General features: G+C 44.8%; 1 protein-coding gene across 2 annotated transcripts; it reads left to right on the top strand.

The window, feature by feature from the left end:
- Window positions 1-18,877: 18,877 nt before the first annotated feature.
- On the top strand, window positions 18,878-99,356 carry TRPV1 (transient receptor potential cation channel subfamily V member 1). Of its 2 annotated transcripts, none has more exons than XM_075335181.1 (16): window positions 18,878-19,252; window positions 25,072-25,398; window positions 35,874-36,043; window positions 37,063-37,215; window positions 40,681-40,821; window positions 42,033-42,331; window positions 44,170-44,346; window positions 45,214-45,372; window positions 45,813-45,896; window positions 61,182-61,252; window positions 64,987-65,152; window positions 72,239-72,305; window positions 77,025-77,335; window positions 79,580-79,707; window positions 96,498-96,616; window positions 98,966-99,356. In XM_075335181.1, the coding sequence occupies exons 2-16, from the start codon at window positions 25,076-25,078 to the stop codon at window positions 99,121-99,123; spliced, it is 2,526 nt and encodes an 841-aa protein (XP_075191296.1). In that variant the 5' UTR covers window positions 18,878-19,252; window positions 25,072-25,075; the 3' UTR covers window positions 99,124-99,356. The 2 variants fall into 2 exon arrangements, with proteins under 2 accessions (XP_075191296.1, XP_075191297.1); XM_075335182.1 differs by lacking the exon at window positions 18,878-19,252 and adding an exon at window positions 20,661-20,879.
- Window positions 99,357-121,896: the final 22,540 nt, after the last annotated feature.

The raw sequence follows: 121,896 nt of genomic DNA, 5'->3' as shown, positions 1-121,896 counted from the left end.
CCCTTTAAATTTTTCACTCTTTGTTTCATTGGAGCCATTTGGTAAATTCAAAAAAATGTCATATTTTATCTCATTAATGTACACTCTGCACCCCATCTTGACAGAAAAAAAACAAATGTAGAAATTTTTGAAAATTAATTAAACAAGAAAAACTGAAATCTCATATGGTCATAAGTATTCAGACGCTTTGTTTAGACCCTCATATTTAAGTCACATGCTGTCCATTTCCTTGTGATCCTCCTTGAGATGCTTTTGCTCCTTCATTGGAGTTTAGCTGTGTTTTAATTAAACTCATAGGTATTGATTTGGAAAGGCACACACCTGTCTATATAAGACCTCACAGCTCACAGTGCATGTGAGACCATATGAGCATCATGAGGTCAAAGGAACTGCCCAATGAGCTCAGAGACAAAATTGTGGCAAGGCACAGATTTGGCCAAGGTTACAAATGAATTTCTGCAGTACTCAAGGTTCCTAAGAGTACAGTGGCCTCCGTAATCCTTAAATGGCAAACGTTTGGGATCTCCAAAACTCTTCCTAGACCTGGCTGTCCAGCCGAACTGAGCAATCGTGGGAGAAGAGCCTTGGTGAGAGAGGTAAAGAAATACCCCAAGATCACTGTGTCTAAGCTCCAGAGATGCAGTAGGGAGATGGGAGAAAGTTCCACAAAGTCAACCATCACTGCAGCCCTCCACCAGTTGGGCTTTTATGGCAGAGTGGCCCAACGGAAGCTTCTCTTCAGTGCAAGCCTGCATAGAGTTTGCAAATAACACATGAAGGACTCCCAGACTATGAGAAATAAGATTCTCTGGTCTGATGAAATGAAGATAGAACTTTTTGGTGATAATTGTAAGCGGTATGTGTGGAGAAAACCAGGCACTGCTCATCACCTGCCCAATACAATCCAAACAGTGAAACATGATGGTGGTGGCAGCATTCTATGGGGGTGTTTCTCAGCTGCAGGGACAGGATGACTGGTTGCAAGTGAAGGAAAGATGAATGTGGCCAAGGGCAGAGGTGTCCTGGAAGAAATCCTCTTCCAGAGTGCTCTGGACCTCAAACTTGGCCGAAGGTTCACCTTCCAACAAGACAATGACCCTAAGTACACAGCTAAAATAACAAAGGAGTGGTTTCAGAACAACTCTGTTACCATTCGTGACTGGCCCAGCCAGAGCCCTGACCTAAACCCAATTGAGCATCTCTGGAGAGACCTGAAAATGGCTGTCCACTAACGTTCACCAGCACATCTGACGGAACTGGAGAGGATCTGCAAGGAAGAATGGCAGAGAATCCCCAAATCCAGAGGTGAAAAACTTGTTGCATCATTCCCAAGAAAACTCATGGCTGTACTAGCTCAAAAGGTGCTTCTACTTAATACTGAGCAAACGGTCTGAATACTTATGACCATGTGATATTTCAGTTTTTCTTATTTAATAAATTTACAAACATTTCTAAATTTCTGGGGGTTTTTCTGTCAAGATGGGGTGCAGAGTGTACATTAATGAGTAAAAAAATGAACTTTTTTGAATTTACCAAATTCAAAACAAAGAAACAAAGAGTGAAAAATTTAAAGGGCTCTGAATACTTTCCGTACCCAGTGTATATAGGTCAAATGTTGTGTCACTACCTTTGATGTGGGCTCGTACACTAAGCCTGCATCATTTTCTGCACACGACGGCTGATTTTAATCAACCATCATGTGCCTCCAATAACTGTGGGTGGATCGGAGATCTGCTTGTGGCTATTAGGCTATGTGCGCACTAGAAACTGACTTTTTCTTAAGGAAAAACCGAACCCTCTGAAACAATCCCGCACCTGCGGTAAAAAACGCAACAAAATCCGCCTGCAGTTTTGGTGCGGAATTTCTGCGTTTTTTTCCGCAGATTGGTTCCTGCGGGTTTTTACCAATAATTAATTGCAAAACCACAGGGACCTGCAGACAAGAAGTGACATGCACATTAATTCCGCAGCGGAAATTCCATGGGTAAATCCGCAGGTATAAAAAAACGCAGCATTTTTTTTTATACCCATAGGTTTTTCTGGGGAATGACTGCAGAAATGTTAGACACATTTTCTGCGGCAAATCCGCGGTAAAATCCGCATCGTGCACACATGGCCTTAACCAGTTAAATCCTGCTGTTAATTTCTGACAGCAGGATTTAAAGGGAACCTATCACCTGCAGATATTGGCTTTATTATGGTTGTATAGCAACTCACAAGGGATATAGGTAATGCAATAAAAACTGCAGCTGACCCTGCTAGTTCCTGTACAGACTAGAGATTCCAATCCTGTAGTCGCTAGTGGTTCTTGTGGGAGTAAGGGGTACTTTGCACGTTGCAACATCGCTACTGTGATCTCGTCTGGGTCAAATCGAAAGTGACGCACATCCGGCGCCGGTAACGACGTCGCAATGTGTAAAGCCTAGTAGCGCCGATAAATGATCGCAAAAGCGTTGAAAATCGGTGATCTGTTTAGTGTCGGTCATTGTTCCTCGTTCCTGCGGCAGCACACATCGCTGTGTATGAAGCCGCAGGAGCGAGGAACATCTCCTTACCTGCGTCCCGCCTGCAATGTGGAAAGAAGGAGATGGGCGGGATATTTACGTCCCACTCATCTCCGCCCCTCCGCTTCTATTGGACGCCTGCCGTGTGACGTCGCTGTGACGCCGCACGACCCGCCCCCTTAGGAAGGAGGTGGGTCACCAGCCAGAGCGACGTCGCAGGGCAGGTAAGTGTGTGTGAAGCTGCCGTAGCAAAAATGTTCGTTACGGCAGCTATCACAAGATATCGCATCTGCGACGGGGGCGGGGACTATCGCGCTCGGCATTGCTACAATCGGCTAGCGATGTCGCAGCGTGCAAAGTACCCCTTAGAATAGCCCTAATCACAGACTTAACAATGGCAACTTGGACCTATTCTGCCTGATCGGTCGTCCAGTGCTTCACATTCCTCCTAAAAAAACGGAGGGCAGAGCAGAGTGTAGATTACCTACAGAAGGGAAGGTGTGCTGAAGTAGAAAGTGACCCTAGAGTAAGACAAACAACAACATAAAAAATACAAGAAAGAGTTTACATTGCTAAAGAATAAGCTGCCTACTGACTAAGAACAAACAGAAAACAAGTGCAGAGTAAAGAACATAAACCGCAGAGAGGTATCATAGCTGGTTTTACACTGATTGGCAGAAACAAACATAATGGACAAACAATATGGCTGGACATCAAAATGACAATTTCACCAGCAAAAAATCCCAGTAGGGGAAAGTATTTAAAGTAACACCTGAAAGGTGATTGGATAGACAAACTAGTAAATGAGTACATCTCTTAACCTAATATAATTAAAGCAAGGATAACAGACACTAAACATCGGACAGAGAAGCCGACCACAGAACACAGACTCAAGAGTTCGTATCCAGACGTATGACAGACTTAATCTAGAGGTTAGGCCTAAGCCACACGGCATGAATATTGGAGCGAGTGGAATGCGATGTTTTATCGCATTCCACTCGGACCAATATTAGCCTATGTCCCAGCACCCATGAGCAATTATTTCCTCAGACCTAATTGGACCAAGAAAACAATCGCAGCATGCTGCGATTGTAATGATAGTCTTGTGTCTCTCGCACCCATTCAAGTCTATGGGGCGAGAGAAAAATCACACTGCACTCGCATTACAGCGGTGTTCCGCAAGTGCAGAGCGAGAATGGCAATAGCCAGCAACAGAGGAGAGAGGGAGATAAATCCCTCCCTCCCCTCCTCAGTGCCGGCCCGCCCCTCCTCAGCACTGGCCCGCCCCTCCTCAGTGCCGGCCCGCCCTCCGCAGCTGAGGTTGCATGATTGTGTGACGCCCTGGCCGGGCCAGGTAGTCACAGATAGGCCCTTGCACTACACCTTTCCCTCACAGGTGACATCAGCCAACCTTAAAACCCTAGTCACCCCCCTCAGGGCTAGATGTTCACACCAGGGGGCGGAACCAGGAGGTTGGAAGACGCCCACCGAGGAGTCTAGAAAACAGTGAGTCTACAGACAGTTCAGTTTTAGAGTTCAAGGAGAGTGGAGGTCAGGCCTGTGTGTCAGGCCTGAAGTAAACTGACAGGGCAGGAGCCCTGGTGCCTTTGGCTAGGAGGCAGACAGCGGTCTCCGTCTGCAGGAGCCGGGAAGACGGCTCGGTGGAACTGAGGTGGACCGGGACAGGGTAGTGGCCCGCTGGTACCGACCCGGGGAACCGACTCAGAAACCGGAGCACACAGGGGGGTACTCGGACTCTGAAGCCGGGACCAGAAGTGACTGGAACCAGCTAATTAACCGATTGAGGCCAGGACTAGAGGTCCTGACCCACCCAAAGTCCCGATTGAAGGCAACATCCCACTGAGGGGGATAAAAGGCCACCGCCAGGGCTCAGAGATCCCACGGGCCATCGTCTGCGGGCAAGGGCTCCTTAGGCCACATCCAGCAGGGAGCGGACTCCTGAAGTTGCAAGCACAGGCAGTCCACCATTACACAAAAGTGCAGTAGAAAGACAGAGACCACCAGCCAGGTGGCGGACCAGAACGCAGCCGGCTGCGGGCACCGACCACCATCACCTTGGTTTACCAGAGACTCGTGTGTTTCCTTCACTAGTGAGTACACCAGCACCCTGCGGTCGCCCATCTCCCTGCACCAACAAATCCCAACAAGTCCCGGGGCCACCATCCCTGCCCACGGAGGTGTTAACAGCTTGCTGCACAACATCTCCTACCGGGTGCCCCATAACTGCAGCGGTGGTGTCCAGATTCACCACATACCATGGGTGGCGTCACGAACATAGTACGGCGCAGCCTGTACATATACGTCCTACATCCACAAGCCCCCAACCCTATTCATTCGGAGTGTCCACGGGATCCCCCGGGTCCGGAGACCCTCGAGCCACCCACCGGAAGGCCCGGACCCGAGCAGCGGCAGGCTGCCGGCACGGGGGCACCCCAATTGGACCTTAGTCGCAGTGACACTCGCATGACACTCGGCTCCCGCTGTGCGGCCAGAGGGAGCCGAGTGTCGTGCGAGGATCGCAGTAGATCCCCGTGTGGACCCGGCCTTAATAGCATTTGAATCTTGCCCGACACCTGCACAATGATCACCCCTGCTGGGTGGAAATTTTCTTTAATCCTCTCTGCAGCATTACACTTTCAGTCACGGGTTTGGCAATGGTGCTGGTTCAGTCACCACTCTGTGTATAGAAAGCTCCGTACTGACAGCTGTTTCTAATACTGAGCAGTTGTCGGGGAGTGCGGGGGTACGATTACAGCTGCTTCTCTCATATACAGAGCGGTGACTGAACTAGTGCCGGTGCCACCCCAGTGACTGAACTCTGAAGGCTGCCAGGAGGATTAACAATAATTTCTTCCCAGCAGGGAAGATCAATGAGCAGGAGGCAGGCAGGATTCAAATGCTATTAACCTGCAGATTAACCCCATATCTGCAGGTTAGTAGCGTTTTTACAGGTGACAGGATCCATTTAATACGAGTCGGCAGGGGGGGTCACGTCATTCCCCGTGTCAGTGAGGTGATCACAGGGGCCAAACATTATCTGAAAGGGGGCAATCCCTTTAAGGTTAAAATCGTCTCCATCACTAAGTAGTTAAAGTCTCCCCCTTTTTTGTGATCACACATCTGCTGATTCCTACATCTTTAGCCATCATCCAGCGTTTTCCTCTTTGCTTCCGTCACATGCTTCATCTACTAATATGATTGTGATTTAACAGAAGCAAAAAAACATTTCCACATCATCTTCCCTGGATTGATTGCAAGACCTTAAAAGCCACTTAGCATAACCACAATTACTGTTGGCGGTCACATGATTTGGTAGTAAATATTAGATCTATTTTCCCTTGTCTATGTGGTCAGCTCCTTTGTAACGTTCTCAGACATTATCTGTGTTTTGCCCAAGGCACAATTTGCTGTTATCTGTGGTAACTGGATGTAAATTAATACTATTTTACTTTAAATTGAGGTCAGAAGTTCTTTATCTCCAGAACTACAGCAATAAACAACACAAATAATTTATATTATTATACCACATTCCTTGGTTGTTGTTTTGAGCACCTTGCTGGCATAATGCGTTACATGTAGTGATGGGCAGACCCAGACTGTAAAAGTCCAGATCCGCGCGGTTACAAAGTTGCCCGGGTGCCGAGCCCTGGCCCGGGATTCCGGCTGTTTGATCCGGATCTGGCACTCGAAAATTAAAAAAAAAAAAAATAAATAAAGAAGATAAGAATGAAGCGAGCGCTTCATACTTACCAAGGCTCCGTTGCAGCTGTAAACTGCTTCCGCTCAGCTGTACACTGTTCCTGCGGTCTCCCTTGGTCGCTCATCATTGCTCATACATATGCACTGCTTTCCCTACTTTCCCTGCCCACCAGCCAGCCTGGCGTCTGTGATTGGTTGCAATCAGAGGGGCCACCAACCTGTGTGTCAGCGTTTGCCTGCAACAAGTCATCGCTCATCACGCCTCATTCATTCTCTCCGTGGAGCTCACAATGGGCAATCATTCTCTATGGCCGCTCGCTGTGACTAAGATGTAGCAGAGCTTCAATCGCTGTGAGACCTTGTGTGTATTACATCGGACCTGCAGGGGTGTTTAGGGGGTTATTAAAGTGGTGAAAAAGGGTGTTTTTTGTATTTTATTCCAATGAAAGGATTTTTCAGTGTCTCTGTTTATTTATTTACTTTCACTTACAGATTAGTGATGGGGGGTGTCTCATAGACGCCTGTGCCATCACTAATCTAGAGCTTAGTAGCAGCTTTGGGCTGTTATTAACCCCTTATTACCCCGATTGCCATCGCACAAGGGCAACGGGAAGAGCTGGGTAAAGTGCCAGGCTTGTCACATCTAATGGATGCGACAATCCTGGCAGCCGCAGGTTGCTATATTTAGGCAGGGGGGGGCGGCGGCCAATAACCATGGCCCTACTCAGTCTGAGAATACCAGCCCCAGCTTTTTTGGGCTTGATCTTGGCTGGGTATCAAAATTGGCAATGGACCGCACACGATTTTTTTAATAATTTTTTTAAATAATTAATTAAAAAAACAAACCTGCATGTGGTTCCTCATATTTTGATACACAGCCAAGATAAGGGCTGGGGCTGCAGCCTGTAGCCGTATGCTTTATTTGTGCTGGTATCATAATATAGGGGGACCCTATGCAATTTTTCTATTTATTTATTTTTACTGTATGGGTAGAGTAACACTGACATATGACTTCACGAGTCCAGTGAAGAAATCTCACATTGCACTCAGCCCATGTAAGTCAATGTTGCAGCTCACACCTGCGAGATTTTTCTCAGCCCTAATCAGGCTAAAGAAAAAATCGCAGCATGCTGTGATTGTCTACGAGTCTCCTATCACTCTCACCCATATTAGTCTATGGGTGCGAGAGAAACATCGGACTGTGCTTGGATGTTATCCAAGTGCAGAGTGATACAGTTAGGTCCAGAAATATTTGGACAGTGACACAAGTTTTGTTATTTTAGCTGTTTACAAAAACATGTTCAGAAATACAATTATATATATAATATGGGCTGAAAGTGCACACTCCCAGCTGCAATATGAGAGTTTTCACATCCAAATCGGAAAAAGGGTTTAGGAATCATAGCTCTGTAATGCATAGCCTCCTCTTTTTCAAGGGACCAAAAGTAATTGGACAAGGGACTCTAAGGGCTGCAATTAACTCTGAAGGCGTCTCCCTCGTTAACCTGTAATCAATGAAGTAGTTAAAAGGTCTGGGGTTGATTACAGGTGTGTGGTTTTGCATTTGGAAGCTGTTGCTGTGACCAGACAACATGCGGTCTAAGGAACTCTCAATTGAGGTGAAGCAGAACATCCTGAGGCTGAAAAAAAAGAAAAAATCCATCAGAGAGATAGCAGACATGCTTGGAGTAGCAAAATCAACAGTCGGGTACATTCTGAGAAAAAAGGAATTTACTGGTGAGCTTGGGAACTCAAAAAGGCCTGGGCGTCCACAGATGACAACAGTGGTGGATGATCGCCGCATACTTTCTTTGGTGAAGAAGAACCCGTTCACAACATCAACTGAAGTCCAGAACACTCTCAGTGAAGTAGGTGTATCTGTCTCTAAGTCAACAGTAAAGAGAAGATTCCATGAAAATAAATACAAAGGGTTCACATCTAGATGCAAACCATTCATCAATTCCAAAAATAGACAGGCCAGAGTTAAATTTGCTGAAAAACACCTCATGAAGCCAGCTCAGTTCTGGAAAAGTATTCTATGGATAGATGAGACCAAGATCAACCTGTACCAGAATGATGGGAAGAAAAAAGTTTGGAGAAGAAAGGGAACGGCACATGATCCAAGGCACACCACATCCTCTGTAAAACATGGTGGAGGCAACGTGATGGCATGGGCATGCATGGCTTTCAATGGCACTGGGTCACTGTGTTTATTGATGACATAGCAGACAAGAGTAGCCGGATGAATTCTGAAGTGTACCGGGATATACTTTCAGCCCAGATTCAGCCAAATGCCGCAAAGTTGATCGGACGGCGCTTCATAGTATAGATGGACAATGACCCCAAGCATACAGCCAAAGCTACCCAGGAGTTCATGAGTGCAAAAAAGTGGAACATTCTGCAATGGCCAAGTCAATCACCAGATCTTAACCCAATTGAGCATGCATTTCACTTGCTCAAATCCAGACTTAAGACGGAAAGACCCACAAACAAGCAAGACCTGAAGGCTGCGGCTGTAAAGGCCTGGCAAAGAATTAAGAAGGAGGAAACCCAGCGTTTGGTGATGTCCATGGGTTCCAGACTTAAGGCAGTGATTGCCTCCAAAGGATTCGCAACAAAATATTGAAAATAAATTTTTTTTTTTTGTGTTTGGTTTATTTGTCCAATTACTTTTGACCTCCTAAAATGTGGAGTGTTTGTAAAGAAATGTGTACAATTCCTACAATTTCTATCAGATATTTTTATTCAAACCTTCAAATTAAACGTTACAATCTGCACTTGAATTCTGTTGTAGAGGTTTCATTTCAAATCCAATGTGGTGGCATGCAGAGCCCAACTCGCGAAAATTGTGTCACTGTCCAAATATTTCTGGACCTAACTGTATATGAACAGGCTGACAATGGAGGAGATAGGGGAGATTAATCCCTCTCTCTCCTCCGCAGCTGTCATCCAATCGCAGGATCAGGTCACAGTTGCATGACACTCGGACCACACTCGCAGCAGAGCCTGGGCCGAGGGTCATTAACATAACACATCCAAAGTTCTCGCATCGGATGCCATACACCAGTGTGACTCCGGCCCACGATGTAGACGCGCATAGTGCCTGTGAATGGAAGCTCAGCTGACATGCTGACACTCAATGCGGGGGCGAGGCTGACTACCACCAATCACAGGCACCGGTGGACGAGGAAAGCAGTACATATTCAATGAAAGTTAATTAGCTGCTCCGGAAGTGAATGCGTGACTTGGAAGGAGTGTGCCACCATTACAGAGCTTCTGTAAGTACACCGTGCCTGCTCCTATCCTCCCAACCCTTCTACCAACATTTTTAATCTCCGATTTCTGATCCCCATAGACATATACAGGGACCGGATTCCGGACCGGAACCAGATTTAAAAAAAAAAAAAAGATAGCAGGGACCCTCCGGTCCCGGTTTTCTGAGACTCCACTCATCTCTACTTACATGATATTGTACCATGCCTATGTTTTTTGTGGTGTTTAAGGTGGCTTTTCTTTCATCCAATTATTGGTTACTATCGCATTTAATTCCATAATTGTAGGCTAGCTTCAGTATATTGAGCGCAGACTGAAGGAAACTACACACTATGGGAGTTGAGGGTCTTTTATTTACTGGCATTTATGTCATATTCAGAATATCCAGGGTCTTGGCAGTTCAGGCCAAATTACATGGGGTCATGTAACAGTAATATGCACCTTTGGGAGATAATAAAAGGGAAGTGACATTCTGCTCCCACTCCCTCAAAGTAGCTTCAAGCAACCTCCAACTACTGTCAGTATTATACTATCTGCAGATTACTATACTTATTCTATTTCCAAACCTGCAAAGCAAGTATATGCTCTTCTGTGTGGGGCTAGTCCTAAAAATCTCCATCTGGAGACTTGTTCTTCATAGCTGTTTGCTAGAACTGGTGCTAATGCAGACAGCTGCAAGCCAATATCCCATATGTAGCTCCCAAGTCATAGGTTGGGGACCCCTGCTGCCCTAGACCAATACAAACTACATAAAGTAGCATTAGTCACTATATATAATAAGAGAGGACACTGTTTAATAAAGGACAACACTATACATAAACCAGTAGGACAGTGTATGATAAGGATTAGCTCTATAAATAATGGAGAACAGAGTTATAGGGAACACATTATGTAATAAGGTACAGATCTATTCGTAAGGAAGGACACTATATAATAAGTGATGGTGCTATACATAAGTAAGGACACTCATATGAGATGGCATTGTATATCATACGGGAGGACACTGTAAGTTGTAAGAGATAAGCGGGCTTTACACGCTGCGACATCGCTAGCTGCTAGCGATGCCGAGCGCGATAGTACCCGTCCCCGTCGTACGGCCGATATGTGGTGATCGCTGCCGTAGCGAACATTATCGCTACGGCAGCGTCACACGCACTTACCTGCCCTGCGACGTCCCTTTCTAAGGGGGCGGTTCGTTCAGCGTCACAGCGACGTCACTGAACCGCCACCCAATAGAAAAGGAGGGGCGGAGATGAGCGACCGGAACATGCCGCCCACCTCCTTCCTTCCTCCTTTTCCGGTGGAGGCAGGTAAGGAGATGTTTGTTGCTCCTGCGGTGTCACACACAGTGATGTGTGCTGCCGCAGGAACGACAAACAACATCGTACCTGTCGCTGCAGCGATATTATGGAAATGAGCGACGTGACAACGAGCAACGATTTTTGACGTTTTTGTGCTCGTTGATCATGCCTCATTTGCGTTACACGCTGCGATGTCGGTAACGGCGCCGGATGTGCGTCACTAACGACGTGACCCCGACGATATCTCGTTGCTGATGTTGCAACGTGTAAAGCCCGCTTTACATAAATAATTTTACTTACAGGACAGTTACTACCATATTTCCCTGAAAATAAGACACTGTCTTATATTATTTTTTGTCCCCAAAAAAGTGCTAGGGTTTATTTTCGGGATAGGGCTTATTTCCGGGGAAACACAGGTTGGGGTAAGTTTGCCCCTGAAAAAAAAGCAGATTACCCCCAGGACAATCATACTTAAAAGACCCTGGACGTCTGCGCCGCTCCCAAGTCCTAATGCAATCCTCGGTGGGAGCTTCCAGCAGGTATGCTCCACAACGGTCTTCTTCTGCTTCCAGTCGGCACTCACACACACATCAGATCGCAGACACACGTGTGTGTGCATGTGCGCATGTTCCACTGCAGGTCCTTAATGCGTTCACCGCAGGTCCTCCCATTTGGCATCTGTCGAGTATGATTGTGGGGTCTTCTGTCTTCTTTCATCTCTCTTTTGGGAGTGTCTGCTTTTGATAATGAAGTCTTCTGCACTATTCTTTAATTTTTTTAGCTGCATAGACACTTCATTATTGAACCGCAACTAGGGTAACTAGGGCTTATTTTCTGGCAGGGCATATATTTAAGCTTTACTCCGAAAAGGCCGAAAATTCCTCCTAAGGCTTATTGTTGGGTAGGGCTTATTTTCAGGGAGACACGGTAGTACTACCCCAAGAGCCTTTGACCTCAAGCAGTTGTGAAGATTGCTTTCATCATAATCCACCATTGATTCAAGAGTCTTGTTAAAGATTTGAATTTCTTTTTGGATTTCAGGCGGTTGCCTCTTCCTTTCTGTTGATTAGTCCTGCATCTGAAGGCGCGGTGAGAGAAGCCGATGGTGATTTGGAGTGGAGCTCGATTGACGTCATAACCTCATGCAAGACCCGACACTGCTGAAACGGCACAGGCATGGAAGGTGGGTATAAGCTTTTTTAGTTTATTTGGGTGAAACATGGAATGAGGAGGTGTTTTAGTAGTGGACAACCCCTTTAATGCCTGCTTTACACGAGTCAATCTATCGTGCGATAGCACGAGCGATCGTACCCGCCCCCGTCGTTTTTGCGTCATGGGCAAATCACTGCCCGTGGCGCACAAACTCGTTTAACCCCCGTCACACGCACTGACCTTCCGGACGACCTCGCTGTGGGCGACGAACGTCCACTTCCTGAAGTGGGAGGGACATTCGGCGTCACAGCGACGTCACACGGCAGCTGGCCAATAGAAGGGGAGGGGCGGAGATGAGCGGGATGTAAACATCCCGCCCACCTCCTTCCTTCCACATAGCCGGCGGGTGCCGCGGGACGCAGGTAAGCTGGGTTCATCGTTCCCGTGGTGTCACACGGAGCAACGTGTGCTGCCACGGAAACGATGAACAACCGGCGCCATTAAAAATAAACGATATTTTGAAAGTAAACGACGAGTACACGACTCACGATTTGTGAGCGATATTTCGTCGCTCGGAGGTTTCACACGAGATGACGTCTTGAACGATGCCGGATGTGCGTCACGAAAACCTTGACCCCGACGATGCATCGCACGATAGCTCGTCTCGTGTAAAGCACCCTTTAGACTGACATACAAGACACCAGTCTCAATTAATCATGACCGCTATGTTGCTCTCAGAAGTCAAAATCAGACATAGAATGTAAATGTATTACTCTGGCTTGTCCTATAACTGTTCCTCTTCCATGCAGGGCTAGACAAGCCATCGGGAAAATCTGGCAAATGCCAGATGGGCTGGTCTTGCTGTATGACGCTTTGATGGGACTGTTAACAGTATGCTTAATGAACATCAAATCTTATATAGTGGTATTATTGGAAATAATGGTCTTGTAGTAAACCTTGATTTCCTCCAGGCAGGATAATATTAGTAATAGAAACCCCAATCTGGGGTAGGGGTAGGGGCAGGGCAGCAGGGGCTTGTGTGCTTTAAAATATCAGGTGTCACAATTTACCTTTGGCTCTGCTCCTTGCAAATCCATTGGGTTTTTGTCTATTGCTCAGTTCTTTGTATTCCCCGGGTCCTTGTTTGGTGCATTGTTCCGACAATTGCTTTGCTTTACCTGTGGGCTATTTCCACTGGAACTTCGCCAATGATAGTTCACGCTCTGCAGTGTGCACTTCTGGTTCCCGTGAATTCGTTCTGATCCTAGTCCCGCTACCACGACTCCTCTCCCTGTCCTCTGCTCCGTCCGTCTTGTCTGTGCTCCCTTACTTCTTGACCCTCCGTTTGTCTGGTTCTCTCAGTCCCGCTTCCCCCCCTTTTGTACTTACGTTCCTCTTCGGCTTCTGACCTCGGCTTCTTCTCTGACTACGGTTCTGCTCCCCATCTGTACCTGACGCTACCTCCTGGATACCGACCATAGGCTTCCACGTGATTCGGCTAATATTCCTCTTTTGCACTGACGTGACCTCCCATGTCTAACTCTTGGCTTCTACGATCATTCTGCTACCTCCCCGTTTAGATACTGGTGACATCTAGTGGGCAGGTGCCACATTACACCTAGGAGCTCTACATCTCTCCTGTGTACCTGCGCACCCTTGGTGGTAGCATTACACCAGGGCTGAATATAAGAGGTACTTTGCACACTGCGACATCGCTAGCCGATTGTAGCGATGCCGAGCGTGATAGTCCCTGCCCCCGTTGCAGATGCGATCTCTTGTGATCGATGCCGTAGCAAACATTATCGCAACGGCAGCTTCACAAGCACTTACCTGCCCTGCGACGTCGCTCTGGCCGGCGACCTGCCTCCTTTGTAAGGGGGCGGGTCGTGCGACGTCACTCGGCAGGCGGCCAACAGAAGCGCAGGGGCGGAGATGAGCGGGACGTAAACATCCCACCCACCTCCTTCCTTCCGCATAGCTGCTGGAGGCAGGTAAGGAGATGTTCCTCGCTCCTGCGGCTTCATACACAGCGATGTGTGCTGCCGCAGGAACGAGGAACAACATCGTACCTGTCACTGCAGCGAAATTATGGAAATGACTGACACTACACAGATCACCGATTTACGACGCTTTTGCGATCGTTTATCGGTGCATCTAGGCTTTACACGTTGCAACATCGTTACTGGCGCCGGATGTGCGTCACTTTCGATTTGACCCCGACGATATCGCAGTAGCGATGTCGCAACGTGCAAAGCCCCCCAAGTCCCAGTACTTCTGCACTTCCATGATATTGACGTACCCCACAAATACCCTACTGGCTTGCCATATCTGCAGCACTATTTTATGGAGGGGAACTAATTTTTAGGTAGGTCTAAAACATGGTCCAAAAATTAGTTTAGGAGTTTTTTTTGTTCAAAAAAATATGTACACTATGGTCAATCCTACATTTTTAGAAATATATTTTCTAAGTGAAGAGTCACCGCGAGAATTTTAGCCTGTCTTCTTCATTGTGAGCGTGAGTGAGCAAAGTGTGAGCAAAAGTAAGTGTGAGTAGAATTGTTTGTATTTAGTTGTTTAATTACTTAACATTTGTTTAGTGCTATCCCCATTAGAAAATGTGCTCCACTATTGCTAATGCGATCCAGTGTACATCTTGTCTCATGTATGCAGTCCTTGAAAAGCCGTTCGAGGGTGCATACTGTTGTTCGAGATGTGCGCAAGTTGCACGTTTGGAAGCCCAAATACTGGATCTAAATGAGCAGCTGGCAACTCTGAGATGCATTAGCAATATGGAAAGGAGTGTGCTGCTCACTGAGCAGCAGCTTGCTGGGTCAGATGTGGGGGAGGATCGTAGTAGGGAGCGGCAGGACGGTGAGGTAGGTAGCTGGGTGACAGTTAGAAAGGGGGGTAAAGGGAAAAGTGCTAGGAAGGCTAGTCCTGAACTGACACACCCCAATAGGTTTGCAAACTTGGCAGATGAGGGGGATGTCATTACAGGGGTAGCATTGCTGCAGCAAGGCATGACCTCTGAACGCCAGAGGAGTGTCTGCTCCAGTAAGGGGGGGAATAGGAGTGCAGGGCAGGCAAGACAGGTACTGGTAGTGGGGGACTCAATTATTAGGGGGACAGATAGGGCAATCTGTCACAAAGACAGGGATCGCCGAACAGTGTGTTGTCTTCCTGGCATTCGAGTTCGGCACATCGCTGATCGGGTTGACAGATTACTGGGAGGGGCTGGGGAGGACCCAGCGGTCATTGTACACATTGGCACAAATGACAAAGTTAGAGGTAGGTGGAAGGTCCTTAAAGATGATTTCAGGGAATTAGGTTGTAAGCTTAAAGCATGGACCTCAAAGGTGGTATTTTCGGAAATACTACCTGTGCCACGAGCCACACCAGAGAGGCAAAGAGAGATCAGGGAGGTTAACAGGTGGCTCAGGAATTGGTGTAGGAAAGAGGGTTTTGGGTTCCTGGAGAATTGGGCCGACTTTTCAGTTGGCTACAGATTCTATGCTAGGGATGGGCTGCATCTTAATGGGGAAGGTGCAGCTCTGCTGGGGCAGAAAATGGCTAGAAGGTTGGAGGAGTGTTTAAACTAGGAATGGGGGGCGAGGGTATTCACTTTATAGAAGGGGAATGTAGTGTAGATAGTGACCAGGGCACAAGTAATGAAATTGGGGGTGGTACGGGGGGAAGGGTTAGGACAGTTAATACAGTAAGCAGGAATACAGGTACAGAGTCATACGTAACGTGCATGTACACTAATGCCCGAAGCCTCACAAATCAGGTGGAGGAATTAGAATTAATATTGTTGGAAGAAAATTATGATATAGTGGGGATATCAGAGACATGGCTGGATGAGAGCTATGACTGGGCTGTTAATTTACAGGGTTATAGCCTATTCAGGAATGACCGTACAAATAAGCGAGGGGGAGGTGTGTGTCTATATGTAAAATCATCCTTAAAACCCATCCTACGTGACAACATATGTGAGGGTACTGAGAATGTAGAGTCCCTATGGGTGGAGATAAGGGGAGGGAGAATGAATAATAAAATACTGATAGGGGTGTGTTATAAGACGCCGAATATTATGGAAGAGGTAGAGAATCTCCTCATAAAGCAAATTGATAAAGCAACGAGTCTCGGAGAGGTAATTATTATGGGGGACTTTAACTATCCTGATATAAATTGGGGAACAGAAACTTGCAGTTCCAGCAAAGGAAATAGATTTTTGATAACAATGAAAGATAATTACCTTTCACAAATGGTACAGGACTCCACAAGAGGGGGAGCACTACTAGACCTTGTACTAACCAATAGGCCAGACCGCATATCAAATATACAAGTTGGGGGTTACTTGGGGAATAGTGATCACAAAATAATAAGTTTTCATGTATTCTTTAGTAATATGTCTAGTAGAGGGGCTACAAGGACACTAAACTTCAGGAAAGCAAATTTTAAACGGTTGAGAGATGATCTTAGTGCAATAAACTGGGATGATGTACTAAGTAATAAAAGTACACAAAGCAAATGGGAGACTTTTATGAGCATCCTGAATAGGGCTTGTGCAGAAAATATACCCTATGGGAACAAACATGCTAGAAATAGGAGGAAACCCCTATGGCTAAATAGAGCTGTAAGGGAAGCAATAAAAGAAAAACAGAAAGCCTTAAAAGAATTAAAGAGGGTAGGTAGTGATGAGGCATTATATAATTATAGAAAATTAAATAAAATATGTAAAAAGCAAATTAAGTTAGCTAAGTTTGAGACAGAGAGACTCATTGCGAGAGAAAGTAAAAATAATCCTAAAATATTCTTTAACTACATAAACAGTAAAAAACTGAAAAGCGATAGTGTTGGCCCCCTTAAAAATAGTCTTGGTGAAATGGTGGAAGGGGATGAGGGTAAAGCCAACCTGCTGAATGACTTTTTTTCTACGGTTTTTATACAAGAAAATGCCATGGCAGATGACATGACCAGTGATACCATAAATTCACCCTTGAATATTACCTGCTTAACCCAGCAGGAAGTACGCCGCCGCCTCGAAATCACTAAGGTTGACAAATCTCCGGGCCCGGATGGCATACACCCCAGAGTACTACAGGAATTGAGTTCTGTGATAGATAGACCATTATTTTTAATCTTCTCAGATTCCTTAATAACAGGGTCGGTACCGCAGGACTGGCGCATAGCAAATGTGGTGCCAATATTCAAAAAGGGGACAAAAACTGAGCCGGGAAATTATAGGCCGGTAAGTTTAACCTCTACGGTTGGTAAAATCCTTGAGGGTTTCTTGAGAGATGCTATACTGGAGTATCTCAAGAAAAATAACTTTATGACAGAGTATCAACATGGGTTTATGAGGGATCGATCCTGTCAAACTAATTTGATCAGCTTCTATGAAGAGGTAAGTTCAAGTCTGGACCAGGGAAATGCAGTGGATGTTGTGTATATGGACTTTTCAAAAGCTTTTGATACGGTGCCACACAAAAGGTTGGTACATAAAATGAGAATAATGGGGATAGGGGAAAATATGTGTAACTGGGTTAAAAACTGGCTCAGTGATAGGAAAGAAAGGGTGGTTATTAATGGTACGTACTCGGACTGGGTCTCAGTTCATAGTGGGGTACCACAGGGGTCAGTATTGGGCCCGCTTCTTTTCAACATATTTATAAATGACCTTGTTGGGGGCATGCGGAGCAGAATTTCAATATTTGCAGATGATACTAAACTCTGCAGGGTAATCAATACAGAGGAGGATAATTTTATATTACAGGGAGATTTATGTAAATTGGAGGATTGGGCTGAGAAGTGGCAATTGAAGTTTAATGTAGATAAATGTAAGGTCATGCACTTGGGTAGAGGAAATAACATTTATGATTATGTACTTAATTGTAGAACACTGGGTAAAACAGACACAGAAAAAGACTTGGGTGTATGGGTGGATGGTAAACTTCACTTTAGTGGACAGTGTCAGGCAGCTGCTGCCAGGGCTAATAAAATAATGGGATGTATTAAAAGAGGTATAAGTGTTCATGAAAAAAATATAGTTCTACCTCTGTACAAGTCACTAGTGCGACCGCACTTAGAATACTGTGTACAATTCTGGTCACCGATATATAAGAAGGACATAGCTGAACTGGAGAGGGTGCAGAGAAGAGCCACCAAGATTATTAGAGGAATGGGTGGGCTGCAATACCAAGATAGGTTATTAAACTTGGGGTTATTTAGTCTGGAAAAACGAAGGCTTAGGGGGGATCTAATCACAATGTATAAATATATGAGGAGACAGTACAGAGACCTTTCCAAAGATCTTTTTACACCTAGGCCTGCGACTGGAACACGGGGGCATCCGCTACGTCTTGAGGAAAGAAGGTTTAATCATAACCACAGACGAGGATTCTTTACTGTACGAGCAGTGAGACTATGGAACTCTCTGCCGCATGATGTTGTAATGAGTGATTCACTACTAACATTTAAGCAGAGCCTGGACGCCTTTCTTGAAAAATTTAATATTACCAGTTATGTATATTAGATTTTATGACAGGGTATTGATCCAGGGAACTAGTCTGATTGCCGGATGTGGAGTCAGGAAGGACATTTTTTCCCCATTGGAACTTGTTTGCCACATTGGGGTTTTTTTTTGCCTTCCTCTGGATCAACATGTTAGGCTACGGGTTGAACTAGATGGACTTAGAGTCTCCCTTCAACCTTAAAAACTATGATACTATGATACTATGATATTTACTAGCACTTCATACAACATCATTCTATACATCGATGGGAAACGCTGAATTCCAGTATTCGCTGCTCTTTTATGCGGTTGTGAACATGGATTGAGATCATATCTCTATAACATGCGTGAAATCGGTGTAACTGGGAAAAAGGCGTTGCCCAGTCATCCCTCCCCAGTATGTATCATCCTCACGAATGCTGGAAGTATGGTAACAGTCTGGACTGGGACATTTGCTGCTAAATGTAGAATCCACATTTGCGGAGCTCCCAGTAAAAGCCTGGATGACTCTTGGGAATAGCAATACTGTACAGGCTCTTCCTCACTCATCACATTATTACTTTGCTAAAGTGTTGTGTGCTGTGAAATATCAGAACTCTGGAAGAAGAGAAGAGCCACAGCTCAGCCCCATCTATCACCTGACAGCAGCCTGAGACAGTATTGGGAATAGGGCTTCGGTCCTGATGGAGACTTGGCACTGACTGCACAGACAGAAATAAACCCTATGTAGATCCAGCAGAGCACTGGGGAGGTGAAGAAGCTTAAATAGTAGAAAGTAACTCCACAAGGTAACACTTTTATTGTCTCTTTCTATATTGTATCTGATTTATAATGGTACAATAGTTTGGTAAAAACTCTAAAGCCTCCAATATTGCATCTTACATGTGTACCTATGGCTATGTAGAGATGCAGCAGAGCTGTGTTTGTTATTATAACAAGTCTGTATAGTGTAACAAGGGCAGAAGAATAGCCGAGTTAGTATCATATGTGATAAATAATCATAGCAACATATATGATAAATATGTATTCGCTGGAAAAAAAAAAGATGCAGGTGCACGATGCTGTAACTGCATGCAATAGCACACACACATACATGCACATACAAACACATACATACATAGACACATGCACGCACACATGCACGCACACACATACAAATATCATACACACATGCACACATACATACATATACAAACACGTACATACACACACACATATGTGCACACATATACACACATACATAGACACATACATACATGCACACATACATACACACATTTAGAAACATGTACACATACAAACATGTACATACACACATACATGCATACACACATACAAATACATACATAGACACATACACACATACATAAAAAAATACATACACACATGCATACATAGACATACATGCATAAATACATAAATACATACATAGACACATATATACCGGTACATATATAGACACATACCTAAATACATATATACACAGACACATAGGCACATAGATACATACATACACATACATTCATAAACACATACATACATATACCCACATACAACCATAGGCACATACCTACACACATACATAGATACATGCATACATAGGCACATATATACACATATATGCATATACATATATGTGTGTGTGTATATATATATATATATATATATATATATATATACAGTACAGACCAAAAGTTTGGACACACCTTCTCCTCTCTAGAACAACTGTTAAGAGAGACTTTGTGCAGCAGGCCTTCATGGTAAAATAGCTGCTAGGAAACCACTGCTAAGGACAGGCAACAAGCAGAAGAGACTTGTTTGGGCTAATGAACTCAAGGAATGGACATTAGACCAGTGCAAATCTGTGCTTTGGTCTGATGAGTCCAAATATGAGATCTTTGGATCCAACCACCGTGTCTTTGTAGAAAAGGTGAACGGATGGACTCTACATGGCTGGTTCCCACTGCAAAGCATGGAGGAGGAGGTGTGGGGGTGCTTTGCTGGTGACACTGTTGGGGATTTATTCAAAACTGAAGGCATACAGAACCAGCATGCCTACCACAGCATCTTGCAGCGGCATGCTATTCCATCCGGTTTGAGTTTAGTTGGACCATCATTTATTTTTCAACAGGACAATGACCCCAAACACACCTCCAGGCTGTGTAAGGGCTATTTGACTAAGAAAGAGAGTGATGGGATGCTACGCCAGATGACCTGGCCTCCACAGTCACCAGACCTGAACCCAATCGAGATGGTTTGGAGTGAGCTGGACCGCAGTGAAGGCAAAAGGGCCAACAAGTGCTAAGCATCTCTGGGAACTCCTTCAAGACTGTTGGAAAACCATTTCTGGTGACTACCTCTTGAAGCTCATCAAGAGAATGCCAAGAGTGTGCAAAGCAGTAATCAAAGCAAAAGGTGGCTACTTTTAAGAACCTAGAATATAAGACATATTTTCAGGTGTTCCACACTTTTTTAAGTATTTCATTCCACGTGTTTTAATTCATAGTTTTGATGCCTTCAATGTGAATCTACAATTTTCAGAGTCCTGAAAATAAAGAAAACTCTTTGAATGAGAAGGTGTGTCCAAACTTTTGGTCTGTACTGTGTATGTATATATATATATATATAATATATATATATATATATATATATATATATATATATATATATATATATACATTCATGGGTACATACAAAGAGTATATACAGACAAGCGAATACAACTGCACTATGAGTGCACTAGGGGGTGTGTGTCCATTGAATACATGTTAAAATTGTAGTCTATATAGCAGTAATGCAGTTCAATATTCATGTAATTAATGGTCACATACACCTTAGTGCACTCATAGTGCAGTTGTATTTGCTTTTATATAATAACTATATATCATATATAAATTATCCAGGAAGTGTATAATACTTATATCATACTTGTCATCTAATTAATGCTATTTTTTATTTATTAGTTTCGAGCCTGTGGATTTGTCTGGATCTAATTTTGTACATTGATTGGTATTTGTTCCATAGACTACCGTACATCCTGTTTGGAATTATGGCTCTAAACTATTGGATGGTATTTGTAGCCTGGACCATGCCTATATTTTGTCTAAAACCATTTTTTAATTATGTATATCATTTTAATGGAGTATATTGTCTTTATTACTATGCAGTGAATAATTAATAACAAGGTCATCAGCAGCATATAGATAAAGCTCAGAAGAACTCTTCCCATGGTCTTATGTAACGTTCGCCTGATATATATAGACAGGATTTCTTGGTTGATGTGTATTATTATAATTATTATTTTCCTTATGTAAGTGTTACAGCCGATGTTCCAGGAACCCGGTAATGGACCCAGAGTGCTTCATGTCAGAATGCATTAACTTACCTGGAGGCCAACAAAATCTATAGGTTTGCTATCCATTGATATGGGTGTAGGGAAAAAAAATATTAACTCTTTAAGGATGCAGCTGATATTGGTCTTTAGTTTTTTTCCATTTTTGCAATTTTTTTTTTTTATTTCATTTTAATAAAAACTTACTGATATGTCATTAGAGCTTTTTTTAGTTTCCAAATGTGAAGTTTTACTCAGTGTTTTTGATGCAGTTTTTCTTTTTAGCCAAAGTCAGAAGTGAATCCAGCAGGGAGAAGTTGTCTTTCTTGTTATATTTTTTATTCTTTTTAAATCCACGTCTAGTATTGGCTCAAAAAAATTGCATGAAAAACTGCAGCACACTTTTGGAGGAAAGAAAAACATTTTTTGTACCAGTTGGAAGGAATGGGAAATACAAGGGAATGACTTATACTTCTTCTTGCTGAATCCACATCTAGGTATGGTTCAAAAGCTGCATCAAAAGTTGTGATGAAGTATTTTTTTTCCAAACAATGTTTTACTGTTAAACCATAATTTATGGGTCTAAAGGCCGCTTTACACGCTGCAATATCATGACCGATATCGCTAGCGTGCGTACCCGCCTCCATCGGTTGTGCTACACGGGCAAATCGCTGCCCGTGGCGCACAACTTCGCGCTGACCCGTCACACTACTTACCTGCCTAGCGACGTCGCTGTGACCGGCGAACCGCCTCCTTTCCAAGGGTGCGGTTCGTTCAGCGTCACAGCGACGCCACAGCAGCGTCACCGAACTGCCGCCCAATAGAAGCGGAAATGAGCGGGACGTAACATCCCGCCCACCTCCTTCCTTCCTCATTGCGGCCGGCCGCAGGTAAGGTGAGGTTCCTCGTTCCTGCGGTGTCACACATAGCGATGTGTGCTGCCGCAGGAGCGACAAACTACTTCATACACCGAGCAGCAGCGATATTTGAGAATGGGGGGGTATATCACCGATGAGCGATTTTGACCGTGTTTGCGACGATTCAAATCGCTCATAGGTGTCACATGCAAAGACATCGCTAAAGCGACCGGATGTGCGTCACAAATTCCGTGACCCCCAACGAGATCGCTTGAACGATGTCGCAGCGTGTAAAGCGGCCTTTAGTCTATATGTCAATGCTTAAGGCTCTATTTATTAAGGAATTACATATGATCGCAGGACAGCTATTGAATCTTTTAAAAGTACCGGACTGCCTCTATAAAGACATGAACCCTCATAATCACGATGCCAGGGCTTCCTTTGTCAACACTGTAATCAATACTAGATGCCAGAAATTTGAGGTATTCTGGTGAATATTGCCACTCTTTACTACCCTCCTATGGTTGAGTCACCAGTGCAGTTCCTCCACATGACCAACCCTGGATATGGGGCTTATGCTAGTAAAGCCAACTATTCATACCCCCATATTTTTAAATCTTGAATCTGATTTGGTAGGTTTTATTTACAAAAATATACAGCTTATTATTTTGAGAATCAAAGCCAGACATGTCACATGAAGCAAGGATCACCAAGCTAGGACTTGTCTACTTTGGACATATCATACGAAGAGAGCATTTTTTTTTAGAGAAGGACATTGTAACGCTAGCCAGTCTTGGGGCGAGCAGTAGTAGGAATGGATCCACTGGACCAAAGGGAGGATCCAGGCTTTCCCTGATGTGGAAGGGGCTTAAGTAAGCAACGACCATGGTAGATACCAGTTGCCACTCCCAGGGCAGTGTCCGGGACTGTAGCAGCTGACCTGTACAGTCATTGGTGCAGAAGGGTGCAGCTGGGACGGCTGGGGCAGTCAGTACAGTTGGAGGAGACAGGTATATTGGGCACGACAGGGACAGACCGGTATGGGAAGGTGGACACATGTATAGGTAATAGGACAGAAGTGCAGGACCTGACAACTAGTTAGCAGATGGGTAAACTCACTAACTAAAGGTGTTGCGCAGGCTCCTCCCCTAGTGGAAGGATGCTTTAAGTACCTAGTGCCTCTCAGCCATAGGTTGACAGGCACTTCCAGGAAATGGCACACCTGCCCTTTAAGAGCAGGGCAAGCGTGCAACCTAAGTGAATTCCCTGGGGACCTGTGTGACATGCCCAGGTCCCGGGAGGAGGCAGCAGTATGGCTGTGGGAGTACAGGGGACACAGCCCAGTGGCTTGATACTATTAAGTAAACAGCAGAGAAGACCATGGCAGATAGGCACCAATAGTGATGATTCGGCTTCCTCACGGTGTCTAACATGGCACACACTGGGCCCAGTTTTTTTCTGTCTTATAGTGGCATTCCTGGTGGCAATTTTCTCCTGTCTTCCACAGATCTGGTCACGGACATGATCAGCTCCATTCAGCTGCAGTTCTGGTCCCGAAGGGATACTTCTCCATGCGCACGACAATGGTTCGCTGCCTTGCACGCCCTGCCTCTTACCTAGATAACTCCAGATTGCTCCTTAAAATGGCTGCACTTCCCCTTCCTGTGATTAACCATCATCTGTAGGCAGTCTTTCAGTTATGCTTATAAGACAGCAACCACTGTTGGCCGAATAGTGACATTACTGCTGGCAATAAAACTGATATATTACAAATAGTGTTACTTTTATATAGACACAGACAAGCATATCTGAATCATGCTGGTGAGCCAGTATATATTAGCCACAAAAGATGAGGTTTGCTTCTTGACCTCACACCTATGTAGTTCCAGCGAAGAGAAATCTTGATGCTTCGGCAAATCAAGTTATTTTGGACAGCTATAGCTTCCAATTTTGTGGGAACAGTTTGAGAAAGGAGATTTTCAGTTCCCCATGAATCTGCCACAGGTCCATAAAGACATGCTTGGGTAAGTTTGGTGTGGAAGACCTTGACTGGCCGCACAGAACTCTGACCTCAACCCCATCCAACTTCTTTTATGATGAACTAGAACAGAGATTGTGAGGCAGGTCATCTCCTCCAACATCAGTGTCTGACCTCAATTCTGAATGAGACACACACACACACACACACACACACACACACACCAAAATCCTGAGTGGGAGGTATTATTGTTGCAAGGAGCAAGGTAGCAACCAACGTTGTATTCATGGATATGGATTTAGGATGGGATGATCCTATTGCTTTTGTACATATAGTGTTTATAGGAGAAATAAAAATGGGTCTATCAAAGGCAAGTTATTATATAATTAGCTGTATAGTTTTGTTGTTCTGTACAATACATAATGGGACTTTATTTTTCAGTTGAATGAAAATGAAAAAAATGGGAAGTTCATCTGATTTGGAAGAAACAGACCACACCGAGGACACAAATGCTTCTGCAGATGAGTCTCACAGTGACGACAACAACTTACACGTTCACGAAACGCACCCACACTTCAAATTAAAACACAACAAGTACGCAATCTTCAGTTCACCAAAAAATAAAGGACGACGTTTTGGCAAAGCAGACACCGAGAGGGAAATGGCTCCTATGGACTCAGTGTATCAGGTAGAAAGCAAGGCTTTGTCTCCAACTGCGAAATTTCATGTCCAATTCGAAAAAGGAAAACCGTGTAACCAGCTAACCAGGTGTGTACCGTATATTATATATATATTTTTTTGTTGCTTATACTGCACCATCATTTTCTGCACAGCTGTACAGGGATTGTCATAACCCACATCAGATGCTGTCCTTAAAGGGGTCTGTAATCGAATTTTAAAGATAACTTGTAATCAGGATTCACTTGTATAATGTTTTAGGAGCACTATATAAGCCTCGTAATAATGTTCCTTATCACACCTTTATTATAGATAGGTATTGCAGCAGGTATGGTCTCCATGAAAAGTAGACTAAAATTGGCCTAAACTGATAATACTGGTTGATAGTCCTATGTGTATGGAGGTCTCCTGCCTGTTCCCCAACAGATGATTTTGGGGAAAAGAAGGATCAATCGTGTTGGATTTACAATAGCCAATCTTTTGTTTACCAGCAGAAAAGACACTGCCAGAGGAATCTGGCAAGCGCTGTCTCCTAGAGAACACAGGTGCTCTAGGCCAAGCGTTTATGTATATAGGGAACATTGGGGAGAGGGTTATAATACAAATGAAAATTTGACCACCAATGTGTAGAGGGGTTTAAGTGTAATAACATAGTTTAATCCCAGGATGCGCCATATTTTAATTACCGAGACCAGGTGCTGATACTCATCTATCAATAGTCTCGCCCAGTGCGCTGTTATCATACTCACATACTGTAGGCATGACTGAAATTGGAGTGTGTACAAGAAGGTGGTGAGGAGGACCTTCTGCTCCACCCTTGCTCTTTTTCAACCTTTGGCTTTAGTGTGGTTTTTAAACTTCTGTACCTACCAAAGCGAAATTCGGGTGTACGACAGTCACAAAAGCCTTGCAAGTAAAAACCATTTCTGTATTTTTGGTTCCTAGCTACATAATGCTTACTTAGTGCTGTGTATGCAACTGATGTGCCTCTATCAGTCTGGGTAGTCACAGAGTCGTTATATGACCTAGGATACTAATAGAAGGAGGCTGCTGCAGGGATAAGGCTATTTTCACATATGCCCAACATTTATAGTCCAGTGCAGACCATGATGTCCACACCAGACACAGATCTACTGATCCAATGTCAGCAGCTGCATATATGCCTATGAGCATGCTGAGTTGAATCAGGGGACCCATAACCTGTCCGGACATTACAATCCGATCTTAGACTATGAGTATCAGACATGTGAGACCAACCTTCCTCGATTAGAAGTTACTGTAACATGGACCTTTGAGAGACAAATCCTTGATCCTGGAATTGTAGATTCCGGAATTCCCCTGGAGACATCCCACCCCAAGCATCCCTCCTTATCTAAACAATAACGACTGTGGCACCATCCTTTGGATAATTTTGGGTCATAGCAGCCATTTTTATTAACAAATACATAACAGAAGAATACACCAAAAACTAGGTAAAGTCCTTGAAGCTACAAAAACCTGTTGATTAACATAACCAAACCGTAAACCAACTTGCTCCCAGCCATTACCTACACAGGCTTGGGAGCACCAAAACACAAAGTTTTATTTTTTCACCATTAACCAACACACACATGGGCCTAACAATCTCCGCCAGAATCCCCCCAAAAATCACCAGGTAGCCAACCATTCCTTGCCAATTAGGGGATCCATACACAGTTGGACTCCACCCCCACCTCGTCTTTTAAAATGTTGTAAGGGGTCTACATCTCCCCCCCCACACACACAAGAATTCCTGTCCTCCCCTCCAATCCTGGTCATGCTGGCCTCCGCCCATGGCCGAAGGGGTAGTGCTACGGCCTGTCTTTCTCAACAATGACTGTTGTAATGCCCGTTCTGAGCCACATAGATATGGAATTTATCAATAGTGACTTATAATATAGAACACAAAAAGTCTAAGAACAGGGTAACACAACATTGTTAATAGAAAAATTATTTGAAACCAAAACAAGTAAGGGACTAGGAGTATTAGTGCAAAAACCGAAAAAACAAAACTCCTAAAAACAATATTTATTAGTATATAGTATTAAAATACTCTTAAAGCCAGAGCGTGATAACTCTTAAATTGCCAAGTAGTAAACTAAGCTGGTGTCACACATAACGACGACGACAACGACGTCGCTGCTACGTCACCATTTTCTGTGACGTTGCAGCGACGTCCCGTCGCTGTCGCTGTGTGTGACATCCAGCAACGACCTGGCCCCTGCTGTGAGGTCGCCGGTCGTTGCTGAATGTCCAGCTTCATTTTTTGGTCGTCACTCTCCTGCTGTGACACACACATCGCTGTGTGTGACAGCGAGAGAGCGACGAAATGAAGCGATCAGGAGCCGGCACTGGCAGCTGCGGTAAGCTGTAACCAGCGTAAACATCGGGTAACCAAGAGAAGACCTTTCCCTGGTTACCCGATGTTTACGCTGGTTACCAGCCTCCGCTCTTGCTGCCAGTGCCGGCTCCTGCACTGTGACATGTGGCTGCAGTACGCATCGGGTAATTAACCCGATGTATACTGTAGCAAGGAGAGCAAGGAGCCAGCGCTAAGCAGTGCGCGCGGCTCCTTGCTCTCTGCACTGTGACATGTAGCTGCAGCACACATCGGGTTAATTAACCCGATGTGTACTGTACCTAGGAGAGCAAGGAGCCAGCGCTAAGCGCGGCTCCCTGCTCTCTGCACATGTAGCGACGTTATGATCGCTGCTTCTGCTGCGTCTGACAGCTAAGCAGCGATCATAACAGCGACTTACAAGGTCGCTGTTACGTCACCGAAAATGGTGACGTAACAGCGACGTCGTTGTCGCTGTCGCTTAGTGTGACACCAGCTCTAGTCACGTGAAGTGAGTGGGAGGACAAAAGAAGGTAGAGCCAACTAGTGAAAAGAGGAGCGCTGATTATCTCAACACTCTAGATAGAACTCTAGGTAAAATAACTCTAGTCATTGTCATTTTCACCAGGTAATTAACCTATTGTTATAGGGAATTAGGGAAGAAGATAGTCTATCCCTCCCTTTTACCTACCTACCAGCGGAGGTGCACCATAAAGTATTGGGTACCCCCCGCTCCTTGTCGGCTCTCCCTATTCTGTCCCTTCGACCCGCAAGTCGCAAGAAAACCCACCACCAAGAATGGAAAGTGCAAAATAGTCAACAGGTCATTACCATGATCTGGTTACCAAATATTTTGGCACCCCAGATACAGCTTTTTCCTGCACAGTAAAAAAGAGGAAAAAGATGATGCTTGTTAATGTTTTTTGCATCAAATCTAGAAATCCATAGAAGATGAATTAAATCTTTACTAAAATCTGGTCGTCATAAATATGATAGCCAGAATATACTGTGTATATATATATATATATATATATATATTCTTATACAGTCATCCAGGTGATAATTGGTAGTAATAATAAATAATCCCAGCAGGGAAACTTATCTGCTGGGATCACTGATAGCAAATCCCAACCCCGACGCGTTTCCCCCCCTATATTTATCTTAGGGGTTCATCAGGGGAAGAATTAAGGATTTCATATCCGATTCATCAGTTTCATCATTTTTCTTTCTTAGTTAGTTTGGCTTTCCTAGTGGTATCAGACCGACATCAGTAGCCTTTGGTAGAGGGCAGGTCGTCTGACATGCGTTACCTGCTGGTGCTACGGGTGCAATGACCCCAAGGCACCAGGCGAAAAAGCTAACTAAGAAAGAAAAATGATGAACCTGATGAATCGGATATGAAATCCTTAGTTCTTCCCCTGATGAACCCCTAAGATAAATATAGGGGGGAAATGCGTCGGGGTTGGGATTTGCTATCAGTGATCCTAGCAGATAAGTTTCCCTGCTGGGATTATTTATTATTACTACCAATTATCACCTGGATGACTGTATAAGAATATATATATATATATATATACAGTTGTATTCTGGCTATCATATTTATGACGACCAGATTTTAGTAAAGATTTAATTCATCTTCTATGGATTTCTAGATTTGTTGCAAAAAACATTAACAAGCATCATCTTTTTCCTCTTTTTTACTGTGCAGGAAAAAGCTGTATCTGGGGTGCCAAAATATTTGGTAACCAGATCATGGTAATGACCTGTTGACTATTTTGCACTTTCCATTCTTGGTGGTGGGTTTTCTTGCGACTTGCGGGTCGAAGGGACAGAATAGGGAGAGCCGACGAGGAGCGGGGGGTACCCAATACTTTATGGTGCACCTCTGCTGGTAGGTAGGTAAAAGGGAGGGATAGACTATCTTCTTCCCTAATTCCCTATAACAATAGGTTAATTACCTGGTGAAAATGACAACGACTAGAGTTATTTTACCTAGAGTTCTATCTAGAGTGTTGAGATAATCAGCGCTCCTCTTTTCACTAGTTGGCTCTACCTTCTTTTGTCCTCCCACTCACTTCACGTGACTAGTTTACTACTTGGCAATTTAAGAGTTATCACGCTCTGGTTTTAAGAGTATTTTAATACTATATACTAATAAATATTGTTTTTAGGAGTTTTATTTTTTCGGTTAATAGAAAAATTAACCTGAATGTAAAAAAAAACATTTTTAATTCTTTATTTTCAAACTATAAACCTATCAATTCCAAAAACTATATGTGTATAAAAGTGATTAAAAAAAATCTTTAATTTGTAATAAAAAAAATGCTACATAAATCACTTCTCTAGTCCAACAAAAAAGTTCAACTAATCCACAGTAAAAAGGGACAGATGTTCCTCGCACCATTGATGTAGCTGAAAAATTCCATGATCCTCCCAAGCTTTTTATTTTTTTCTCTACTTGATTTGTTGTTTCTCTGACGCCTCATTGGGGGACACAGGACCATGGACCATGGGTGTTATGCTGCTTATCCATAGGAGGACACTAAGTAGATGCAAAGATGTTAGCTCCTCCCCTGCAGTATACTCCCCCTGGCTTAGCCAGGCTACTTCAGTTTTAGCTTAGTGTCTGTAGGAGGCACATCTCTGCAGACTACTGCAGCAAGAATTTTTTTGTTTTTAGAGGGCGACGGTTTCCTTTGGGGACCGATTTCCCAAAACCATCAACAGGCGGGAACGCAGAGTGTTGCCTCCCCGTACCCCCTCCTGTGACGCTGGATTCTGGGCTGTTACTCACTGGACGATGGGTCTGAATCCTCCCTGACAGGAATTTTATCGGAGGAATCCTCCCTGACAGGAATTTTACCTGAGGAATCCTCCCTGACAGGAATTTTACCTGGGGAATCCTCCCTGACATGAATTTTACCTGAGAAATCCTCCCTGACAGGAATTTTACCTGGGGAATCCTCCCTGACATGAATTTTACCTGAGAAATCCTTCCTGACAGGAATTTTACCTGAGGACTCCTCCCTGACATGAATTGGAGCAAAGGTCACTGTCTGGATTCACATGGGCTGTTTGCAGATTCCTGCATAGCATTCCACCTGTGGCGGGGAGAGGGGGAGAGATCCCAGGACTCAGTGCACCCGCAGCTGCGGTACACTTATGGAGTTTTTTTTTTCTGTCCACCGTTGTTGTGCAGGGCTGGAGGGGGGAAGGGGAGTCCCTTCCCACCATTTTATTATATTTCCTCATGTCGACGTTCTTGTCGGAGCTAAGCCCCCTCCGACATGCGATAAGCTACGGCTGCAGTCACATGTTTTTATGCCCTGCACAACTACAGTAACAGCTATAAGACTTCTAATGTTTAGCCTGCACTACCTGCCACACTGAACTGCTAGGGTTTGATAGCACCTCTTCCTTCCGTGAATCCAGTGCCACTGTAGCTCCCAACCCCCCCCCCCGCCACCACTGCAGCAACCACTGCCAGCCCAGAGCCTATGGCTCCTAGTCCCCCGGAATGGGCACAGTTCCAAGAACCCGGTGCTGGCTATGCAACATCGTCCTCACACCCCTCGGGGCCCTGGACAGAACGCAGCCTGATGACACCTCTATAGAGGGTCCTTCTGATAAGAATCAGCCTTCTGCTTCACCGGTTGCAGATCAGAAAAAGGGCATGACCCCCAGGGTTCTTCCTTGGGGGTACACAGATGGGGTTCTCCCATATATTCCGCGGTCTCTGAGGAGCCGGAGGAAGGGGAATGATGTTTGTACCAGGATGATTCCTTGGTTTCAACCTCCCCGAGCGATCAAGCTGCGATGGACTCCCTTATTGCAGCAATCAACCAAACACTGCATGTGGAAGATCTCCCATCCACTACTACTGACCCTGCGGTCTCCTTTAAAAGGGTGAAGAAACCTCAAAAAAAAAAAATTTGACGCCGCTTCAGTATCCGTAAACTCATGGAGTCCCGGTACCCCTTTGGCTTAGCTGTCTCTAAGGGCTGGGCCGATCCGGCCTCGGTGGACCCTCACCCGGCTTCCCACCTGCCTGAAGGTCCCTCCTGTCTTTTACTTGATGGATCCTCCTTCAAGGACCCGACAGACAGACAAGTGGAGCAGCTCGATCGCTCCGCCTTGAGGCCGCGGGTCCCTCTCTCCTTCCGTGTGGGTCGCACAGGCACCAGGAATACCAGTTTTCCTCAGACCCTCACAGATGTAACAGTTCACATTGCTGCGGCGGCAGAGTACCTCATGCAGGCCTCCCTCGACGCTGCTACCTGCGCAGTTTTTACCGCCTCAAATACCATAGCCATCCGTAAGGCCCTCTGGTTCCAATAATGGAGAGTGGACTCGGTCCATAACAAGCCTCTCACAGTACTCCTTTCCAGACCAATGGTTTGGCGATCGTCTGGACAGGCTCTTTTTCCTGACGCCACGGGAGGAAAAGAGTACCTCCCTCCCTCAGCCCAGGACGTTTTTTACTAGACACGTAGGGCCCAACCTTCTCAGCCCTTCCCGAGTCCACCTCGTCCTGGCAGTCGAGACAAAGACCGAGGAGTCTCATCCTCCTCCATCTGGGCTGCCGCCTCAGACCACAAATGGGTGCGACACCCTGTGTTTTCCGGTTACCACATTGAATTCCGGACCCAATTCCCGGGTCGGTCTTTTCTCTCAAACCCCCCCCCAAAAGGCTCCAAAACACCGCAAGGCCTTCTCCTCAGCAATCCACTCCCTCCAAACGGTGGGGGTGATGGTACCTGTTCCAGATGGTGAGAGGTTCAAGGCCTTCTATTCCAACCTCTTATGGTCCCCAAAAAAGGACGAGTTAGTTCGACCCATCCTGGACCTCTAACACCTGAGCAAACATGTGCACGTAAGGAGATTCAGAATGGAGTTCCTATGGTCCATTATTAACTTTATGGTAGAAGGAGAATTCCTTGCCTCCATAGCTATCAGGGACGCGTACCTGCACATACCCATCACCCCAGCTCACCAAAAGTTCCTCCGCTTTGCGGTTCAGGACTTCTTTTTTCATTTGTAGCCCTACCCTCTGCCCTGCCACAGCACCAAGGGTCTTCACCAAGGTCATGGCGGCCGCCATGAGTGCCCTTCACGCCAGGAGAGTGGCTGTTCTGCCTTGCTTGGTTGACCTCCTCATCAAGGGCTCATCCAGCGTGCAGATCTCTGTTGGCACCCTATCCCGCTTAGGGTGGCTTCTGACTCCAGTCAAATCATCCCCGGTCCCGTCAAAATCCGTCACCTCCCTGGTCATGTTCCTGGACACCCTTCGGGGCTTGATATTTCGCCCTCAACACAAGGCGACCGGTCTACAACAGGCGGTACACTGCCTTCTACGTACTCCTCTCGCTCCATACGATTCAGTGTGAGAGTGCTATGTACTATAGCGGCGGCTATAGAGGCAGTGCCGCTAGCTTAGCCACACCACTGCCCACTGCAGCTGGCACTTCTAACTGCCCTGCAACAAGAGCCCCTTTTTTCCATGGACGAACTTTTCACCTGACACCTTCAGTGAGGTATGCGCTTTTCTGGTGGCTTCAGCCCTCTTCCATATCGAGAGGGAGATTTTCTCTCCCAAGTGGACTGACTACTCCTGACCAGGGACACCAGCCTCTTAGGCTGGGGAGCAGCGTACTGGCTCCACACTGCTTTGGGATGTTGGACGCCCCAGGAGTCTTCCCTTCCCAGAAATCATCCTGAAAATCAGCGCGACCTTTCTCGCGCTCAGGTCATTCCCCCCCCATCTGCTAGCAGGTCGTTTGATTATTGTCCAATTGGACAATGCAACAGCTGTGGCCTTTGTCAATCGGCAGGGAGGTACCAGCAGCAAGACAACTTATCTCGAGCTCCCCAGGATTCTCACCTGGGACGAATCGACGGGGTCTGTGATTTCAGCGGTACACATACCGGGAGTAGAGAACTGGGCGGCGGACCTTCTACGTCGCCAAGGCCTGGCCGCCGGAGAGTGATTTCTCCACCCAGAAATGTTCCCACACATCTGCACTCGCTCGGGCACACCAGACGTGGATCTAATGGCCTCAAGGTTTAACGCAAAGGTACCCGCGTTCTTAGCCAGGTCACGTGATCCACAGTCCATTGGCGCGGATGCTCTAGTCTCCTGAAGTCGCTTTCGTCTACTTTACATATTTCCAGCTCTGTCCCTGCTGCCGCGAGTAATCAGGAAGATCAAGGCAGAAGAAGTTCCGGTGATACTAATAGCACTGGACTGGCCCAGGCGCGCCTGGGATGTCGAATTAGTACAATTGCTCATGGCGCCTCTTAAGCATCCCAGACATGGTGACCCAAGAGCCCATTTCCCATTAGAACTTCAGAGCCCTGAAGCTGACGGCCTGGCCATTGAGACCTAGACTTTAACAAGAGCGAGATTCTCTCCCGAGGTCATCTCCACCATGATCAGTGCCCGAAAGCTGGCCTTCATCCTGTATTTACCACTGTACATGGAAAACTTTACCTTTTTTTGATTTTTTTTTTTTTTGCAGTCAGGTTGCAAAAGGGGTTGGCCCTCAGCTCCCTTAAGGGGCAGGTTTAATCTCTCTCAATATTCTATCAATGCCGTCTAGCTTGCAATCCGCCAGTCAAGACCTTCCTCCAGTGAGTTTCCCATCTAGTTCCCCCGTACAAATGGCCGCTGGATCCATGGGACCTCAATCTCATTCTGTACGGTCTCCAGAGGTCTCCCTTTGAACCTCTCAAGGAATCCTCCCTTGCTCTTCTGTCCTGGAAGGTAACATTCCTGGTGGCAATTACGTCCATCAGACGGGTTTCGGAGCTGGCAGCACTCTCTTGCCCCAAGCCTTTTCTGATCTTTCACCAGGACAAGGTGGTTCTGCGCCCCCTTCCGGATTTTCTTCCAAAGGTTCCTACCCAGTTTCATTTGAACGAGGACATTGTTCTGCCTTCCTTTTGTCCACACACAGTTCATAGGGTGGAAAGGTCTCTGCATTCGTTAGACCTCATCAGAGCTCTCAGATATTACATATCCAGGACAGCCCCCTTTAGGAAAACGGACTCTTTGTTCGTCATTCCTGAGGGGCCTAAGAAGGGACAGGCAGCTTCAAAGGCAATTCTGGCTCGCTGGATTCGCTCTGCGATCCAGGAAGTCTACCGCTTGCAACTCAAGCCCATTCCTAGCGGGCTGCGGGCTCATTCCACGCGAGCAGTTGGCGCTTCGTGGGCCATTCGGCATCAGGCTTCAGTGGAACAGGTGTGTAAGGCTGCGACCTGGTCTAGCCTACATAATTTTTGAAAGCATTACAGAGTCCATACCCAGGTTTCAGCTGAGGCAAATCTGCATAGGAAAATTCTGCAAACGGCAGTAGAGCACCTCTCTCAGTAGGCGCTCCAGGCTGTCTGGGACTGGTTCCTAGTCCTTGGGTTGTGTTGTCTTTTTTTATTTTTCCCACCCATGAACTGCTTTAGGACGTCCCATGGTCCTGTGTCCCCCAATGAGGCGTCAGAGAAAAACGGATTTTTGTGTACTCACCGTAAAATTGTTTTCTCTTAGTCATCATTGGGGGACACAGCACCCTCCCTGTTGCCCTGTTGGGCCTTAGCTTTTTTCTCTCTGAGTACTTTTTTGTTATGAGTATTCACTCACATTTTTTTCGTTACTTGTTCTCATACTGCTTGTGTACTAAAACTGAAGTAGCCTGGCTAAGCCAGGGGGTGTATACTGCAGGGGAGGAGCTAATATCTTTGCATCTACTTAGTGTCCTCCTATGGATAAGCAGCATAACACCCATGGTCCATGGTCCTGTGTCTCCCAATGATGGCTAAGAGAAAACGATTTTACGGTGAGTACACAAAAATCCATTTTTTCCATCTTGATTGACAGATCTGACTTTCCAGGAGCCAGAGGAGGGCAGAGATAGAAGGAAAACTAATAAATGGGAACCTGCACTGATTTTTTTGGCCACACCAAGGGTAGACCAGGCACCAATACTTTTAGTTTGGACAGTCCTTGTCTGCTGATGAACAGATATTTAGCGCACTGTCTTTGTGATAATGGAGACATATATTTGCTTCAAGAGCATGTGATTGTGATAAGGACTGTCTATCATTTTTTTTATAACATAATGGATATGATGAGCAGATAGGTAAATAGTTCACAAATAGGACACGAAAAAGCAATGTTGGTGTATTTAATAGTTCACTGACGTCTATATCGCAGACAGAGCTCATCTGTAGAGTCTACAACCAGCTGTCGGGACAGAACATTTAAACTGTATGACCGGACTCGAATCTTTGATGCTGCCGCGTATGGAGACTGTGAAGAGCTGGATGATCTGCTGGTTTATTTGCTGCGGACTCAGAAACGCCTTACTAACAAAGAGTTTAAAGGTAAATACCTGAGAGTCTTCATACTTAGCATTGGAATCAAATTTAGAATTTCTAGGTTGCATAAAAAAGACGTTTTTGTTATATTGTTGTATTCAATTTTTAGGGAAAATGCTAACAATAGAATGACCATAAAGCCTGACAAACTCTTAGCTGAAGGCGACCAAATCAAGAACATTCAGTCATGTCTGTATGGGATCATGTTGGGCAGCAGAGTGATGTGAAGCTTCTGGCCTCAATGCGAATTCTTCATCATAGAATGGTAGAGTTGGAAGGGACCTCAAGGGCCATCGGGTCCAACCCCCTGCGGGTGTAGGTTTTACTAAATCATCCCATCTATTTTTTATCCAGTTTCCGCTTGAAGATTTCCATTGATGGAGAGCTCACCACCTCCTGTGGTCACCTGTTCCACACTTTGCCCTCACTGTCAGAACGTTTTTCCTAATGTCTAATCTGAATCTCCTCCCTTTTAGTTTCATCCCATTGCTTCTTGTACATCTTGGGACCTCTTTAGTATTGGTCATCTCATATGGGCCAAAGCGACCTTTTGCGCGCTCCCTAAACTCATTGCCCAATTATGACTTCAACCACTATAGTTATGCCCCCATTTTGGATTTCTTAATTTGGGCCACAAAAGTTCTCCCCCACTTTGTATCCAACCTTTGATTATTGAATGTAAATATATATAGGATGCATTTAGTTTCTTGAATGGGATAAAGCTGCAATACTCAGTATGTCTGTCACTGTGCATATGGCAAGCTCGTCATACAGACCACTGTAGACAATGAAAGGGCTGCGATTCTCTCAAGATTGGGACTTTGGGCGCCGGTACCCAGCACTCCCATTTTATGTTTTGAGGTCTGCTTCACACGACAATTTCATGAAACAAGGGATGACTGGGAGGTAGAATTACTGTTATTTGTGAAAGGGTTTTGTTTGTTTTATAAAAAATCAAACTCAATTCATATGAAAAAAAATAATCAAATAATCAAAATGCCCATTTTGTTTTCTTTATTTCACAGAACCTGAAACTGGGAAGACCTGCTTATTAAAGGCAATGTTGAATTTAAGTTATGGCAAAAATAACACCATCTCTTTATTGCTGGACATTGCCGCAAAGACAGACAATCTGAAAGAATTTATTAACTCTGCATATACAGACACGTATTACAGAGGTATGCTCTACTTTAAAGGCAGTGACTTTAGAAACAGCTTATTAAGGAGCTGCTATTTATTGGGATTGTCTTGTTGGGAAAACACATTACCAAGACGTTGACTTAATATAGGAGGCTGCCTCATTGGGACTTCTATTATTTAGGCAAGACAAAATGTATTTATAAGATGTCTCTTGCACTGGAGAACCTGGCATGTTCCAAGTATTGCAATAATGGCCCATTGATTTTAATGCATCTTTTCTTTTGGGTGGTTCTGTAGATAAAGGGAGCAATTTCTGTTCTCACAGATAACAATGGAAGTCCCATCAGCAACATACAATAGTATAAATTTCATTTTGGGGCCTTCCCTAACTTGGAATTGGCTTTAAGAAAGTTAAATGTTTTGCAATCTTACCGTTTTCCATTAGGAAAATGAGTCAAATAGACAATAAATTATGTAAATTAGGAGTAGCATGTGTCATCATATCCATGATATCTCTATGCCATCACTGGCCAATGGGTAAGGGAAATCTTCATTGGGAAACCCTTCTAAACTTAAAGGGGTGTTCCTTTGAAAAGATATTAATGAACTATCTTTACTTTGGGTCATCAGTATCAGATTGGTGAAGGTCCAACATCTGGTACCCCCACCGATCAGATGATATTAGCTCAAGACACTGAGCTTTTCTGTAGTGCCCAATAGTGGCTGCCACCCATTGAATGCATATACAGCTCCTATCAATAATTACATCCTCAAAAGCTAATAGCAGATGATGCTTGGAGGAACCCAATGTCGAGCCTAATGCCGGCGTCACATGGTACGATCTATCGTGCGATCACACGAGCGATCATACCCGCCCTTGTTGTTTGTGCGTCACGGGCAATTAGTTGCCCGTGGCGCACAAAGTCGTTAAACCACTGTCACACGTACTTACCTCCCTGACGACCTCACTGTGGGCGGCAAACATCCTCTTCCTGAAGGGGGAGGGACGTTCGGCGTCACAGCGACGTCACACAGCGGCCGGCCAATAGAAGCGGAGTGGCGGAGATGAGCAGGACGTAACATCCCGCCCACCTCCTTCCTTCCGCAGGTAAGCTGTGTTTGTCGTTCCTGGTGTGTTACACAGAGCGATGTGTGCTGCCACGGGAACGACGAACAACCGGCGCGCAGAAGGAGGAACGACATTTTGAAAATGAGCGACGTGTCAACGAGCAACGATAAGGTGAGTATTTTTGCTCGTTCACAGTCGTTCGGAGGTGTCACACGGTATGATATCTCTGACGATGCCGGATGTGCGTCACTAACGACGTGACCCCGACGACATATCGCCCGATATATCGTACCGTGTGATGCCGGCATTAGGATTGGCCATCAATATAATTTGTCTGGAGAACTAGTTCAACTTTTATTACTTATTTTGAAAAGTTCACACATATTTGGTGTTCACATATTAGTCAACTTATGTCAACATGCGATGGCCAAGGGTGGACCTACCTTTATGTGACAGTCGAATAGGTATGAAGGCCTCCCGATAAAAAAAAAAAAATAATGGGGCCAGAGTCAATGGATCTTAGTGCTAAATCTGTTACAGGGCTCCTTAACTGACCTGTGATATGCTATTTATATTACTGGTGTCTCTTTATGTGACAGAGAGAGACCTCTGCGCTCCCGCAGGTACGAAGACTTAGGTGTGCCTGTTATCTCAGTCCTTTCCTCAAATATAGGAATACACATACACTACATTTTTGAAAAGTTTGGGGTCACCCAGAAAATTTTGTCTTTTCCAGGAAAAATCATACTTTTATTTATCAAATGAGTTGCATAATGAATAGAAAATATAGTCTAGACATTGATGAAGTTAGAAATAATGATTTTTTTACTTTAATAATTTTCTCCTTCAAACTTTGCTTTCGGCACAGAATGCTCCTTTGCAGCAATTCCAACTTTGCAGACCTTTGGCATTCTAGCTGTTAATTTGCAGAAGTAATCTGGAGATATTTCCCCCCATGCTTCCCCCCTCCCACAAGTTGGATTGGCTTGATGGGCACTTTTTGCACCATACGGTCAAAGTGCTCCCACAACAGCTCAATAGGGTTGAGATCTGGTGACTGGGCTGGCCACTCCATTACAGATAGAATACCAGCTGCCTGCTTCTTCCCTAAATAGTTCATGCATAATTTGGAGGTGTGCTTTGGGTCATTGAGCTGTTGTAGGATGAAATTGGCTCCAATCAAGTACTGTCCACAGGGTATGGCATGGCGTTGCAAAATTTAATTTATTCAAAATCCCTTTTACCTTGTACAAATCTCCCACTTTACCAGCACCAAAGCAACCCCAGACCATCACATTACCTCCACCATGCTTGACAGATGGCGTCAGGCACTCTTCCAGCATCTTTTCAGTTATTCTGCGTCTCACAAATGTTCTTCTGTGTGATCCAAACACCTCAAACTTTGATTCATCTGTCCATAACACTTTTTTCCAATCTTCCTCTGTGCAATGTCTGTGTTCTTTGCCCATATTAATCTTTTCCTTTTATTAGCCAGTCTCAGATATGGCTGTTTCTTTGCCACTCTGCCCTGAAGGCCAGCATCCCAGAGTCACCTCTTCACTGTAGATGTTGACACTGGTATTTGTGAGTACTATTTAATGAAGCTGGCAGTTGAGGACCTGTGAGGCGTTGATTTCTTGAACTGGAGACTGTAATGTACTTGTCTTGTTGCTCAGTTGTGCAGCGGGGCCTCCCACTTCTCTTTCTACTCTGGTTAGAGCCTGGTTATGCTCTCCTCTGAAGGGAGTAGTACACACCGTTGTAGGAAATCTTCAGTTTCTTGGCAATTTTTCACATGAAATATCCTTCATTTCTAAGAACAAGAATAGACTGTCGAGATTCACATGAAAGTTCTCTTTTTCTTGCCAGTTTGAGAGTTTAATGAAACCAACAAACGTAATGCTCCAGATTCTCAACTAGCTCAAAGGAAGGTCAGTTTTATAACTTCTTTAATCAGCAAAACTGTTTTCAGCTGTGCTAACATACTTGCACAAGGGTTTTCAAGGGATTTCTAAACCTCCATTAACCTTCTAACACAGCAAACACAATGGACCAATAGAACACTGGAGTGGTGGTTGTTGAAAATGGGCCTCTATACACCTATGTAGATATTGCATTAAAAAACAGACTTTTGCGGCTAGAATAGTCATTTACCACATTAACAATGTATAGAGTGTGTTTATGTTTAATTTAATGTTAGTTTAATTGAAAAAAATGTGCTTTTCTTTAAAAAATAAGGAAATATTTAAGTGACCCTAAACTTTTGAACTGTATTGTACATATACATGTTTATGAAGACATTGGCAGAAATAGGAGAGGGCTCAGCCCTTCCGTGTCTGGGCAGTTTAACACTTTCATTATAGGATTCAGAGGCTTTGTGTTTCTCACTTGTTTATATTGCTGTGAACTTACTTTTCTCATATGGTTCCACCAGGTCAGACAGCTCTGCATATCGCTATTGAAAGAAGAAACATGAATTTGGTGGAGCTTTTAGTTCAGTATGGAGCAGACGTCCACTCTAGAGCAGATGGGGAATTCTTCAGGAAGGCCAAAGGAAGAGCCGGCTTCTACTTTGGTAAGAAGCTTTAGATGGCAATAACAATTCATCCCTTAGAACAGGGATGTCAAATTCAACTACACAGGGGGCCAAAGTTAAAAATTTGGAGAAACTCATGGGCCACCTATTAGCGGGCCCCATATAGTCCTCCATACAAAATACTGGGCCTGTATAGTCCTCCATACAGAATGATGGGCCCCACATAGTCCTCCATTCAGAATAATGAGCCCCACATAGTCCTCCACACAGAATAATTTGCCCCACCTAGTCCTCCATACAGAATATTGGACCCCACATAGCCCTCCATATAGAATGGGCCCCACATAGTCCTCCATACAGAATAATGGGCCCGACATAGTCCTCCATACAGAATAATGGGCCCCACATAGTCCTCCATACAGACACTGTGATGTGTGATAGATAGTAGTGTGATGTGTGATGGTCACCAGTGTGATGTGTGATGGTCACCAGTGTGATGTGTGATGGTCACCAGTGTGATGTGTGATGGTCACCAGTGTGATGTGTGATGGTCCCCAATGTGATGTGTGATTGTTACCAGTGTGATATGTGATGATCTCCAGTATGATGATCTCCAGTGTGATGTGTGATGGTCCCAAGTGTGATGTGTGATGGTCACCACTGTGATGGTTACCACTGTGATGTGTGATAGTTACTAGTGTGATGTGTGATGGTCACCAGTGTGATGTGTGATGGTTTCTAGTGTGATGGTCCCCAATGGGATGTGTCCTTTTCAAAAAATCGTTGATTGTTGAGGTCGCAGGTTGTTCATCGTTCCAGAGGCAGCACACAACGCTCTGTGTGACACCTTGGGAACGACAAACAACAGCTTACCTGCGGCCACCAGGAATGCGGAAGGAAGGAGGTGGGCGTAATGTTACGGCCGCTCATCTCCGCCCCTCCGCTTCTATTGGACGGCCGCTTAATGACGCCGCTGTGACGCCGCACGAGCCGTCCCCTTAGAAAGGTAGTGGTTTGCCGGCCACAGCGACGTCGCTAGGCAGGTAAGTCCGTGTGACGGGTCCTAACGATGTTGTGCGACACGGGCCGTGACGCACAACCGACGGGGGCGGGTACGCTTGCTAGTGATATCGCTGCGTGTAACGGGGCCTTTAGTGTATTAAAAGACATATTATTTTGAAAATAGATTTCAGTTTCTATGTATGGTGTCCGCTAACTATTTTTGCTATTCCTCTTCTTTTTATTATCAGGAGAACTGCCTTTATCGTTGGCAGCCTGCACCAATCAAATAGAAATTGTCCAATATCTCCTACAGAACCAGTACTCTCCAGCCAATATTGCTGCCAGGGACTCTTTTGGAAACACAGTGCTTCATGCCTTGGTTGACATTGCAGATAATACAGCAGAAAATACAAAGTTCGTAACCAAAATGTATGGAGAGATTTTGGTTTTGGGAGCACAAATTAAACCATCATTGAGACTAGAAGATATGACGAATAAGAAAGGTTTGACTCCTCTAACTTTAGCTGCCAAAACGGGGAAAATTGGGGTAAGTAACAAAAAAATACTAAAGACTGAATTGCCATATCCAGTTTTCAATGTGGGTTTTCCTGCCATAATTTGCTTGTACATAGCCTTGTAATGCGCACATAAGGCCATGGTAGAGAGAGATATAGCAGATGAAATAAGTATTAAAAGCGTCACCAATTTTCTAAGTAAATATATTTCTAAAGGTGCTATTGACATGAATTTCTCACCAGATGTCAGTAACAAACAATCCACACAGGCAAAGAAATCAAACCTTAGATGTTCATAAAATTAAGTGATGTGTAACTATGAGAAATGATACAGGGAAAACGTATTGAACACGCTTACTGAAATTTATTTAATACTTCACAAAAAAAGCCTTTGTTGGTAACAACAGCTTGAAAACACCTCCTGTACAGAGCAACTAATCACATGCATTGCTCAGATATGATTTTTGCCCATTGTTACAATCAAACACTCTTCAAAAGAAATCAAACCATAGATTTTCATTACTTTAATGATGTTTAATAATAAGAAATGACACAGGAAAAAAGTATTCAATACACTTACTGACATTTATTTAAAACTTCGTACAAAAGCCTTTGTTGGTTATTACAGCTTCAAGACGCCTTCTGTATGGAGAAACTAATCACATGCATTTTCTCAAGTGTGTTTTCGCCCAAAATTCTTGAGATAGCTCACTGGTTGTACCCATCATGAGATGTTTCTTGTGTGGCAGCATAGTCATAAGACAGCTTTTTATAGACAATCAGTTGAACCAGCTGATATTATTTTTCACTAAGTGGTAGGACTGCATTCTAATTACTGATACATTTCAGCTAGCGCAATAACTTTCTATGGAGTTTTGCACCTCTCTTTCTTCATGTGTTCAATACTTTTTCCTGTGTCATTTGTCATTATTACACATCACTAAATTTATGGTGGATTGGATGGATTATTACCGACATATAGTGAGAAATTCATGTCAATAGCATCTTTAGAAATATATTTACTTAGAAAGTTGTTGATATGTTAAATACTTATTTCCCCCTAGATAGAGATCTATAGGACTCTCATAAAAACAGAATGAAAAAAAAAATGATACCTTTGAGATGTGGTGCTGATGAAGCCCTCTATGAATCCCACAGACAGCTGAGATCAACCAACAAAGATGCTCTTGATCATAGAATCCCAGAGTTGTTCCTGGAAGTCAAGGTCATCAGACAAAACTGGCCAATTTTGGATATGTGATGAGGACAAATTCCCTAGAAAGGGTGATGCTACTTGCAATAGTCAGCGGTAAAATGAAACAGAGGAGACCGAAAGCTCATTAGATGGAGTGAATGGCCATCAAGAATGACATGGGAATGAACATCAAGCACTTGAAAGAAGCTGTGGAAAATAGGGAAGCATGGCGAGAACTACAGAGTATCCAAGGGTCAGACACAAATGAATAACTACTATCAGAGATATGTTACTACATAGAAAACAGAGAATCATACTATATACAAATATACTTGCTATATACATACACGTATAAACTACAGTGGCAATAGTACTGTGCCCATAACAAGCCAGATGGTATCCACAGTGCCCAGGGACTCACACTGCAACAAACAGTGCCCGTATTGTACCAAACAGTGCCTATAGAGTATCATATGTGGCCAAAATAGCCTCACAGTTCCTACAGAACAGGCCATGAAGCCACAGAATATCCCTGAGTTGTACTCAAAGATACTGGCATTTTTAAATGATTGGCACATTGTATTTTCTTCCTATATATCAGAAATTTAGGAGGACATATCCGCTATGACACAATATCTTTGGGCTGTTTAGTAACAACTATTTTTATGCTTTCAGGTTTTTGCCTATATTCTCAGGCGAGAAATAAAGAACCCAGAGTGTCGGCATCTCTCTAGAAAGTTCACTGAATGGGCATATGGGCCGGTCCATTCTTCCCTGTATGATCTTTCCGGTGTAGATACAACAGAAAATAACTCAGTCCTTGAGATCATCGCCTACAGCAGTGAAACACCGGTGAGGTCAATGTAAGAGGGTCATTTGTTTTGGGTTTGACAAATGAACCAATGCTCCACTCAATGGTGGCATAGTGATCATGCAGAGTCAGCTAGTTATAAGTGGAACAAATTTTACTTAAAGGGAATCTGTCAGTAGGTTTTTGCTATCTCATCTGGAGCAACATGATATAGGCAAAGAGATTCTGAATCCAACAATGTATCACGTAGACTACTGGGTGCAGACGTTCTGACACAATCTCAATTTTTAGGTTTAGTCATGTAGCAGAATCCAGAGGGCTGGCCACACCAGGTTCTCTATAGAGATTGTAGATTGACAGTGAGGTGTCAATCAGAGGAGAAGGTGTGCTGGACTGCCATGTATGTGAGTTTCAAGTTCTGTAATGATAATTGCCTTGCTGCTTAAACAAACATAGCAAATAAACAAAAAACTGGACTGTGACAAAACAGGCATCCATGAACTGTCTGTGTTAACACTTGTAGCATGCTGGCTTCAGGTTACATAGCAAAAATCTGCCAACAGATAATCGTTAAAGAGGACCTGTCACCGGGTCAACAGTGTCCAATTTTTGCTCTTATTTTATTCCCGCAACTATCCTAAAATATTCAGTTTTTTTGTTTTTCTTATATCAAACAAATGGTTCCATAGATATGGGCTTTTTATTCCATGGTGATTTTTATTATGTTTACAAGAGGGCGTGGCTCATAGAATAATTATTCAGAGCTGCCTAAAGACACGCCCCCAAAGAACCTTGTGAGCCACGCCCCCTTTGTGGTGGTTCGGATCTAGACACTGAACGTAGGGGGGCAAGTCAATGAGAACAAAGCCTTCCAGTAATGATGTGAATTTTACATCCATATTCTACAGAACCGCCATGACATGTTGCTGGTGGAGCCGCTCAACAGGTTATTACAAGACAAGTGGGATCGTTTTGTCAAAAGTATCTTCTACTTGAACTTCCTGACATATGTGATATATATCACCATCTTTACCATTGCTGCCTACTACAGACCAGTCGTGGGCAATGTAAGCTCTTTTAATTTATTAGATTGAGAAGTTAGAATGAAAATTGTATAGAATTGACGTAGAACAAAGCGTCATCAGAAAATCAACTAGTGTTTTTATAAAGTTTTTATGTTGAATATATTTCTAAAAATGTTTTATAATTAATTTTATTTTCCATATCATATCAATATTAAAAATTATGTTGAAGTCTGATAATTTTTACACTTGCCAATAAAGGCCCCCATACACATCATATAAAAGTCACCAGAACAACTACAGCCATCTGTGTATATGGGGCCTCCCAACTGTCCACCAAATATGATGGAAGTATCTGCAGGTTTAAATTTTGGGGGATTTGATGCTCTGTGTTAAAAAAATAAACAAAAAAAAAACCCCCCTGAGCTCTGGTCCATTTTACAACATGATTAGGTGTAAACTAACATTTGTGTTGTATTTGTCAGCCCCCGTTCCCTGTAGATAGTAAACTTCGTGCCACCGGGGAGGTGATGACTGTGATCGGTGGAATCTATTTCTTTTTTAGAGGGGTAAGTTAATGCTGTGAATACAGCTGTATCAGAAATCTGTGAATATGCTTTATAAATATAGGAAGAAAACATAAAATGTTTCTAACATTTATCTAGAACAGGGGTGAACAATTAATTTTCCCGAGCACCACATGACAGACCGCGACTGGTGTGAGGCTGAACCAATAGGCTGAAATTAATTCTGCTCAATACTAATATTAACATATTCATTATAATAATATTAATTGTATCAAATAATATTGAGCAGAATTAAGTATGCTGACATCCCCCTATATATACCCTATGTGCCCACAAACAATCCTCAATATACAGCATGAGCACCCAACACAGCCCCCTACATGCAGAAATAGCACATAACTCCCTATATACAGTATGAGCCCCATACATAGCCGCTCTATATACAGCATTATTCCTCACATAGCCTCATATATACAGTGTGAGCCCCCACACAGCCTCTCTATATACAGTATAAGCTCCCACAATCTTTTAAATATGGCATGAGGACCCACATAGCCTCCTATATACAGTATGAACCCCAAACATAGCCTCCTATATACATTATGATCCACACATAGCCTAATAAATACATTATAAACCCCACATACCCTTGAATATAGAGTATAAACTTCCACATAGCCCCTGTATACAGTAGCCCCTATAGACAGTATGAGCCCTCACATAGCCTCCTAAATACAGTACAACCTCCCAAATAGCCTCCTAAATACATTATGAGCACCAGAAAACCACATAGCCCCAATATAGACATTTTGAGCCACCACAAAGCCTCCTGTATACAGTATGAGCCCAACATATACCGCTACAGTGCTGGCCAAAAGTATTGGCACCCCTGCAATTCTGTCAGATAATATTCAGTCTCTTCTTGAAAATGATTGCAATCACAAATTCTTTGGTATTATTATATTCATTTAATTTGTCTTCATTGAAAAAAAATTAAAAAAAATTGTCATAAAGCCAAATTGAATATAATTCCACACCAAAAAAAAAGGGGGTGGACAAAAGTATTGGCACTGTTTGAAAAATCATGTGATGCTTCTCTAATTTGTGTAACTATCAGCACCTGTAACTTACCTGTGGCACCTAACAGGTGTTGGCAATAACTAAATCACACTTGCAGCCAAGTGATATGGATTAACCCCTTCACGACCACGGGCCGTAAAATTACGTCCCTGCGGTCATAACGTTACTGCCCGCGGTCTGCAAGTCACGTGACTCCCGATAGTTGTCATGGTAGCACAGGGTCATGTGATGACTCCTGTACTACACCTGACTTGCTTTCACTTTCGCTGTGCCAGCGGCACAGCCAAAGAGAAAGAGAGCGTATCTGCTGTTTACAGCCTTGTAGCTGTGATCATCAGATACTGCAGAGCGATCGGAATGCTGATCGCAATAGCCCCCTAGGGGGACTATTAAAATAAAAAAAAAAAAGTTAAAAAAAAAGTTTTAAAAAATAAAAAAACCCCTAAAAGTTCAAATCACCCCCCATTCGCCCCATTGAAAATTAAAGGGTTAAAAAAAAAATATATATACACACATTTGGTATCGCCGCGTTCAGAAACGCCCGATCTATCAAAATATAAAATCAATTAATCTGATCAGTATACGGCGTAGCGGCAAAAAAATTCCAAACGCCAAAATGACGTTTTTTTTGTCGCCACAACGTTTGTGCAAAATGCAATAAGAGGCGATCAAAACGTAGCATCTGCGCAAAAATGGTACCGTTAAAAACGTCAGCTCGAGACGCAAAAAATAAGCCGTCACTGAGCCATAGATCCCAAAAAATGAGAACGCTACGGGTCACGGAATATGGCGTAAAACGTGCGACAAACCGATTTTTTTTAACCCCTTATATAAAAGTAATCCTATACATGTTTGGTGTCTACGAACTCGCACTGACCTGAGGCATCACACCCACACATCAGTTTTACCATATAGTGAACACAGTGAATAAAATATCTCAAAAACCATAGTGCTGTTGCACTTTTTTTTGCAATTTTTCTGCATTTGGAATTTTTTTGCCGTTTTCCAGTACACTGTATGGTAAAACTGAGGGTTTCATTGAAAAGTACAGCTCGTTCCGCAAAAAATGAGCCCTCACATGACCATATTGACTGAAAAATAAAAAAGTTACGTCTCTCAGAAAAAGAATGGCGGAAAAAAAATGGAAAGCGAAAAATCGGCCAGTCGTGAAGGGGTTAAAGTTGACTCAACCTCTGTCCTGTGTCCTTGTGTGTACCACATTGAGCATGGAGAAACGAAAGAAGACCAAAGAACTGTCTGAGGACTTGAGAATCCATATTGTGAGGAAGCATGAGCAATCTCAAGGCTACAAGTCCATCTCCAAAGACCTGAAAGTTCCTGTGTCTACGGTGCGCAGTGTCATCAAGAAGTTTAAAGCCCATGGCACTGTGGCTAACCTCCCTAGATGTGGAAGGAAAAGAAAAATTGATGAGAGATTTCAACGCAAGATTGTGCGGATGGTGGATAAAGAACCTCGACTAACATCCAAACAAGTTCAAGCTGCCCTGCAGTCCGAGGGTACAACAGCGTCAACCCGTACTATCCGTCGGCGTCTGAATGAAAAGGGACTGTATGGTAGGATACCCAGGAAGACCCCACTTCTTACCCCGAGACATAAAAAAGCCAGGCTGGAGTTTGCCAAAACTTACCTGAGAGAGCCTAAAACGTTTTGGAAAAATGTTCTCTGGTCAGATGAGACAAAAGTTGAGCTTTTTGGGAAAAGCCATCAATATAGAGTTTAGAGGAAAAAAAAAAGAGGCATTCAAAGAAAGGAACACGGTCCCTACAGTCAAACATGGCGGAGGTTCCCTGATGTCTTGGGGTTGCTTTGCTGCCTCTGGCACTGGACTGCTTGACCGTGTGCATGGCATTATGAAGTCTGAAGACTACCAACAAATTTTGCAGCATAATGTAGGGCCTAGTGTGAGAAAGCTGGGTCTCCCTCAGAGGTCATGGGTCTTCCAGCAGGACAATGACCTAAAACACACTTCAAAAAGCACTAGAAAATGGTTTGAGAGAAAGCACTGGAGACTACTAAAGTGGCCAGCAATGAGTCCAGACCTGAATCCCATAGAACACCTGTGGAGAGATCTCAAAATGGCTGTTTGGAGAAGGCACCCTTCAAATCTCAGGGACCTGGAGCAGTTTGCCAAAGAAGAATGGTCTAAAATTCCAGGAGAGCGTTGTAAGAAACTCATTGATGGTTACCAGAAGCGGTTGTTCGCAGTTATTTTGGCTAACGGTTGTGCAACCAAGTATTAGGCTAAGGGTGCCAATGCTTTTGTCTGGCCCATTTTTGAAGTTTTGTGTGAAATGATCAATGATTTGATTTTTGTTTCATTCTCTTTTGTGTTTTTTCATTGCAAGCAAAATAAATGAAGTTAATAATACCAAAGAATTTGTGATTGCAATCATTTTCAAGAAGAAACTGAGTATTATCTGACAGAATTGCAGGGGTGCCAATACTTTTGGCCAGCACTGCACATATAGTATGTGCCACACATAACCTCCTAAATAGAGTTGAAACCAGAAGTTTACATACACTATCTAAAAAGACACATATGCATGTTTTTTCTCACTCTCTGGCACAAAATCAGAATAAACCTTTCCCATTTTTGGTCAGTTAGGATTACCAGAATTATTTATTTTTGCTAAATGCCAGAATAATGAAAGAGGGAATGTTTTAAGGCCTTTTTATTACTTTCTGCAAAGTCAAAAGTTTACATGCACTAAAGGCTGCTTTACACGCTGCGATCTCATTAGCGAGATCGCTAGCGTGCGTACCCACCCCCATCATTTGTGCATCACGGGCAAATTGCTGCCTATGGCAGACAAAATCGCGCGGACCCTCACACATACTTACCTGCCTAGTAACGTCGCTGTGACCGGCGAACCGCCTCCTTTCTAAGGGGGCGGTTTGTTCGGCGTCACAGCGACGTCACTAAGCGGCCGCCCAATAGAAGCGGAGGGGCGGAGCTCAGCGGGACGAACATCCTGCCCACCTCCTTCCTTCCTCATTGCCAGCGGCCGCAGGTAAGGTGAGGTTCCTGACGAACAACATCGTACCTGCAGCAGCAACGATAATTGGGAATTGGGGGACATGTCACCGATTAGCAATTTTAAACGTTTTTGCGCCGATTCAAAATCGCTCATAGGTGTCACATGCAATGACATCGCTAACGCGGCCGGATGTGCGTCACAAATTCTGTGACCCCAACGACATCGCTTTAGCGATGTCGAAGCGTGTAAAGCGGCCTTTAGAGTACTATGCCTTTAAACAATATGGGACAGCCCATATGATAATGTCATGACATTGAAAGCTTCTGATAGGTTTATTGGCAACATCTGAGTTAATTAGAGATACACCTGTGGATGTATTTTAATGCACACCTGAAACCCACTGCTTCTTTGTGTAGCTTCATGTTAAAGTCAAAGGAAAGCAGCCAAGATCTGAAGAAGAGAATTGTGGACTTGCACAAGTCTGGTTCATCCTTAGGTGCAATTTCCAAATACCTGAAGGTGCCTCGTTTATCTATACAAACAATTATATGCAAGTACAAACAAGATAGGAATTTCCAGCCATCATACTGCTCAGGAACAAGACTGGTTCGGTGTTCCAGAGATGAATGTGCTTTGGGTCAGACATGTGCATTTCAACCCAAGAACAAAAGCAGAAGACCTTGTGAAGATGCTGGTGCAAGCTGGTAAGATTGTGTCATTATCCATAGTAAATCAAGTACTGTAAAGGCCACTCTGCCAGGAAGAAGCCATTAATAAAAAAAACCCCAAAACATAAAAAGCCAGATAAATGTTTTCAAATGCACACAGGAACAAAGACCTTAATTTTTAGAGACGTGCTGTGGTCTGACAAAACTAAAATTGAACAGTTTGACCATAATGACCATCTTTATGTTTAAAGGAAAAAGGGAGAGGCTTTAAAGCTTAAGAACACCTTCCCAACTGTGAAACATGGTGGTGGCAGTATCATGTTGTGGGGTTATTTTGCTGCAGGAGGGACTGGTGCATTATGAGTAAAGAAGATTATGATTACAGATTACTGAAGCAACATCTCAAGACATCAGCCAGAGACTTAGGGTATGTGCACACGTTGCTTTTTTTTCCGCGCGGAAAAAAACGCACCCTCTGGCAGAGGGGAGAATTGTAAACAATGCTTTTTGAGAAACAACGCATCGAAAACGCATGCGTTTTTCATGCGTTTTTCATGCGTTTTTCATGCGTTTTTTTAGGTGCGTTTTTTAAGACTTGTCAGTGATAATAAAGTTGGTTGAACACAGACCTTTGGAAAAAAAAACCTGTGATGTCATTTCCTTCTCCACATTCTGTTTGGATAAATGGGAGGGCTTGGAATGGAAGGAGCACCATTTGAATTTTGGAAAAGTTGAAATAAACTTCGCGCACCAAGCCCCTTAGGTACCTATACGTCAGAAAACCCCCACAAGTGACCCCATTTTGGAATCTGCACCCCTCAAGGATTTTATTCAGGAGTATATTAAGCATTTTGAATCCACAGCTACTTCACCCAAAATGTTGCTGTAGCAACAATATTCTCACTTTTAGGCCCGCTTCACATGTCAGTGAAAAACATTGACGTTTTTCACTGGCGTGTAAAACACGCACATGTCCCTCCGTGTGCCGTGAATCACGGCACACGTGGGTTGTCTAAGTGCAATCCGGGCTCCGTTCTCCGTGGCCCGTGATTGCACTTAGAGATTAACTCACCTGCACCCGCTCCCGCTCTCCATGGTGCTGATCGCTCCCGCGGTGCAGCATCCGGCCGGCGCTGACCCCCGCAGCAGCTGCTTCCGGGTTGGCTGTGTCGTGCATCATGAATATGCGCGACAATAATGAGCCGGCACAGAAGGAACAGGGAGGACGGGCTGCAGAGGACATCGCTGGACGCCGGGTGAGTTAAAATGTTTTTTATTTTAAAAGTACGTTTTTTTCTGGCACGTGTTTCACGGATCACACCACTGCGTGGTCCGTGGGACATCAGTGATGCCAGAAAAAAATGGACATGTCTCCGTGCGGCAATCACGCACACGCGGGTACGCCGCATGGAGACACGTGCAGTGAAAAATCACTGACGTGTGAGCAGACCCATTCATTATAATGGGTCTGCGTATGTCAGTGATCCTGGTACGTTTAAAAAAAAGCACAAACGTCCCAGAATCACTGACGGGTGAAAGAGGCCTAAGGCTATGTGGCCATGATCCAGCGACACGGCGTCTAGTACACAGTGCCAGCCTTCCTGCAGCTGCCCATGCCCACGATTTGGGTTCAGGCTGCTGTGGAGCTCTATACTACCTGCAGAGAACACTCGTCTCCGCAGCATAAATTGACATGCTGAGGCTCGGGAAGCCACGCTACCGGTCAGTTTATGCTGCGGAGAAAAGAAGCACAGTGGGCATGGGATCTCCAAAAATCCTTCCACTGTGCTTCTACTGCACAACGCAGCGTTATGGACGCAGGGAAAACACTCAGCGCCCATAACGCTGCAAACCCTGATTGTGGACACACAGCCTAAAAAGCGTCAATGGATGAAGGGATGTCAAATATATAGAACGTCCTACCCCCGCCTGCATATTCTAAGCTGGCACCTTTAGTACCTTTCATGTGGCACTAAAGGGTGCCTAGCTTAGTATTTATCCAATAAAAAAAAAAAAAAAAAAAAAAATGAAAAAAATGGCGTGGGGTCCCCCCTATTTTTGATAGCCAGTCAGGGTAAAGCAGACAGCTGTAGCCTGCAAACCACAGCTGACAGCTTCATCTTGGCTGGTGATCAATTTGGAGGGCTCCCCATGTTTTTTTTTTTATTTATAAATAAAGAATAAAAAAAAAAATAACGTGGGGTCCCCCCAAATTAGATCACCAGCCAAGGTGAAGCTGACAGCTGGGGTCTGGTATTCTCAGGGTGGGAAGAGCCATGGTTATTGGACTCTTCCCAGCCTAAAAATAGCAGGCCGCAGCCGCCCCAGAAGTGGCGCATCCATTAGATGCGCCAATCCTGGCGCTTCGCCCCAACTCATCCCGCGCCCTGGTGCGTTGGCTAACGGGGTAATAAATGGGGTTGATACCAGATGTGTAATGTCACCTGGCATCAAGCCCAGCAATTAGTGATGTCACGGCGTCTATCAGACACCCGACATAACTAATTGACAGTAAACAAAAGCAAAAAAAGACAACAAAAAATGTTTTATTAGAAAAAACACTCCCCAAATCATTCCCTTGTTCTCCAATTTAATAAAAAAAAATGGGTCCGCAGAAATCCATATGGATGTCCCACGTCGCCTCTGGACCTTCTAGAATATGGGGGCACGTTCAGGAAACGTATCCCCCATTTTCTAGGAGGGCAGACCCTCCATTTGAGGAGAGTGGGTGCAAAAATCTGCACCCACTCTCCCCGGGTCACAGCTGCAGAGTGCGAGCAGCCAGCACAGCTCTCTGAACACAGTGCTGGCTGTCAGCTGCTCTGCTCATGTGACCGGCCGGCGTCTGCTGTGAAGGAGGAGGGAGCCGCGGGGGATCAGCGCTGCGACCGGACAGGTATGTATGACACCGGGGGGGGAATTGGGGTGAACGGGCAGGGCCTGGGGAACAGTTTTCTGTCGCATGTGTTATTGCACATGCGACAGAAATCATAGGAGCAGGGCGGCCGGTGCGCTACTGTGCGCGCGGCCATGTTGGATTTTTGGGAGGGGGGTCGGGGGTCGGGGCGGGCACTTTGGCGACACCGGGGGCTTTGCCAGGAAGTGAGGTCAACAGGAAGCCTCTTGACCTCACTTCCAGGTAGATGCCTGCGTTCTGGCGTGCCGACAAAGGCCGCGGACCGCAACAAAAAAGCAGGTCCATGCGTTGTGGCTGCGTTCTGACCCCACATCATTGATTTCAATGGGGGAGAGAACGCAGCCACAACGCACAAAAGAAGTGACATGCTGCTTTTCTTTCCGCACCGATTTTTGGCATCCAAAACGCTGCGGAAAGAAACGCAGCATGTGCACTGATTTTTCAGCTTTCCCATACACTTTGCTGGGAAAGCTGAACGCATGCAATTTGCCACTGAAACGCTGCGGTTCAAAACGCAGCGTTTCCGCGGTAAAAAACGCATCGTGTGCACACAGCCTTAAAGCTTGGAAGGAAATGGGTCTTCCAAATAGAAAATGACCAGAAGCATGCTGCCAAACTGGTTACAAAGAGGCTTAAAGATAACAAAGTCAATGTTTTGGAGTGGCCATCACAATACCCTGATCTCAATCCTATTGAAAATTTATGGTCAAAGCTGAAAAGGCAGCTGTGAGGCTCAGTTACACCAGTTCTGTCAGGAGGATTGGGCCCATATTCCTACCAACTATTGTGAGAAGGGGGCGTGGCCTGGACGGCAATGTGAGGAGACATGTTTGTGGAGCTCTCCTGCAAACTCCCTTGATAAATCCCTGAACACTGCTGTTATCACTGCCTCAGCTGGCTGTCAGGAAGATAAGGTGGTGAGGACTTATCTGGGGTGAGTCTGGTGGATGCAGAGAGGTGCCATGGTCCGTCCCAGGCAAAAAGATAATGGAGGTGGGAAAGTCCCCAGCTCTCAAGATGGTGCCATGATAAGGCAGGAAGCTGAGAAAGTTAATGCAGCCTGTCAGGAGAGGATGCAGATCGCTGCAAGGCTGGAGAAGTTTGCCTGGACTCCAGAGAAATCACTTCAGCATATAGATAACAGAGGTGAGAAAGGAGAGGAGGGAGAAGACAATGCCAGCTCTGATGATATGGGGGATGGTGAAAAGCAGCAAGATAAGACAGGAGAAGTGGAGAAAACACATAGTGCAGAGGAGGCTCCAGAAAACCCCACTTTAAAGGACGTTTTTGCAGTGGTGTCTTTTTGTAAAGAAGCTCTGACTACCCTGACAAAGCAAGTTAAGGGATTACAGGCAGAGGTTGCTGACATTAAGAAAGACCTCAAGAAAGCAGATCTGAGAACAGCGGCTGTGGAGGAGAGAGTGGGGATAACAGAGGATCATATTACAAAACTACAAAAGTCTGAAAAAACATTTGCACAGCAGATAGCTGAAATCATGGCAAAAAATGATGATTTAGAGAACCGCTCTAGAAGAAATAACATCCGAATTGTCGGCATCCCTGAGAAAGCAGAAGGAAGAAACCCCACTGAATATGTAGAAGACTGGCTCAGGGGGAAAATTGGTGCTAATGTCTTATCCAAGCTCTATGCCGTGGAACGTGCACACAGAGTCCCGATGCAGCCACAACCAGCAGGCAGGGGCCCTCGCACTATGCTAGCCAAGCTCCTCAACTACAGAGACAGGGACACTATACTGCGAAAGGCAAGAGACATGGAGGATCTTATGATTGACGGCCAGAGAATTTCCATATACCCGGACTACTCCATTTCTGTTCAAAAGCTACGTATGACTTTTACAGGAGTAAAGAGGCGCCTGCGAGAGATGGGGGTGCAATACTCAATGATGTTCCCGGCAAAGCTAAGAGTGACGGCGTTGGAGCGGGTGCACTTTTTTACAACTCCGGAGGAAGCCATGCAGTGGTTGGACGCAAACGAAAAGCGGATCCGTTTGAAGGAATGAGCTGACTGTCTGAATCTGCAGTGTGTTGGAGAAGGCCGGCTGAGGCTCTACGACATCCTTAGGGAGCTTACAGGGGACCCTTCTTGTTTTTTCTTTTTCTCTCCCCCTTTTTTTTTTTTCTTTTTCTTTTTCCTCCTTCCCTTTGGGATTGAGGTAGTATGCAGGGGGAATGCGAAGGGTTTGATGTGAGCTTCGCAGGACATGGGGACTGCCTAATTAGGCGCGGTGGTGGTATTTACAATTTGAGATTCCAGTTTAATTACTGTTCGCCATTTTACTGTTATATTGGTTGAGTGGAATATGATTATACATAGAAAGGGTGGGAGTGGAGAATTGTTGGAAAAGGGACGAGTTTTAAAATGTGTCTAAGAGGGGAAGGTGAGGGAGGTAGGGGGGAATTTAGTAGGGATTATGGACCAGGTTTGGAAAACCCGATGCTTCACGGGAGTACTCGAAAACAGGAAGTGGTGGGGAGCAGGAGGGGAAGGGGAGCAGGGGGGGAGGGGGGAAAGGGGTAGGGTAGAGGCAGCATGGGGAGATACTACAAGGTTTGATGGTTTTACTGGGTGGGATAATGGGGGATAGAATTAAGGTGTTGAGTTGGAATATTAGAGGGTTATCAGATAGGTCTAGGAGAGCGGCAATAATTAAATATGTTCAAGACCAGAACCCGTCAGTAATATGTCTACTAGAAACGCATCTCACAAAGGAGACAACACATGTTTTAAATAGGAGATGGGTGCAGAAGGCCTATCATTCCACCTTTTCCAACTATGCAAGGGGTGTATCACTGCTGATCCATAACTCTGTGCAATATGAAGAGATAGAAGTGTATGTGGATAAAGAGGGACAGTGTGTGGCCGTCAAGTGTAAAATATTTGGCAGACTCATGTGTATAGCTGCAATATATATACCACCTCCATATAAGTGCACCAAACTAAGGGAGATGAGGGAGTTCTCTGAGAAGGGGGGAGTAATCCCTTTTTTACTGGTGGGGGACTTCAATAATGTGATAGACCTGTACTGGGATAGGAGTAGTAGACCTCCAGGTATTCAGGATAGTTGTATGACTTCGTTTGGCACTCTTATTGGGGAACTTGGAATGGTGGATGCCTGGCGAGTGAGGAATGGGAGGGTATCCTGCTTCTCTTGTTATTCGGCTTCACATAACACTCTGTCCCGCATTGACATGGCTCTAGCTAGTGATCTGATGGATTTAATGATAGGCGACGTGCAATATCTGACAAGAGTGATTTCAGATCATAGCCCAATTCTAGTGTCCATACGAAGGGGGACCCTGACAGGGGGAAGGAGGGGAGAGTGGAAGCTTCATCCAGCATGGATCCGTCATATTAATATGGGGAATATAGAACGGGATCTTGGGGATTTCTTTATCCACAACGAGGGTAGCACTGGTCCCATGATGGTATGGGATGCGATGAAAGCATACCTCAGGGGGCTCCTGTTCAGGGATATCTGTAAACGTAAAACACAGACGAGGCAGGATGAGAAAGATAGCCTGGAGGCCTTAGATAAGGCAGAGCTGGAAGCAATTCGGAGTAATACTACGGACGCGAAGCAAAATCTTAGGCAGGCGCATGAACAGGTTAATAAGATGCTTTTGGAGAAGGCGGTAAGGAAGCAGGCGTTCCAAAATTTGCATTTTTATGAGGAGGGGGAAAAAGTTGGTCATCTATTATCAGTCATAGCTGCAGCTCAAAGGAGTAGTTCATTTGTGCATGGTATGGACACGGTGGAGGGGACACAGGTCACTGAGGTTGAGGAGATCCTTGGGGTCTTTAAAGATTTCTATCGCACGCTATATTCTTCTAGCGGAGAGATGAGGGTGGAAGAGGTGGACTCATTTCTTGAGCGAGGTGAGCTTCCGGTGCTGTCTGTGGCGGATAGAGATAAGCTGGAGTCACCTATTACTATTGATGAACTGGAGGGCACTCTGCATGGCATGAGCAATGACAAGGCACCGGGAGCAGACGGGCTACCAGTTGAAATTTATAAACAGTTAGAAGAAATCCTATTACCCAAACTATTGAAAGTCTTTGAGGTGGCGGAGGGGGAAGGTGTATTGCCTGAATCTATGAGAGAAGCAATAATAGTAGTAATTCCTAAGGAGGATAAAAATCCGAGGCTTCCAGACTCATATAGACCCATCTCGTTATTAACAGCGGACGTGAAGCTTCTGGCTAAGGTGTTGTCAAACCGGCTGACTGGAGTTATATCTAACCTAATACATATGGACCAATCAGGGTTCATGGCCAATAGGTCGACAGCTGCTAATATCAGGAGATTATATCTTAATCTACAGTTGCCGCCTGACAACCCTGGCCGGAGGGTGATCGCTTCGCTAGATGCCCAGAAAGCATTCGATAGTGTTGAGTGGGGGTATCTGTGGAAAGTGTTGCAGCATATGGGTTTTGGCCCACGGTTTGTAAAGTGGGTGCAGCTGTTATATAATAGGCCTATTGCTAAAGTTAGAGTTAACGGTATGACCTCCTCAGCGTTTGAGTTGCACCGGGGAACGAGACAGGGCTGCCCACTATCGCCGCTCCTATTTGCTATTGCAATAGAGCCTCTGGCGGCGGCCATTAGGAAATCAAAGGAGATCCATGGATTTAGGTATGGGCATCTAGAGGAGAAAATAGCTCTTTATGCTGACGATTTATTACTTTTCTTGGGGGATCCGTCAGCCTCATTGGATCATGCCATGCAGATAATAGAGAAATTTGGAGAAGTTTCGGGACTGACCATTAATTGGTCTAAATCGAGCCTCTTTAAAGTGGATGGGGAAGTAGCCTGGAGAAATGAGGATACTGGGGCTAACAAATTGAAGAATGTGGACGAATTTAAATATCTAGGTATCCAGATATCTTTACCAGTAGAAAAATACATACAGGTGAACTTATGGCCGCTCCTTAAAAAATTGAGAGCCAAAGTCAGTTGTTGGAAGAGTTAATTTACTAAAGATGGTAGTAATGCCTAAACTCCTATACATACTGCACAATGCCCCTGTTTGTATTTCAAAGAAAAGATTTAAAGGGATAAACTCACTGTTTAGGGACCTGGTGTGGGGTAAAAAGCAGCCTAGGGTGCGATTAGAGACTTTACAAAGGCCGAAAGATGAGGGGGGTCTAGCAATCCCAAATCCGGAATTGTATTATATGGCGGCGCAATGTCAACACCTCAGGGGCTGGTCTGATCGAGAGAAAGATGGGGGCATTAAAGAAGTGCTGGAATACATAGTGGGTAGAAGTCCATTGGTAATGGGACTAGAGGATGGTGCAGTGGGGCTCCTGGGTAGAACATCTCCTACAATGGCACTTATAAATAAGACCTGGGATAGGCTGAAAAGGGTGAGAGGGGTGACCCGGTTAACTAAGTTTACACCTATCTGGGATAACAGTAATCTCCCGGAGATTCAGAAAATGGGGAATACTGAGGAGTGGAGACGCAAGGGTGTAATATACATGCATCAGATATTGGACGGAGGAATTGTGAAATCGTTCCCGCAGTTACAGAGTGAGTTTCAGTTACCGGCGTCCGGCTGGCTCCACTACAGTCAATTAAAACATGCGATTGCAGCCCAAGCGGCTAAACAAAGTGTGGCCATGCAGACTGACCTGGTACTGGAGTATGTGTGTAAGGGCGAAGGAAGCACTAAAGGGATCATTTCTGGCACATATAAAGATATACTACATACCTTTCTTTTAGACTACCCAATTAAAGCTAAATCTAAATGGGAGGAGGAAGTTTGGCCGATAACGGAGGAGGTGTGGGAGAGTATCTTAGAGTATGTCCCTAAACTTTCCATGAGCGAACCGGCCAGACTGTCTCACCTATACGTGATTCACCGGGTATATAGGTCTCCTTTACTGATGTTTAAAATGGGGTTGAAAAGGAATTCGGAGTGTCCAAGGTGTCAGGGACCTGACGCAGGTATTTTTCATATGATGTGGTCTTGTCCGAGACTGGTCTCCTTTTGGACTAAGGTTATCCACAAGATAGGAAGAACATATGGGTGTGTCCTCCACAGGGAACCAGTGATATGCCTATTGGGATATGTTGAGGAGCTTGGGGTGGAAAATAATATGAAAATTGCCATTGCTAGGCTGCTGTATGCGGCAAGAAAGGAAATCGCCAGGTCCTGGATTAAAAAAGACCCCCCGACCAGGGGAGAGTACATTAAAAGGGTGAAATGTATTCTTCAGCTGGAACAGGGAGTGTATGAAAGAAGGGGGAATGTTAAAATGTTTGAGAAGCTGTGGTCTCCTTGGCTGCAATGCGAATAAGACGAGTGATGGACCAGTAAACGGGTCTGGGACCGGGATGGCCGTCTGAGACCTCTGATGTGTGTGTTTTGTTTTATTTGTGTTACTAGTTGTTCCTCCTGCACATAGGGGTGAACGGGATGGTTCTATAATGCAGTTGGAGGGTATTCTAAGTGTGTACTAAATGGGATGTAGTATCGGGGAGAAGTGTTGCTGCCGGGGTGGGGGGTTGGCGGGAGGGGGAGTTAAAGGGGTAATAGATGTGATAATCTTAATTTGGATGCCGATTTGTTATTCTGTTGTATGTACTCTGTTTTAATAAAAAAAGTATCTGATTTAAAAAAAAAAAAAACTATTGTGAGAAGCTTGTGGAAGCATATCCAAGATGTTTGACCCAAGTCATACATTTTAAGGGCAATGGTACCAAATACTAATGAAATGTATGTAAACTTTTGACTTTGCAGAAAGTAATAAAAATGTGCTAAAACATTCTCTCTCTCATTATTCTGGCATTTGGCAAATATAAATAATTTTGGTTCCTAATAGACCTAAAACGGGAAAGGTTTATTCTGATTTCATGTCAGATAGTGAGTAAAACATGGAGATGTGTCTTTTTAGATAGTGTATGTAAACTTCTGGTTTCAACTGTACATGCAAACATCCCATACACATTTGAAAACAGAAAAAAAACACCACATACTCACCTCGCTCCCCTTCTCCTGACACTCTGCTGCACTGACTCTTTGTACAACAGACGTGATGATGTCACATCATTGCATCTGCTGTCTCACCCACTGATTGGTGGAAGAAAGGATCGGCAGCCCCGACTTCCACCAATGTTCTCACCCCTGTCTGCATCTTGAGGATCCGGATAGTGGTGACAGAGGACTAGCAATGGAGGACGGGCAGAGGAAGAGAGGATGGTGTAGCCCACAACCCTCTGGATGTCTCAGTTTGGACTGGAAAAGTCAGAGGGCCAAATGTTGCCAGTGGGCCACACTTTGCTCAGCCCTGATCCTGCCAGCTATCTATCTAAAAAAATTGGGCAGCACCCCATTCAAGCATGAGAAAAAGTGAAGTGAGGGTGCTTTATTGACCCATCTCAATACGATAAATAAAGTACCCCACAGTGCTACCTGTGTTTTGTTCTTTATGTGTTTAATCATCGTCCAAGGGTATTGTGCAAAAACAGAAACATTGGTTTCCATGTTGCATCTATTTTTGCTATGCTTGTAACGGATGTTTTTTCTTCTAATTGTGGTTCCTTTACAAAAGGCTGACAACTGGGCGTATGAAAATTGCTTTAAATATTCTTTAGTAATAAGGATAAAATATACATTGTTTGGTCCTCCTTATAGATCCAGTACTTAAGGCAGAGACATCTGTCATTGAAGACATTGCTTGTTGACAGCTACAGTGAAGTTTTATTGTAAGTCTCCATTTTTTGGCTATTTCTTCTATTTCAATGTAAAGCAAAATGTAGTTGAAAAATTAAAATTAATATAGATGTTCCAGATTTACAAAGTAAGCCAGAAGCTTTTGATGGAAACATGTAGATTTTGAATGAGAAAAGTGTAGTCCTATGTGGCTTTCTACACAATTATTACTGCTTCCTCAAGGTTTTCCTCTGCTTTCTCAGGAGCAATCTCCTCTATTTAAAGGGGGTTCTTTACTTGTTACTGTCCTTGCATGTGTTACATAGTTACATAGTTACTTAGGTTGAAAAAAGACCTAGTTCAACCTTCCATCACAATATGTCCCCATGGGAAAACGTGGCAGTTACTGCTCTATTTTACTGCAGCACCTCCTCAGGTGACATTAAGAATTACACAGTGCCCATTCAAATAGTGCAGGACAGGACTGGTCCTTCATGGCTAGAGACTCAATTTGTAGCCGCTCTCCACACTCTCTGGCCAAAATATATGACCAAATAATAAGAAAATATATGAAAAAATGTTTATTAAATGGGAAAACCCTTTCTTTAATAAAGAAGAACGTTATATGTAAAGATGCAGTCTGGGAAACATATAGAGTGGGCAAAATAAATATTGAACCAATTTCCAAAGTAAAAATATTTCTAAAGGTGCTACTGACATGAATTTCTCACCAGATGTCGGTAACAGCCCATCCTATCCACACAGGCAAAGAAATCAAACCATAGATGTTCATAACTTTAGTGATATGTAATAATGAGATTAATGAGATATGACACAGGGAAAAAGTATTAAACATTAATTTATTTAATACTTTGTACAAAAGCTTTTGCTGGTCATTACAGCTTCAAGACTTCTCCTGTATGGAGAAACTAGTCACATGCATTGTTCAGGTGTGATTGTGACCTGAAGTTCTTGAGACAGCTCACTGATTTTACCCATCATGAGATGTTTATTGTGTGGCACCTTGGTAATGAGACACCTTTCTATAGGCCATCAGTTGAACCAGCTGATATTATTTTTGACTAAGTGGCAGGATTGCTTTCTAATTACTGATATATTTCAACTGGTGTCATGACTTCCTTGGCTTTTTGCACCTCTTTCTTTAAATGTTCAATATATTTTCCCTGTGTCATTATTTATTATTACACATCACTAAATAAATAGACATCTATGGTTTAATTTGTTTGCCCGTGTTGATTGGATGGGTTGTTACCGACATCTGGTGATAAATTCATGTCAATAGCACCTTTAGAGATATATTTACTTTGAAAATTGGTGACATGCTCAATACTTATTTCCCCTGATGTACATGTAATTTGTTGCTGATGGAGATACAATGAAAAGATTTTCAAACTCCTGTGTCTTGGTGCTTGGAATATGGATAAAGTAGAGTTAAAGGGTTATTCCCAAAATAGTAAATTATCTCCTATAATAGGAGATCATTTACTGGATGCTGGATGTCTGAGACCCCTAGTGATTAGTAAAACAGGGCTCTGAAATTGTCACCCGTTATATGGAGACAGGACAGAAGCCCCTAGGCTGGTCCTAAGACTTGTGACCCTGTGCTGTGCCTTATCTCGTAGGTACATTTGATGGTAACAAGGTTCGAGCCCCCAGCATGACCCTAACTCTTGTCCGGACCCTGATCTTACTCCACCTCTCCCACAATCTCAGGGCGGGCCAGAAAACACAAAGACAAAACCCCACAAAATGACACGGACAAGGGAGAACGGAAACTTGTACACACAGCATTCAAAACACACAGGAGAGACAATATGTTTATTGGGGGGCAACGCAAAAGGGGAGGAAGTAACACACAACAGGGGAACGCTCACACAACTCAGAAGCTCAGAATGAATCACCATAAACAGGAGAAACACCAAGACTGGGATCACTGGAGCTACAATTGGCACAAACAGTAAGAAAGGCGTGCTTAATATAGGAAGTAGAGAGCTGCATACGGCAATCAGCAATCTGAGAACTTATGTCCTGCTCACCAGTCTGCCGGCATTAACTCCTGCAAAGCTGAAGACCAGTGAACCTGATACAGCCGACGCCCGGCTCTGGCTGAATACTCCAGAAGCTTCAGGTTGCATGTCAGACTCTGCAGTGTAAACAGAGTCTGATGTCACCGTGCCAGCAGGTGTGTTCAGAGCTGAACATTGCATGACAGAAACTTGGAAACCAAGTTCTGAAGAGTCCCATCTTGAATGGAATATAGGTGCACATGCTCGACCTCTACTTTATTCATTGTCTACAGGACTGCCGGAAATAGTGGAGCACTGGACTCAGCTTTCTCTGGCAGTTACACTGAAAAGAAATAGAGCAGATATATAACATTTGCATCACCGCTCCAAGATGGAGCATTGCAGACCAGATTTCTCTGCAGCCATAGGGTACCTTCACACTTAGCGATGCAGCAGCGATCCGACCAGCGATCTGACCTGGTCAGGATCGCTGCTGCATCGCTACATGGTCGCTGGTGAGCTGTCAAACAGGCAGATCTCACCAGCGACCAGTGAACAGCCCCCAGCCAGCAGCGACGTGCAAGCGACGCTGCGCTTGCACGGAGCTGCCGTCTGGAAGCTGCGGAGACTGGTAACTAAGGTAAACATCGGGTATGGTTACCCGATGTTTACATTAGTTACCAGCGCACAGCTGTGTGTGCAGGGAGCAGGGAGCCGCGCACACTGAGCGCTGGCTCCTTGCTCTCCTACCATAGCTACAGTACACATCGGGTTAGCGCTGGCTCCTTGCTCTCCTAGCTGCTGTACACATCGGGTTAATTAACCCGATGTGTACAGCAGCTACATGTGCAGAGAGCCGGAGCCGGCAGCACAGGCAGCGTGAGAGCTGCAGATGCTGGTAACTAAGGTAAATATCGGGTAACCACCTTGGTTACCCGATGTTTATCTTGGATACAGCTTACCTCAGCTGTCAGACGCCGGCTCCTGCTCCCTGCTCGCTTCATTTGTCGCTCTCTTGCTGTCACACACAGCGATCTGTGTGTCACAGCAGGAGAGCGGCTTTGAAGAAAACGAACCAGGGCTGTGTGTAACGAGCAGCGATCTCGCAGCAGGGGCCAGATCGCTGCTCAGTGTCACACACAGCGAGATCGCTAATGAGGTCACTGCTGCGTCACAAAAACCGTGACTCAGCAGCGATCTCGGCAGCGAGCTCGCTGTGTGTGAAGCACCCCTTAGTCTCTGGATTTAGTGATTGTCCCAGCAGTTGGACAACCATCAATCAGTAATCTATCCTCAATCTCATTGCTTGGGGATGACTTACAATTTTGGGAATAACCCTAGTTTGTTTAAAAGAACTGAGAGTCCTCAGTGGTTGATGCCTTTTAATGGCTAACTGAATAGATGGTAATATAGCAGCTTTCGAGACTACTCAGGTCTCTTCATCAGGCTCAGTAACAACTGGGCGTATGAAAATTACTGAGCCTGATGAAGAGACCTGAGTAGTCTCGAAAGCTGCTATATATTACCATCTATTCAGTTAGCCATTAAAAGGTATCAACCACTGAGGACTCTCAGTTCTTTTATACAAACTTTTTTTATCTCTACTGGCTAACACGGTACAAAGATGTATTTTACGAGAATAACCCTTTAAGACATCTTGGAGATTGAGACCCTACATGATGGAGGTCCCTAGTAAATTGACCCCTTTTGCCCTTCCTATTATCTGACTCTTCTAATTTATATTTATATGTTTCTTCTAGTTTTTGTCAGTCAGTTTTTGTCTTGATGTCCGCTTTCTTGTACTTTCTTGGGAGACATGAGTATGTGGCGTTTATGGTCATCTGCTTAGCAATGAGCTGGGTCAATGTTCTATACTTCACACGAGGCTTCCAGCAAATGGGAATTTACGCTGTGATGATTGAGAAGGTCGGTGACGTTCCTACTCATGTTTGTTCTGTCCACATGGTTAACATTTACCTGTATGGATTTGCTAAATGTTAATGACCACACAACTAAGTCTAGGGAAATGTCCATTTCCTTTTGACGTCAGGATGATGGGTGTTATGATTGTAATGGACACCTGTCACCAGGATAGTCATCTTTATATTCATTACCCTTTTAAGACGTCCTAATAACACTAATTTAGCGACTGCAATTGCAAAGATGTCAGCCTGCAAGATTTATCTCAGATCAATGGAGCTGCCATTGGCTAAGTTGACACAAGTGTACTTAAAGATCCTCCACGTAATCATCCAATTTTTATCCAGAAAAAGCGGATGATTTTCCATTCGTTTCCATATTTTTTTAAATCTATATGACATCCATATGGCAGCCATTGTTATACTTTAAGAGTTATTACATTTTATTAAGAAATATGCAATACAATAGACAAGAAAGAAAGCATGGATTCGAATATTACATACAAATTTGACCAACAAATGAATTCCTTAGTAGTATATTATATATATAGTTATTACATTTTATAAGACCTAATACGGTTTTCTCTATGGGATCCGATATTCTGTTGCACACCCATCCCATAGTCTGTATAGCTGTTTGGTATCCGGAATACATTTTTTTCCACATGGACATTTGGTTTCTGTAAAAAAACTACGGTAATCTGAAAAGCCCAATTGAATGATCTTGTCCATGTGAGGTCAGGTTTTTGTTTTGTTTTTTTTTAATGACAGCACTTGGACCAAAAAATACATTTGTGTGATGTAGCCATAAACTGATGGCGAGGCAGAAGAAGTGCTTGTACTTTCATTAAAACATTCAGGAAATCCAGGAAAATGTCCCACCTCTCCACCTCCACCCCTCATGATACAGCTTTAAGTCATATATCTCCAGTTCTGAGAACCTATAATACATTTATGTGTGATAGATATTATTGGTATTCATTATTATATATGACATATTGTTATAAATTATAACTACAGTTAGGTCCAGAAATATTTGGACAGTGACACAAGTTTTGTTATTTTAGCTGTTTACAAAAACATGTTCAGAAATACAATTATATATATAATATGGGCTGAAAGTGCACACTCCCAGCTGCAATATGAGAGTTTTCACATCCAAATCGGAGAAAGGGTTTAGGAATCATAGCTCTGTAATGCATAGCCTCCTCTTTTTCAAGGGACCAAAAGTAATTGGACAAGGGACTCTAAGGGCTGCAATTAACTCTGAAGGCGTCTCCCTCGTTAACCTGTAATCAATGAAATAGTTAAAAGGTCTGGGGTTGATTACAGGTGTGTGGTTTTGCATTTGGAAGCTGTTGCTGTGACCAGACAACATGCGGTCTAAGGAACTCTCAATTGAGGTGAAGCAGAACATCCTGAGGCTGAAAAAAAAGAAAAAATCCATCAGAGAGATAGCAGACATGCTTGGAGTAGCAAAATCAACAGTCGGGTACATTCTGAGAAAAAAGGAATTGACTGGTGAGCTTGGGAACTCAAAAAGGCCTGGGCGTCCACGGATGACAACAGTGGTGAATGATCGCCGCATACTTTCTTTGGTGAAGAAGAACCCGTTCACAACATCAACTGAAGTCCAGAACACTCTCAGTGAAGTAGGTGTATCTGTCTCTAAGTCAACAGTAAAGAGAAGACTCCATGAAAGTAAATACAAAGGGTTCACATCTAGATGCAAACCATTCATCAATTCCAAAAATAGACAGGCCAGAGTTAAATTTGCTGAAAAACACCTCATGAAGCCAGCTCAGTTCTGGAAAAGTATTCTATGGACAGATGAGACAAAGATCAACTTGTACCAGAATGATGGGAAGAAAAAAGTTTGGAGAAGAAAGGGAACGGCACATGATCCAAGGCACACCACATCCTCTGTAAAACATGGTGGAGGCAACGTGATGGCATGGGCATGCATGGCTTTCAATGGCACTGGGTCACTTGTGTTTATTGATGACATAACAGCAGACAAAAGTAGCCGGATGAATTCTGAAGTGTACAGGGATATACTTTCAGCCCAGATTCAGCCAAATGCCGCAAAGTTGATCGGACGGCGCTTCATAGTACAGATGGGCAATGACCCCAAGCATACAGCCAAAGCTACCCAGGAGTTCATGAGTGCAAAAAAGTGGAACATTCTACAATGGCCAAGTCAATCACCAGATCTTAACCCAATTGAGCATGCATTTCACTTGCTCAAATCCAGACTTAAGACGGAAAGACCCACAAACAAGCAAGACCTGAAGGCTGCGGCTGTAAAGGCCTGGCAAAGCATTAAGAAGGAGGAAACCCAGCGTTTGGTGATGTCCATGGGTTCCAGACTTAAGGCAGTGATTGCCTCCAAAGGATTCGCAACAAAATATTGAAAATAAAAATATTTTGTTTGGGTTTGGTTTATTTGTCCAATTACTTTTGACCTCCTAAAATGTGGAGTGTTTGTAAAGAAATGTGTACAATTCCTACAATTTCTATCAGATATTTTTGTTCAAACCTTCAAATTAAACGTTACAATCTGCACTTGAATTCTGTTGTAGAGGTTTAATTTCAAATCCAATGTGGTGGCATGCAGAGCCCAACTCGCGAAAATTGTGTCACTGTCCAAATATTTCTGGACCTAACTGTATGTCTTTAAATATTGGAATAAATTGAACCTGTTTGTACATATGGCTTTATGCAGTTTTTACAATCTCCCTCTGTAATATTGACATGTAAAGATGCAGTGTGGTGAACATGTACAGAGCTGAAATAAGTATTGAACACATCACTAATTTTCTAAGTAAGTAAATTTCTAAAGATGCTATAGCCAGAAATTTCTCACCAGATGTTGGTAACAACCCATCCAATCGACACAGGCAAAGAAATCAAACCATAGATGTCCATAAATTAAAGGAGTTGTTCGACGGACAAAGTACATTTTATAGTTCAATAGATCTTAGATTGTGGGAACTGGAAAGACAAAAGGTGCAGATAGGGTCTTACCCGGGTGGGGGTAAAATGAAGTTAAGGCAAGTGTCGTTCATCTGAGGTAGTTGTGAGAGTCACGATTACTATGTGCGAATGGATGGTGAGATTCCGGCTGCAATTGTCTCTATAGCATTTGAACAGGATCACTTATGTAAATGAAAGGGTTAATTTGGCGCCCCCAAGTCTCAGGTGCCACAGGGTACTACAACTAACCCCAGATTCCTGGAAGACCAGTGCTGGTAAAACAACACACACACACAAATCCACGCCCTTTTCCCCCAACTGAGTGACAGGCTAGAGACGGAACTGATGGATGACTACCTATTGGCCGAGACTCATCCAATCCACTAGTCAGAAACCCAGGAGGCGGAGGGGCTAGTCAGTGGATTGATGGGAGACCAACATCTTGTCAGACAGTAAGTCTGAAGACGTGAAGGCAGTAAGACGTTCAGCCAGAAGTCAGTACACAGAGGAAAAGTGTAAAGTGACTAAGTGGGCAAAAAGGAGTACGGATGCCAGGGAGAGTACGGCGTGAGTACTCACTGGACCGAGCGCCGGCGGGGTGCAGAGCCCTAGTTCAGGAAGACGCTTCAGGCTCACCTGATAAAAATCTGCCCGGTGAGGGGACCATCAAGGATTTTACCGACGTTAGTGTCCGGGGCACAGCAGCAAAGAGGGAACCTGGGAACGGGGACAGAGGTCCGACCCGAGAAGTTCAAGCTGCCTGCCATATGGGCCAGGACTGTGACAAACGGATGGGACCCCAAAACGCTCTAGGCCACAGGGACCCACCAACTACAAACGGGTGCATGGAAGTAAAGCTCACCAGGTCACTACACCAGTACTGGAACAAAGAGAATACCGGATTGGTAGAGACTAGCACCAGCTGGGTTGCAAATACTCCAAACCAGTGAGTAAAGCACAAGTTAAACCGCAGCCCCTGTGTTGTCTGAATTCTTCCTACATCTCTGCATCAGTATGCTACAACCACCATCATCTTCCCCTGGGGCCTAGCTCTACTTACGGAGAGCCGTAATATCCAAGCTGCCCAATACTATCAGCTCCAGCAGTGAGAGACTTTGTAGTGGCGTCTTTCCCTATATAGCCGCATACCGCAAGTGGAGTCACGAAAACACTTTATTTTAATTTTTCCCTTGTACAATTCCCCTTTTTAAGCGACCCCCAAGGTTACGGAACCGGGCAACGGCCACCCGTGATACGTCCCAGTAAATACAAGGCCCGGGACCGAGTACCCCAAAGCCCTGGGGTGCTTCATTAACACAGGAACAAAACTTTAAAGGTTTCTTGAAGATCAAAAGTGAGTTTTATTCTAGGCGTTTCAGAGCAGGAAAGCTTCTTCTTCAGGAGTATGTACATCTGGGATTTATTCCTGAGGAATGAGCTTTCCTGCTCCGAAATGCGTTGAATAAAAATCACTTTTGATCTTCAATGCACCTTTGAAGCTTTGTTACTGTATGGCAGCGCGGTGTTAACTCTTTTGTTTCTATAAGAGATCCTAATCAATACATCTTGGAATAGTAATAGTCTCCACAATTGGGTGTGTTTAAAAAAATGTTCTTGTGCTGAGACAATCTTATATGTGTGCCCCTGCTGTGTACTGTGTAATGGCCGTGTCTGACAGTACAGGTGTAACAACCCAGAAGGGGCCATTAAAAAACTTTCTGCATTCATAGAAGTCTGTAGAATATTTTATGGTTTGATGTATTGCCTGGTGTCGTTCTGTCAAATTTACTGTAAGTTGCTGCTCTGTAATAGCACTGGAGACCATCAGGTGGTGGTATGTGTTAGCAAGGGACTGTATTGGACGATGTCTGATCAATATCCTTTATAGCCTGGTCACTATGGTAACCAGGGAGAGATGAGAGTTGGTAGGTGAGACACTTCCTGGATTCACTGAGGCTGCAGACACTGCGATGCCATCTTGGGCCTCATTCTCTGTGCCCTTTGAAAGCTTCTCCATTTTAATTTCTCAGCTCTCTGCACCAAAGAAAGGAACTAGAAAGCACCCCCAGTACCTGTGGTTGTTTGTGAGATGGGTGCAAGCCAATTGTCGCAACTGAGTTGTACAGAGAACATTAGAAAAGATAACGGACAGTTCTGGGGGTATACAGCACTGGGGTGGGGTGAATAGAGAGTTCTGGGGGTATATAGCACTGGGGTGGGGTGAATAGAGAGTTCTGGGGGTATACAGCACTGGGGTGGGGTGAATAGAGAGTTCTGGGGGTATACAGCACTGGGGTGGGGTGAATAGAGAGTTCTGGGGGTATATAGCACTGGGTGGGGCGAATAGACAGTTCTGGGAGTATATAGAACTGGGTGGGATGAATAGACAGTTCTGGGGGTATACAGCACTGGGGTGGGGTGAATAGAGAGTTCTGGGGGTATATAGCACTGAGTGGTGGGACAGGACATACAGCTCAGCATGAAGTTGATGCTTTGGCTCCTGTCTGACAGTGTCTTCATCTGTGGGTTGAGCCTAGAATGTACGGGCTACTTCAAGGTTAGTGGTCGTGACTAGCTTCATGACAAATCATACCTGGAAGGAGCCCATACATTCTAGCATCTACCTTTTCTATTGGACGCAGTGCATGCTGTATGCTAGCTCCGCCCACAGATGAACTTAGACCCTGCAGACCGCAGAGAAGTCTGCGTTCAGGTGTGGATGTAAGAGCCATCAGCCAGGGAAGTGCGGATGCCGGCATGAGCACTGAGGGCCCCGGAACTCAGCCCAGGGGCTGCAGCATACATAACCGCCCTTGCTGAAAGGTGCTGATGCCGTCCCTGGCCGCTGGAGAGACTCAGAGTGCTGCATCAGTGGGCGATACAGCGCCCCCTTGACACTGCGCCCGGGGCAGATGCCCCACCAGCGCCCCCCTAGATACGCCTCTGTCCTGGTAGATGGCAGCAGAGTTTTATCAAGAATGTCTCTGTACATTTGTCCATTCATCCTTCCCTCAATTATATGAAGTTTTCCAGTTCCATATGCTGAAAAACATCCCCACACCATGATGTTCCCACCACCAAACTTCATTGTTGGCATGGTGTTTTGGTGTGATATGCAGTGTCTTTCGGCCTCCAAACATGGTGTGTTTATTGTAGCCAAAGAGATTAATTTTGGTCTCATCGGACCAGACCCATATTCTCCCAGTATTTCACACGCTAAATGTTGAGAAAATTCTAAACGCACTTGAGCATGCTTCTTATTTAGCAATGGCCTCTTGCGTGGTGAGTGTGCATACAGGCCATGGAGGTTGAGTGCATTACTTTTCATTTTCAGTGACACAATTGTACCTGCTGATTCCAGGTCTTTCTGTAGCTCTATATTGCTGGTCCTTTATTTTTGGACAACATTTCTGAAAATTGTTTTCACTGCTCTGCCTGGAATCTTGCGGTGAGCACTGGTTTATGGTGAAATAATGTTCTTTCAACTTTCTGATTATATCCTCAGCAATAATCACTGGCACCCAAAGTAGTTTAGAAATTCTTCTGTAACCAATGTCATCAGTATATTTTGCAACAATAAGGTTGTGAAGGTCTTGAGACAGCTCACTGGTTTTACCCATCATTAGATGTTTCTTGCATGGCACCTTAGTAGTGAGACACCTTTTTATAGGCAATCAGTTGAACCAACTGATATTATTTTTCACTAAGTGGCAGGACTGCTTCCTAATTACTGATCTGATAGAGTTTATCTGGTGTCATGGCTTTTTGCACCTCTCTTTCTTCATTTGTTCAATCCTTTTTCCCATGTCTCATTATTACACATTATTACACATAACTGAATTTATGGACATTTATAATTTGATTGGATGAGTTTGGATGAGTTGTTACTGACATCTGGTGAGAAATTCATGTCAATAGCACCTTTAGAAATATATTTACTTAGGAAATTGCTGATGTGTTCAATACTTATTTCACCCATTGTATATTCCTGTAGGAAGAAAAGTGGTACACTGTAATGTCTCCTTACACTTTGTACTTTGAATATTCTTATAATTTATATTATCACCCAAAATGACAAGATGATATCATCCTGCAAATAACTGATTCTGTTTTGCAGATGATACTGCGGGATATGCTTCGCTTCATGTTTGTCTATATTCTGTTCCTGATTGGATTTGCAGCAGGTATGAAATACAAGTCACTTCTACTCCCTAAGAAATCAGCAATTCTTCTAGCAGATTATTTTTCATAGTGTAGTCTAGAGAATATTAATAAAATAAGTCATGTAAAGCCCGCTTTACACGCTGCAATGTATCTTACAATGTGTCAGCGGGGTCACGCCGTAAGTGACGCACATCCGGCATCGTAAGGTACATTGTAGTGTGTGACAGGTACGTGCGATTGCAACGGTAAAACGTTCATCGCATACACGTCGTTGAATCCTGCCGAATTGCACGTCAGATTGTTCATCGTACCCGGGGTAGCACACATCGCAGTGTGTGACACCCCGGGAACATTGAACAGATCTTACCAGCGTCCTGCGGCTCCCGGCCCACAATGCGGAAGGAAGGAGGTGGGCGGGATGTTTACGTCCCACTCATCTCCGCCCCTCCGCTTCTATTGGCCGGCTGCGGCGTGACGTCGATGTGACGCCGAACGTCCCTCTCCTCCAGGAAGTGGACGTTCGCCACCCACATCGAGGTCGTATGGACGGGTAAGTACGTGTGACGGGGGTTAATCGTTTCTGCGGCACATTCAACAAATTGAACGTGCCGCACATATGATGGGGGCGGTTACAATCGCATATGATATCGTATGCGAAATCGTAACATGTAAAGCTGGTTTTAGTTTAATCTTGCAAACATTAATTTCTCTACATTACGTTGTTTTCTGTCTGTTTATCGTTCATCATCAGTCATAGAGCTATTTGTTGAAAAATGCAGACATTTTTGTAATTCGCTCTCTAACTTTCTTTTTCACATTAGTGACATAACCTGGTAATATGGATAACCGCTGTCACTTCTCCATGTTGGTGACTGGTGCCTACTAAATATATATTTAGAAGGGTTTTCCATGTTGCTGAAAAATATGCCTAAACTCAGAAATAGTCAGAAAATAACAATAAAAATAGCAATCAGTGAGCACCAATTAAATTCCCTCCAACATCATGTAATACGTCCCCCGCCAGTCCCCTGTTTACCTGGCTGCAGCGATGATGTCCCTTATACCCTACATGTCTGTTGCAACTGATTGCTTGACTAAAGACTCAGAATATGACTCAGAAAAATCCATTACCAAAAATAGTGAAATTAGTTTTTTAACGCTATTTGTTTGTGGAATCCGCACCAAACTTTACATTGAGATCTTAAGTCTGCAAACAAAGGTGTTAAAAAAACATCTTCAAAAAACACAGAGCGAACATAAATTTAGGATGATTGAGCCACAAAATTACCAATTAGAAAAATTAAGAATATTATCATTATAAGGGCTCATACCACGTATGTATGCATTGGATGAGTGCTACTCGATTTTTTGACAGATGACTCTCAGACCATTGTTATTCAATGGGACAGTGTTGTTTTTTTTTTTCTTCATTAAATTGGGAGAGACAATCCATGTGCTAAGGAAGGGAGTGGAAGACGATGGGGGATACTCGGGAAAAGTATATTCTGAATGCAACGGGCTTCCTATATTTTTACGGAGAAAAAACATAAATGTAATATAAATCATGCACATCACATTGAAGTCATATAACCATGTTGCACAGATGAGGTGAGTTCAGGGTCAGTTACAGTAGAGAGCTCTTTCTAATTCATAGGTGGAAGAAAATGGAGAAAACGACCATTATTTGATACTTTTATTAACGTTAACTAGAGATGAGTGAATCTTGGAAGTGTCCCTTAATATGCTCTGGGGTTTCATCAGACTCTGGAACATAATAAACATAGAATTAAAAAATAAAATATTTATACTCATCACATTGGTCCTCAAAACATCACCCCATCGAAAATATCATTTCAAGTAGCGCTTTTATGGAAAGTTGTACCACCACCCCACTTATAAGCAGAAGGGTCTTTACATTAGAATCAATATAAGTACTATTGATGAACGAGCACTACTTTGCATGGGTGCATGGTACTCATAACGAATAGTGATGACCGGGCACTACCATGCTTTGGTGCTCGGTACTCGTAACGAATAGTGATGAGTGAGCACTACCATGCTCAGGTGCTCTATTCTCGTAACAAACAGTGATGAACGAGCACTACTGTGCATGGGTGCACGGTACTCATAACGAATAGTGATGAGCAGGCACTACCATGCTCGGGTGCTCGCTCGGTATTTGTAACAAATAGTGATGAGTGAGCATTACCATGCTCAGGTGCTCGATACTCGTAAGGAATAGTGATGAGTGAGCACTACCATGCTTTGGTGCTTAGTACTGGTAACGAATAGTGATGAGTGAGCATTACCATGCTCGGGTGCTCTATACTGGTAAAAAACAGTGATGAATGAGCACTACCATGCAGGGTGCACAGTACTCGTAACGAATAGTGATGAGTGAGCACCACCATGGTCAGTTGCTTGGCACTCGTAACAAATAGTGATAAGCGAGCACTACCATGCTCGGGTGCTCGGTACTGGTAATGAATAGTGATGAGTGAGCACTACCATGCTCAGGGTGCTCAGTACTCGCAACGAATAGTAATGAGTGAGCACTACCGTGCTTGAGGGCTCGATACTCGTAACCTATAGCGATGAGCAAGCACTACCATGCTCAAGTGCTCGGTACTCGTAACTAGTGATGAGTGAGTCCTACCATGCTTGGGGGCTTGGTACTCATAACGAACAATTGGATGTTCAGATGGGTGTGGCTCAAGCATCCAAGTATAATGAAAGTCAATGCAGGACTCAACCATTTTTCCTGGAAATCTTCTGGAAAAATGCTCTAGTTTTCCATTGATGTCCATTATACTCGTACAAGAGTCGAGTCCGTTCAAGCGTCCAACTGCTCGTTACGAGTACCGAGCACCCGAGCATGCAAATGCTCACTCATCACTAGTTACCAGTACGGAGCACCTGAGTATGGTAGTGCCCGCTCATCAATAATAAGCAACATTGTGTCCCATGAGAGTTGTCAGAGTTTTCCTTGGAATAGTTGTTAAATGTTTCTTTGTTAAGGTCCCTTTACACAGGCCGATAATCAGCCGAACGAGCCTTCATATTATTGTTCATTCTTGATTATTGCCCTATGTTAGCAGACCAGGGGTAAAAAAAAAAAAATTTCGGTCTACCTGTCTATCTACACTGTGTGCAGAATTATTAGGCAAGTTGTATTTTAGAGGATTTTTTTTATTATTGATCAACAACTATGTTCTCAATCAATCCAAAAGACTCATAAATATCAAAGCTTAATATTTTTGGAAGTTGGAGTGGGTTTTTTTTAAATTTGGCTATCTTAGGAGGTTGTTTGTGCAGGTAACTATTACTGTGCAGAATTATTAGGCAACTTTATAAAAAACAAATATATTCCCATCTCACTTTTTTATTTTCACCAGGTAAACCAATAAAATTGCACAAAATGTAGAAATAAACATTTCTGACATGCAAAAACAAAACCCCAATAAATTAGTGGCCGATATAGCCACCTTTCTCTCTGATGACACTCAGCAGCCTACCATCCATAGATTCTGTCAGTTGCTTGATCTGTTTATGATCAACATTGCGTGCAGCAACCACCACAGCCTCCCAGACACTGTTCCGAGAGGTGTACTGTTTTCGCTCCTTGTAGATCTTACATTTTATAAGGAACCACAGGTCCTCTATGAGGTTCAGATCAGGTGAAAAAAGGGGCCATGTCATTATTTTTTCATCTTTTAGACCTTTACTGGCCAGCCACACTGTGGAGTAGTTGGATGCATGTGATGGAGCATTGTCCTGCATGAAAATCATGTTTTTCTTGAACGATACCGACTTCTTCCTGTACCACTGTGTGAAGAAGTTGTCTTCCAGAAACCGGCAGTAGGTCTGGGAGTTGAGCTTCACTCCATCCTCAACCCAAAAAGGTCCCACAAGTTCATCTTTGATGATACCAGCCCATACCAGTACCCCACCTCCACCTTGCTGGCGTCTGAGTCGGAGTGGAGCTCTCTGCCCTTTACTGATCCAGCCTCTGGCCCATCCATCTGGACCATCAAGAGTCACTCTCATTTCATCAGTCCATAACATTTTTGAAAAATCAGTCTTAAGATATTTCTTGGCCCAGTCCGTTTTATCTTATGTTTCTTGTTCAAAGTTGGTCGCTTTTCAGCCTTCCTTACCTTGGCCATGTCCCTGAGTATGGCGCACCTTGTGCTTTTTGATACTCCAGTAACGTTGCAGCTCTGATATATGGCCAAACTGGTAGCAAATGGCATCTTGGCAGCTTCACGCTTGATTTTCCTCAATTCATGGGCAGTTATTTTGCGCCTTTTTTGCCCAACACGCTTCTTGCGACCCTGTTGGTTATTTGCCATGAAACGCTTGATTGTTCGGTGATCACGCTTCAAAAGTTTGGCAATTTCAAGACTGCTGCATCCCTCTGCAAGACATCTCACAGTTTTGGACTTTTCAGAGCCCGTCAAATCTCTCTTCTGACCCATTTTTCCAAAGGAAAGGAAGTTGTCTAATAATTAAGCACACCTTATATAGGGTGGTGATGTCATTACATCACACCCCTCCTCATTACAGAGATGCACATCACCTGATTTACTTAATTGGTAGTTGGCTCTCAGCCTATACAGCTTGGAGTAGGACAACATGTATAAAAAGTATCATGTGATCAAAATACTCATTTGCCTAATAATTCGTCACACAGTGTAGATATATTGAGAGTATTGTTCTGTTTTCGTGTTGTCTGGCAGCCTTGGTGACACTTATTGAAGATGGAGATGGCAGGAATGAAAATAGCACCTGCAGCACCAAACGTTGCTGTAAAGCTGATCCAGCGTCATATAATAGTTTATATTACACATCTCAAGAACTCTTCAAGTTTGCTATCGGAATGGGAGATATCGAGTTCACTGAGAACTACAAGTACAAGACAATATTTATCTTCTTGCTCATTACCTATGTCATACTTACCTACATCCTCCTGCTGAACATGCTGATAGCGCTCATGGGTGAGACCGTAAGCAAGATTGCGCAGGAGAGCAAAGGCATCTGGAAGTTACAGGTACTTTCACTGCAAGATATACATTATTATGAATCTAATATTTACTGCATTCAATGTTATGGTTTGAGTTTCTTAAAGGGAACCTGTCACCAGTTTTTTGCCCTATAAGCTGCAGCCACCACCACCGGGCTCTTATATACAGCATTCTAACATGCTGTATATAAGAGCCCAGGCCGCTGTGTAGAACATAAAAAACACATTATAATACTCACCTAAACCAGTCGCTGCGGTGGATGTGGGTCAAATGGGCGTTCTCGTTCTCCGGTGCCGGCGCCGCCTCTTTCGGCCATCTTTGTCGCCGCCTCTGTCATCCTTCTGAAGCCGCGGTGCATGACACGTCCGACATCATACACAATCGTTGGCATTCAGGTCCTGAGCAGGGCAGATCAAAGTATTCTAGTGGGCATGCGTGGGACCGGCGAGTGTCCCACGCATGAGTGAATGAGGACAAAGATGGACGAAAGAGGCGGCACCGGCACCGGAGAACGACGAGAACGCCCATTTGACCCACATCCACCGCAGCGACCAGTTTAGGTGAGTATTATAAAGCGTTTTTTATGTTCTACACAGCGGCCTGGGCTCTTATATACAGCATGTTAGAATGCTGTATATAAGAGCCCACTGGTGGTGGCCATAGCTTATAGGGCAAAAAACTGATGACAGGTTCCCTTTAAAGGGATTTTCCAGTTTTACAATAACCACTGCCCCTCATCTGCAGCTTGTTTGTTTTTTAACAAAGAATTGTGCTTTGCTCATCCTTTCTGGGTCCAGTCTCTGTTATTGTCAGTAGGGCTGATGTGGCGTAAATAGCACTGCAGCCAATCAGTGAGCTCAGCGGCTCTGAGCAGCTCATGCTGTCAACTCAGGCAGAGCTGTTAAGCTCAGACGTGTAAGCGCTGCAGACAATAACAGAGAACACATTCAGCAGCTATGGATTTTTCAATGGACCTGGGGACAGTGAGCAAACCATTGCTTGTAAATTGATGTCCACCAAGTGAAACTGCACTGCACCGCAGTTTCCAAACATATAAACCTTAGAAACCTTAGAATTGTAACTGCATGTAAAGGCTGGAATTGATCAGGATAAGGAGAAAAGAAGTGTCATAAATGGTGTGAAACAACCATAGCCAATCCATTGTTTTTAATGGTTTGGCTATGGTTGTTTCACACCACAGGTGCTGTGTGACACAAAAATGTTTTTGATATGTAATAAACTTATTTATAATTATTGATTTATTTGTTTGGTGATCCCTCATTTATGGCACTTCTTTTCTCCTTATGATGATCACATGCTTCTAGTGCCAGGGGTGATCCCAGGGGTTGGTGCCCTCCTCTTTTCTTAGTATATGAAAGGCTGGAATTGCACACACAGAGTTTTGGCAATTTTTAGCCAAACGCAGCAGTGGATACTTAAAGTTCCTTCTTGCTTTATACTTGTCGTCCTTTTTGGATTTAAGGCCACTTTACACACTGCAATATCGGTACTGATATCGCTAGCGTGGGTACCCGTCCCCATCGGTTGTGCGACACGGGCAAATCGCTGCCCGTGGCGCACAACATCGCTCAGACCCGTCACACTACTTACCTGCCTAGCGACGTCGCTGTGACCGGCGATCCGCCTCCTTTCTAAGTGGGCGGTCTGTGCGGCGTCACAGCGACGTCACTAAGCGGCCGCCCAATAGAAGCGGAGGGGCCGAGATGAGCGGGACGTAACATCCCGCCCACCGCCTTTCTTACTCATTGCAGGCAGGACGCAGGTAAGGAGAGGTTCCTCGTTCCTGCGGTGTCACACGGAGCGATGTGTGCTGTTGCAGCAACGAGGAGCTACATCGCTACTGCAGCAGCAACGATATTCGAGAATAGACCCCCATGTCACCGATGAACGATTTTGACTGTTTTTGGAGACGATTCAAAATCGCTCATAGGTGTCACATGCAAAGACATCGCTAAAGCGACCGGATGTGAGTCACAAATTCCGTTACCCCAACAAGATCGCTTTAGTGATGTCGTAGCGTGTAAAGCGGCCTTTACTCCTGACCGGTGTTCATTGTCAGGAGCGCTGAATACAGGGACTAATATGAGTGAATATAGTCTGTGTACAGGGCCACAAAATATTTTGATTTACCCTATATGTATTTTTTTATGGCTTAGAAGATACCGGACAAATGAGAAAAACGCAGCGTGGATATATTATATAAGCAGAAATGTGATTTATGGCCTTAAAATATTTTGCTTGTTTTTCAGAGAGCAATTACTATTATTGATATAGAAAAAAGTTTCCTGAACTACTTCACAAATAGATACCGGTCTGGAAAATCTGTCCTGGTGGGACTGACACCTGATGGGAAGGAGGATTACAGATGTTGCTTCAGGTGACAGAATTTTACATTATAAAGTGTCATTATAAATTAGAGGCCACATAAATGCACAATAGGTGCAGGGGCACAACTACAATAGGTGCAGGGGCAAAGTAGGCGCAGGGGTTGCATTCGCACCCGGACTCTGGAGACTAAGGGATCCAAAAGTCCCTTTGGCCCATATGAAAAGACTAAAGGCCGCTTTACACGCAATGACATCCCTAACGAGATGTCGTTGGGGGTCACGGAGTTCGTGACGCCCATCCGGCCTCGTTAGCGACGTCGTTGCGTGTGAAACGCAGGAACGACCGCTAACTATCAAAATTACTCACTTTATCGTTGATCGTTGACGCGTCGTTCCTTTCCCGAATATCGTTGCTGTTGCAGGACGCAGGTTGTTCGTCGTTCCTGAGGCAGCACACATCGCTATGTGTAACACCGCAGGAACGAGGAACTACATCATACCTGCGGCCGCCGGCAATGAGGAAGGAAGAAGGTGGGCGGGATATTCTGCCCGCTCATCTCCACTCCTCCGCTTCTATTGGACAGCTGCCGTGTGACGCCGCTGTGACGCCGCATGAACCGCCCCCTTAGAAAGGAGCAGGTTCGCCGGCCACAGCGACGTCGCAGGGAAGGTAAATAGTGTGACGGCTGTAAGCGATGTTGTGCGCCCCGGGCAGCGATTTGCCCGTGACGCACAATAGACGGGGGCGGGTACGCTCGCTAGCAATGTCAGTACCGATATCGCAGCGTGTAAAGTGCCCTTAATGCTATTAAACACCTGCTATACTTGGGGGCCCCAATGGAGCTTTTGTATTGAGGTCCTGGATCTTCAAATTACTCAACTACCATGGTGCGTATTGTAACTTGTGAAGGAAGGGGGGGTGTTGGAGGACCCGCTAGCGCATTGCACTCCTTCCTCAATGGTCCGCCGAATGTTTGTGCATCTCTGTGTAGGGTACATGGCACTCACTTGCTACTTCAGGACTTTCCGTTCTCATCTGAAAGGGCTGCCGGAAAGAGTTCACACCACAACAGGGTCTCTTTAACAAAACAGTCTTTACTTTCGGTTATCGGATGCATAGCAAACAAGTTGTTCAACGTTAGGGCTACAAGTTGTTCAACATCCCCTTAGGACTACCATATAAATGCATTGTTAGCCCTCCTTCTGTCTAAAAGCTCCCACTATAGGTGCAACAGCAGCTTCACCACTCCCAGGCTACTGTATGAGCCGCGGCAGCTTCTCCTTTGTTCATCGATTCCCTCAGAGTGTTTCACATGGGCGTACGGTACCCCGGGTTTGTCCAATTTTCCTCGATCCAACTCCCCGTCCGAGTCACAACATGGTGGCTTCAACAGGCCCTGTCGGGATGAGATCCAACCTACAGACCTTTTGGGATTGGCCTCAGGTTTTCGGCACCAACCCTGGCGCCTAGGCTCTTCTCTTGCTAGGCAGAACATTAACTGAATTTGTCTTCAAAAATCAAGGTTTACTATATCCCTTAACTCCTCCCAGGCCTAATCTTAACCCTTTGCATATCTAATCTATTCTTCCGTGATATCTAAACTGGCCACTAGATGGTGACATTTCTGTAGGTCTTTGCACGCTAAAAGCCCATATCTATCTGATTAATACATCCTACTACACGTTGTTAACATACAGTTAGGTCCAGAAATATTTGGACAGTGACACAATTTTCGCGAGTTGGGCTCTGCATGCCACCACATTGGATTTGAAATGAAACCTCTACAACAGAATTCAAGTGCAGATTGTATCGTTTAATTTGAAGGTTTGAACAAAAATATCTGATAGAAATTGTAGGAATTGTGCACATTTCTTTACAAACACTCCACATTTTAGGAGGTCAAAAGTAATTGGACAAATAAACCAAACTCAACAAAATATTTTTATTTTCAATATTTTGTTGCGAATCCTTTGGAGGCAATCACTGCCTTAAGTCTGGAACCCATGGACATCACCAAACGCTGGGTTTCCTCCTTCTTAATGCTTTGCCAGGCCTATACAGCCGCAGCCTTCAGGTCTTGCTTGTTTGTGGGTCTTTCCGTCTTAAGTCTGGATTTGAGCAAGTGAAATGCATGCTCAATTGGGTTAAGATCTGGTGATTGACTTGGCCATTGCAGAATGTTCCACTTTTTTGCACTCATGAACTCCTGGGTAGCTTTGGCTGTATGCTTGGGGTCATTGTCCATCTGTACTATGAAGCGCCGTCCGATCAACTTTGCGGCATTTGGCTGAATCTGGGCTGAAAGTATATCCCTGTACACTTCAGAATTCATCCGGCTACTCTTGTCTGCTGTTATGTCATCAATAAACACAAGTGACCCAGTGCCATTGAAAGCCATGCATGCCCATGCCATCACGTTGCCTCCACCATGTTTTACAGAGGATGTGGTGTGCCTTGGATCATGTGCCGTTCCCTTTCTTCTCCAAACTTTTTTCTTCCCATCATTCTGGTACAGGTTGATCTTTGTCTCATCTGTCCATAGAATTCTTTTTTCAGAACTGAGCTGGCTTCATGAGGTGTTTTTCAGCAAATTTAACTCTAGCCTGTCTAATTTTGGAATTGATGAATGGTTTGCATCTAGATGTGAACCCTTTGTATTTACTTTCATGGAGTCTTCTCTTTACTGTTGACTTAGAGACAGATACGCCTACTTCACTGAGAGTGTTCTGGACTTCAGTTGATGTTGTGAACGGGTTCTTATTCACCAAAGAAAGTATGCGGCGATCATCCACCACTGTTGTCATCCGTGGACGCCCAGGCCTTTTTGAGTTCGCAAGCTTACCAGTCAATTCCTTTTTTCTCAGAATGTACCCGACTGTTGATTTTGCTACTCCAAGCATGTCTACTATCTCTCTGATGGATTTTTTCTTTTTTTTCAGCCTCAGGATGTTCTGCTTCACCTCAATTGAGAGTTCCTTAGACCGCATGTTGTCTGGTCACAGCAACAGCTTCCAAATGCAAAACCACACACCTGTAATCAACCCCAGACCTTTTAACTACTTCATTGATTACAGGTTAACGAGGGAGACGCCTTCAGAGTTAATTGCAGCCCTTAGAGTCCCTTGTCCAATTACTTTTGGTCCCTTGAAAAAGAGGAGGCTATGCATTACAGAGCTATGATTCCTAAACCCTTTCTCCGATTTGGATGTGAAAACTCTCATATTGCAGCTGGGAGTGTGCACTTTCAGCCCATATTATATATATAATTGTATTTCTGAACATGTTTTTGTAAACAGCTAAAATAACAAAACTTGTGTCACTGTCCAAATATTTCTGGCCCTGACTGTATTATCTCACAATACAGACATGAAATATACAGCATAACCTACATCTACATCACAGGGCTCCACCACCCCCTACAGGTGGAAGAAGCAGACTTCAATCCCTAAATTGAATTAAATCCTAAACTTAAGATTCCATATCTCAAATTTTATATTGGAGGAGTGGATATAGTCAGCAACGAGTAGACAATGCAGCTATCAACAGGGTTGCAAATTAGACTTTTTATTTCTTCTGTACAGCTATCAAAAAATCATGGACAGACAATATTTTTACGGACACATTGGAAAACCATAATAAACCATTATGATTATGAGTGATATCTGTGGAAGCCATGTTGCTTTGTTCTTCTAGTAACGTAAACAGATGACAGACTTAAGTGGGGGCTATATTTTTGTGGGATAAGAGGTTTTCTTAGTAACATTTTGGGGTACAGAACAGTTTTTTTATCACGTTTGAGATCACTTTTTTTTTAACTTCGTTTTGAGATCACATTGTTATGTCTACAATGAGCACTTATGTTGGGGTTTCCGTGTAAATCCCTCAAAAAGTTTTTCATCGCAAACCCTCAACGGAACCACTCACTATAATGAGGCAGATGGAGAGTCTGCCTCCATTTGTTGTCTGTTCTGGTGGTATCCATCTTTTTAGATGTGTAGAGAACTGTGGTCGTCCACACGCTAAAAAGATGCCTAAAATGATGGGACACCCCCGGAACAGAGACCAGACGGAGTCCAAAGTGTCTCCTTCTACCTCATTATAGCGAGTGGTTCTATTGGGGGTTTTGTCTGAATAAAGGATTTTGGGATTTACACAGAAACCCCAATGTGAGCGTTCAGCGAAGAGAGCTGGATAAATGTGAACCTTCTGATTTTTGGAAGGTAGAATGATCAAATAGACAGGAGTACAAGAATACTTCTTATTTTTATTTTTGCGTTGTTCACTATGGGGTATTAGTGATATCTTGGGTCAATATGGTACTACTTTTACACACTAAAAACTATATTTTACAAATATTACAAATACAAATATATATTTACAAATATTCCAAATATTAATTTGTTTTTATATATTATGCAGCGCTGGGGTCCTGGGTTCAAATCCCACCAAGGACAACATCTTCAAGGAGTTTGTATGTTCTCCCCGTGTTTGCGTGGGTTTCCTCCGGGTACTCCGGTTTCCTCCCACACTCCAAAGACATACAGATAAGGACTCTAGATTGTGAGCCCCAATGGGGACAGTGTTGCCAATGTATGTAAAGCGCTGTGGAATTAATAGCGCTATATAAATGAATAAAATTATTATTATTATTATTATTATATTGCCATATGCTGAGATCTGTAACTTTTTATATATATTTTGCCTATTGAGCCATATTAGAACTTGTTTGATGTTTTTATTTATACAATTTTTTTACATAGGAGTTTTTGATCACTTTTTATTCAATTTTTTTGTGTCAGGATGATGAAAAAGCATTGCCAAGGTGTGTGTGATCTGTTCATGGTTTTTACACCCACAAACAGTTTGTACCAGGGGTACAGGGGTACCAAGGAGCCACCAGTAACATTGACTCCATGGTTCCACTCTTCAGCTACCTACAATTACTACATTATCCTCATTTACCTAGGACTTGGAAATTATTTTCTCCAGAAAAGGGCCTTCATCTGTCTCTGTAAAACAGTGTCGAATAACAATTAGGATATGTTTTTAGTAATGTATCAGAACTCCCATTCACAGGATAAAAGAATTAAATAGCAATTCACAAGGTAAATACAGTAACCTAAAAATGTACTGGTATGTAGTAACTCAGCAATGTCTGGCATACTCAACTCAGATTATTCCAGTTACCAGTCACGTAAGCTCTTTGTCACCCCTATAACGAAGGGCCAGGTTATAGCATTGTATATGCTGCATATATCTATGACATTTTCCAAAATTCCATCTGTTGCTATATCAAAATATTTCTTGGACTTTTGACTTTGGAGGTCTCAATCCCCTCTAAAATATATTACTGAACAATGAAATGCTATTCAGTGATCTTCTATTGGTGCTGAACTACTGTGAACCAAACAAGTCTAGGGTGTATAGTATTGACGCTCTATTATTATTATTATTTGTTATTATAGCGCCATTTATTCCATGGTTCTTTACAAGTCAAAAGGGTATATATAAAAACAAGTACAATAATCATGAACAATACAAGGCACAGACTGGTATAGGAGGAGAGAGGACCTTGCCCGTGAGGGCTGCCAGTCTACAGGGAATGGGTGATGGTACAATAGGTGAGGACAGAGCTGGTTGCGCAGTGGTGTACTGGTCTGAGAGTTATTGCAGGTTGTAGGCTTGTCGGAAGAGGTGGGTCTTCAGTAGAGATGAGCGAACCAGTCCCGGTTCGGCTCGAGGTCGGTTCGCCGAACGGAGGTCCCGTTCGAGTTCGGTTCGTCGAACGTTCGACGAACCGAACTCGAACCGCATAGGAAACAATGGCAGGCATTCACAAACACATAAAAACACCTAGAAAACACCCTCAAAGGTGTCCAAAAGGTGACAAACAACTCACAACACAACACAAACACATGGGAAAGTGACAAGGACATATACTCATGCAAAAACAAAAGAGCAGGACAAGGAAAAAGTGGAGGACACACAGATATAGGCATGGCACGCCCTTCTAAAATCATGTAAAACACCGCAAGGTGACTCCAAGCGGAGTCTCCCTTTTTTCCAAAAATTGGGCCCCACACAAACCCACCCCTTCAGTGGCAGCAGTTGTGCCCCAGTTGTACACTTCACAGCTAGATTTGCATCAAGCACATTCAAAAATACGCCATACTTAACCGTTCCCAGGATGACCCCGGGTTAGGTAGCAAAGTCTTTCCTGATCCCAGCTCTGTTCATCTTGGCTCCTTTTAAAAAACACAGCAAGCAAGGGTTACTCCAAGCGGAGTCTCCCTTTTTTCCAAAAATTGGGCCCCACACACACCCACCCCTTCAGTGTCAGCAGTTGTGCCCCAGTTGTACACTTCACAGCTAGATTTGCATCAAGCACATTCAAAAATACGCCATACTTAACCGTCCCCAGGATGACCCCGGGTTAGGTAGCAAAGTCTTTCCTGATCCCAGCTCTGTTCATCTTGGCTCCTTTTAAAAAACACAGCAAGCAAGGGTTACTCCAAGCGGAGTCTCCCTTTTTTCCAAAAATTGGGCCCCACACACACCCACCCATTCAGTGGCAGCACTTGTGCCCTAGTTGTACAGTTCACAGCTAGATTTGCATCAAGCACATTCAAAAATACGCCATACTTAACCGTCCCCAGGATGACACCGGGGTAGGTAGCAAACTCTTTCCTGATCCCAGCTCTGTTCATCTTGGATCATTTATAAAAAACACAGCAATCAAGGGTTACTCCAAGCGGAGTCTCCCTTTTTTCCAAAAATTGGGCCCCACACACACCCACCCCTTCAGTGGCAGCAGTTGTGCCCCAGTTGTACACTTCACAGCTAGATTTGCATCAAGCACATTCAAAAATACGCCATAATTAACCGTCCCCAGGATGACACCGGGGTAGGTAGCAAAGTCTTTCCTAATCCCAGTTCTGTGCATCTTGGATCATTTATAAAAAACACAGCAATCAAGGGTTACTCCAAGCGGAGTCTCCTTTTTTTTCCAAAAATTGGGCCCCACACACACCCACTCCTTCAGTGGCAGCAGTTGTGCCCCAGTTGTACACTTCACAGCTAGATTTGCATCAAGCACATTCAAAAATACGCCATACTTAACCGTCCCCAGGATGACCCCGGGTTAGGTAGCAAAGTCTTTCCTGATCCCAGCTCTGTCCATCTTGGCTCCTTTTAAAAAACACAGCAAGCAAGGGTTACTCCAAGCGGAGTCTCCCTTTTTTCCAAAAATTGGGCCCCACACACACCCACCCATTCAGTGGCAGCACTTGTGCCCTAGTTGTACACTTCACAGCTAGATTTGCATCAAGCACATTCAAAAATACGCCATACTTAACCGTCCCCAGGATGACACCGGGGTAGGTAGCAAAGTCTTTCCTGATCCCAGCTCTGTTCATCTTGGATCATTTTTAAAAAACACAGCAAGCAAGAGTTACTCCAAGCGGAGTCTCCCTTTTTTTCCAAAAATTGTGCCCCACACACACACACCCATTCAGTGGCAGCACTTGTGCCCTTGTTGCAAACAGGATGTTTTGATTTGCATCAAGCACATTCCAAATCCACAAGCATTTACTCTCCCCAGGATGACACAGGGGTAGTAAATTCCTTCTGGATCCATGACTTGTTCATTTTGATGAACGTCAGTCTGTCCACATTGTCACTGGACAGACGCGTGCGCTTATCTGTCAGCACACACCCAGCAGCACTGAAGACACGTTCAGAGACAACGCTGGCAGCTGGACACGACAAAATCTCCAAGGCGTAACTGGATAGCTCTGGCCATTTTTCTAGATTTGAAGCCCAAAATGAGCAAGGCTCCATTTGCAAAGTCATGGCATCGATGTTCATTTGGAGATACTCCTGTATCATCCTCTCCAGCCGTTGACTATGTGTCAGACTTGTTGTCTCTGGTGGCCTTGCAAAGGAGGGTCTAAAAAAATTATGAAAAGATTCCATAAAATTGCTGTTACCAGCACCAGATACGGTCCTACTGGTATGGGTAGACTGTTGAAGATGACGAGACCGTCCCATGTTTGTCAAGTTACAACTGGGAGAATCACTCCCTGCACCTGCACGGTTGTTTGGTGGAAAAGCCGAGCTAAGATCGAGTAACAGCTTCTGCTGATACTCCTGCATACGTGCGTCCCTTTCTATGGCTGGAATTATGTCACAAAATTTGGACTTGTACCGGGGATCTAATAGTGTGGCAATCCAGTAGTCATCATTACTTCTAATTTTGACAATACGAGGGTCATGTTGGAGGTAGTGCAACAAGAAGGCACTCATGTGTCTTGCGCAGCCATGCGGACCAAGTCCACGCTGTGTTTGTGGCATAGAGGTGCTAACCGTTCTTTCTTCCTCTGACATCTCCCCCCAACCTCTTTCAACAGAAATTTGACCAAGGTCTCCCTCATCCGCTGAGTCTTCCATGTCCATGGACAGTTCGTCCTCCATTTCTTCATGTTCTCCTGCACCTTCCTCAACATTTAGCCTGCTACCATGCGCCCTTGTTGATCCCTGTCCCCCATGGTCCCATGCCTGCCGCGTTGGTGATGATGAAGGTCTGGACCTTGGTGATGTTGTTGTCCCTTGCGCATATGAATCCTCCTGTAGTTCCTCCCCTTCCTGTTGTCCCACCCCCTGACTCCGAATAGTGTTTAGCGTGTGCTCCAGCATGTAAATGACTGGAATTGTCATGCTGATAATGGCATTGTCAGCGCTAAACATATTCGTCGCCATGTCGAAACTGTGCAGAAGGGTGCATAGGTCCTTGATCTGAGACCACTCCATCAGGGTGATCTGCCCCACCTCTGCATCTCGTTGGCCCAGGCTATATGTCATGACGTATTGCACCAGGGCTCGGCGGTGCTGCCACAGTCGCTGTAACATGTGGAGAGTTGAATTCCAGCGTGTCGCCACATCGCATTTCAGGCGATGAACCGGAAGGCCGAAAGACTTCTGGAGCGATGCAAGTCGCTCAGCTGCGGCGCTTGAACGGCGGAAGTGAGCAGACAGTTTTCGTGCCCTGTTCAGAAGGCCATCTAGGCCGGGATAGTGTGTTAAGAATTGCTGGACAACAAGGTTCAACACGTGAGCCATACAAGGCACGTGTGTCACCTTGCCCAGGCGAAGGGCCGCACCCAGGTTTGCAGCATTGTCGCACACGGCCTTACCAGGCTGCAGGTTGAGCGGAGACAACCATTTATTAAACTCGGACCGCAGAGCTGACCAAAACTCCTCAGCTGTGTGACTCTTATTCCCAAGACATGTCAAGCTAAAGACCGCCTGATGCCGTTGCGCTCTGCTGCCAGCATAGTAATGAGGCGTGCGTGATTCCTTCTGCGCAGTGAGAACGCTGGTGGCCTGACCAGGCAGGCTTGGGGCGGAGGTGGAGGACCCAGATGAGGTGGAGGAGGCAGAAGCAGTGGCGGAACTTGGACAGACAGAGGATTGACACACAAGTCGTGGGGACGGCAAGACTTGTGCAGCAGACCCTTCACCATCTATCACCATAGTTACCCAGTGCCCAGTCAGCGACATGTAACATCCCTGTCCATGCTTACTGGTCCAAGTATCGGTGGTGAAATGCACCCGTTCACACACAGAGTTTCTCAAGGAAGCGGTGATGTTGTGTGCGACATGCTGGTGTAGCGCGGGCACACCTTTCTTAGAGAAGTAGTGGCGACTAGGCATCTGGTACTGGGGCACAGCGACAGACATAAGGTCTTTAAAATCCTGTGTGTCCACTAGGCGGAAAGGCAGCATTTCGGTAGCCAAGAGCTTACAGAGGGATAGAGTCAACCTCTTAGCTTTGTCATGGGTCGCAGGAAGTGGCCTTTTATTTGACCACATCTGAGGGACAGAGATCTGGCTGCTGTGTGTAGACGGTGTTGAGTAGGGTGTCCCTGGAAAAATGCAGGTTTGTGAGGAAAGTGCAGGCGGACACCTGATGTTGCCTTCATCCAACGTTGGTGCTATCAATGTCTGAGAGAGCTGTACACACTCACTTGTTTCCCCTTCCAAACCAACTGACGACCTACCAAGCAAACTGCCTGTTGCGGTTACAGTGGTGGAAGTTGTGCGTGGAAAAACAGGTGTGACAGCTGTCCCCACAGTCATAGAAGATGAAGAGCGCGCGGATGCACTGGAAGGGGCAGGCGGTGGATGGTTCGCTCCGCTAGGCCGTATTGCAGCAAGGTGAGCTTCCCACCGGGACCTATGATATTTATTCATGTGACGATTCATGGAAGAAGTTGTCAAACTGCTGAGGTTTTGACCTCTACTAATAGAACCATGACAAATTTTACAGATCACATAATTTGGGCGATCTTTTGCTATGTCAAAAAAGGACCAGGCTAGGCAAGGCTTAGAGGGCATGCGACCTGTTGATCCACCCCGACTAGTGCTCAGAGGCAGAGTGGTGGCTGAGGATGCAGTTGTAGACGTGCTACCAGTACGCCGACTCTGTCCAGGAAGGCGCAAAGTAACTTCGTCATCAGTTGCATCCTCCTCCACCACCTCTGTTGACCTCCTCGAGTGCCTGACTGTGGGTTGACAGTAGGTGGGATCTAGAACTTCATCATCAATTGTTGTGTTTGCACTCCCCTCCCCCTCAGACCGAGCCTCTTCTTGCCCTGACCGAATATTTAAGTTGTCATCCCAATCGGGTATCTGCGTCTCATCTTCATCAGTATGTTCCTCATTGTCTATAACCACAGGTGTTACAGTTTGTGACAAAGGGTCAACATTATGCTCAGAAACTTGGTCCTCACGGCCTGAATCAGAGTCACAAAGGTTCTGGGCATCACTGCAGACCATTTCCTGTTCTGTACTTACTGTAGCTTGGGAGCAGACCTCTGATTCCCAGGCTATAGTGTGACTGAACAGCTCTGCAGACTCAGCCATCTCAGTTCCACCATACTGTGCAGGGCTGATGGAGACTTCAGAGCCGGGAGAAAGCAAGTTTGATTGGGATGACAACTCAGAGGACTGGTGTTTTTTGGATGCGGTACTTGAAGTGGCTGAGAGGGCACTTGTTGGACCACTTGAGATCCATTCAAGCATTTTCCTTTTTTGGCCATCATCTACCTTTGTTCATGTTGTTCGTGTCCGTAAAAAAGGGAGCACAAAAGGAACCAGACAGGGTTGCCCCCTTTCCCCATTACTTTTTAATCTGGCTCTGGAACCATTGGTACGATTGTTATCTACACATAGCACCTTCCAGGGTATTTCTGTAAATAATAGACAAATTCAGTCAGCTTTTTTTGCGGATGACATTTTGCTTTTCCTTTCGAATCCAGCTCAGCAGGTCCCCGAGATTTTACAAATTTTGCGAGAGTTTGGAGCGTACTCAGGCTTCAAGATTAATGCGTCAAAATGCGAGCTCCTATACCTGGGAGGGACAAATGTTCAAACACGGGAGCAGAACCCTTTTGAAGGAATTACAGTGGCTAAGTCATATATCACATACCTGGGAGTTAAAATAGGTAAGGTTCCGGCAACCCTTTATAGTCTAAACTATCCACCCCTTCTGAGCCAAATAGAGCAAGATCTTAAAAGATGGCACGACCTTCCATTGAACCTAATCGGTAGAGTCCACCTAATTAAGATGATGTCGATATCAAAATTAATGTATCATCTTCAAACACTTCCCCTGCTTCTCAAACATAAAGATATTGGCCAGCTAAATAGAGCTTTTTCACACTTCATTTGGAGGGAGAAACGCCCTCGTATAGGGCTTAAGAAGCTGATGGCATCTAAGGTTCATGGAGGTCTGAGTTTGCCGAACATTCGGGGTTACAATATAGCCTGTTTGACTAGATATATATTGGATTGGATTAAAGGCTCTAGGCATTATTCAGCGTTGGAGCTTGAGAGAGACTATGCACAGCCTTGGGATCTGGTGGCATTGCTTCATACTAGGCAGGCTAATCTCCCAGTGAAAGTCAAGCATTCTTCCTTATTTAAAGACACGATTGCAGCGTGGAAGGCGTTGAGGAAAAATTACAAACTTCCCCATAAAATATCCAAATACTTGCCTATATGGGGGAATCCAGAGTTTGTGCAGGGGACAAGCAATAAGCTGTTTGAAGAGTGGAAGGTGAGGGGTATAAGGACTGTTGCTCATCTCCTGCACACCTCAGAGCCTAGATGGTTGAGTAGAGACGAAATTATAGCGCAGTATGGCCTGCGGCCTAACCAAGTAATCCAATATGACCAAGTGAGATATAGTATTATGACTCAGTTGCATGATGTGACCCAGGAGGTAGTATTTAACTCTTTTGATTGTCTGGTAAAGAACTCAATAACTTCATCATCTATCTCTTTTCTTTATGGAGCCATGCGTGATCTATTAATAGGACAGCACCCAGAAGGTTTATTTAAATCTTGGGAAAAACAATTTGAGGACCCGTCTATGGGGGTAAAAATTAGGGGAGGGTGGAATGCTCTTCGTAAATCAATTTTAAATGAGAATTGGCGAGAAACCCAATTTAGAATTATGCACAAGGCAATTTATGGTTTTAATCTCCCTCCATCAGCAACAAAGCCAGACAGGCTTACGTATTGCCCTAAGTGTAAGAGTAGTGGAACTGATCTCCTTCATGGGTTGTGGTCCTGCCCCCATTTGAGTCCATTATGGTCACAGATCAAAAGTTGTATACAAAAGGTGTGGGGTCTTGAAGTTCGGCTCTCACCTGGGTTCGCTATTTTTCACCATTGGGAGGAGGGGAACGATACCAAAGGGAAGATGACTAACCCACCCAGACTTATACATGTGATACTTCTGGTAGCCAAGAGAGCGATACTAAAAAATTGGTTGGAGTCTAGGGTCCCCGCGATTGAAGAGATCTTGGGTCAGCTCATGCATCTTCTTGAAATAGAAGGATTGGATGCAGAGAGAAGGGCGGATAGAATACGACAGCACTTTAACAAATGGAAGAAATTCATACTGGCCTATTGTACTCGGGAGGAGATAGTCAGGATTATGTCACCTTTCAAAGACACAGTCTGGTATCATACTGAAAAATTGAAGGGTACATTGGATGGCTTGGAGGTGGGGGAGGAAAGGCCGAAAGCTGACTAAAAGGAGAGGGGGAAATAACCGATTTGAGTGGGACTTCTTTATTATATGTCATTACCATGTTCACAAGGGTTCAATGGGGGGAATGATAAGAATGATGGGTTAAGGGGTCGCTGCTTTCCTTTGCTTTATCTTGCCATGTTATGGTTATTGATTTTAAAAATTGGTATGGAATTTGGGATGTTCAAACATGACAATGTAATGTTGAATTTACAATGCTGAATTCGCTTATGCCAATGTTATGTTATTGAAAAATTTGAATAAAAATATAGTTAAAAAAAAAAAAAAAAAAAAAAAGGAGCACATCGGATTGTCCACGGTAAGTAGTAGACATCTTACTTTTGCTGGTAGATGGTCTATCTTCAGCAGATGATAATGGAGCTTTGCCACCTTCCCCACGGACAAAACCTTTTTTTCCTTTTCCACCACGCCTCTTCCCCTTTCCACCAGCATCTGTCATTTTGCCACTCATGTTGATTGCGACAAGATTGTGCACTGAAAATGTGGTAGTAAAAATTGAGAGGTGGTGTAGATTGCAGCGGTGGTCCATCTTTATTAACAGCAGAATAAACAACAATAATTATCCCTGACAATGCAACTACGGCCCTTAAACTGGCAGCATAAATTGCTAGTATAATGGATTAGTAACTATGAGTTGGAGTGTGCAATGCAGGCAGACGTGCTGCAAATATCTTTGCACTAGTGGGACTAGACAAAAGTCCAATAGCCACGTTTAGGATGCCACTAGGTACACTGAGTGTTTGCTAGTATAATGGCTTAGTTATAATGAGTTTGAGTGTGCAATGCAGGCAGACGTGCTGCAAATATCTTTGCACTAGTGTGACTAGACAAAAGTCCAATAGCCACGTTTAGGATGCCACTAGGTACACTGAGTGTTTGCTAGTATAATGGCTTAGTTATAATGAGTTGGAGTGTGCAGAGGACAGGAGGGTACAGTGCCAGGGTTGTGGGGCTCTGGGTAGAGGAAAGGAAGCCTGCCTTTCTATTCCCTCCTAATGGGGAAATGCAGCGACGAAATCCCTGACCTTAGCTACACAGACGCTGTCTCTGTTTTCAGGACCTGTCACCTATGGCTCTGACCCTGCCGGTACGAGCCCTTAAAAGGACTTATAGAAAGTGCTATCCCTAAGCTGTCCAGTGCTGTGTATGGAGCGCATACAGCAGTATCGGCGATAGGACAAAGGACGGAGCTGCGCCAGTGATGTCTGACACCAAGGACGCAGAAGAGATAATGGCGTCCGGACGGGCAGATACTCGTTTTTATAATGCAGGTACATGTGACATGGACATCCTATCACACATGCCGTTGCTTCTCTGGCTAAAAGTCCACTTAGCTGTGTGTGTGTCTGGGATTGGCTGCCATAATGGCCCTCCCCACTACACGCGCGCGCTTAGGGAAGGAAGACAAGGAAAAAAAAAAAAATGGCGATCGCCATTATACAAACAGCAGTGATCTGAAGGCGCTGTTCCCGCACACTATACACTGAAATTTCATAATAGTGTGAGTCACAGAGTGACTTACACTATTACAGCGGAAAGCCAGCTAGGAATTAGCTGTTTTTTTGCTGCTAGAACCATTATCGAACGTTTCTAGAACTATCGAGCTTTTGCAAAAAGCTCGAGTTCTAGTTCGATCTAGAACAGGCCCCAAAATCACTCGAGCCTAGAACTGGAGAACCTCGAACCGCGAACCGCGCTCAACTCTAGTCTTCAGGTTCCTTTTGAAGCTTTCCATGGTAGCTGAGAGTCTGATATACTGGGGTAGATCGTTCCAGAGTATGATGGAGGCGCGGGAGAAATCTTGTATGCGATTGTGGGAAGAGGAGCTAAGAGAGGAATGGAGAAGGAGATCTTGTGAGGATCTGAGGTTATGTGCAGGTAGGTACCCGGAGACTAGGTCACAGATGTATGGTGGAGACAGGTTGCGGATGGGTTTGTATGTCATGGCTAGTGTTTTGAACTGGAGTCTTTGGGCAATGGGAAGCCAGTGAAGGGATTGGCCGAGTGGAGGGTCGGAAATAGCGAGGGGGGAGAGGTGGATTAATCGGGCCATGGAGTTTAGGATAGATTGGAGGGGTGCAAGAGTGTTATACGGGCATCACACGGTACGATATATCGAGCGATATGTTGGCGGGGTCACGTCGTAAGTGACGCACATCCGGCATCGTTTGATATATCGTAGCGTGTTACAGCTACGAGCGACTGTTAACGAGCAAAAATACTCACCTTATCATTGCTCGTTGACACGTCGCTCATTTTCATAAAATCGTTCCTCCTTCTGCATGTCGGTTGTTCATTGTTCCCGGGGCAGCACACATCGCTCCGTGTGACACCCCGGGAACGACGAACACAGCTTACCTGCGTCCTGCCAGCAATGCGGAAGGAAAGAGGTGGGCGGGATGTTTACATCCCGCTCATCTCTGCCCCTCCGCTTCTATTGGCCGGCCACTGTGTGACGTCGCTGTGACGCCGAACGTCCCTCCCCCTTCAGGAAGAGGATGTTCGCCGCCCACAGCGATGTCGCTCAGCAGGTAAGTGTGTGTGACGGGGGTTAACGACTTTGTACGCCACGGACAACAAATTGCCCGTGACGCACAAACGACGGGGGCGGGTACGATCGCACGATAGATCGGACCGTGTGACGCCCGCATTAGAAGGGAGTGCACTATGCACTAATACTAGGAGAAGCACAAACCTAAAGTGGTCATGATAGTGATTAATAGACTTAAGTTAGTAGACGTGTTCAGCCAACTGTTATTTTGGAAGAAAAAAGCATCAGGGGAATAGAGATGAGTGGACCCATTGTAGTTTGGGTTCGGCAGCTTCAACCGGACTTAAGATAAAGTTTGGTTTGGGACCCGGACTTGACCTGAACCCTAATTGAAGTCACTAATTGGTCAGTTCGAGTCTCCGCTCACGTGCAGCCCACCATAAACAAATCACTTCCAGAGGGCAGGTGGGCAGGGTTTTGTAACTATTTTTGTTTAGTGCACACTACATCTGATCATGCTGTTGTTACCCCCAGTGCGAGCTGTTCAAACACTGCAAGCGGCTCACACTGGGCTGAGCATCAAGCGTACCCGAGGATAGTGATGTTTGCGCGAGTGGTGTTCATGCATAATGCACAGAATTCCGAATCCGAACCCTGATTTTTTGTAAAGTTTGTGTTTTGTGCAAACACAGAACCTCGGGTTCACTCATCTCTATCAGGGAACATGTTCAACATGCCTGATCGAATGTTCAAAAGCAAGCAAGATAAGCTGCTGCCAAGGATGTCACAGTGACGTCTCCTCTATCCTCAATCCTTACGCATGAATGCGCTTGGCCAAACCAAACATTCTACCGTATGGGGGTTACATGGAAAAGCTGTCAACTAAATCAAGCGTGCATGTGTATCCCGAGTCAACGGAGTGAGGCTGACAGCTATTGTAACTATATGTACATCTTTAGAGATCTTCAGAGCATTTATAATAAACAATTGAAATAACCAAGTACTAACACACACAGTATTTGAATATGAAAATGACATAAAAATAACTATATTTCTAACATAACTGAAAAGGAAATTTCACACCATCTTGTAGTTCTGTAAACACATTGCCAGCCATGAGATTTTCTCGAATTTCATAATTCATGTATATTTTTACATTTTTCTTTTTGTCTATTATTTTTATTTATTTTTTTATGATCACAAATCATCATGTGCTTGTTATTGGCAGAGTGGATGAGGTTAACTGGACCAAATGGAACACAAACCTCGGGATAATCAATGAAGACCCTGGAAATTCTGGGATCATGAAGAATAATCTAAATAATGCTTCAATCCGGATGGCCAGAGGTGAGAGTGTGATGCCCTGGTATAACGTACCACGGGGTAATTACATACTTCAGTCACATAACTTTCTTCCTATTGAAATGCAGTACAGGATTTACATTAGTACAAGAAGTTTTGTTAACAAGTCAATGTATTTTAAGGTATTTTCCCACCTCTATGATCTGCTCATGTGTGACTCAAAATATTACATGGAACTGAAATAGAAATCGACTAATCTTTGCCTTATAACAAGTGGTCAGATGTTGGATTTAGAAAGGATCCTCTACTTATGTGAAGTTAAATACAATTATTTTTTCACTGTGATCACTAGACAGGTTCCAGGGGCTGGTCTCATTTAGAAAACCCATTCTCACATTTACTAGTAGAGAATTTTGAGTTAATAAAGTGGCCTCTTATTCTCGAGCCAATGGTGACTGCAGGAAACCAGCAAGTTACCCCTTATGTCTGATCTGTAACCTATATAAAATTATGTTAAATTATATTTGGGATCTTTTTGAATTCTTTGTATACTGCATAAACCTGGCCATACACATGAGATGCTGTGTGTCCACGAAAATAAGACCTAGCATGATTTTACAGGATTTTTGGAGTATGCTTGAAATATAAGCTCTACTCCAAAAATAAGCCTTAGTTACAGTCAGGGCCAGTGTTGGAGGGGGACGAAAACGGGCAATTACTCAGGGCCCCACTCTCTTAGGGGCTCCAGCCCTTCTATTCTGAGGTTAAGACTGCTTCAATATCTTTGGTGACATCATGATCATGTGACCCTGATGTCACTAAGGGTCTTTTAACTGCGCAGGAGTCTAAAGAAGACGAGACAAGCTGGTATCTGTACCGTATATGCAGTGTGTGTTTATACTAGTGTGTGTTTATATATACTTGTGTATGTGCAGAGTGTGTGTGTGTGTGTGTATATACATGTGTATGTGCAGAGTGTGTGTGTGTATATACATGCTTCCTCATCTAAGAGCAGCATAATGTAGGCAAAGAGATCCTGAATCCAACCATGTATCACTTTACACACTGTGACCGCATCCGGAATATCGTCGGGGTCACGTCATGAGTGACGCACATCCGGCGCCGGTAACGACATCGCAACGTGTAAATCCTAGATGCGTCGATAAACGATCGCAAAAGCGTAGATAATCGCTGATCTGTGTAGCGTCGGACATTTTCATAATGTCAGGTCGACCGCAGGTACGATGTTGTTTGTCGTTCCTGCAGCAGCACACATCGCTGTGTGTAAACCCGCAGGAGCGACAAACATCTCCTTACCTGCGTCCCGACGGCAATGCGGAAGGAAGTAGGTGGGCGGGATGTTATGTCCCGCTCATCTCCGCCCCTCCGCTTCTATTGGCCGGCCGATTACTGACGTCGCAGTGACGCCGAACGCACCTCCCCCCTTCCTTGAAGAAGGGATATTTCAGCAGTCAGAGCGACGTCGCCGACCCGGTATGTGCGTGTGAAGCTGCCGTACCGATAATGTTCGCTACGGCAGCAATCACCACATATCGCATTTACGACAGGGACGGGTGCTATCGCGCTCGGCATCGCTAGCCGATGCTAGCGATGTCGCAGCGTGTAAAGTACCGCTTAGATTACTGGGTGCAGCTGATCTGACACAATGTGCATTTTTAGCTTTAGTCATGAAGCAGAATCCAGATGCTGTCCTCACCCACACCAGGCTCTCAATAACGATTGTATATTGACTGTGAGATGTCAATCACAACTGCAGTGTGCAGGAAAATATGGCACAAGCCACCTATACACAGCAATGATAAGGGTCCAGCTGCTAAAACAAACATAACATTACAAACAAAAGATCAGACTGTGACAACACAGGCATGCCTGAACTTTCTGTCTTAACCCTTACAGCATGCTGGGTTCAGCTTATGTAGCAAAACCTGCTGACAGATTCCTTTTAAGAGAAATAAAGGTCTAGGTAGTCTGATTTCGGAATACCTACCCTTTAGTTCTCCAAGAGATGGATCTCCATCAGAGATGTAGCGGTTCTCTCATAGAGAACACAGGAGTGCTCCGCAGTATGAGTGCGCCTGTATTTGTCAGTCGGGCGAGATGGGAGCTTAATTGTCCAATCCTTCTCTTCTGCATCACAATCTGTCAGAAGAGAGTTGGTAGACGCTATACAAATTAGATGATAGGTCTGTCTGTGGTTTTTCTGACTTTCATGTATTGTCTATGGGGTCCTTAACAATGTAGCATAGTATTATGGCTTTCTTCATAAGTGGAAGTTGAAGCACCGTGGTAAACTAAACCTTAGACATGCAATACCGTAAACATGATAGTTGAGTGATAGCATTAATGAGGATTTTCTTATACTTTTATTCTCAGCAAAAACATGGAAGACCTTTGTACCACATATAAGAGAATTCAGCATCAAAGGGAAAAGAGTTAAAGAGCCCGGGGAGACTGGTGTACCGCTGCAACCGATATCTGAGGGTATGACGGAACAGGAATCATACGAGGACGGGACAGCTAAGCCAACGTAGACTGGACAGGCCGGTGTTACACCATCCAATGTGATGGCATCTTACTTTTAGCTTCTTTGCACTCAGGCGAATGACAGCACCAATGTAATTAAGGGCTCTCAGTCATGTATTCTGATGTGACTAAGGTACAATTCCTTAATGTTAAGAGAACGCAAAGCAGAAGCTCAAATATATGTTTCACTAATGGAAATAAATTACGGTACTTATCATTGTCTTATCCCTTCTGAAATAAAGAGAGTACACTCTCAGGTTAGTGGTGGCGGGTCCTTTTTTCTGCTCCTGCTCTCTATTGTCTTGCAAACTACATCTAAGGATAACAGAGAGGTAGGCTTTATGTTCACAGAAGGGAAGCTATTGTACACTGGCAGACACAATCCATACTCGGAAGTAAATGGAAAGTATATACCAGCACAAATAGTGCTGGCAGAATGCTGATGTAGAAGAGAGGTTGAACTTGATGGACATGTGTTTTTTCAACCATACTAGCTGTATATTGAATATATTAAATTTAAACTACATTACTGCTATATCGAATATACTTATAAAATGAAGGTAATTAGTGTGTGATTCATGTGAGCCCACCAAAGACCCCCCCCAGCCACGAGGCATACCTTTCTTAGTGGGAAACCATAAATCTAATATTTTTAACAAATTGAGGTAGGTGGGATCCAGAACTTATTGAAGTGAATGTGTCACCCTTATGAGCTGCGGCCACCACCAGTAAGCCCTTATATACTGCATTCTAGAATACTGAATATAAAGCCCAGGCCGCTGTGTATAACATAAAAAAGACCATTATAATACTCACCTAGGGGCGGTCCGGTCCAATAGGCATCGCTGGTCTCGGTCCAGCACCTGCTCTATCTTGTGCAGTTGCCGTTTTCTTTCCCAGCCCCATATGGATAATGCGTCCCACGTCATCTACACAAAGGCCGCCATTACAGTCCTGCGCAAGCCGTAAGTCAGAAGATACGTCACAAGATCTCGATGCAACTCTATGAAACCCAGAACGAGGCTCTTATAGAGTTGTATTGATTTGTAACCTATAGCGCGCTTCATGAAACACTGGATTTGCTAGGAAGTCACAAATCACAAGAGACTAACAGGAGCGACGCTGGAAATAGATGAAGAAGGCAGCAGGTGAGTACAAGACAAGTGTTAGGGGACTTAATATTAATAAAATAATAATAACGTTTATTTTTATAGGGCCAACATATTCCAGAGCACGTTACAATTAAACGGGGGGTTGTGCAGACAAAAACAAAACAAAGTAACACATAATTCAGCAGCTACAATAGGAATGAGGGCCCAGATCGCAAGCTTACAATCTATGGGACTTACATTTAAAGCACCACTTCAGGTGTGACATATATAAATAAACATGGGAGGGGTGCTTTAAATACAGCCTTAGGCTGAGCTGATGGGAGGAGTGATTAGTCAAATAATGAAGCAGTCATCACCTCCAATAGTATAAAAAATGGCCAGCATTTCCTAAAAAAAATAAAGTGTGAATAGGTACAAGCTGCTATGACTGCATACTATACAGCCATGCCCGAAAGTGTTGCACCCTAGATATGGTTCCAGAAAATGATGTATTTCTCCCATAAAATTATTGTAATTACACATTTTGTTATACACATGTTTATTTCCTTTGTGAGTATTGGAACAGCACTAAAAAATGTAGGAAAATGAGCCATAATTTCACACAAAACTCCCAAAATGGGCAGGTCAAAATTGTTGGCACCTTCAACTTAATATTCGGTTGCACACCCTTTGGAATAAATAACTGCAATCAGTCACTTCTTATAACCATCAACAAGCTTTTTACTAATTTTTCTCCCCCCCTCCACATCCAGGGAGAATACCTACAGTGCCATGTGTTTTTAACTTCTTGAATAAGTTGCACACTGTTGAGAAAGGCATATCAAGATCTCTGGAGATGGACTTGTAACCTTGATATTGTTCATATTTTTCAACAATTGTGGTTCTCAAGTCCTCACACAGTTCTGTTCTCCTCTTCCTGTTCTTCATTCTTAGTATGGCACATACACGCAGACACACAATATTAAGATTGAGTCAACTTCTCCCTTTTTATCTGGTTTCAGATGTGATTTTCTTATTGCCCACAGCTGTTACTTGCCAATGGTGAGTTTGGACAAGCATCACGTGCTTGAAACAAAGTTGCTTACCCTTAATTTTGGAAAGGTGCCAATCATTTTGTTCGGCCCATTTTTGAGGTTATGGGTGAAATTATGTCCAATTTGCCTTTTTTTCTCAGTTTTTTTTTTGTATTATCCTAATACACACAAAGGAAATAAATGTGTGTAACAAAACGTGTAATTGCAATCATTTTATGGGAGAAATACTTCATTTTCTGGAACAAGTTCAAGGGTGCCAATGCATTTGTGTGTGTGTGTGTGTGTGTGTGTGTGTGTGTGTGTGTGTGTGTGTGTGTGTGTGTAAGAAGTTGAGTTAATCATCCCATCCTAATGAACTGCCAAGATGTCACTCCTTATAAGAGAAGAGCAAAGCTATCAGATGTAAGCCCAGCAAAGTTATCTAATGCCTTTGTACATAAGCTTAATGGTCCTGACTCCCAATGGATTCCCTTGGGGTACTGTTAAAGCGATCTTTAGAGGTTGATATAAAAATGATTCAATTATTTCATCTGCCTCAACTATGTCTTTATTGTTTATTTCAACACATTATTCTGTGAGGAGAATGCCAGCATTTTACTTCTGCCAAGCTGTAACTTCTCAGCAAGGAGAACATTGCCAGAAGAGCTTAGGTTAGACAATCGTGTCACCAGAGACAAGGATGCACAGCCTGCCAGATAATGCGTATTATACAGTGTGTCCACCCATATCCTGTCCACCGCCATTAACTTGAGAACGGTGGCAGCTATAGGCATAGAAGTGGTGTCTAGGTATAGTAAAGTAGCCATGTGCTACGCAATGAAACCACCTATAGCGCCACCTGGTGGAAAACAACGGAGTTAGCATTTTTATCTTGAAAACGAAACGAGATGGAGAAAAAAATTGAATTAAAAAATTGTAGGGCATCATCAATTCAATACGAATCAACACCTTGCATACATAAATGCTATGATTTGAAACCCATGAACCCCCCTAAACATTGAATGCTGGTCACGCATATGGCGCTCATTTAACTTTGATGCTCAAAGTGACCACCGTCAGGTGCAATGCACATCTGGACTCTGGACAGCATACTGTATCTTGCTGCACGTTGTGCAATATGGTAGGTGACACGTTTCCACAAGCATCTGTGATACATCGTTGTAGGTCCTGCAATGTTGGTGGAGGGGTCGCATACACCTGCTGTTTGTTGTGACCTCACAGAAAGAAGTCCATTGAGGTCAGGTGAGCATGGAGGCCACTCCACGCAGCCACCATACCCAATAACTTGTAGGAAGGTCTCCATGAGGTATCGCTTCACGTCCGCAGCCTTGTGAGTTTTACACGTTCTTATCATAGCATTTCTGTATACAAGGTGTCAATTCGTATTGAATTGATGATGCCATACAACTTTGTAATTCACTTTTTTTTTCTCTATCTCGTTCCGTTTTCGGGATAAAAATGATAACTCCGTTGTTTTCCACCAGGTGGCGCTATAGGTGGTTTCATTGCGTAGCGCATGGATACTTTACTATACCTAGACACCATTTCTATGCCTATAGCTGCCGCCGTTCTCAAGTTAATGGCGGTGGACAGGATATGGGTGACACACTATATAAGGCAAAGGTTGTTAGGCATTCCCAATTAGAGGGTTAATAAGTGATGCCTTCTTTGAAGATTCTCATCTGTCATCAAGAAAGAACAGAGTATTACAAAGATCATTTCTGGTTTAGGAGGACCCGACCCACCATATCGAAACAATATGGACTGCAAACTGATCTCAGTAGAAAAGTTGTAATATCAATTTCCTCCTGTGGGCGTACTGCAGAGAAAATGAACACTTGTTGTGACCAACATTCTCCTCTGATTACAGCCAATAAAACATGATGGGCACAGGCCAGGGGTTGGCAATTAATTTTCCCCAGGGGCCACATGAGAGACCATAACTGGTGTGGAGGGCCAAACTAACAGGCTGAAAGTAATTCTGCTCAATATTAATAATAGCATATTAATTATCATTATTATTTTGTAATATTGAGCAGACATCCCCCGATATACAGTATGAGGCCTCACATATATAGGATGAGCTCTCACTTATCCCCTATATACCGTATGACCCACACAAAGCCACTATATACAGTATGAGCTCCAACACAGCTGCCTCATAAAGCAAGAACCCCTTATAGCCCCTATATACAGTATGAGCCCCCCACATAGCCTCTCAATATACAAGATGAACCCTCACATAACCCCTTACATACAGTATGAGCCCCCCACATAGCCTCTCTATATATAGGAGGAACCCTTACATAGCCCCTTATATACACAAAGAAGAGGGGAGCCAGCACTGCTTATGAATGGCATGCAACAATGAAAAAATAAAAAGTGTAAAATTCACAAATTCATTCCTACTGTAACAAGTCAATGAGATTTTTTGCAAATTATTGATCAATGATTTGAGCCCCCCTGCCCCGTCACGGCAAATCTCTATAGGGGGGTCCCTACACTATGTTATAAATTAATATCGTACCATAAGGTCTCATAATGACTTGAACAGGACCATATAACCACTTACCCGGGGAATGTCAGAACCGCTTCCATGCTGCAAGGACTGACAACTGCGAATAAAGGCAGCCTAGGGGGCTCAAATCATTGATCAGTCATTTGTAAAAAATCTCATTGAATTGTTACAGTAGGAATGAATTTGTGAATATTACACTTTTTATTTTTTCATTGTTGCATGACATTCATAAGCAGTGCTGGCTCCCCTCCTTTTTTCCCCTTATATACAGTATGAGCCCCCACATAGCCCTTCTATATACAGTATAAACCCAGCATAGCCCCTCTGTATACAGTATAACCCTTTACACAGCCTCCTAAATACAGTATGAGCCCCCACACAGCCTCCTAAATACAGTATGAGCCCCCACATAGCCTCCTAAATACAGCGTGAGCTCCCATATAGCCTCTCTATATACAATGTGAGGCCCAACATAGTTTCCTATATACATTATTAGCACCAACATAGCCTCCTATATACAAAATGATCCCCTACATAGCCTGCTAAATAAAGTATGAACCCCCACATAGCCTACTAAATACAGTATGTACCCCCACATAGCTCCCTACATACAGTATGAGCCCCTTGTCCTGGATGCCTATGTCCCCCATGCTGTCATTCTGCTGTATCACAGAGGGTAAAAAAGGTTCTTCTCCCACAGCGAGCAGCGTCCACTTGCTGTTTCATATCTGGTGCAGTTGATAATATGTTCGCCGGCCTCTCAGAGGCCGGCAGGTGATGTCAATGCACCCATCCTGGTCAGCATATGATGTCACTGCAATTCGCCACTAGCGACAGGCACGCCCACATCAGTTGGTGGCCTCTGATAGGGCGGCAGCCATTTTCACTGTTGCCGAAGACTTTCAACATCACAGTACATTTCAACTGAATGTGCATCTGAGGCACCCCACGGGGTCGGGGTTTCTTTTACTCGTCACCGGGCCGGGTAAGTGAAATGCAATACCGTGTGGCGATTGAAGCCTCAAGGGTGCCACACGTCTGTGGATGGACATTTGTGACGCCCTAGCCTATCAGGTCGTCACAGGGTATTGTGCAATCTTCCCTTCTGTGCAATATCCACCTCCTCCTTGGTTACGGTCCCCAACTTATGGTGTTGCCAATACCAGCCAATCAAAATCCTAGGAACACTCTGCACCACACCCACCAGACACACCAGTGGACGGCCTGAGTGGAATAGGGTCGCCCACTTGGGTGGTTGGTTAAGGGGAGCTCAGGCGTCAGGGTACGTGGACCCCAGGTCAGGGAGTAGCTTCAGGCAACCTGACAATTCACCCAACGAGAACAGAGCCTTCAAGATCCGCTCTCCACCCGCTCTAAAATCGGGGTACTAGCGCAATGAGGGGGATAGGACTTTCCACAAAAATGGTCTAGAAAATCCCAAGCGTGAACCCTGAGAGCAAGCTCCCACAGTAAGCCACACTGGGGAGCGGGACCCGACTAGTTTTACACTACAGGGGCCAACCAGCAAGAGAACTTAGTGCCAAGGAAAAGGTCACAGATCATCAGGCAACACCAGTGAGAACGGGTCCCAAACTAGCTCCCCTCGGCGGCAGCGGTGTCCAGAACTTTGGTTTACCAAGTTGTCAGCTTTATGGATTGAGTGAGTACACAACTGGCCCTTTCACCCCCAACGGCACTTCCCAACTCCATCCCTGAGTCCCGGGGCATCCCCCCTACCCGTGGACACCTGGCTGCCTCCCCCTCATGATCCCGGGTACTCCCCAACGGCAGCGGTGGTACTCCACCTTACCACACACAATGGGTGGCGTCACGAGCTTTAAATATACAATCCCCTGTAAATACCCCCTTTATTTGAGTGACCGCATGACCCCCGGGTCCGGACACTCCTCGAGCCACCGCGGATCCGGATCCGAGCAGCCCGGCTGCTGACGTGGGGGCGGCACACATTCAGATGAAGTTAGCGCAGTTATCGGCGGGCCCCTTCTACGTCCTGCTCGGAGGTCAGCCAAGGACACCGGGCCCACCGGAGAATCTTTCAGTGTCCCACCATCTCAGCCCCTCCCTGCCAAACCCCACAATTCAGACAGCAGATGCCATAAGTCAGATTCCAGACCTCTGCTGGTACTTTTTTCACAGCTTCTTCTTAGCAGCTCCACGAGATGCCACACACTGGGTGTATAGAGGCGAAGATGAAATAGATCCATTCGGAAGTAAAGGGGCATAACGCTTGGCCGAGCAATTCTGCCCCTTCGTTTTAGATATTTCTGGGTGCCTCAGCACCTGTGGATTCAACAGCATGATATGTCAAAATGTTCTTTTATTTCTTGAATTATACACATTCTTTTTAGTTTCACTTGATTTTCAGCACAAGTGCTGTGATGTTTGTATGCACATGTGAGTGTGACCAGCCGCCTGTGCCATGCATGTTCTTGATCACTACAGAGAACAAACTAAGATACATTCTTTTCTGTTTACAAACACGTCATGATTCATTCATAAAAGCGTGGTATCTTCTGCTGTCACGTATATGGGAAGGCACAGTTCTTTCAGGAAGCGTGGAACATGACATGATGACAACAAAGAAAAGTATGCTAGATTTCCACCCTGTCCCTGCCTGTAAAGCAGGGGTGGGGATTATTTTTTTCTGCCAGGGGCTATTTGGATATTTATACCATCATTAAGTGTTCATAAAAAAAATGATCAACTTGACATTTATCCTGTTACATTTAGTCAAACATTTAGTTAACCCTAATGCGATGGCTGGAGCTGCTTCTGTCAGGGGTGATGTGTGATATTAGGTGCTAGTGATGATGTTGCTACTTACAACTGCTTATCAGATTTGCGTTGGTCAACTCGATTAATTTTGAAAAGAACTCATAGCAGTAAGTTCTGATCATAGATGTATATTACATGGCATGTCCCCTCACAGTGGGAAAGTCATCACCGCTCACGTTAACTTTATAGAACTCAAGCAGTGGGAGCGGGGGGCGTACATAGAAATTATGGGGCCCTATAGCAGAAATTCAAATTGCCTCCTCTCCTCCCCCCCCAAATAAATAAAAAGAATAATATTCATCTGCGTCACATAAGAACATATCTCAACTTACAGGCCTTACACAGTTATTTTCCTCCTATTGAAGCCCCTAGATTCCCCTTTCATTGCACCCAAATGTGCCCCACAAACACTATATGATACCACCACAGTGAATTCCTCCACAGTACCCTCTACACATACAGTATAATGACCCTACTGTACTCCTCTTCAACCCCCCCCCCCGTAAAGTATGATGACCTCAACACAGTATGATCAACTACTGTCCATGCAGTATAAAGGGCCCACATACAGTATAATGGCCTCCACACCTCTTCACACTGTATAAATGCCCCTACTTGTCCTCCAATCAGTATAATAGCCCGCACACAGCCTTCCGTACAGTATGATGGACCCCACACAATCCTTCACAGTGTATAATTGCTTGCATACAGTATAAAGACCCTCAAATAGCCATCCATAAAGTATAAAGGCTCTCTCATAGCCCTCCAAATATTATAATGCCTCCACATAACCTCCAAATATTACAGTGACCCATACAATGACCCATACATAGCCTTCCATGTAGTACAATTATCCCTACATAGTCCTCATATAGTTTTATGCACCCCCCCATAGTTCTCCATATAGTATAATGAGCCCAACATTGCCTTCCATATAGTATAATGCAACCCCATAGTCCTCCATGTAGTATAATGCATCCTACAGTCCTCCATAGAGTATAATTCACCTCATAGTCCTTCATATATAATAATGCAGCCCCCATAGTCCTCCATATAGTATAATGCACCCCCCATAGTCCTGCATATATTATAATGCACCCCCATAGTCAACCAAATATTATCGTGCACCCTATAGTTCTCCATATATTACAATGCACCACCCATAGTTCTCCATATATTATAATGCACCCCATAGTCCTCCATATATTTTAATGCACCACATATAATCCTCCATATATTATAATACACTCCCCATAGTCCTCCCTATATTATAATGCACCACCCATAGTCCACCATATACTGTAGTGCACCCCGCATGGTCCTCCATATATTATAATGTACCACCCATAGTCCACCATATACTGTAGTGCACCCCGCATGGTCCTCCATATATTATAATGCACCACCCATAGTCCTTCATATATACAGCTCTGAACATCTTTGTTACAGCAGGTGAGCAGTGTTGTAGTCATCGCACCCACTGTGGTGAGATGTCAGATCTCAGATGCCTTCGGAGAATGATGGAGAAGGGAGAGGAGTGCTCTCTTTTTCATCATTGCTTTCAACTGTATCGGCCTTGGCAATGCCGATAAAGTTGAAAGTACGAAGCCAGGGGTCGGGCACCCCTGAATCATGGGCCCAAAGTGGCCGTGTGGTCTGCCGCCATTGGCGGCACACCACTGAATGGGAGGTTTGAAATATATACCAAATAGGAGATACCGATACAGCGGTACAAGTATATACATCATATAAGAGACACGAAGACTTCTGTATATAAATTACATAGGACACATTGAGACTGCTGTATATACATCATAAAGGAGACACTGGGGCTGCAGCATATACATCAAATAGGAGACATTGGGGCTGAAGCATAAACACCAGACATGAGACACTGGGGCTGGAATATATACATCACACAGGAAATGCTGGGGCTCCAGCATATAAATAAAAAGGGATATACTGGGACTGGAGCATATAAATCACATGAGATACTGGTATTGGAGCATATTGTCACAGTTGGGCTGGATTGCAGGGGGGACCTGAACTGGCCCTCAGACTCGGATCCCTGCGCTGACCCTTATCCCAGAAGTACACTTAAGGGTAGTGAGGTCTTGGCCCCCAGCGTGTCCTTGTCTCCTAACCAGACCCTGATCTAACTCCCCCATACCCCTCAACCCGAGGACACCCCAAAACAACCCCCCTCCCTCAAAAGGCATGGACAGGGAGTAGAACAGAAACTTGCTCGTGCTGCAAACAACCACAAAGGGAAGACAATAAATGCACAGGAGGAAATAAAATAAAAGGGAGGAAGTAAGACACACCAAGGTACATTTCCACACCACATAAGCAGCAGATGAAAGGTCAGCAAAAGAGGATCGCCAATGACACCGGAGTTTTGCAAGAGCATGACCAGATGCTTTCTTCAGCAATCTCCTTAAAAACTCCCCAGTCTTAAATAGGGAGAGACCAGCTATAGATGGTAATCAGCAACCTGAATCTTAGAAGAGCCGTACACTGCTCCAAAAGGATTAACTCATGCATGGCTGGGAGCAGTGGAAACAACTCAGCTGATGCCCAGCAGAACTGATCAATTTAACAGAAACCAGGTTGCAATAGAAACAGGGTCCGATGCCATTTCTGTATCCATGAGTGCGGATCCGGACAGCGCATGACACATATCCATCACAGGAGATGTTGGGAATGGAGCATATACATCACAGGAGAGGCTTGGGCTGGAGTATATACATCACAGGAGAGGCTGGGGCTGGAGTATATACATCACAGGAGAGGCTGGGGCTGGAGTATATACATCACAGGAGATGCTGAAGCATTAGATGCCACCATTGTCTTCATCAGCAGGACTGGAGTGCAAAGTGTGCTGACTCCATCCAGAAAGTACATCCTAATGCTGGCACTAGCCAGCATCAGGACGTTATCCTTCATTGCATGTGCGTGTGCTCGTATTGTAAGGAGCAATAAAATGGCCGGTGGCCAACAAAACGCAATGACCAGCCCCAATACTGGAGTCCCCGAGAATCTGCCCGGAGGCAAGAGTAAAAGACATCTTGGGCCGTGAACAGCCCGCAGGCCGGAGGTTCCCCATCCCTGCTGTAGTTGATAAAAGAGTCACAAAATAGTTAAAGTTAGAATTGCGAAACAAAAAATATTCTTATGTAATAATTTCTTGCAATTTATATAATAGTGTACAGTAATTCAGGTTTGTCAAGTTTATTGTGCTAATTACTGATAACAAATTGTCTGAATTACAGCAAGAAACTACTGTGCAGTATTTAAATGGATTTGTCACCAGGTGTTTGCTATCTAATCTGAGAGCAGCGTAATGTAGAAACAATGTGTCACTTATTCAATGTAGTTTCAATAAAATCAGTTTTTAGAGGGCTAGTAGTCATGTGCCATATAGTCCTTCTGCTATCTGTAACCCCGCCACCACCACTGATCAGCAGTTTTCTGCTAATATACAGTGAACACAGAAACCTGCCAATCAGTGGTGTGGGCAAGATATACAGAGCTCAGCATTCAGAGAACTGATAGATCCACAGCAGAGTAAACAGTGATTTTACCAAAACTGCAGCAAACAGCCCAGTAAGCGATACATATCTGGAATCAGGGTCGCTGTCTCTACATTATGCTGCTTTAGACAGGGTAACAAAAAATTGGTGGCCGATCCCCTTTAAAGGGAACCTATCACCTCTGGCATATAAACAATATCTGGCAAGCTTTCTGGAGCAACGGCTACAGGAAGAATATGGATTAATATTTTCCCTGTAGCCGCTCGCAATAGTACAGGGAGCTGTTATGCGTGCGTCACACGGTATGATATCGGGCGATATGTCGTCGGGGGTCACGTCGGCAGTGACGCACATCCGGCATAGTCTGATATATCGTAGCGTGTGACAGCGGTGAACAAGCAGAAATACTCAGCTTCTCGTTCATCGTTGACACGTCGCTCACTTTCAAAAAAATCGTCCGTCAGGTTGTTCATCGTTCCCGTGGCAGCACACATCGCTCCGTGTGACACCCCGGGAACGACGAACACAGCTTACCTGTGTCCCGCCGGCAATGCGGAAGGAAGAAGGTGGGCGGGATATTTACGTCCCGCTCATCTCCGCCCCTCCGCTTCTATTGGCCGGCTGCCGTGTGACGTCGCTGTGACGCTGAACGTCCCTCCCCCTTCAGGAAGTGGATGTTCGCCGCCCACAGCGACGTCGCCCGGGAGGTAAGTACGTGTGATGGGGGGGGTCACAACTTTGTGCGCCATGGGCAACTAATTGCCCGTGACGCTCAAACGACGGGGGCGGGTACAATCGCTCGTGCAATCGCACAATAGATTGTCCCATGTGACGCCCGCATTAGTCCTCGCTCACTATACAGTCTGTAATCACTCCCTGGCACATTGACAAGTGTGCAAATATGGGAATAGTGTGCACAGAACTGGATATCAGTCAATGTGCTGGGAGTGATTACAGCCGCTCTCACAGTATATGGACACCGCTAATGACAGACGGCCAGGAATGACGCTTAATCATTAGCGTACCAACAGCTATCCCTGACTTGTGAAGCCAGAGCCAGATATCCTGTGCATTTGTTGATTTCATGTGCTAGTTACTGACGAAGATCATACATTGACCTAAACATTTAACTGCAGTGAAAATGAAATAACAATAAAAAATTCACGTTTTTAAATATATCTTGGAGTGTCTCGTGCTTATTAACTCATAGTATACTGAGTGACTGTAACAGCGCCCTGATGACTGGAAGTGAACAGCTGCAGAGCAAATGTAGCTTAATTTTCTCCTGTAACTGCTGCTCCATAACATAGCCAGGCACAATTTAAAAACAATAGTTTGCTGCAAATTATTATTTTATCTGCAGGTATATAGCGTTTTTGGATGTGACAAGTTCCTTTTTATATGTAAAAAACACAAACCATGCAAAAAAATTTAAAAAAAAATGTACATGGGTTACATGTACCACATACACAAAAAGCAGAGACGTTGCCTAATTTATTCAATATAAGCAAAACAAAATGCAATGAAGGTTCACAAACTGTTTCTATAAGGTGTTACTGTTCAGAAATGTGCCTGTGAAAAAAACTAATTTTGCCTTTTTAGAATGTGTATGTGTGTACATGGCATGCAAAAGTTTGGGCACCCTGGTCAGAGTTACGTAATTTAAAGTAATTTAAAGATGAAATGATCTCTAAAAGGCATAAAGTTAAAGATGACACATTGCCTTTCTATTTTAGGCCAAAAAAAATTTCATCTTTACATTTTAAAATTAACAAAAAAGGAAAATGAATGAATGCAAAGGTTTGGGCTCCCTGCATGGTTAGTACCTATTAGCACCTCCTTTGACAAGTATCAGATATATAAATGCTTTTTGTAGCAGCCAAGAGTCTTTCAATTCTTATTTGAGGGATTTTTATCCATTCTTCCTTGGAACAGACTTCCAGTTCTGTGAGATTCCTGGCTTGTCTTGCATGCACAGCTCTTCTGAGGTCTAGCCACAGATTTTGAATGATGTTCAGATTAGGAGACTGAAGGACTATGGTAAAACCTTCTGCTTGAGCCTTTTGAGGTCGTCTATTGTGGATTTTGATATGTGTTTAGGATCAAGAATTTGTTGAAATGTCATTGAATCCATTTTTTCCTCTGCCCAAGAAATTAGCTGCAACACAACCCCAAAGCAAATCAATCGATCCACCCCCATGCTTAATGGTTGGCGATATGTTCTTTTCCTGAAATTCTGTGTCATTTTTTCTCCACATATATCTTCGATCATTGTGGCCTAAGAGTTCTATAGTTCTATTTTAATCTCATTGATGCACATGACTTGTTTCCAAAATGCATCAGGCTTTGTTAGATGTTCTTTTGCATATGGCTCATGCTGAATTTTATGGGGAGGACACAGAAGAGGTTTTCTTCTGATGGCTCTTTCATGAAGGCCATGTTTGTGCAGGTATCTCTGAACGCTAGAACAATGTACCACAACTCCAGAGTCTGCTAAAGCTTTCTGAAGGTCCTTTACAGTCAAGCAAGGGTTCTGATTTGCCTCTCTAGCAATCCTACAAGCAGCTCTCAAAAAAAGTTTGCTTGGTCTTCCAGACCTTGTCTTTACCTCCACTGTTCTTGTTAACTACCATTTCTTAATTTTATTTCTAACTGAGAAAAGGGCAACTTGAAAATGATTTGCTATCTTCTTCTCATACTTTGTGGATCATTTTCATTTTCAGAGTGCTAGGCAGCAGCTTAGAAGAATGCATGGCAGCTGTTTTATGGCTCAAGGTTAAAGGAGGCTGGATTTTTACAGAGCTGGGAAATTTGTATCGCCTGACTTTTCCTAACAAAGATAGTGAACAAGCCAGAACTACCCTAACAGGCTAATTAAGGTCAGAAACCTTGGTCAAAGTTACCTGAGCACACAAATCTCGAAGGGTGCCTAAACCTTTGCATTGGCCCATTTTCCTTTCTGTAAATCTTAAAATGTAAAAGATTATTTAAATTAATTTTGCCTTAAATACAAATTAAATGTTTCATCTTTAACTTCATGGCTTTTAGAGATCATTTCATCTTCAACTTGCTTAACTGTTCACAAAAATAGTAATTTTGACATGGGGTGCCCAAACTTTTGCATGCCACTTTAGCAGGGGCATCTCACTATAGGGACATTTTTTTAACACATCAAATAGTGGAATTTATTAATATTATTCCAAGAAATCTTGATTAAAATGCACATTATTTGTGGAACAGTCCTTTAAGCTTCATGCCTGCAGGCCACTTTACACACCATACACAACCCACTTTATTTTTACCAATTTTTCTTTTCAGCTGATGGTGTGATGTGGCCTTTGCTTAGAAAACTTTCCAAATTTGATAGTAATTGAGTTTTTCTTTTTGTTTAAATTCAACCACCTTTATTTTAGCAAACCAAATATTAATGTAAACACGGGACCAAAAAAGGTCCATACAAAATAGCCTTTAACCTGCAGATTCAGTTTAAATAATGTGACATAGAATGATCTCTCCCATTTTTAACTGCAATTGTGAATGAGGTTAATGTATTAATATAAAATACTAAAAATAAAAAAATAAAAATGAGATTTTCTTTAATAATACCGCAACCTATGTGCAGTTTAACCTGCCAACTTGAAAGCAATCTTTTTTTATCCTGAGTATTCAGGGGTTAAATAGAAAACAGGTAATTATCTCCATGATATGATGCATATATTAAGGCTGTGGAATTTTATTGTTATTGCTCATACCTGCAATCAGGTGAGCAACATGAAGCCAATACTTGTAATTGTTGTCTTTGACATTTCCAAACTTTACTTTTGTGATACATTGTTTACGATATCTTTTTCTGAATGTATCTATTGTTGTGTGATTCCTTATATTCAGAAAACATAAGTTAGTTTAGGCTATGTAAGCCTCCTATTTCATTTGTTTTACTGAATGTTAAGCAAGATCTACTTAGACAAAGTATTCTCCATTTCCAGCGGTGAGACCCCTAGGGATCAGAAATGTATCGCCTATACTGACGATGGGATATTTTTGATGAGTAGTATAAGGCCTTGTGCGCACAATGCGTTTTTTGCTACGTTTTTTGTGTGCAGTTTTGATCCCAAAACTGCATGCCCTTCCAGTCAATAGATTTGACTTAAAAAACACACTGGGCAAAAACGAGGTAAAAATGCAGTAATACGTGGTAAAATATGAATGCCAAGGGTTAGTTTTTTGGGCCCAAAAATGTGTATCTTTGTGGTCATCACAAAGATGCAGCATGTGCATGTAGCACCCACAGGGCAAGGAGTGAACTTTACTCATTGCTGGGCCTGGTGATGTCGGTCCTGGGGATGTCACGGGTGGCCCTGCCCGGCTTTGTGGCCCTGAGGCGTACAATAAAATGGGGAGGATGATAATTGTGGAGGAGATGATAGGGTTAGTTTGTCTTGTGACGCATCCTGCGGTACGCGGCCAGTGATTAGCTGCCGCTGCTGTCACTGTCCTCCAAGGCGGATGGTTGTAGGAGCTAAGATGGTTCTGCTCCCCACAGGTGGAGTGGGCCTCGGGGAGGATGATGACAGTGCTGGTCTATGGTATTGTACACTGGGGAGCGGGGCTGAGGACGCTGACAGTGACTGGACGACACAGGCTGGTAGTTTCCTTTACCTTTTACTAGTCAGTTGTTATAGTCCCAGGTTACAGTGGTCCAGTCAGCCGGGAAGCAGTGAGGAATCCCTTCTATGCCAGGTACGTTGGAGGCCTTCCTTAGTGTGCTCTGACTGTGCGTTGCTGTGGCCTAGAGCAGCACAGCATCCCTCTTCCTAGGTCTAATTTGCCTTGTCTCTTGTGGCGGGCAGCGCGAGCCGGATGTAGGGCCCGCCGGTATTTCTGCAGCCCCGAGCTCTATTATGCTACTGCTCCTTGAGAGTCTCTGTTGGGCCAACCGGTGTGGAACCGCCTGCCCTCTGGGTTTACTACTGGACCGTTAGTACCCGACAGTCGAGGACCCAGGTGTCCTGATTCAGTGCTCGGTCCTGGAAAGCTTGAAACAGCTCTCTAACAGCGACCATTCTCTTTCACTGCTACTAGAGTTCTCAGTTTTCTCTTCCTGTTCCCCTCTCCCAAACCCCTCTCCCGCAGAATGCACAAGGAAGCTCACCCCAAACAAGACTTGAGCTCCCCCTTCTGGCCTGGATTAGGAAGTGTTGTGTGTGTGATTGTACCTGGCATAGAAATCTCCTCGCTGCTTCCAGGCATAGCATTGCCCTCCTGTGAGGATAAGAATGCCACTGTGGCTCCCATGACCATTGGAGTGCCACATGCACATTGCCTAATGCTTACCATGGACTAATAAACTAACATATATGGGAGACATTGAGGGTTTTTCATCTTGGCTGCCTCCGCAAACCAATCAGCATCCGCAATCAGCTCATAGGAAGTGAATAGGCTAACAGAAAGACCCTGACAATTACTGTCACATCATATGGAGTTATTCTGCAGGTTAATAGTGTTGTGACATCATGTGGTGTCGGCAACTAGTGCCCCGCTGCAGGGATTAAAAATGAACTTTATTCCTCCCAACAGATTTCGGCTTACAGTCATAGGCATAGTGCAAGTTCAGTCACCGCTCATTGTATAGAAAGCGGTGTCTGGAACTGACTGACTCCCATAACTGACTGACAGCCGGCTCTGCACTAGAGTCTGCTGTCAGTTAGTGCGGGGCGTGCGGTTACAGCTATCATTCTCTATACACTGGGCGGTGACTGAAACCATGCCAGCTTCATTTCTATGACTCGAAGCCGAATGCTGGCGGAAGGAATAAAGTTAATTTCCTCCCGGCAGCAGGGCTCTAAGTGCATTAACCTGCAGATTAACCCTATATTGTTAATTTATAGGATGGGGTTTAAAGGTTTTTAAAGGGAACCTATCACCAGGTTTTTCCCTTATAAGCTGCAGCCACCACCAGTGAGCCCTTATATACAGTATTCCAGAAAATATGCAAGAAAAGGTCAAAAACCACCTGCCCATGCGCACTACAGTACTTTGTTCAGCCCTCATCCGGACAACTTAAAGTTTGCATGTGCAGGAGCGCAATGGAGGCTTCTCTGTGAATGATGTAGGACGAGTCATGCACATGGGGCTGGGCAGGAGGATGGCGATCAGACAAGATGGAGAAGGTGCCGGACCAAGAGCAGCATCACCCATCGGACCGCCCCGCTCCTCTAGGTGAGTATTATAAAGGTGTTTTTCAAATTCTACAGAGCGGCCTAGGCTCTTATATACAGTTTTCTGGAATGTTATATATAAGTTCTCACTGGTGCTGGCCACAGCTTAAAAGGGTAAAACCCTTATTACAGGTTACCTTTAATGGCCTGAATCATTAGAAATCTCTGATCCTGGCCACAATAGTCCACAACAGCACCACAGGGTCCTGTTATGTCATATACAGGTAGGAGAGCACAGTAATAACAGTACATACTAAAGATCAAAAGGATCACACAACCATGAACTGTTAGGCCATGTGCGCACGTTGCATTCTATTCCGCAGCGTGTAAGTCACTGCATATGCATCTCAGAACGCAGCCAAAAAAGCTGCGTTCTGAGACGCATTCGGCAGAACGCAACGTGCACATATTCCTGGAGAATTCATGCATTCTAAATGCTTGCTCTGCCATAGACGGAGTGGGAACAGCATCCAGAATGCACATTTTTCACAGTGCGCTCCCACTCGGCTCTGCAGCATCCCCATAGACTTGCAGCAGAGTCGAGTGGGACCGCACTGTCAAAAAGAGCATGGCTGGCTGCGAGACAGAGCCACGTGATCAGAATGAACTCGGATGAACTTCACCCAACTTCATTGTGATCGTGCGGCTCTGTGCATGTGCCACGGCTTGATTTGCGGTCACATGTGAAGGACTCACCTGTGATCACAAATCCCCTGAGTGACTGCAGTGAGCCGCACGATCAGCTGTGGTTTCACTCAGGTTACTCGCAGCCACAGCTGCAGTCCTCCACCTGAGAGCGGTGGCCGCGAGTAACCTCAGTGACAGCACAGCTGATCACGCGACTCACTTCAGTTGCTGCATGGAGCTCACAGGAGCGGCAGTGTTCTACTGCCGCTCCTGTCAGCTTCCGATGTAGCAGAGCTAAAAGTGTCGTGGGACCTTGCGTGGATTATGTCGGACCTGGAGGTGTTTTTGAGAGGTTAATAAAGTGGTGAAAGAGGGTGTTTTTTTGTCTTTCATTACAAATAAAGGATTTTTTGGATGTATGTGTTTATTTTCTTTAACTTACAAGTTAATCATGGAAGGTATCTCGGGGAGACACCTGCCATGATTAACCTCGGACTTAGCGGCAGCTATGGGCTGCTGCCGTTAACTCCTTATTACCCCGTTTGCCACCGCACCAGGGCAATTCGGGATGAGCCAGGTAGAGTCCCAGGACTGTGGCATCTAATGTGTCACGCTTCCCGGGTCCTCACCCCCGCTCCCCGGCTCACCTGCCACGCTCCCCGCTCTCCAGCCACCGGATCCCGTCCGTCCCAGGAGCCATGGACCCCGATCCCGGCGCCCGACAGCTTCCCTGGACCTGGCCGGCTCCCCTGCGTCCTCCTCGCAGCCTCCTTCCCTGGCTTCTGGCACTCGGGCGGCGCGCATGCGCATTAGGGCGCGCGCGCGGTCACTGACCCTTTCTTAAAGGGCCAGCGTCCATTAACAGGAAATGAGGTTGCACAGGTACAGGGTATATAGGGGGTCATTGTCCAAGGGGGCGGGGCCTGATCTTCGTGTTCCCTGAGCTAGGAGTCAGGTCTCCTGGTGTTTATGTGCCTATACTCACCTATCTCTCTTTGTAGAGCCGTACCTGCCGCGCCATCCAGTCTGCCGTGTCCTGAACCCCGCACGCTGTCCGTCTGCCAACTGACAGTCCGTACCATCTCGGATCCCTGCGGTGACCCGTCATCCCGCTCCAGAGGTTCCGGACCCCGCCTACTATCATCTCGGCTTCCGAACCTGAGCTACGTCACCAGTACCACCATCTGTGACTCCGTGGTCCCAGGGACTCCTCCGCTGCCCTCACTTGCACGGACTGTTCTGCCGCCCTTCAGTGCTTCAGCTGCCGGACTCCTTACCACCATCTTAGAGTCCGGTCCAGTGGATCCACCTCCTGGGTCTACCCGACCGCCCGGCCGTGACAGTAAGATCAGGCCATGGATCCCGCTGCAGCACTATTGGCCCTGCAAGAGGAACTCCAACGCCAGCGTGAAGTCCAGACCCGCATGCTGCAATTTATGACCTCCGTGGACACCCGCCTGTACACGTTACAAGCTTCCATGACGCCTGCGGCACCCAGGTCCTCCAATGGACAATCCACGGCTCCCGCACCAGTGGCAGCCTCGTCGGGTGCTTCCCAACTCCGGTTGGCTTCACCACCTCGTTATGCTGGAGATCCCAAGACCTGCAGGGGCTTCATTAACCAGTGTTCCCTTCATTTCACGCAGCTGCCACATCTGTTCGCCTCTGACCAAGCCAAGGTCGCCTTTATAATGTCTCACCTGGAGGGCGAGGCGCTGGCGTGGATGAACCCCTTGTGGGAAAAGGAGGACCCTATGACCAAGGATCTTCAAGAGTTCCTGCAGGCCTTTCGCAGCACTTTTGACGAGCCGGGACGCGCCTCTGCGTCTGCTTCATCCCTTCTCCGCTTGCGTCAAGGAACACTGACGGTGGGCCAATACGCCATTCGTTTCCGCACGTTGGCTTCAGAACTCAGCTGGAATAATGAGGCCCTAACAGCCGCCTTCTGGGAGGGTCTCTCAAGCCGCATCAAAGACGAGTTGGCGGGCCGTGACGTGCCCTCCACCCTAGATGCCCTGATTGCCCTAGCAACTCGAGTAGACATCCGTTTTCAGGAGCGCTCCAAAGAGCTGTCTCGGGAGAGACGTCCAGTCCGGCATCCCTCTCCTCCACAGAAGACCTCCGTACCTCAGTCTTCTACCGCTGGGATTCCCGTCCACGAGCCCATGCAGATTGACCGGATACGGCAGTCCGAACAACGACGAGCAGAGCGGCTCGCTAAGGGCCTCTGCTTTTACTGTGGTGAGGACACACACCTCCTCCGTTCCTGTCCGGAAAGGCCGGGAAACTCCAAAGCCTAGGGTTGGTAGGAGAGGCCACCCTAGGTGCTGGGACTCTCTCTGATCCGGTCACATGGACCGTGCAAGTGACAACGGGAGAGACGCGGTTCACGGCTGAGGCCTACCTCGATTCCGGGGCAGCAGGCAATTTCATCCAGCAAGCCACCGTGGACAAATACCAAGTGCCTGTTATTCCACTCAACAAGCCCCTGGTGATTGCCTCTGTAGATGGGAGACCCCTTTCTGACACCATCTCCTGGACCACCAGGCCGGTTGAACTGCGGATCGGTGCTCTTCACACCGAGACCATCGCCTTCTACGTCCTCCCTCACATGTCCCATCAGATCCTGCTGGGTCTTCCATGGTTACGGGCCCACGAACCATCAGTCAGCTGGGGTACAGGCGACATCACCCGCTGGGGTTCTTCGTGTCATGAGAGATGTCTAAAATCCACACAACCCATCCGACAACCTCTGGTTCCTGAGAACCTACCGGGGCTGCCCTCGGCCTATTGGACCTTTGCGGATGTCTTTGATAAAAAGGAATCCGAGGTACTGCCGCCACATCGTCCATACGATTGTGCCATCGACCTGCTCCCTGGAACAACGCCACCACGAGGACGGATATATCCTTTATCTCCAGCCGAAACAAGGGCTATGTCTGCTTACATCTCAGAGAGCCTGGCAAGGGGATTCATTCGGAGGTCCTCCTCTCCTGCTGGAGCAGGTTTCTTCTTTGTCAAGAAAAAAGAGGGCGATTTACGCCCCTGCATCGACTACCGGGGTCTGAATCAGATCACAGTCAAAAACAAGTACCCTCTGCCGCTCATCCCCGAATTGTTTGACCGACTTAGGGGGGCTCGTGTGTTCACCAAGCTGGACCTTCGGGGTGCTTACAATCTGGTGCGCATCCGCTCTGGTGACGAATGGAAGACCGCGTTCAATACGCGCGATGGACATTATGAGTACTGCGTGATGCCCTTCGGCCTGTGTAATGCTCCTGCCGTCTTCCAAGAACTGGTGAACGACGTGTTCCGAGACCTCCTCTACACCTGTGTGGTAGTATATCTAGATGACATCCTTGTCTTCTCTCCGGACCTCTCAACCCACAGAGAGCACGTACAGCTGGTTCTCCGAAGATTGAGAGAGAATCGCCTGTACGCAAAGTATGAGAAGTGTGTCTTTGAGCAGTCTACACTCCCCTTTTTGGGGTACGTCATCTCTGAGACTGGACTGCAGATGGATCCCAAGAAGGTCTCCGCCATTCTCAACTGGCCTCCCCCTTCTGGACTGAAAGCAATCCAACGCTTCCTGGGATTCGCCAACTACTACCGCCAATTCATCCCTCACTTCTCTGCTCTGACTGCTCCACTTTCCGCTTTGACTAAGAAAGAGGCAAATCCAAAGGACTGGTCGCCTGCGGCCGACGCCGCGTTTGGCTCATTGAAGCGAGCTTTTGCTTCCTCTCCTGTACTCCACCGTCCGGAGTTAAACCGCCAGTTCACCTTGGAGGTGGATGCCTCCTCCTCAGGAGCCGGAGCAGTGCTCATGCAGAAATCCTCCTCCGGGAAGATGGTGACTTGCGGATTCTTCTCCAAGGGCTTCTCAGCGTCTGAACGCAACTACACCATCGGGGACCGAGAGCTCTTGGCAGTCAAACTGGCACTGGAGGAATGGCGCTACCTCCTGGAAGGTGCAGTGTATCCCGTGATAATTTACACTGACCACAAGAACTTGGAATACCTGCGGTCCGCTCAGCGACTGAACCCACGGCAAGCCAGGTGGTCTTTATTCTTTGCCAGGTTTGACTTTCAGCTTCACTTCCGACCCGCGGACAAGAATGTACGCGCTGATGCCTTGTCCAGGTCTTTCATGCCCATGGAGCAGGAGGAAGCGACTACCCAACCCATCATCTGTCCTAGCAACATCGTTCCGGTGGCCCCTGTCACTCTAGCCCAGATACCGCCCGGGAAGACCTATGTCTCTGAGACCGACAGGCAAAAAGTGTTACACTGGGGTCATGCATCAAAAACAGCCGGCCATGCAGGCCAGAAGAGAACATGGGGTGCGATTGTACGCCATTACTGGTGGCCATCCCTTCGCACGGACGTCGCTGCTTTTGTCTCTGCCTGCTCCTCCTGTGCCAGGAACAAGACGCCCAACCACTTGCCCCATGGCCGTCTTCTGCCTCTGCCGATACCCTCAGTCCCGTGGCAACACATAGCTATGGACTTTATTACGGACTTGCCATTATCCTCCGGGCACACAGTCATATGGGTCGTGGTTGATCGATTCTCCAAAATGGCCCACTTCGTTCCTATGGCCGGACTGCCCTCAGCTCAGGAACTCGCGGAAGCCTATATACATCACATCTTTCGCTTGCATGGCTTTCCATCCCACATCGTGTCCGACAGAGGAACCCAGTTCACCTCCCGCTTCTGGAGGGCTCTATGCAAACATCTGGGAGTGACTCTGGACTTTTCCTCTGCTTACCATCCTCAGTCTAATGGCCAAGTGGAGAGGGTCAATCAAATCTTGACCTCATACCTACGTCACTATGTCAACGCCCATCACGACGACTGGTCCTCGCTTCTGCCTTGGGCTGAATTCGCCCATAACCACCACGTCAGTGAGTCATCCTCCAAATCACCCTTCCATGTTGTTT

Source organism: Anomaloglossus baeobatrachus, chromosome 2, assembly GCF_048569485.1.
Source record: "Anomaloglossus baeobatrachus isolate aAnoBae1 chromosome 2, aAnoBae1.hap1, whole genome shotgun sequence".
NCBI lineage: Eukaryota > Metazoa > Chordata > Amphibia > Anura > Aromobatidae > Anomaloglossus > Anomaloglossus baeobatrachus.
The sequence above is the reverse complement of the archived record's forward strand: the minus strand, read 5'-3'. Positions and strand labels throughout refer to the sequence as shown.

Bases quoted from the DNA above. Each gene is read 5' to 3' on its own strand.
- TRPV1 (XM_075335181.1), top strand. From the start codon at position 25,076: ATGAAAATGAAAAAAATGGGAAGTTCATCTGATTTGGAAGAAACAGAC. The intron at 25,399-35,873 runs GTGTGTACCGTA...TCTATATCGCAG, and splicing joins CCGTGTAACCAGCTAACCAG to ACAGAGCTCATCTGTAGAGT. The intron at 96,617-98,965 runs GTGAGAGTGTGA...TTTTATTCTCAG, and splicing joins TTCAATCCGGATGGCCAGAG to CAAAAACATGGAAGACCTTT.